The 144,179-nt window shown below is 39.6% G+C and overlaps 4 protein-coding genes and 2 long non-coding RNA genes across 14 annotated transcripts; 1 reads left to right on the top strand and 5 right to left on the bottom strand.

The window, feature by feature from the left end:
• Positions 1-22,906: 22,906 nt before the first annotated feature.
• LOC137101217 (gap junction delta-2 protein) lies at positions 22,907-26,013 on the bottom strand. Of its 2 annotated transcripts, XM_067479331.1 has the most exons (3): positions 25,262-26,013; positions 25,016-25,096; positions 22,907-24,567 (listed from the first exon to the last, which is right to left on the bottom strand). In XM_067479331.1, exons 1-3 carry the CDS (start codon positions 25,330-25,332, stop codon positions 23,724-23,726), a joined length of 996 nt encoding a protein of 331 aa, XP_067335432.1. In that variant the 5' UTR covers positions 25,333-26,013; the 3' UTR covers positions 22,907-23,723. The 2 variants fall into 2 exon arrangements, with proteins under 2 accessions (XP_067335432.1, XP_067335434.1); XM_067479333.1 differs by lacking the exon at positions 25,016-25,096 and having other exon boundaries at positions 25,262-26,007.
• A 943-nt stretch (positions 26,014-26,956) lies between these two features.
• Positions 26,957-30,200, bottom strand: LOC137101216 (actin, alpha cardiac muscle 1). The gene is made up of 7 exons (XM_067479330.1): positions 30,089-30,200; positions 29,522-29,660; positions 28,982-29,306; positions 28,746-28,907; positions 28,240-28,431; positions 27,387-27,568; positions 26,957-27,285 (listed from the first exon to the last, which is right to left on the bottom strand). Exons 2-7 carry the CDS (start codon positions 29,648-29,650, stop codon positions 27,142-27,144), a joined length of 1,134 nt encoding a protein of 377 aa, XP_067335431.1. The 5' UTR covers positions 29,651-29,660; positions 30,089-30,200; the 3' UTR covers positions 26,957-27,141.
• A 6,954-nt stretch (positions 30,201-37,154) lies between these two features.
• LOC137101218 (uncharacterized) lies at positions 37,155-39,756 on the bottom strand. Its single transcript, XR_010911003.1, has 2 exons — positions 39,059-39,756; positions 37,155-37,803 (listed from the first exon to the last, which is right to left on the bottom strand). It is a non-coding gene; the product is annotated as an uncharacterized lncRNA (long non-coding RNA).
• Positions 39,757-40,862: 1,106 nt separating this feature from the next.
• aqr (aquarius intron-binding spliceosomal factor) lies at positions 40,863-84,433 on the bottom strand. Of its 2 annotated transcripts, none has more exons than XM_067479852.1 (36): positions 84,319-84,433; positions 83,720-83,812; positions 83,154-83,210; positions 82,951-82,991; positions 82,823-82,858; positions 82,613-82,733; positions 82,348-82,488; positions 81,698-81,766; positions 81,431-81,531; positions 81,229-81,305; positions 80,321-80,385; positions 78,444-78,560; positions 77,334-77,447; positions 77,052-77,155; positions 74,268-74,370; positions 72,079-72,199; positions 71,225-71,366; positions 70,428-70,606; positions 69,381-69,548; positions 67,232-67,401; positions 65,901-66,142; positions 65,541-65,693; positions 64,899-64,968; positions 63,781-63,891; positions 63,185-63,294; positions 59,848-59,983; positions 58,455-58,664; positions 56,347-56,484; positions 56,188-56,259; positions 55,103-55,290; positions 54,810-54,981; positions 51,680-51,850; positions 45,632-45,717; positions 42,694-42,868; positions 41,480-41,590; positions 40,863-41,331 (listed from the first exon to the last, which is right to left on the bottom strand). In XM_067479852.1, the coding sequence occupies exons 2-36, from the start codon at positions 83,810-83,812 to the stop codon at positions 41,062-41,064; spliced, it is 4,434 nt and encodes a 1,477-aa protein (XP_067335953.1). In that variant the 5' UTR covers positions 84,319-84,433; the 3' UTR covers positions 40,863-41,061. The 2 variants fall into 2 exon arrangements, with proteins under 2 accessions (XP_067335953.1, XP_067335954.1); XM_067479853.1 differs by having other exon boundaries at positions 40,863-41,328.
• Positions 56,494-61,457, top strand: LOC137101427 (uncharacterized). The gene is made up of 3 exons (XR_010911055.1): positions 56,494-57,281; positions 60,374-60,415; positions 61,228-61,457. It is a non-coding gene; the product is annotated as an uncharacterized lncRNA (long non-coding RNA).
• Positions 84,434-85,435: 1,002 nt separating the features above from the next.
• On the bottom strand, positions 85,436-141,292 carry dph6 (diphthamine biosynthesis 6). Of its 7 annotated transcripts, none has more exons than XM_067479999.1 (15): positions 141,157-141,292; positions 140,647-140,738; positions 139,568-139,752; positions 126,243-126,316; positions 124,908-125,026; positions 117,633-117,694; positions 117,046-117,140; positions 116,819-116,912; positions 114,939-115,089; positions 114,439-114,564; positions 113,080-113,209; positions 112,714-112,888; positions 98,224-98,487; positions 93,620-94,007; positions 85,436-88,128 (listed from the first exon to the last, which is right to left on the bottom strand). In XM_067479999.1, the coding sequence occupies exons 1-15, from the start codon at positions 141,177-141,179 to the stop codon at positions 88,010-88,012; spliced, it is 2,097 nt and encodes a 698-aa protein (XP_067336100.1). In that variant the 5' UTR covers positions 141,180-141,292; the 3' UTR covers positions 85,436-88,009. The 7 variants fall into 7 exon arrangements, 6 of the variants coding, with proteins under 6 accessions (XP_067336100.1, XP_067336101.1, XP_067336103.1 ...); XM_067480000.1 differs by having other exon boundaries at positions 98,239-98,487; XM_067480002.1 differs by lacking the exon at positions 93,620-94,007.
• Positions 141,293-144,179: the final 2,887 nt, after the last annotated feature.

Below are 144,179 nucleotides of genomic sequence, written 5' to 3'. Positions count from 1 at the left end.
TCAATAAAAGTTACATATCCCTCAAGATTTTTAACATAAGTGTTAAAGTGTTAGAGCTGGAAACATTACGTCATCCAGAGTCAATGCTTTTAAAAAAGCTGCAAAGCAAATATTAGCTCAACTAGTCCGCTTGATACAGCAGATCAAATCTACTAGTCAGAGTCATTTCAATGGAATAATCTGTACCTGTAGGATACAAATTATGAGTCTGTGGTCCAAAATATTACCAAGAATTTCCAGTGAAAAAAAATCTGACACCATCACAGTCAAAACGCTTGAGAGATGTTGCAAGACTTACTAAAGGGGGTAGGGTTTAGCTAAAGGCCACTTAATTAGCAATTGGAATCGTATAATCTAATCTGCCTAATGAAAGCTTCTAGCATGTTTGTTGATTTTGTGTGGTTTCACTGTATTTACAAAAATATGTACATAAACAATCATAAACATGGCAGGAATTATATAATTGTAATAATACTTTGAATGTAAATACACATTGTCTTAATATTTATCTCATCATATATAGTAGAGCATCTGACTAACATGATAGAACAGTAATTTTCAAACTGTTCAATCCAAACCTTAAAGAAACCGCAGGATGATTGATGGGTGATGTGGAGCCAGGGGACAGTGTAGAATAAAAGCAGCTCCCAGGAGCTTTTATGTAATTTTGGTGAGAGTTAGAACTGGGTGGTTGTTTCCATGCCCTTTATTCTTTTCTGTTCTGAACAGCTGGCTTGATTGCATGTATATTCGTGTGGTCGTGTGCTAGTGGGTCGCATGACTTCTCTCCCAATCTATTATTGAGAGCTGTGCCACACTCTGACAAAGTCGCAGCTGATTAATAAGTAAAGACAATACCCAAGAGGTTGCGATGATTCATTACAAACAGAAATTTGTCTTATAAACTTTTTCTTTTGTGAGTTCTGGCTTTCTTTTTTCTCATTTGTTGTCACTTGTTTCATTTGTCAGTAAGACAGTCCTGCTATCACTGGTGCCCTTTAGCAAGAGCTGCTCTGAAATTATCTGAACTAATCAATCTCACTTAAAGTTAGTTTGAAGCTCCTCTTTGTGTGTCCTACAGGGAGGGCTGGGTGGGGGTTGTGCATGTGCTGCTTTGTGTGTTTTGAGGAAAAAGGTGGTACTGAGATAAGATCACCTTCTAAAATATCATTGTTATCTTATGGAGGATGAGGGCCTGAACACACAGATCTGACATGTAGCTACTGCTAAAAACACCGTGCTGTCTCACTATATCTGATTTTCCTCTCACACACCTCCTGAAACATACAGGCAAATTTGCAAAATACACACAGTTACACACACACACTGTCATCTTCAAAGGCACCCAGGGGCAGCACATCGAACGTGACAACAGCCCTAATGAGCTTGCCAGAGTGGGTGACCCTGGCGAGAGGAGTGGTGTCGCCATGGAGATGCGGAGGCGTAGGGTCTGAGTCATGCAGGTGTTTTTGGAGGGACATTAAAACACCTTCATCTTTTAATGATTTGTACATGTGTGACCATGCATTTGTAGTGTATATACAATATTTACATTGTAATTTATTAATGTGAGGGATTTTCAGAAAAACTGTAGCTGTGCCAAAATGAGAATTTTGACCAAATATGATCAATATGCTCTCTGCATGGACTTACTACTTCTTTGCTCCATATTGCTGCACCACAACAAGGTGTTAGGAGTCTGAGTAAGTGGCCATTATTCTGTCTACAATGCCAAACCATGACACATTTAGGGGTTTTAGGTGTATAATGATGACTGTGTGCTTCCCAGTCTTTCATTACCTTCAGCCACAGAGAATGAGTGAGAGACTGTGAGAATGAGAGGGTGTTAAAAAAAGAGAGAGAAAGAGGGAAAGAGAAATGTGGAGAGCTCCGGGGTCCTCAGTGTGCTCGGTGATGATATGCTGGGTAATGAACTTCCAGACTTTATGCATCAGAAGCGTGACGCTCTGCATCGCCTTGACTGTCAGCGATTTCTGCCCGTATCGGTGAGATGAGACCCCCTATAATCTCCTTCCATCCACTCCATACCAGCTTTTGAGGCTCACTCTGCCGACTTAAAGCCCGCGTTTCATTTGTCAGCCTAATGGTGAAATTTGTAAGGAGTTTAAATTCAGGCTTCTCCTGGAGGTGTCATGTGGAGTTGTCAGTAGTGTCAGTGAGGAAAAAGTAAGTTTGCTGCTTGGCGTGAAAAGTAATCTCTTTAAACTTGTTAGTGGTTTAATAGATAGCTTTCAGTAAAGCTGTGTACATTTTTATATACTGATTATTATTAATAGAGGTAATATTCACTGAAAAGCATCTATTAATAGGAAATGTTTTAGTTATACTGTAGAGAACTTTTTGATAATGCTGAAAGTGAAGCCACTTTATATTTTACATATTCTGGTGGAAAACCATGAACATACACAACTAAGTAGTTGAATGCAGAATTTGGTCTGTGTACATCTATGACTACAGCATACATTTTGGATGATAACTGGGAGAGGACAAGCATTTTAGTTGTGCTGGTCTGTCTGCATTCCATGATCAATGTAGCTGACTTGGTCATAATAACACTCAATTTTTAAAAGATGTGATAAAGTTAAAAACCTGCACAATGGCACAAAAATGCATATAGGTACCATACATACACACTCATTTACTGTAGAAGCACTTTTTTCTTGGCTTGCAGTGGAGAGAAGCAGGAGCCTCCCATTGCACATGAATAATTAAAACTGAAAGAAGGCCTTTGCTTTTCTGCAGGGTCAGCGCACAATCAGTAGGAAAAAGGTCGGGACTGGGGACACTGTTTTGAAGGGGGCAGGGAATGAAAACAAGCTGGTGCCATGTTACAAAGATGAAGGATAGGTGTTGTGTTGAGATTAGGTAAGGGGGGGAAGGGGTGCTGACTAGACAAGGGCTGAGAATAAGGTGAACTAGAAATCGAGAAGATGGATGGCTCTATGGGGTTTCTAGAAAAAAATATTGATATCTTGTTTTGGGTGATTTGATTTACAAATCGATTATAACCTTGAGGAAGCCTGAAAAGGTTTTTGGCTTTCTGCTGTAGCGTTACCATATTTCATCTTTTTTCTGTCTTGAGGAAGACGTGTGAGAAAGATAGGCTGTGTATAAGACTCCCTGTCAGACTGCAGACATTTCTCGAGTTGAATACATTAGAGTTTACATGAAGAAAAATGTAAAGATTGTGAGGAGCCTTGTCCGTGTGAGAGAGCAGGCAGATGAAATGATAATGTCAGTGTAAGCCTGTCTGTGTGCGAATGCCTGTGTTTCCACTGTCATCACTTTGCTGCTAAGACGCAACCAGTGTGTTGTAGTGACCCTAAACCCTGTATTAGCTCTGATGCTTTTTAGCTTTGTAAGTAGGTGATTAAAACATGGTGTCCTCACTCATAGCACTGGCATATATATATTCTCTAGTACATGGGGGGAGACCACTTTAGACCATTTCATCCTCAATGTCTCTATTTTCCTAAACATATATATATATGAATAGAGCTTTATCCTTAATTAATTCAAAACTAATTAGTGATAATGTCCTATGTTGTATTTGAGTAATTTTAAGAAGAATGAAAAGTAATTAACCTTTAGCAACCCCTGCCCCTACAATGCCTGTTGAGCTTTTCCATTGTGTGCAATATTAATGAGAAGAGACAGATTGAATTGCCAAATAATCAAAGCAAAAACCTTCTTTTATATTGTCATTACTTCAAAACATCTAATGTCTATGTTGCAGCACCTTGGGCACCAGATTAGGAAACACTTCACCAGTCTCTGCAGTAAAAATCTTTTCACCATCATAAAAAGTTTTAGTTTAAGTGGCATTTACTAAAATTTGCTTCCCTGTAGACAAACAGACTTTCAGATGACCTCAGATTGGTGCCTGTCCATGTGTCCATTCTGCCCACTCTAATCATCAATCTGCAGCCTGGTTCACCAGCCGCTGGCACCTGTCAGGATGAAAGACATGGATTAGAGACAGAGAGAGAGAACGTGAAAAGGTTGGCTATACAATACTAGCATCACGTGTCCCGTTGCTAGGGAGGCTGTGTGTTTGTCTGTCTGTCTGTGTCTCTGTGTGTGTGATGCAAGTCCAACACTGCTGTCAGGCTTAGCTGCAGGAACAATGGGACAATATCCAGATTTGTGTGTTTTTCTCCAGAACTCGTGTGGTTTATGTGATTGCGTGAGAAGTGTGAGATAGCTTGTGCCTCTTCTGCAACATCGTTTTGGAAAAGACTATCACTACACATCATGCTCACCCATAGACTCAACAACAGCTTTACACATACACACATCCACATCCACATGCGCATGGCTCATGCTTATCCCCTCCTATTTCATGTCTAAAAATAGATCTTTTTCTCAATGATCTCTCTGCTTTTCAAGCAGCAGACTGTAAGACAGGCATGTGCATGAGGTTAACTATAGCACATTGAAGGGCTGTTTTTTTCCCTTTCCCTTACTCTCACATACACATACATTTACCCTTTCAGGGTGCAGATGGCAGTCAATGTATGCGAGACAAGAGTTCCTGTGTGCTGAGCTGGTTAACAGGGAATTGGGCTCATTGACATGCAGCCAGAGATTCTCCTCCAGTCCGAGAGAGTAAGCTTCACTCTGGAGAGAGCTGGGAGACGGTTAGCTCGCAAGTTATGATGACCGTATGTTCATTACACCCTGACTTCCTATCACCCCACTATGCCCTTGGCGAAGATAATATTAGGCGCACAATTAACACGCCACAATCGAGTGTAGCAGACCGGAGATGTTTGATAAAGACTGACAAAGACAGTTCGCTCTGGTGCTAACAGGCTTTGAATATGATATATGATAAGTGAAAGGCTTCTTGCCTCAATTTATTGTATATTTCTTCCTATGCATGAAGCAGCATATTTATTTCACTTTCTGAGCCTATTTCTGTACGTAAGAGAATCACACTACCATCAAGGATAATGTAATGTAAACTAGATGTTAGGATTGTCATCCATCCTCGACAATTCAGACTTAGCGCTGAATGCAGCCAAACTAAATTAAATGTCCACTTTCTTGCTTGTTCCATAGCCTTTGAACATGTGATACCAAGTAAAAATGTAACAGATTAGTTGCAATCAGTTTTACACTGATCATGTTGAAGAAATAATCCACTCAATCATGCTTGTAATTGGTAGCGTATGTTAATGCTTGGTTATTTACATTGTAATTTTTTTTTTCAGAATGAAAACACAAACTATAACCAGCCAAGTATCAAACCGATGTGGATTTATTGTACAAAGTCACAAAAATATGGTGAAGGGACATTATAAAACACACAAGTAGATGACATCTTCACCAGGAGGACTAGTGGGATAGTTAGTGGCAGGTAAAGAGAAGGTCATCGTGGTCTGATTCCATTGTGTTTGAGTCTAACAAGCAGACAGGATCATCTAGTGGGATTAGTAGCTACAGCCCAGAAATCTTTTAAACACATGCAGTGAGCACTCAGAGAAATGGACTCAATTGAAAGTGTCCTTCAGAATTTGGACTTGTTTGTAGGGGGTTTGTGCTTATACATGTCTCTGATTAGGGACAGTTTTTAGTCTTCTCTGCTTTTACTTTTACACATAAAATTCTCTTCACTTAAACCTTGTTTGTGGGTGTGTGTTGTGACTTATGAGCCGCATCAAAACAAAGCACACACAATAAAACACCAACCTCCCTCACACTCACCGTCCAATTAGTCAGGCTCTTCATGTTCACATCTTTTTTTTACGGCCTAACACCGCCACATTAATTAATAAAACTGTCATCCCTCATAAATAGGATAATATCTGGACTGTGTGCTCGTGCGTGTGTGTCCAATTGGCACCGCTACAGCAGAGGCAGTAGGAACAGTATGTGTGTCAGCAATAGCCAAGCTCTAACAAAGTATCGTCTATAACTCTGCTCAGTCAGGCTTCAATAATAATTGGGTTAGAATAAATGGGACATAATTTGGGAGCAGAGAGAAAAGAAGAGAGATTGCCAGCCAAAACAAAGCCAGGGACAATTCAATAACCAGGCCCCACCCAGGGAGGCAAGAAGTTGAGCGGTGAGCCAAAGCAAAGGCTGCAGACACCAGGCGAATTGATGTGCTGCCCTTGCACTGGGCGAGTTGTATAAAGATATATCTGTTACTAATGCAGGGGGGGCTTAGGGGGCCTAACGCAGGGAGACACAGCAGAACACTGCAGAACTTTAGATAATAAACGATGGAAATAAGGAAAGACAGTGAAACAGTAAAGAGTTTAGTATACAGTACACTTATGGGAAAGGTGCAGATTGATAGATTATGTAAGATGAGGCAAAAGACAACAAGACAACGAATGAGAAGTGACAAGGTAAAAAACAGTTTTGTCAAAAGTAGTGAATAGACGTCAAGTAAAAAGTTGCACTTCATGTCTGGAAAAAACAAAGTATCAGTAAAAATCATGTTAATTAAATTATATACTGGTTTTCATGACATCTGGATGAAGACCTAGATGTATTTTATATGTTGTATATTTGTCCCATTGGCAGAAAAGTCTTTCTTAATAGAAAATAGAGGCTCTAATTTTGCAATTTGGGCCTTTAATCATCAGTTTCATGTAGAATGGGCAAGGAAAATGTGAGCGGGGCACAGACTAAGGAAAAGACTTTAAAAAAAATAAAGCACACTAGATGATCACATTAGATGATGATGAGAAAGCTCAAAACTTAGAACTGTATCAGAGAGGCCTGACAGAAAAAAAGTGTCCAAGGTATCACTGTCCATCCTGTGTGTCCCTTATGGCTCACACATCCACATTAGATGATGATGAGAAAGCTCAAAACTTAGAACTGTATCAGAGAGGCCTGACAGAAAAAAAGTGTCCAAGGTATCACTGTCCATCCTGTGTGTCCCTTATGGCTCACACATCCCCACAGCTGAATACATTCATGCATTTACACTCTCGTGACAATACGTTTCACCCACTCATCCTCTGACACAGTGTGAACGATAAGCGAGCAGTCAGCGGCAGCGTAAATCCTTTGGCAGCTACACTTGGGCTCAGACCCATTCATGCTTGTACACAAAAACACTTAGGTACAGAAAGCATTTAAAATATGTTAGGATGAAGACAGATAGAGTGAGATTGCATACTGCACCATTCTCCAACACAAAACAGGCCGGTTTCACCTTCCTCCAGTGGGTTTGCACCAGGAAAGAGATTATCGCTCCTCTTCTTTCAGAGTCTTTTATGGTATGAAACATAGTAGTGGCTCGGGTACAGTGCAGCAATGTGTTGCTTTGCCTAAAGTGAGGGTTTTGAAGTCACAGATAATCTGCTTTTTGAAACAATGAGATAGTGTTGCTTTTCATACGGCTCAGTTAAGCCATGCTCCAAATGAGGAGAGGCAGATAGTGTGGATCAAACGCTCTTGTGTGTGTGTGTTAAATCCCAAAATTTTAAAGCTCGTTAAAGTGTCCATAGCTGCAAATTCTCTGTCTATTGTGCTGACTTATTTTGGAGGTGATGGAATTGAGCTTTTTGGACAAAAATAATCCTCATGAAGTACTGATCTCAAACATCAATGGACATAGAAGCAAAGCTCTTTTCTTAACAGCTGGATACTGTATTTTAGCTTAATCTGCACATTGCTAGTCTCTGGTAAAAAAGAAAATAAAAAACAAAAAACAAAACTTGAAAACTGCCAAATATGAGAAACAAGGCCAGATTTAGAGGCATGATCCAAGCTTAAATGTAGCCATAACTCCACATGTCTCTAATCATATATAGTATTTGTGTAATGCTTTTGAGCAATAAGGAATATAAATTAATTAAAAAAGCATTGGCATAGTTTTCACCTCAAAGTTTAGGTCTTGTTATGTTTTAAACAAATCAAACTATATAGTGTCTTATAGAGTTAAGATTTGTTTTACAAATGGTCTTTAACAATAGTTTTTCCTCAATGACATGGTGTTGCACTTTGCTGTGTTCTAAAAAGCGACTGAAATAGTGAAGAGAAGTCCTGCCTTAGTCAATGTTCAGACCACCAACAGCCATGTGTTGTGTTTTTTCAAATGTCTAATAATTTATCACAGCAGCAACCATTTCATTTTTATTTCACTGTGAGGTAAACGTACTGTACTTTTCACACTCAACCAATTATTCAACGAGGACTTGGAACCTTGAAGATGGCATTTCACTTCGTCTTTCCCTGTTCCACTCTCAACTCAGATGGTATTTTCCATCTTGTGGTTGGCTGATCAAACACAGATCAGGCAATCAGCAGTGGGTAGAGCATAAATGGTTGGAAAACAATCAGATCAGTGGCCCTTGAGGACCAGAGTTTCCCACACCTGGTAGATGCTGCTGTATGCTCTACAAACCAAAGGCCCTTTTAGGCAAACCTCCACTAGCAGACAGTATTTTGTATAGGTCTGATTGATAGAACTGCCACAACATACCAAGATGTAGTGTGTGTGTGTGTGTGTGTGTGTGTGAGAGAGAGAGAGAGAGAGAATGTGATGCATGTGTATAAACAATTTTTATATATAGCCCTATTTTTACTATTTATATTCAATGTTACAAATAAACAGACCATATACGTGTTTGTAAAACATTTTATAGTTTCATCCAGTAATAAACTAAATGTAGCAATGCAATATTTAATATTTAATTCCACAACTAAATGTGCTTACTAATGTAAGAGAATTATTTATTAGGTTATTTTAGCCCAATCCACATCTTTTATGTTAGTAATGGGCAGCATTTTATGTCTTTTATTATGTTATTGGGCTGTGATGCATGAACCTCACTCAAGTTGTTCTTTAGATTCATGCAGCACACAAATTCTCATACTTTTGTTCCCTTGCTTTCATTTGTATGGTAATGTTTGAGAAAGAGGCGTGAAGCTGAATGACTTTTCTGCATTACCCTGAATATAAGCCATGCCGTGTAGAATACCAACTACTGTATTTGGATGTAAAGGGAGAAAGCAACAACTGGAGACACTGCAGAATGTGTCAGAGCAGAGATTGAAACAAGTTTCCAACTGAAATTTAAGGAAAAGTCCAATTTCAAGAAATATAACAGTGAAAGTGATTTGTAAATGAACCGTCGTTTAGGTTTGAGCTTACATACATAGTATTGTAGAGCAGAGCGGAGGTTGGGGGGGGGTGAAAAGAGAAGAAAAATTGAACACACATTCTTGTTAGTTAATGGATACAGGCTGCTTCTGAGCCCTGCCACAAAGACCTCTAGACTGTTGACCACCCTTTAATCTTTAGCAGGTGCAAAGACAAAAATATACAAGAGGCAAAGGGGGAACAAAGAGTAAGTGGAAAGAATGTGTTACAAAGTGGAAACCATAGCAACTTAGTGCAGGTGTAAAGTGACTGTCTCTTACAGAATTTGGCTAAATTGGCAACCACTCAGTCACACACAGTTCAATTAACGAGCAACAGATTAGTTTTACCAATATAATTCAACAGAGCCATTTATAATTAGACTGTCATTTGTCATTCTGTATTTTCATTTCGCTTACCTGTGAGTCCTTATAGGCCACCTCTCCCAGAGGGCCAACTGTCATCGTCATTTTGACCAGAATTACATTAATATTGTTCAAACTTGAGCCTCCTGTCCTTGCATTTTACCAGTCCAGTATCCATTATCATCAGGAGTTCCCGAAGCACTTTAAATCCTTTAAGCTAAATGTATTACATATTCAAATGTGTGGTAACACCTTAAATATGGAAAACATAATGTTAATTAATGCAACTATAATCAATATTTATATAATAAAAGCAGCAAATGACTAAGTGTAATGTGACAGGAGTGGCTATTACAAACCCAAATCTTCGGTTACCATTAGCTAAGCATCATTCACTTTATCCTTTTGATTTTTCTGACCCGGAGCTTACATTTTAAAACCATTCAGTCCTGTCTCTCTTAGTATCATTTTCAATAACAGCAGGCATCTGTTTTTAGCTCTGTGAACCCACCGTAGACCAACCACACAGCACCAAATGTCAGAATGACAAAGTTGTTGACTAGCTTGTGAACACGATGGAACCGTTTGGAGCTAAAGAGGCAGATGCTGTCTTTTCCCAGATGTTGGTGAAAACCAAAACACAGCTAAAAATACAGTAAGTGCCTATGTTGCTGTGTAGCTGCTACATGTCAACATTGGCTAAATCATATACAATCAACATAAGAAGGCAATAATATGAGAATGTTGTCTTTTGATTTAGCCAGAAGAAGTAATATTTAGTGTACAGGCTCACAGTATAAGAAAAACTCATTCAAATGTCAGTGGTAATTTCTTAAGATGTAGGTTGGTGCTTTGTATTTACAGGATTGCATACCAATATCACCCAAAAGTGCCCATGTCAACATTTGAATCTCTGTCTGCTTGTGTGTGTGTGCACGTGCACTGGATGGTTGCATGTTTGTCTAGTGTTGTATGTTTGCTGAATAGCCTCTGGCAGCTCTCACAAACAGAGTTAGGGATGAGAGATGAGGATGGCACGTTGGCCACAGCTGAGCTCTGGCACTGATGAGCAAACAAGTAATCAAAGAGACATGAAGTAGAGGAGATGCTCCAGATTTGTGATAGGAAGGAACTAACAAAGGATGGAATGAGGGTCGTCTGTGGTGTTTTCACAGCACTGCATTAGAAGGTCTATCCCCCTTTCGATACTTATGGTACAGTGGTGGCTGACAGACATGGTGTCTTACTAGACACCTGTTTGGTGTTTATAATGTACGTGTGTGCTTACTGTCTCTGCGTTAACATGACAAAAAGAGCAAAGAATATTTGAGTTGTGATGGAGTGGGAGAAAGTGGGCCAGCAACTCAAGCTGAGCTGGTGCAATTTGGAGTTCACCAGCAAAGTGTGACATGTGTTAGACAGTGTCACTCCGATGGGCACTGAATGATGCACTAGGCGTTAAAAGCATTTTGACTGAGCTAAGATGCTGCACCTTTATGGTCTAACAACTGTTGATCTATTAATAAACATACTGTATATTTTATACTATCAGGTAAAAATCATGTTGACATTTAAACAGATGATTGTGATATTAACGGGTATAAAAACGAATCATAAAAGGTCCTGGTTATTTACAGGCCAGCATTCTGGTATAATTTTGAGATATTGCAGTAGAGGTAATGCAGTCGTCTTTATGCCATATTGAAAAAAAAGAAAAAAAACCCCACATTGACTCTATAGCAGATATATAAAGTATTCTGTAACTAGAGGTTCAGTCCCTCTAATAGCCTTTGGCCCTCGTACCAGACACATTGGCCTGTCCTTATCTAGGGGTGCTGCACTCAAGTCTCAGCAACTAGAAAAATGTTGTTGCCCCTCTGCCCAGCGGTGTTCTAAACTACTTTCCCTTAGGCTTGAATATAAAAAAGGCAAAGATAGGACACAAGCTGAGAGGAGACGGACACTCTCAGGTAAGCACTGGAATGACTCAGGAGTGTCTCCTAAGAGTTCCTGATGGAACACTTAAGGGGCCAGACTGAAGTTTGAAGTTTGTGTGCATATCCCTGCATGTGTGTGTGTTTGTTTTTTGTATGATATAATTCTTATCATTTGGTCCTTCCTGATTCACCTCTAGAGAGATGGGTATCAGGACATCCTGCATCACTAGTTGTCAGTCAGCATATTTGAACAACTTTTTTCCCCAATCTCAGTCTGTCCTCCTACATTGTTCCTCTCACTTGGGACCAAAGTGGGACATGTAGACTGGGACACTGGGCAGAGCAGCAGGGAAACTGGTTGGCTGGTTGGCGATGTCAGTCCTGAGGGAGCACTCTTAGCCTTTTGACAGAGAAATGATTGACAGTGAGTGTTTGCTCAGCAGGCAGACATGAGCACCCAGGATGGTAAGACATGCCAGAATGGGGACAAAAAACAAGTTCATGTAAACTGTGTCACTATTAAAACGTTAAAGGGGCAAAAGGGCTTTTGAGGTGATGCTGGACACATAGTTTCTAAAAGGGTGATGTGGCTAATATGGATGTAAGGAATCCCAAAGAGATTGCATGAAAAAATAAGGGAAACTGTAATTGGAAATATAAGTCATTAGCACTGGTCTGATTTACCACAACTTTTATATTACATTTTTTTAGATCATATTTTAGTGGTAATGTTTGCTCATCATTTTAATTGCTGTCAACATTACTACAACAAATGAAGATGAAGCAATAAGTAGTCCAATGATAATGGAGGTTTCTAACACATCTCTGCCTTCGTTTTCTCAAAAAAAATTAAAAATAATTTATTTGTCCAAATATGTGTTGCAAACATCTATTGTTTTGAACAGGATTAAAATTTAAGTGGAAAGGGATATGACTGCTACTGCAAAGAACTGTGGTTCTATATGATACAATTTAATAATTGGTTTCTGCAGCATACTTACAACTTATGAAAGAGAGAGAAAGAGCCTACTTATCACAATATTTAAATGAATACAAGGCTCCGCTCTAAAAGTGTAAAGATGGATATCTCTAGCCAGACAGCTTAATGCTGGAGCATAGTTGCATCTCAGCTCTGATAAATTATGCAATTCGGGATCATCCCAAACGTTTTGGGGGATTTGGGTTTCTCCTCTGTACCCTGTGTAGTAGTAAACACTGCATGATTTATCAAAGGCTAGAAACAGCTTGTATGACTGCTGCAGGTTCCCACGGAGGCAGAGAGCAACTTGCATCAAAGTATTTTGGTGTTTTTACATAATACTGGATGGCATAGGCTCAGTCTGCATGAGTGAGGTCATATCTGCAAACAAGGAAGCTGTGGTGAAGTCACGTCTGGCTAGCAGGAAGAGACAGCAGTCTAAGAGAAACACGCATGTGGCCTCATCCCCTGCCCCCTCCGCTTCCCATTTTCTCTATTTCTCTGTATGTCTTAATCTTTCTCTCACATGCTTCTCTCCCCTTGAAGTGTGATTTTTATTTTATTTTTTATTTTTTTCCCATCCTTACATTTCCTTTGTTCTGGCCTTGTTCTGATTCACTGCATTTATGATTAGGTACAGAGGTGATGTAATGCAGGTCTACACTCATGAATGTTTGAACAGAAATTTCACACTCTATTTCAGTCATGTGAGAGAGGTCAGTGCAGAGTGGGATCTGACAGCATTTTCGTAAAGTAAGTGTGTGTAGATGTGGTCATGCCTTGTGTTGCCACTTTAGTGAAGAAAAATAAAATACTTAAAAAAAGTTATGTATGTGAGAAAATGGAGTGTAGTGGTGGAAAACATTTTCCACAACTCCAGATATATAAAGGCTCACATTAATTATGTAGCATAAGTTGTAATGCAACAGTAAGCACTGCATTCAGAAGCTCTAAGTCTATGATTTTCTTTGTCATGCATTTAGTGCAACCATGTACACACATATTAGTATCGCTGTTTAATGCTAAAATGGATAGTGAATATGTTGTTCATTCACCAACTGTTTTCATTATTGATGGATTGTTTAAAAATTGTCAAACCAAAAAAACGAGCATTTGCTGTTAGGAGTGTACGGATTTGAATTTGTATGAGTTTAGGCCAATAGGTCAAACAAAATGATTGATTTAAAGAGGTCACTTTGGGCTCTATGTAATTATGATTGCATTTTTTTTCCATGTTCCACAATGAACAAATAAATAATACAGAAAAGAATCACTAATAATGATAATGAAAATGTAGCGGCACTCAATATATAAACAAAGGTAGGGGTGTTAGCTGGGTTTTCTTTTGAGCAGAAGAAAAGCACCAAAGGTTTAGGAAAATTTGCATCATCATGGATGGAAGTCTGTGTTTTTGTATACCACTAGACAGAAGGAGAAGGAGCTCCAATGACACAGAGATAGAGTGATGATAAGAGCACAGTCTTTGCCAGATATGTGACGTCTCCCGAGGGGGAACCCCGGTGCACTGTGCTCCAGGATTAATCACTGGAATAAAAGAAAACATAATTAAAACCTTTCCTTATGCACAGAAAATCGAACAGAAAAAGAGAGGGGGAAGATACATTTTTAATGGATAGCAATTTGCAGTGCACCTCCCCTTACACACACTGCATTTATATGCACACCAAACCCAACAAGCACAATTGATGGCTCCAGACGGGGACAATTTTTTGTGTGTAGCATTACTGAGCCCATGACACGGGAGGCAGCTGAGGTTGTGATTGTAACATGAATCAGTATTTTACTGAGATTCAGAGTGGAGGGCAGTGATTTGTCTGTCTGCTATGCGTGTTGAGGGAGGACTGCCTCCATGACTACAGTGGGCTGCTCTCAGTATTGTGGAATGCTTTTGTAATATCCTGTATGTGTGCCAGGTTTAAAAGATTCACCTCCATTTTGGTAACTGGGAGAACATGAGATGATGAAAAGATGGCAACTGCAGCTACACACTGGAATTGGTCATCTGTGGCAGCTTTATCAAGGTCTCTGTTGTTCCACCACAATAGCTATGAAAAATGTCCAATTTAAACTGTTTTTAAAGCCTTAAAGATTTGGTAAATTCTCATAACGAGCTTCTTACTCTTAGTGGTGTGACTTTACATGAAACAACTATCATCTACTATACAACAAAACATGCAGTTTTTGTAAATTTAGTCAGGGAAACACTGTCATCAATTTAATCTAATCAAATCAAACACTGCTTCTGCAGTACAGGCAATTATATATATCATTATATTTAATAACTCTGTTTCAAACTTATCCTGTTCTATATAAATCTACCAAAGCTTTGAATATCAATCTCAAAACAATGCAGAAGAAATGTTTACTTTATAACATTTGATACACTGTGTGTTTGCACTGAAAAAGATCACCAACGCTGAACAGATTGTTATATAAAACAGTATTTAATAGAGATAATTTAAGTTTGTCTGCCTTCTGGCTGTTTAAAAAGCTTCCATTGCAACCTCAGCCAAAATGCAGCGCTTGATATTCATGAGGTGATCCCATACTATACTTTGACACAATATTCTGTCCATGATGGCAACGCATTTGTAGTGTGTGTTTGTGTGTGTGAGAGACAGACAGAAAATTGGTGGACTCTGCTTTGTTAAATCATAAACCTTACACACAAGCAGAGCGTCCACACAGAGGACATTCCCATTTTGCAGTGTGGTGCTGCAGGGGAGGACTGTGGGGGACAGCTGCTCGCTCAGGTCATGTGAACCCAAATCTCTGTTTGGAGGGAAACCAGCTTGTCTCCAGTTGTGCCTCCTAAGGCCATTGGAGAGCTCCCAGACCAGCCTGAGCTGCTCCCACTGAAAAAGGCACAGCACCAAGCTCATTATACATAACAAGAAACAAAACAAGAAATGATCGAAAGAGAAAACGCCCTTACCCTACCTACCACTACAGGGATTTTTAGTCACACTGCATGTGTGGATAACTAAAAGCCTATCTTAAAAGTAAAGCTTTCCAAATATGGTTAAATTCTTGTTAGGCTGTCATGACAACCAGGTTGTCTCAAGAGTAGGGAGCAAGGAACAAAGCTATCAGTAGAAGCAAAGCTCAGAAAATGCTCCCTGTAATAGAAATGAAAGGAAATATGGGATGAAAACACATGAGCTCTTGATTCAGCCGAATAATAAGCTACTGATAGCTTATTTAAAATACGCCTTACGTCATACAGTGCATATAATTATAAACAGGAAATGCACAAACACTCTGGTATAGCCCAAAAGATTGAACTGTGTTTACTGTTTGTATCAAGTCCATCATCACACTGCAAGGCATTTGGTTAACTGAATGCTGACTGCGTTATTGACCAGCAGAGGAGGCAGATGTGTATTCGCAATTGTGCAGTTTTACTGCAAAACATACATAATTCAGCTGGATGATAGGACTCTTTATTGAGGGGGGAGGAGTCATTTCCTGTTTAAATCAGCATTAAGTGATGAGGATTTATGACTCTTAGCAGAGGAACTTTTGCAATTCAAGACACAAAACTATATAAGACAATATGACATGATTGTGTGGTTGACAGTTCCTTCACCTTGCTGGAAGAAATACGTTCTTTGGAATAAATGATGGACATTTTTTGCAGTGTGAGAACATAAAGCAGGTAGAGCCCATCTGTCTGCTGATCCTGTATTGATCCCCGAATGCCATTAAGTCATTTCTGTAAGGATTCCACTGCATCAGCACCCGGAAGCATGAGTACCTTCTTCTGCTCTTGCTGGCTTTGTACAGGCTTCCATCATTTTTTGTCCTCTTCTTGATTTCAATCTTATCAACAGTGTTTTGTTCTTACAAATACAGCTAGTTAATTATTATATGAAATCATGGCAGTGTTACCTTTAACTGTAAAGACAAGTTGGCACGAGAAAGCAGAGAATTATTAACACAATCAACACTTGCTGCATACCAAAGACTGGCTACTGTGATCCAACACACAAATTTACACCAGCTCTGTCAGAGAGATTAATGGCAATCATATTACAATTGATCTCTCATGATCAACAGGAATTTCATGCACACATTTTTAGTGGCTTAATAGCTAAGACATTTGCTGGCACAAGAAACTTGATTCCGTGTGTGTGTAGAGTGGGGGGTGTCCTACTGTATGTGTCTAACTAGGCGCCTTGAAAAGAGGGTCTAAGGCAAGATTCCTATCTAATTAACGCCTCAGCAACAACAGCAGCATACATTTCTACACAAATTTCCCAGCAGTCTGTTTTTATTTGAAACACTGGGAAAGCAGCAGCTTAGCATGTGTGCTTGAAGGCTTATGGGAAATGTGTTTAGAGCCTTGTGTGTGTCTAATAATGGATCATCTTTGGAAAATGTTGCATCCTGATACATTATTGGGAGTATATGCAGTTCATAGCTGCATAGCTGACAGACAACTGTGCTACTATTTGCATCATATTGCCAAGATGCACAGAGTTTAGAGACTTCAATATAAAGGTTTTAGGCAAACAGACAGACGTAGGATGCTGGTTTCCCAGTGTGATTTAGTGATGAGTTTGTGATGGGTTAAAGTTTTGATTCATCTTTCAGCTGTCTCAAGAGCTCACATGCATAGGCCATATAAAAGTTAAGATGAAAAGGCATGTTTTAAAAAAAAATAAACACAGACCGCTCATAATGTGGGATGCTTTGAAATGATGTAGTTTTTTGTTTTTTTTCTTGGCTCAGATTATTCTTGTGCTTTGCTACATAAACCTCTCAGTGATAAAACTAATGTAGAGTGATAAATGTAGGAAATGGGGGGGGGGGGGAATGTTTTTCTAAATGTCACTGGAACACATTTTCTACTAGAGTTCTGTGCAATCAAAGAGAGAGAAATTTAAAAAATGGTATTGTATGACTTCCCAGTGAAGAATACCTTTACTTTGCATTTTTGTTGTAACACATCTGCTGTAACAGCAAACAAACCAGATTTAGCTGGAATCCCATACCTATGCTATTTTCTAAGGTTTGGGTCAAAATCCAAGCAACAAACAAGTGCTGCATCAACAAAGGATAGAATGAAAGCCTCAGTGTGAAAGTGTGATCCTGTACCTTTCTTTGGGGCTCAGTAAAATGACAACCATGTGATTCACATCAAAGTGGCATCGCAACAAAATAGGAGTGGGAGGATGAGTGAAGGAATGGTAGGAGGAGGATAGGGAAGAAACAGAAACACACCAAAGTGGGAGAGAGGAAAGAAGATGACAGAGGTTGAGAAATGGCGAGCATTGAAAAGGGGGTCAAGATAATGAAAGAGAGTGGCGTATTCTTTTTCCTAGGGGCAAGAAAATCATGATACAGAATAGGTGTTCAGAAAGAGACCTGTACTAAAGCACAGCGAGTAGGTGATGAACAAACCAAACTGCAGCAGCAGAGTTAGTGAGAGCAACCTGCACTGTACACGTTCTGTGGGATTTAGAAACTGAATTTGTAATCAGGGTAGTAATATTTGTCTCATTTATTTCCCTTTGTTTGCATTGCAGTACCTGTTTTTTATAGCAGCAGCTTCATCACACATCAAGCTGTTGAGCAGATAAGTTAGAAGTGGTTCCTTTGATTCTGCAGCCACAAATCATACGAGATGGTTATTATCTTCTATCCCTGTGTGAATGTGTCATACACAGTGGTAGTAGTGGTAGTGTGATTCATATTCTTTTTCCCTGTGTGATTGCATTTCAGTGTAACTGGATGTAAATTTATATCTCTATACCTCTGCCTCGGTCTCATCCATTTTGCTAAGCAGGCTACTGTACCTCCTCCAGCAGTGCACGTCCAATTGGCCAGCGAACGCCTCTGTGTCCGATTAAGACTTGCCAGCCTCTGATTTTTATTGGCTGTGTAATGGTGCAGAACCGAAACATTTATCAGGGTCGATGGGCTGTGTGTAGTACAAGCTATTAGGGAATGCAGAGGAGGCAAGTGGGTGTAGAAAGTTAGAACAAGCACTAGGTGTCACAATGAACTGTCACCTCTGGAGGGAAATTAAAAAATGTCACTGGCAGGAAATTGTTTGGAGTTGGTTTTCTCTGCAGTGTGGCCAGGTCCTGTCTGCTTTGCATTAATGACAAACTCCTTTACAAGTGAAAGTTGCTGCAGTACGGCAAAAAGCTGTAGGATTCCATAGGTTGCATTATCTAAATGGCGGATAATCAAGTCTCTTTCGTAAAGTTCTAATTACTTCACCCTTGCTAACCCAATTTAAACCTGGCTAAACCTACCTGGCTAAAATGTAGAGAAATGCGTCAGGTTTTGGGTTTCAGTGCATTGTGTCCTCATACAGGTGCTGCCTGTCCCTCCATGAACCTCTGGTTGACAAATCTGTGTATAATCCGCTAATGTTCTTAATCCTGGGGTCACATTTAAAAAAAAAAAAATGGATGAGAAATTAATCTGCTGTCAGGTCTGTCAGGTAGCCTATATTTTGTCAGTGCCAGTGCTTATTCTTAACCAAATCCCTCTGGGATGGGCCAATACAGCCCCTCTACCAACCAAACCAGCCAGGAAAATCCCTGCAACCAGACTTTGTTAAATGTTCTCTGTCCTTTTGTCCTTGCTCCGCGAAGATTTAATTAGAGTGTAGACGTTTAAAGACAAAACACCCAAAGCACAGATCACAAAACTAAACTTTGGTGTTTTTCTTCTTTGAACTGCTATGGAAAAGAAAACAAAGAAAACTACTTTATAGACAGAACACTGTGGAAGCTTTTCCTCCCGTTGCAGCCAGAAAGTTTGAAACTTGATCACACTCTGCAAATGTGTAACTGCATCCTCCCCCACATGGATGCAAAAAAGAAGTGCATTTTGTTTCAATGTCTGCCATATCTGCCTATGCCATGCCACGCTGTGCACATGTGCTGCAGTAACCAGGCTAATTGAATTGCTTCTGGCTGAGTGGATCAAAAAGACCTGTATTCAATGTTTTTCCACAATTTCTCTCCTCGTTTCATGCAATAATCTGCGCAAAAGGCAAAATAAAGGAGAGCTCCCTCTAAGCCAACCTTCTCTTTTTGGATTGGTACAAGACGAGGAATTGGGAGGACATGCTCGTTTGGGGGCAGAGGGATTGCAGGAGAGGTGAAAGTTAGGGCTTAATCTGTCACATTGTTTGAGAGGCCACACAGAACAGAGTCGTGTGTAGTTATGTTCTCTTTTCATAATCACATTTCCATGATTACCAACCAGGTGTGTGGTTCTAATTAAATATAAATGAAAATTTTACATCAAACAGCGAATGACTCCTGATCATATGAAGAGTTAGTTTCTTTGAGCCCTGTTATGATTGATTTAGTTGTATTTTGGACTCTGCTGTCCTCATCTAGCACCTTATTTGAGAGGAGTCGACAGTATGATGTAAGGTGGCTGACACGATTGGTAGTAAAGATGTCAGCGTTCCAGTTCCATCACTCACCTCTGTCAGTCTGGCCTTGTCGCTCAAATAAAAACACACTCTGGTCAGAATATATCACATCTACATTTCTAAGCCACTAAACAAAACTGTACTTTCTTTATTCTTTTGATCAGGAACTAACCTGGAAACAATTATATATCTACATATTAACCTCAAACTACTCACCCAGCCTGCAGGGAGACTGTGTGTAGCTAAATATGTATTTGATGCTGTGTTTCATAGTGTAAATACTATGTATTGGCATAGGTACATGTAGAGAACACTAATAAACACAGACCCATATGTTAAACTACATTTTATAGGAAAGCTGTGCATGTTTAATTGTTTTCTATTGTATTTCTTTATCTTTTATTGTTTTTCTTTTATTTTGCTTTTATCTGTTTTGTGACCTTTATAGTTGGTCTGACTTTTATTGCATTTGATTGTTCTATTTTGCTTATATCTGTACAGTGACCTTGAGTGTCATGAAAAGCACCTATAAATAACATTTATTACTCTTATTAGATACAGTAATAGTCATTGTGAGTGGTCCAATTTCAGTACCGAGTTTTACAAATGAGTAGTTCAATCTACAAGTATGTCATTAAATTAATTTAAGGATTATAATAAAATACTTTTTTAAGTAGGTTTCATTAGGTTTCTGTGCCAAATAATAAAATTTTATATTAGATCAGGTGCCCAGAGAAGATAAAGTATAAGGTTTAAGTTAATATGAAATGAAGAGAAAAAAAAAATCCTGAACTACAATTTGAGCGCTTTCTTCTAACTTGAATCTCAATCGTTCTCACATTTAATTTTCTTTAGATGAAAGCAGTGACATCAGCATTTTATATGGCAGTGAAATCCATTCATTTAGGAGGACGAGGTGTTCACTGAATCAACCTGCGAGCTGACCAAAGAATATTATATTACATTAGATTTACCTCAGATCAAACTGAAGACCTTTCTTTATAGTGTCTAAATGTAAATACGGAATGTTTGTGCATTTATTTTCTGCATATTGGATTCATATTGGATATCTCTCTGTTATAGAAATTGGGGATATGTGTAAATGCTTTTTGTAGACGTGTATCATTTGATTAAAAATAAAATGATGACAACACCTGCACACCACAAAGTCCTACAAATTGGTGTGTTCAGCGTGTGATCTAGGCTATTTTCCTGAATGAATGAAGGGTGAGGTGTTCACCCTCCCCATAAAAAAAGCAGTTTGTTTATGAGCGGAGTGGCTTCCTCTCCCATGATGAAGACCTCTCCTTTAATGTGAGGGTGTCTCTTTGTTGGTGATTCACATTAAAGGATCCCTGCCTTCACTCTGAGCACCTATAATCAATGCACCGTTTTCAATATGTAAATCTGCACCCATTGAATGACCATGTACATTTTTCATACTGCCAGCCAAACCCTCTCTTCTGTATGTGGCCTGTAACCTGACAAAATGCAGAAACCCATGTACAGTGTAATGCATCCTGAGCCCCTCAACACTCCTATGATGTTAAATCCATGACAGCATGCATAATTACATTGGAACATACCCCAATAATTTTGCCTTTTTGCTGGAGTTTGAAACCAGGCTGAATCTTGCAGGAAAAAAACACCAAATTATCAAAAATGATGACAACATTATACTTTATATATGACAATAAATGTTTTTGTTCTTTTTATTCGTTTTTTCTTATTTGCAAAGCTTTATTCATGGTTTGACTTTCTTTATGTGATGATTTCTAACCTTAATAGCTTAAAGGTTTTGTAGTAGGGAATTAAGGAGCAATTGACCCCTTAAAAAATATACAAGTAAAGCAAAGGTGTGTGCTGCATGCTGTCAAAGAGAAGTTGAAAAATGGTTCTTCTTTCTTCTGTATTTCTTTCTTTTTTTTCAAGTTCGTGACTTAGGAAGAAATCTCAGGTCCCTGTAGAGTTGTAGATGGATGTGCCGGTGCCCCTGCTCTTCAATTTCTCCTGGCTTTGCGCAGTCATTCTGGTAGGAGGATTGTGAAGAAACCAGACCTTACGCATTAAATGATCATCTGCTAATATGTTTATTTTTATTTCTCATTTTCTTATTCTTCTGTGGGCACATTTTAAACACTTTCTTCTGCTTTTTTTCCGCACCCATCTTTTGTTTTCATTTTGACCTTCAAGAGGAGAACACTAACTACCTTCCTCTCAGTTCAGGCTGCTTTCTTATATCTTTCGTCAAATGAGACAAGAAGAAATGAGATCACCAGAAAGGGCAGTTCCCTCAGTATTCAGAATTATAATGAGCGTTTTGTAATTCCTGCAGAGTACAGGGGAAGTCACAAATAAATTTCACAGTCAAACTTCAAATATTATACTATCACTATTAGGGCTAAAGGGAATGTTTGATTTAATGCATTCCATATAGATTAAGGGATACCTTAGGCCACTCGGCTATGGAGCATAAGTATTGATGTGTCTCATGGAAGCAGGATCAGTATTGCAACACATTGCAGAGTGATGAGATCCTGCAAAGTGTGTCCTGCAGTAGTTGTTTTTTTTTATACACAGAGGGTGTGGCTAACATCTTCACTGCACCAAGGCAAAACTTCCACTGGATATATGCATCTGAGTGATAGGTCAGTCAACACAAGCCCCAGTAGCAGACACAAAGTACTGCACCTCACACGTTTCTGGTGTACATAAATCCCACTTTTATTTTCCACAGAAAAAAAAAGAGATTTTTTTTTTCCTGGTCTGTTTCAGTTACATTTAAAACCATTCTATGAAAAACTGTAGCACCAGAGCAGATTTTGTATTGCCCATTCTTTGATAAAAATATCAATTTGTGCTATTTTTCAGTTTTGATCAGCTTTGATTAGGGAGAGACTTTTCCTTCTGTATATAAAAAAGACTAGCACTTCTTTAGTTTTTCCAGTCATTTGCAAAACCAAACAGAAAAACTGTATTTCTCTTCTTTTTTTTCCATTTAAATTTCAACAAATACATTTGAGGCAAATAAAAAATTGGGGCGGCATTTAGCATAATCCAAGCAGGAAATCAGCTTTCATAATGATTATTTTATATTTATATATTTATATGTATACATATATATTATGTTTATATACAAGTATGGCACTTGATTACACAAAAGCAAGAAAACACTTCACAAATAAAAGCAGTGGGCGCTTTGGTGTGTCAAAAATTAAGGAAATCACAGACGTTAGCGTTTGCAGCAAATTCACCAGATATTGTTTTGCAAGTCAGCTATAAAGCAATGGAATGGTTACATATGTTAAGGTCAGTGGTGCAACACAGGAAACAAAAACATGATTTACGCTGATGTGTTTCCACTATCGAACCATAGTCCACAGCATGGATTTATATATCTATGCATATATAAATCTTAACGGTAGATTTTTTTTTCTCTTTTAACCACTGTGTTTGGTGCTGTTTAATTAGGGTGGTGTCAAAAAAGAAAACAGATGGAAAGAAACTGTATTAAAAACACTGTCAGGTCAGTAGCACGTTTTGGATAAGGTCCGACTCTCAAGTGTTCACCTCTTAGTGCAATTTTTTGCATTTACTCTCTTCAAGTACAGCAGAACAGCCCACAAAGAGTAAATATGTGAACACGTTAACATGGTCTCCATTTAGCATCTTACAGAGTATAAACGTTACTAAAAAGTTGCATCAGTGCAATAATTAAGTGAACAAACGTGTGATCCACGTTTGCCATGAAGTCCTTAAAAGACCAACAAAAGAAAACAGAAAGAAATCTGCCCACTCTTTTAGTCATGACACAAATCAGGCGTGCGGAGCTGTCCATCATGTCCATCATGGTTTTTACATGTTTTCTCTGCCTCCTGCCCATGTGCTACACATAGGCAGAGTCACTGGACTGAGTGCGGCCAAAATTGGGGACGCTCATCCTCGGCAAATCCTTATTTCGGATTTCATAAATGGACTTCCGCCGAGCCTGCACACCTCGCACGGCCGTTTTGATTTTCCTCCAGCCCAAATGGTTGAGTTCTGCCAGGTTCAGGACCACACAAAACCCACTGACCGCGAACATGAAGACCAGAAACACTGTCTTCTCCGTGGGTCTGGAGACGTAGCACTCGACATCTTTTATGCAGGGGTAGCGATCACATTCATACACAGACGGGACGTTGAATCCATATAAGAAATACTGACCCACCAAAAAGCCTATTTCCAGCGCGTTTCTGAAAACCACCTGGATAATGTAAAACCTGGAGATGCCCTCTTGTCGCCTCATTTTGGACTTTGTAGTTCTCATGGCCGAATTAGGGATCTCTTTGACTTCTAAACAGTCTGGCTCAGCTTCTTTGGTGGAGTTCTCTGTGTTCTGAAGTACTCCGTTAACAATGGTGTTCTTTATCTTTTTGCTCTCGTCTCGCTTCAGCGAATCTTGATCCTTATCTAGTGTCAGATAGACTGTTGAGTAGCGCCGCTCCTTCTGCTTGGCCGACTGATGCACCGAGTATGTGATAAAACAAAGACTCGGGGTGCACACCATGATGATTTGAAAAACCCAATATCTAATGTGTGAAATGGGAAATGCCTTGTCGTAGCATGCCTGGTTGCAACCCGGTTGTAAGGTGTTACAAACAAACATGGTCTGCTCGTCATCATAGACAGTCTCTCCAACTATTGCTACGATTAGAATCCGGAAGATGACCACCACTGTTAGTAGGATCCTGAAAAGCAAGCAAACAAACAATGTAAAAAAATAAGTGTAAATATCTGCGCTAACCGATGCAAATGTGGTTGAGCCGTGCGCTGCCTCGGTGGCTGAAGCGCTCACAGTCAAATTTGTGTATGTGTGTGTGTGTGTGTGTGTGTGTGTGGACTCAGGGAGCTGTCCAGTGCTGAAACATTGCGTTTTGTGTCTGCAATATGTGTTTCTTATTATGTTTCTTTTAACTGTTTTGTGCTTTTTCTGTGATTCCAATGGCTGAATGGCATGACTGTACCTGTGTGAGCATCGCTAATGCAAAAAGGTGAGAATGCCGACTCTTGCTCAATCGTTTCTGCCACCCCTGAGTGCACAACCACCACTCAAACTCACCAACATTAAATTGATAGATGAATGGATGAATACATGAAATGATACATGGTTTTTATTTTAGTTTAGGCTGTTTGTACTTTGCGGCACCATCCAACGTTCTGAAAAGACAGCTGTCAACTGGTTGACGGTCTCCTTCAGGAGGACGACAAAAGGGAAATCTGTGAGACAAGACAGAAAAATCCACAACACAGACACGAAGGAGTGGGCACCATGCTACAAAAGATCCTGGAGGCACAACACAGAAACGGGGGACTGGGAACCATGCTAAAGACGATCCTGGAGGCTGCTGCGATTCTTCTCCTGATTTTTGATGATCATCTTACCTTCCTATCATAGTAGAGTGCTGCTGGACAGCAGCCTCCAGGAGCCTCTCTAGTATAGTCCATTCCCCCATTTCTGAGCATTCGGAGAAGACGAGTTGTCAACGGCAGTCTGTTCAAACCCCCCACAAAAAATGCGTTATTCCCCGTTTCGCGTCTCTCTGTCTCTCGTTTCGGTCAGTCCCCCAAGCGTCCGAGTTCGGCTTAAAAATGCATGTGTCACGGGGGACTGCTGTCGTCCCCGTTTTTCCCCGTCTCTCTGCGCGTTATCTGGTTGGTTAGGCTGTGTGCGGAGCGCGCAGCGCCAGTGAGCGTCCTGCTTTCTGTGCCGAGCGCTCCCACCACGTTACTACACTTTTCCTTGTCATGGGAGTCTGAGGGTCTGATTGTTATAAACCCTCCTATTTCCAATCTTCAGATCAGGTTGATGGGCTGCGCGCTGTGTCTGTGTGAAGGGAGGTTGGATTCAATGTCTTGCCAGCGTTAATCCGCCTTTAAGTAGTCTCCCCCCTCCCAGGCGTTACGTACGCGCAGACAGGTTGATGGAGCGCAGCCAGGAGTACCGGGGCTTCTCAATTTGACTGTTTTAGTTTTGTATATAATGCGCGTCATTCTGTAAACACTTTTATGGACAAATGTGTCCAAGGTGTACACAATACTTTGAGTTTGTACATGTTCTCATGCGAGACACGTCATGGATGAAAACCCTACCCAGACTGTATTGTTACATACCCCAATCAGTTTCACAGCCACATGTGCACAAGAACCAGATTATCTATTAGGGAATGGGCATGTGGGTTCATTAATTCATGTGGGTCCTGGACACAAGGGTCAAGGTGATTTCTCAGTCTCTGTTAGAAATATACGCAGGGTTGCAAAGACGTGTAGTCTAAATGCAGAATATTAACAATAAAAAAACACAATTGTTCTGTGTTTATAGCGAAAGCCAATCTACACGGCTTTATAAAAGGACATAACCTCGCTTTCTTAGTGCTGACAGCTTTGCATTCTCAGAGGACTTCGTCCGCATGGCCCGACTGGCAGAGTTGTTGTTTCCACCTCGGGCAAAAATGACCGAGTAAAGGTACCATCTGAGTTTCTAATCGTTCTACAAGACAGTCCGCTTGCCTGCCTGCCTGCCTGCCTGCCTGCTTGCCCATCTATCTCTGTTTGTGTGGAGCTTTAAAAATAGAAACAAAATTTGTGACCCCGCCCTGTGTATTGCTGCGAGATTTGATCACCTTATGGCGCTGCATAGTGTGTGTAAACCAGACTATTGTGTGGTTTGACATTAAGTTATAGATATTTATGTAACTGTGAACTCTTCGTGGTTGTCAGTTAAATAGTCTTATTAACGAATAATTTGTATTATTATTATTATAATAATTTATTATTATTATCCGGTATGTTTACAGGTAGGTACTGCAAGCTTTGTTTCCTGGGATACGGGGATTACCGACCACGTGACAGTGTTTTCACTCATTAAAATGTTGTGCGGTTAATTTCTCACGAGAAGGCTTATCCTCTCCGCTTACTGTAACCTTTTCTGATTCAAGTCTTTAATAACCTTTGTTTGTCCATCACGTCATTAAGGGACATTGTCTCTGCTGGAAGAGAGGGAAAGAGGTTTTTTTTAAACTGTATATTAAATAGCCTAGAACCTAAACAAGATCATAAAAAGCAAGAAAGAGACGTCTGTTGTAAGTCCTGGTTTTTGTTTTTTAATAAACTTTTATATTTCCACATATAAATTGCACTTCGGAGTAAACAAAGATTTTGACGACAACACACGAATTCTCGCATTTGAGCCATAAATGATGTTGGCACAGAGGGGAGGAGGTGATACAGGGCGAGGGGAGTAAGGAAAGGGGGCGGTCTGGTGCTTAGAAGCACTTCCTGTGGACGATGGAGGGTCCAGCCTCATCATACTCCTGCTTGCTGATCCACATCTGTTGGAAAGTGGATAGAGAGGCGAGAATGGAGCCGCCGATCCATACCGAGTACTTCCTCTCAGGGGGGGCGATGATCTAAACACAAACCCAAGTGTATATATATATATATATATAGTTATACTGCGATTCTGCTTCTAAATATGCTTTTCTGGTGCTCAGTAGTGAGTCTAAGTTACCTTAATCTTCATAGTGCTCGGGGCTAAAGCAGTGATCTCCTTCTGCATGCGGTCAGCGATACCAGGGTACATGGTGGTGCCTCCGGACATGACGTTATTGGCGTACAGGTCCTTACGGATGTCTATGTCGCATTTCATGATGCTGTTGTAAGTAGTTTCGTGAATGCCAGCAGATTCCATGCCTGTGCAAACACAGCAGCCAAGTTAGTAAGTCTACCCCCCTCCCCCTAACCCTACAGCAGCAAACACCACTTCTGACACCGCCGTCAGCTGTCGGAACAGGTGCTGAAACGGACAGCTCCATCAACAGCTGCGCGTTCTGCGGCGCAAATGTGAACAACGAGCACCTGCTTTACATCACTCATGTCTATTTATTAGTGGTGTGAGGTGGTAAATCTGAAGTGGATAAACTGTGACCTCCGTTGGTGATCGCAGTTTGGCAGCCAACCATTAACACGAGCCATAAAGACGTCCTCATTCAGACCGCAATCAATTAAAAGGTGATTCCATGTAAACCGAGGGAGATGGGAATCAAATTCATAAACAAGAACATTTCAGTGATTGCAGCTATAGCAAAATCCAAACTAACTAAATTAAAGCTGTCAAACAATGCAAAGCTGTAACAATGTAGCAGAGTAAAACATTTTCCTCTGATATTAAAAAATAATAAACTATAACGTTGCTTTAAATAGGATTACAAAGTAAAACAAGTACCTCAAAACTTGAATTAAGAACCCTGTAAGAGTATAGTTAATGTACGCATCTAATAATTAAATTAGTTTTGTAAAGACTACTGTATGTGTGTCACTGTAACCAAATTAGCTCTTGGATGTCTGCGCTCGCCTTTACGCACCAATGAATGAAGGCTGGAAGAGCGTCTCTGGACAGCGGAAGCGCTCGTTGCCGATGGTGATGACCTGACCGTCGGGCAACTCGTAGCTCTTCTCCAGGGAGGAGGAGGAGGCGGCTGTGGCCATCTCATTCTCAAAGTCCAGAGCGACGTAGCACAGCTTCTCTTTGATGTCACGCACGATCTCGCGTTCAGCTGGAGAGATCAGATTTGTATAATGTTATGGACAAATGTCCAAGAAAACATTGAAAGCAATACTATGCATGTTAAAAGATTGTTTTGTGTTGATTTATTTTCCTCGTTAAGTTTAAACAGCACAAGTTATTTTCTAAAACTAAAGTAGTGCCCACATTAGTTTCATCGTGTAGAAGTTGGAACGCTAGACGGTATTTTCCTCTTGTGTATGTCAGGAGTGGAGTGTGAGGGTGCGAACTATTGTTTGTGGTACATTAAAACATTCATGGCGAAATCAAGTTCGTTTGTCGTGCAGACTAGTTGTCTTTACCCACCGGTTGTGACAAAAGAGTATCCACGCTCAGTCAGGATCTTCATAAGGTAATCTGTGAGGTCACGACCAGCCAAATCCAGACGCATGATGGCGTGAGGAAGAGCGTAACCCTCATAGATGGGAACGTTATGGGTCACACCGTCTCCGGAGTCCAGGACGATTCCTGATCACAATTATAACACGTGAACATGTCACCCAGTCACTTACACAAGCAAATCTGCTCCACGCCTGTCGTACCTGTGGTACGTCCTGAAGCGTACAGGGACAGCACGGCCTGGATGGCCACGTACATTGCTGGGACGTTAAAAGTCTCGAACATAATCTGGGTCATCTTTTCTCTGTTGGCCTTTGGGTTGAGGGGGGCCTCTGTCAGTAGGGTGGGGTGCTCCTCAGGGGCCACGCGCAGCTCGTTGTAGAAACTGTGGTGCCAGATTTTCTCCATGTCGTCCCAGTTGGTGATGATGCCATGCTCGATGGGGTACTTCAAGGTCAGGATACCTCTTTTGCTCTGGGCCTCGTCGCCGACGTATGAGTCCTTCTGACCCATACCAACCATGACGCCCTAATAAAACGAGGGTCATGAATCAGCGATGTGGTTCGTATTATCATAGGTAACACAACTACCAAAATAGAACGTTATGCGTAATTTTGGCACCAAAATGCGCTCCGGGGATCTGACCTTCATCCAAACTCTTAGGTTTATCTGTACGGTTTCTTTTTTATATATAAACAGCTTTAAGTGAAGTTTATTTTAGTTGGTGTTATTTTTCTTTTTACCTGGTGACGAGGGCGACCAACAATGGAAGGAAACACGGCGCGAGGTGCGTCATCGCCGGCGAACCCAGCCTTCACCAAGCCGGAGCCGTTGTCGCACACCAGGGCTGTGGTCTCTTCGTCGTCGCACATGGTGTCAGCTCTGCATTACAGATGGGGAACGCGCACACGCAGGTCATGGCACAGTTAGACCAGAGCAATGAAACTGGATGATTGAAGGTGTTACCTTCTCTGTACAGGCTCAACAAACAACAGACATGTGATGGTTGGAGTTAGTGCGGGTTTATAGTGAATTGTGCAGTGATTACAGGTTATCCTGTAAATGCATTTGTGGTGTGATTGGGTTAATATTTTACCATTTACCATTAGTATTTTAGATTTGTGACTGTTAATGTGTTGTTAGAGTCACAGATTAGAAGCTAATGTGATAAAATCCGTTAAGTTAAACATCCACATCTGATAAGTCAATGACAGAAGTGCTCGTCATTCCCGTTAAAACTGTCTGTTATAAATCCGTGTGGATGAATCCTTAGTTAGTCCTCCTTCGGTTTGCTTAGCCCATGTACTCACCAGATCAGCACCAGGCGCTGGATCTTGAGTATACCAGGGGTGCCGCAATGCCAAGTCAGGCCAATTTATATCCTGACCAGTGCCAGTGAACAGGGGCCAGTGCGACCCCTTCTCCATATTTGGTAGCCCAGTGCCCTTTTGACAACAGCCACTCCATGAATGGCATGACAAGCAAAGGGAACTCCCGAGAAGGCATGTGTGCCTGCCGCCCATTTATGGAGGCGAGTGGTGAGGATCGAGACACAATGACAGACTTTCTTTTGATCTTTTCCCTGCGATAAATCATTGTAATGTTACAGCGGTAGGCCCAACGAATCCAAATGGCATTATTCACATCTCTTTATAAAGTCAGTATAACATTTAGCAATAATAGATTGTTTATGTGTTATGAGTATTTCTTTCTTTAAAGAAACACTAATCATATCAAACTGTTAGGACCGCTGGTGCCAAATGGCGGGACCACTTGTGTCACGCAGCTGGTGTCAGCAGCTGTTAGAAGATCCAGACCCCACTGTTTAGATTTGTCAACAAACTAGGGGAAGCCACTTCTTCAGACCAAAGATTCCTACTGGAGTCTGGTGTACGTGTTTTGTTAAATAGTAAAGGGTGAGCCTGCTCATACATTCGTGATCAACAACAGGCTCCTGAACTCACCATGTGGCAATTGAGACGATGTTTTTACAGACGCGTTTCATTTATATGAAATCAATGGGCTTCCATTATCATAATGAGCCTATTGGAGTAGTGGCCATGGAACATGACGTGTCCACATATGAAAAGTTGAAATGATTAAAATGCATGTTTTAGTCATGGTCTGTGGATTTGCATTTTTTCCTTTTATTGATCTGTTAGAAGAAATTAGTATGCTAAACCATGTTTACAGTGCCTTGCTTAGATGAAATAAACTAGAATACAAAAAATACAGTCAGAAACAGAAAGAAACACTTTGGCCTTAGTATAATATCAAAGGTTATCACAATGCACTGATGTAATTCTCCTTGACATATGTCTCATCCCCTGTCTGAAGACTAAAGACAGACCGAAAACACCAACACTGGTCCAACAATAACCTTTTTATTAGTAATAATTCAAGGTAATATATTCCTGGATTTACGAAACCTTTACAGATAAATCAAAAGCATTGTTGAAACTATTTATTGTTCCCAACATCAAAACAATGAAGAAAAAGGAACATCTCTTGTTGTGACACGTGCCATATTCTTGCTTTATTGTTGCACTGAGGAAAGAACGAGACATAAGAAGTGACATTGCCGGTTTACTTGAGACGGACAGAGAGCGAGCTCTGAAGGCTGTAAAATAACACTGGCTAAGAGCACTGGATGGTCCCAACACAAGGAGGACAAGACAAAAGGGCACAGCAAGCCATGAATCATATGCTGCTGTCACCCAACCCTGAGCCATAACCCTTCACTGTGTGACTCTTTGTTTTGGTCTTATGTAATGAATGGTAGGCTGTGGTCTGCTTTAAGCATCCCTATGCCCCAATATTAAAACAATACTAACATTTTATGACCAGAGCTTAGTTGAGCCTGTCTCTGGTGAACAACACTGTTAAGATGAAGAGGGAAAAGTGGACAATCACTTCCAACGTGACTTTTATCTTGTGCGAAAATGTAAAATTCTCATTCTGTAAAATGTTTGTTGTGCACCACTATCGCTTTTCACAACGTGGACTGCTAGGCCGAGGACTATACTGTAGATAATGCTACACTGCAAAATATTTGATGTGCTTGTACTTGGAGCACCCACAGGTGTAAAAGGCTCATGCCCGTGGCTGGATTAGACAGAGAGTCACTTGGAGGCTGCTCGTGTAGTGTGACTATCACTTTAGCTGTTACTGCTGAGATTAAGTCATTGTGGCACACTCATTCTCCTCCTACTCAGGACCCCTCAGGAGATTGGGCCCATTACTCAGCAGTAGAAATGAGATAATAATAGGGACAAAATTGTCCAGAACAAAATAAAAACACATTGATTTTCTATAGGGAGTTCACATTATAAACAGAGCATAACCCCTTTAAAAGAACCTCAAGGGGAAGTCATTTACCTCATGTAGGCAAGATTTGTACCTAAATCAATAATGTGCACATATACTGTATGTATGTAGGAATGTCCCTGCACTGGATTGTTCCATTTAAGCTGTTCATTTGACGCTTGCTTAACACAAAGGGTCTGAAAGCACTTTGCTCTTTCCAATATGGCGCATTAATCTGTGTTGAGCGTCAGGAGCCGTTTAAAGGTCACAGCAGAAAGAAGACATGTAACATATTGCTGAGTAAAAATTGGGTGTATTTTGTTTCTGGCCCACTTACTTAATACTGAGTGACGAGCTGTTGGCTTGTGTTAGTCGTTTGCAGGGTACCTCAAAGGAGTACAGAGCTTTGGCTGGCCCCTGCACATAACTTATTTGCTCGTTCATTATCACTAATACTTTGGACACTAAGTCACACTTTCCTAAAAGGTGCATGTTTTATGCAACATTTTACATTTTTACACCCTATAAAGATCTGCTTCTAATAAGCTCACTGGCAACACTTGCTGGAACAGTGCTTGGAAAAAAAGTTGATTCTGGAATAGAGAGTGGAAAAATAAAGGCGTCTGTTTAGTGTCTGAATGCTTCATTAAGAAATAAATGAACACAAAAGTCAAGTACAGCAACTAGCATAACAGTCCGAAAGCCAGAAAACCTAAGCTTGTAATGAAATAAATCGTAAGAAATGCTGCAAAACATTACATTTGGGAAGCTGAAAGCATGTACATTTTTGACTTACTGAATCACTAATTTAATTGACAAATCAACAAACACATGTTCTAAAAAAAGGAGGCAGACATCATATTATATATATCTTTTCTAAGCAGCATTAGCTTTTTAAATTTCTTTCATATTGTTTTTTGTTGAGTTTTATTTTCCCAGATGAATGTTAAAGGCAAATCATCACTATATTTCGAAATATCAGTCCATTATTTTGCGCTGATTAAAACTGACACGCATGCTGATGTTGACAGCAATTTATCTGGAGCAATGAGTTTCAACCAGGTATCAAGTGTTTGGTGGGATTGTTAGGTTGGTTTACTTAATGTTCGATCAGATAGTTACTGAGTGAAGTCAGAACATTTCTGACCTTTTTGATATACTCTACAAGATGGAGTGAAATGGCTTGTATCAGTTGTTGTTATATTATTTCTTTACTTTTTGTGGATTTTTTAGAAATTGACTAACTAATTTCGACTCGTCAAAATAGTTTGCTGTTTGATCCCCAAAAGTCCCAGGAAAAAATCCCGAGGATGTTACCTCACCAAGCTCAGTGCTGAACTGTAGCTGGCCCTGCACAGTGGCCACCTTTATTAAACTGTAACTGAAACTAGTATGTTTTCCAGTCTCCCCAAAGTCCCTCATTAGGAAACTAGAAACCAGGAAAAGCTCTTCCTTATGTGGACTTTAAAAGTGTCTCACTTTGAGACCTGGCAAACTGTCATTATCTCACACAGCCATTAAACAGTGTTCCCACTTCACCTTGTGTGTATGAGGGTGAAATTACAGAGCAGTATGTGGTGAATTAAATGGAGAGGTCTATACTTATCCTCTCTCCCACTCTCTCTGTCTCCCAGGTCTTCTTGCAGCCAGTAGGAGCATAGTCTCAGACCACAGTGAAAATTTTCTCTCTCCTATATACTCTTACTTTTGCACTGTCAACTTTGCTTCAAGACTTATTGCCCACTGTGTCCTCTGCTCAGAATTCTGGAGATAAGTTGAATCAAAATTGAATTAATACATTAAAATTGGTTGTTTTTTTTCTATGCCACTTTTTTTACAAGCGGCTGCTATCCTCAGGATGTTTGGGAGCAGAACTACGCAGATAATAAAGCAATCTAAGTAGGGCTAACATGACACTCATAAATATTGCAAAACATACTCAGGCATTGGCCATTTCTTTTTCTAAAGGAATTTGTGTCTGATTAAACCCCGTCTTTAGAAGACCGGTTGAGGTTTTTGTCATTGTGTACATTCATCAGTGGTGACGGGTAGAAAATGAGGTTAAAAAGCACTTTAGATTTAAAATGAAATATTCATGAATCAAATTTGAATAAGCTACAAAACAGACAGCTACACAGATTTGTAGGTAGGCTGCTCAACAAGAGTGTTTTAGTGAGTCTTTATGGGGGTCCTAAGTATTGAATCCTGTGCTATTTTGGTGGAAGCTGAGAATGCACAGTGTCAGTCAAAAATTGATAGGGAAGCTTGGGAGTTTTTAGGCAAATTACCCAAACACATTGCTTTGAAGAAGTTCAGCTAAACAGGCTTTTGCAAGCGGATAGTCTGACATATATTCAAATGGTTTAATCTAGCCTCTACAGCACTGAGATATTAGTAATTCCAGCATCTTGCATTTTTTGCCATATCTGTCTACCTTGAGTTCTGTTATGAAGCTCAATTTGCTCTGGTCTCAAAGAGGACTTTCACTAAGTGATCAGTAAACTTTTGGGATTTCCGTAGTCATACTTTGTGGGTGACTATGCACAGGAAAACCCAAATGTAAGTATGTTTATCATAATATGAGACACATCACTTGCTGCTCTATTGCATGAGCCCATCTCCTGCTCTGGGATTTTCTCTTAACTGTAATTCTGTTTCATGGTTTTCCTGGTTGTCTCACCTCCAGCATCAAAAGCCTATTTCAGGATAAAAGAAACAAGGGTGCTTCAGCTGGGGGAGCCCTTTTGGGCTAACAAAGTTTTCTATGAAATTGAAAGAGTTCACTGGAATGTATGAGCTTGTATGATAAATAATCAAAAAATATGCAAAGTAAACAGTCACGGCTGTCAGAAAATTGCAATTAAGTAAGAATTTTTTTTTCCGAAATGACCTGCAGTATAAAAAGTATAACGTAGAAAAAAAAAATGGAAATACTACAGTACAATTGCATTTTCAAATGTACAGCACAATATTCCTAAACTGAGTCACTGTAACCCCCCTATTCAGTGAGGACGATTGTTCCACTTAACCTCTGGCTCCATTTATTATTCTCTTTACCACTGCACCAACTACGTATGTTAAATCAAAACAGACAAGTTTCATGTCATTTTTTTTTCGTATAAGATCAACTCCTGTGAGCAGCATTAATGCTGGCTTCAAAGCTCAACAGAGCTCTCCTGAGGCAAACCAAACTGACCCTAATAAGAGCAACACAACAAAAAGTGATTTAAGGCCACACAATTAGTATGTGCTGGATGAAAACCATAACTTTTCATGATATTCCTCTAAAATGTTGGGTCAAGCACAGGCATTCCTTCCCCCATTTGTCATGATAGCTCAGAGCACACGGGGCTGAGTCACAGCGGTTGAAACTAACAGCAAGCCTTAAAGAAATGGAATTAAACATAACATACTGTCCCTCTGAGATACTGTGTGCCATAATAGTATGAAGCTAACATGACTTAAGGTCAGCTGGTTTAACAAAAACAAAAAATGGGAGGGAGGGCAAGGAGACGTGGGAATATGCAACAGTGTAATTAAGGAATACAATCAAATAGTATAAATACTCTTTTGCTGAGATTCAGAAGGGAAGATTGATGATTAAACTTTATTTTCCAATTAGTCAATAATATAAAAGCATCAGGTAATAAGAAGTAGCTCAATATTAGCACAGAAAAACTCTTTTTTTACACTGTGTTTTTCAGAAGAACAATTGCAGTACACATTTCCTCAAATTCATAACTCACACAGGGTCAGCTACGAGTTTATTTGAAAATGTCAGCATCACCACATTGGAGGTTCAAGATTTTGACATTAGCTGATCTTGTGTGTCTACTTAAATTAATACAACCAACTCGCATCTTTAAACTGTACTGTACATAGATGGAACTGGTAGGCAGATGATACTGAGAGAGCAAAGTATGTTTTACCTGACATGGTTTATCTTGTAGAGGGGATAAAGTGTTTTTTTCAATCATATCTTTATGAATTTACAACTGCGTAAACTACAAAAGTGGTGCAAAGAAATTGACCCTAAAAATAACACAAAAGCCTGATTATCCAACATACTAGATGAAGTGCCTCAGTGCATAGACACAGTTTTCCTTCACACTCAAAGCAAAGAGAAAAGAGAGCTTTTCACCCTTTCCTCTGGGGGTTGGCTTTCAAAATTCAACAACCCAGTCACACACAAAGCCACAATGTCAGATCTTCAGTGCAGCCATCCAACACTTTGTGCTACTGGATCATATTTCTTCAGAGCTTTTTTGTCTTTATGTCAGATGTTTGCTTTGAAAGGTTTCAGTCTAGTAGAGCAAGAAAAGACTCCAAAACCTTAAAACCAGAGCCTCAAACAAACCCTTTATGTGGATGCAGATGTTCAGTAACTTCATAAGACGTAAACATTACAGTCAATAAGTGATACACAAGCATATTTGCAAGTCTTTGAGCCGCTGGGTTACACTGCTTCAGACAAATTTGTACAAAAGATGTTGGAATTGCGTACTTTATTTACAATCTGTAGGCCTGGATTTGTGCAGAGACTTGCAGCCTCAAGTCATATTAGGTTCTCACTTACTTGCTTTTCAATCTTTTGTAGATTGTTGAAAGGAGCATTCAGCATTCTGGTTGGTTTCCTTCTCATGTTGTTCATACTAAGCAGGAATTGCAGATTGACTAAGTCATGTGAATATGTTTAGAACAAAACTGAGCTAAAAAGAGAGATATAACCATCAGGCTGCCAAAACTACAACTCCAAGGTGATAAAGTATGTCAATTATTTGTGTACAGCTTTTTCCACTTCCTCCAGGTGGCAAGAAAAATCAATGAATGCTGCTTTTAATTGTCCATGTATTTATGTGTGTATCCATCTGTGTTTGGGTTCACATGACCTGGCAACCTATCTCAAAATTGTCTCCCTGACTTGTATCTAATTCATGCTTGGATACGCTCCAATTCCCCGTGGCCCTGAACAGGAAGAAGCACACAAACAAGTTCTATTTACCTTCACCTTAAAAACATTTATTTTCCCCCAAATACTGTATACAATAAATCAGTCAACAAACACAGAGGGCAAGTTCAAAGCAGTTTTAATCGCATTATAAGTTTCCATACAGTCATTTACAAGTCTGAGCATTTCCATTGTTAAATTGCCATTTTCATCCTTATCTTCCCCATGCAGTGTCATCATGAATTAAACAGTAAACACAGACCATGAACACAAAGCCTATTTCCATCCTGACGAACCCATATAAATTAGAAATCCATGGTTAATTACATGTTACCAGAACAAGTGGAATGCATTTTCCAGACCTTCTGGACATTTTGGTTACGTTGCTGTAAAGTTTCTCACTGCACTGAGTGTCAATCCTCTCAGGATGATGCCACATAAAACAGACATTAACAGTTTTACTTATAGGTGTTTCTCTGTAGGAAAAAAGCATTTATCTTGGTGTTGACCTCTGTGATGTCGGGTCGTGGTCTCTCAGGGTGGAGTTTAACACAAAGGCTTGCAGTGCCTCATATTATTGGCACAGGTTCGGCCCAGGTTGGCTCCTTCCAGGAGTAGATCAGAGAGTCGGTCCAGTCCGAGGCATGTAGTGAGTGGGCTGACGAGGCCGTAGAGACCGCCTAGTGTGATGCCGAGGGGCCACCCAAAAAACAGCAGAACTACCAGCCAGATTATGCACCAGAAACACGACCCACAACCAGCCATCCTAGTCTGAGAGAACAAGATGAAGTTAGGAGTTGCTGACATTTTACTCAAAGTGGACAGCAAACTTGCCAAGCCAAGCTTCTGCTTAAAATGAGTGGACACACAGCTATAACTGCACATTTGTGAGGGAATTGTGCAGTTTTGATTGTAAATGACGAGTGCGTCTGTCACTGTAATAGCATCAGTATGTTTTCCTGTGAGCGGCCGTGTGTGTGTGAGAGAGATGATCCGATTGAAACGTGCCCTGTTGATGATCCAGATGTACTTTTCGGGATTAGGCAGTGGCCTTGACAAAGCAAGATAAGCTCCCAACCTCAAGGATTAACCACCAGGCCTTTCTGCCTCTGGAGGTTAACAGGCCGGCAACTTACAGGGTGTTGAAAAGTGGCACTGGCAAATTAGTCACCCACTAATAACAGATGAGCAGAGATCATGCACAACTTTGGCAATCAGCATTAGTCTGTCAGCAAACACATGCCTGTTGTTTAACTATGATGAAAAGCAGCCAATTGAAATGCCAAGCAATGTGTGAATTCTTCCTACCTGTTGATTAATGTGAAGTATAGGGTGAACATGTCAAAACTTTTTTCCTAATAAAGGCAATAGGCTAGGGTAAGGTTTTTGTGTCACATTTCCCCAGAATAATCTGATAGTTGTAGAAGTTGCCATCAAACTGATTCCATAAACGGGTTTAAGATGAATAATAATGTGTAATTTCCTATTGTGACACTACTTTCATGTAAGGTTGGGAAATAAGTTGCACATCAATCATGAGTGTGTCCCATGGTGGATCCCGTGCTTTTAGGAACGCCCTCACATTGAGAAGGAGGAAAAAAAAACACAAGCCGCTAAACAAAATAATTTTGAAGGGCAGACTAACATTACATAACTAACTTCTGCTTCAAACCTCACATAAACACATTGAATACTTCTTTTTTTAACTCAGGCCTTCTGTAATGCTAACTGTATAGTTATTCCCTTTGAACTGGGCAACAAAGAATTTTAATCTTTATGAAAAGATTTTGAAAAAGAGAATAGAATTGTTGGAAATATTTTTACCTGCAGCACAAAGACAATTCAGTCTTGCAATTACTCAACAACGTGCCATTTGTTCTCATGAGAAATGCACATTTTTCATGCACAGTTTTACTACATGCTGTTAGTCCCTGTGTTATATCAGCCCATAGCAAAGGTTAGAGCTTTGCAAAGTAGCTATTAACCTAATGAATACCTGTCGCGTGAGTATAAAAGACATGTTCACCTTCAGCAGAGAGATTCTCGAGGGTAAGAGCTCTTGATTTCCTTCTTGCTTGTTGCGATTCTGTCCAGTCACCCAGATCCTGTTTGAGACTTCCACAGACCTTGTTTGCAAGCAATAGCCACTTCCCACTAGTTAGCTCTAATTTCATGCAACAAGGTACCACAGGCAGCTAAATTGTCGAGATGTCAGCTGGGAGAAAACAGTAAGTTAGTGAGTGGAATCTTTAAGAGAGAGAGGAAATTGCACAATGCAGACATTCATGTGACTCTAGAAAAAGCATGCTTGGTGTCATGGGCTTTAGATTTACGTGCTATATACAGTACAGTCAAGCAGTAAAATGTTCTACATGAACTGTTGTAGCATAATTTTAAGCATTATATTGGTCAGTGCCGTGGGCACTTGGCCAAATATTTTGTCAGTAATTCACAGGTGTAGTGTCAGCCAACAGAGACTGTTATCCTTATCTAACATCTCATTCTAATTGTTTCTTCAGATGACTGAAAGGCACAGCCCACTGCCCTGCTCTCAGATAAAAGAAAACTGGAAGTCCTTTGCTCCCCACTTGGCCAAATACAGATGTCTCTCTATATCCATCGAAACATGCTTTTCCATCAGGTCTCAAAACTGGCTCAGACAGGAGCAGCTGTGCAGCTGACCTGTTGGCTCAGCCTGCCTGAGGTATGATGTTAACAACCAGCAACTTCTGGTGCATGATGACTGAATTTCCAGTCTGTTTCTTTGCCTGCAGGGCTGTGGACCTCATCATCGTTTTAAGTGCATTTATGTTTTAAGTAGCAACATTTGAAGTTTAATCTTACATTGAATTCTGTTCTCAAACCTAAATCCCAATGCTGTCCCAGCTGATGTGAACTGTACTGGAGAGCATGGCGCTCTTAGTACTTCACACAAAGTTATGAATGTCACAGCATTTGAGGCGTGCTGGTTGAGTGGCTATGTACATCCAGAGGGCAAGTTGAAATCCCCCAGTATGCACACTGACCCGTGGGTGAAGTGACTGACCTACAATTGCAGCTTAGTCACAGCTTCTCTAGCTGATATAAGCTGAGCCAATCAAACAGGAGTTACGCTCAAAGCTGAGGAGTGAGGCAGATGAATGGTTGGAAGTACAGTGTTGTAAAGGAAACAAGTTAATGATTTGGCATGTCTCCAGTTGTGTGCAAAAGTTTGCATTCCTTTATTTGAGAAGGGCAACAGGAGTAAAAAGTTTATAAAGATAAAACTTAAGACTCACCTCATACAAATGTTCCTTATACAGAAATAAGGGGGTTTAAAACTTTAGCACTAATATAGTTACATTATTTTACTAAAACTTCAATTACACACTGTTTGACTATTTTTATTAATGTTTGTACCATCTAAAGATGCATTATCCTGTTAGGTTTAGGGTTAATTTTGCATCTTCCTACACTGAAATGGCATATTAGGGGATGGGATGCAAAGTTAACCCTAAATCTAGAATATGTAATGCACCTTTAGCTAGTACAAAGGTTCTTTATCATCAGAAGTAACAAAAATGCTAAAGGAGTTTATTAAAAAACATGCTTTAAAATAATGAAAATTATGTTGGTGCAAAAGGGTAAAATGTATTTTTTATGGCTCATACGCATGAGCTGAATGTGCATTAATTATGTTGATGACAAAAACAAAACAAAGTTTTCTCTTTTTGCTATTTCAAAATAAGGGAATGCAAAGTACACCCAACTGTATGTCTCTAGCATGACCTTACACTACAGGCTTGTATGACAAAATCTGGTGGATAGATATTCAAACATGTCAGACAATAAACGATTTCCAGGTTTTATTAAGAAAAATTATTTGTTACAAAATCAATTACAAAATACATGATATCATCAGATCATACTAATTTCAGTAGAAAACAAATCTCATCAGTGACTCCACGCTAATCTTTTATTAAGGGACAATCCTTGGTCCTCTCCAAAACTGAGGGCTTTATTTAAACAAAAGTCCCTTATGATGATGATCTACTGCTCTTGCTCCTCCCCGCTAGCCTCCCCGTCACTGTCACTGTCTCTGCCAGGATGCTCTGGCATCTTAGAATGGCTGACTGTGTCTTGATTTTCTTCTCTCTCACTGGTGTGCTCCAAGTTTGGCACTGAGCTCGTCTCTCCTTCTGGGTTTCCCTGCTCCATGGGGGTTTCTTCTTGTGGTTCCCTAGAGCTAGCTGGCAAATTCTCCACCACAACATCTGGCTTTGTTTGTTGTGGAGGTGGAGCCAGTTTCTGCTGTTGCTGCTGAGAAGCCAAAAGAAACGTGAATATTTAAACTTCTCATGTTAATATACTGTTAATAATTAAAAAAAAAAACATGTGCATTCTACAGGAATATATTTTATGTTGTTGGCATGTTACTTCAGATACCATCAATATTGAAGCTTTTCACCTGTCTGTATGTCTTTGAGGCCTGGATCATGTGCATGTACATACTATACACAAGGTTGGCCATCTCTGGCATATTAGTGACGATTTGGTCTGGCTGTCCAGAGGCATCTCTCTGAAGGAAAGAAAAATATATTAGTAAAGGAAATGTTATGTGAATAGAATGCTAATAAGGCATTTTATCTGTACTGTTAGCAGTCAGTGTGTATAATATCTACCTGCCACTGCCTGCTTATTAGAAAGCAAATTTCTCACTTGCCTCCTCTAGTGATTACTGCTCACGTACAATCAGTAAGGAGTTGAGGATGCCTAGTTGAAACGGTTAGTATGCAGACGGAGTCTTACAGCGTAAACTGAGGAGTGCAGCAACCAGAATGCTGGATCAGTTATGCTCTTGCCTCCCAAATACAGGGGTGATACAGTGGCCCTTCAGGCACTGATAGCTGTAAAACTTAACTGTGTGTGGCTTTATTGGTGTAGAATAAGTAAAAGAATCAGGGTGTTAATGTGACTGAGTGAAAATAGGCCTCATGTTTTACCATCTGTCCAATACTTTATAATGGTGTTGTAAAATGTATATATCCATATGGTGCATTAATCAGCATTGTTATTAGCCTACGACAGTTCTGGTCAAGTGTTGCCAGACAGTATCTGACTTTTAATCTGCATATGGATGTAAGCAGCAGGGGTTTACTGACTCCAAATAGACAGGCTAAGCAGGGGCCACATGTGTGTGCCCAAAAGAGCTGTCCCTTGTGGGAATGAGAACTCTAGAGTCAGAGGAAGTGTTACAGGCTATGGGGTATTTTAGACACCCCTGATGCCACACACGCCAGTCAATGAGACGCAGTGACCAGACAACAGTTGTGTCATGCTTGCCCGACAGGATCTGGGAGAGTGGTTTTGCCTTCTGACCTTTGAGGGTTAATTATTGTCAGGCCTGTGTTTCCCGTGCTTGTAGATGTCCCCAACATAATGCTGTTAACAGACTGCAGCATGATGGGAGCAGTGAGCAAAAAGAAGAATGAAGATATCATTCGAAATGTACAGGCAGGATCAGACCGAGTCGGGAGGCTGTGACAACAATAAGGTCGTGAGATGTTGGAAGTGGTAAGACTTGCACTAAATCCAAGTTATTATGAAGTCTTAATTACTCACATTCAATAGATTATTGTGCTTCAAGAGATTGGTGTGTGCATGCATGTGTGTCGTACGTACAGGCTGTTCCTGGTTGTAGTATTCGTGTGGTCTGATATGCAGCTGCAGAGGTCTGGCAGTGAGTTGGTTGAAGGCAGGAGTCAGCTCAAAGCAGTTCTGGAACAGTGACACACGGGCAAAGATGTACAGACCCAGTCTGGCTCTTGACATGGCCACCACCAGACGCCTCACATCCCTGTGGAGTCACAGGGGAAAAAAGTGGCAATTTAGTTTGACAGAAGGGGGTGAAAAATCAAAGTAGTAGGTGTGAGGCACATGGAGAAGAAATCAGTGGTCAAACCCCAAAGAGATCAAGAAATGTAAGAATGATGTCTTTTGTTGCAGGAGTAAGGTTTAGTGAAGCAAAAGGCCTCGGCAGAACAGCAAACAAAACCCTGGACATTGTCTGAAGTTACGTTTCACACATCTAACGCACAGCAGGAGACTGCCCGAGTCAGAAGTGTCCTACTTGATTTCAGTCTGCCATCAGCCAACGCATGATAGAAAACTTAGGCTGTGGGAATCATTCTTTGTTTACGGCGTGTGGAAACTGTGCATCTAAAAAATAAAAAAAAAGTTCTATCACAATATTAATAGTCAGTCAAACTCAATTTTACCAGGTGGAAAGGAGGGCACGTGGTAAAACATGTAACTTGAAAGCACAACATCTCCACAGAAACAAACTATAACAGCCTCAACCAATAAGCACAGAGCCCAAGAGAAAATGAACCAATCATAAAGCACGATAGCCTGTGGACATGGCAGTATACAGTATATATGACACCCACCTGGACTGTGCAGTGACATGACAGGGCAAAGCGGACGAGTACTGTGTGTGTGTTCCTGTCAGAATGTGTCTGGATCTACGCTTCCCTGTCAGAGTGCCCTCCTACATGTGAACGTGCCTGTGTGCATCAGCAGGAATGCTTTTACTGTCAAAGCAAGGGTCAGCTTGTCATATGGTCAGCTGCATCCCCTGTGGTTGTCACGGCGGCAGACTGCCGTGAGGAGGGATGCAGAAAGATCGGAGGTCAGGAACAGGAGAAGGATTGTGAGGTAAAGGTCAGGTATGTAGACAGCCAAAAGATTTCTCTGAAATAATGTCTTTTCCAACCACTTAGTCATCAATTCAGGTGCTAGGGTCATCAAGACTGAATATTAAATAAGCAACAAAAAAAAAGTTAAAGTTATAGTAATAAAAGTGGAAGTGCCCTTATTTTACAAATTAAAGTTTGTTTATATGTTTTACAACATAGGGGTGACAAGTTATATAAAACCTTTTGTAGCTCAAGAGCAAAGTGGAAAAAATTGTAATAATTACTTTAAGGGATGTCACTTGTGTTTGAAAAATGATGATGTGAGTATGTAGTTAGAAAGGAGTCAGCGGACATCTGGCTCCTCAATTGTAAATGAGGTCATAGATCCAGTCAGAAAAAACTAAGGGCACATTGCAATTTCTTGGTTTTCTGCCCAAATTGGTCATTAAATGTGATCTGATCTTTACCAAAGTCTGCTGTCATCAGGCGAGAGGCAGGGTACCCCTGGACAGGTTGCCCGCCTATCTTAGGGCCAACACAGAGACATACAAAGAGAGACAACCAGGCGGTTCTAGTGTTTTGGCCACCCAATTTAAAATGAATGAGGTGGCCCCAACATAATGCTCTCCAGTACGACTCCTCTAACCACTATGACCTCAATTATAAACAGAGAGAATTCATGGCAGATCTGCTGTACAGCTATGGCTTAAGACTAGTGGCTGATGGTCCATTGCCACTGCTAACATAATATACCAAAGGCCCAAGGGTTCAAAAGTAACAGATCTAGAAAAGATTGAGAGAGGACACAATGTACAGTACTATAGTCATCAAAGATGTCACTCTAAAACCTATTTAGTTTTTTCATTTAAGTGTTTCTAATTTCTGTTACTGGGAATTATAATTTTGTATTTTAAACGGTATGAATTTTCAGTAATTTTTTTTTTTTTTTACCTCCCATAGCAAACACCAGTGGTCAAGTCTGTGCTGCTGCGGCTGCTCTTGTCTTGCACATGCTATTATGGGGATGCAGTTGACAGTTAGCCCACATGGTGTGGGAGAGAATGTGAACAAGCCAGGGTGTAATAACCAGTGTAAGACAGGATCAAATAAATGATACCGGGAGGAGTGAAAACGCTAGCAGCAAGATAAACTACCACTTTCTGTGGCTTGCAGCACTACTCCACTCCGCCAATTCTCTACTTTATCTATGAGATGAGGAAAGAGTTTTCAAATGTTGTTTCTGACAGCTAATTTGCAGGCTGTCCAGCTGCAAACCACAGTTGTAAGTGACATAATTCCAACAGCAGCTACTGTACATCACAGCCAGATGCAAACATGGGAAGCTTCAATAGTGTGGAAGAATTCGGCTTCAATTGCCTGATATTCATACACACAGCATATAAGGCGCAAGAGCTCATCAGTATCCCATGGCAGCCAAAGAATGAAAGGCCATTTCACTACAAATTGATTCAGTAAAACGAGGAAGGGGGTGGTGGTGACAAAAGCAAGAGAGATAAGAAGATGGAGTTGAAAGCTAAGAATAGAGTCCAGCAAGGAGTATTTCTGAGCGGAGAGCAAGGGAACATAAAACCTGCAGTTGTAGCTTGGTTAACCATGATGTGTCCTAATGACTGTTATATGGTTTGCCTTTGATCAGAACAGAGCTCTTTGTTTGATATTCTCAACCCAATCATCAGAGCACAATAGCATCTCTTAACCAGGACAAAAGTACAGTCGGCTCCACAGACATGCTCCTCTCCTGGAGCACCCTTAATACTCCCGGGCTAAAATTAAGCTCATTTCCTTTAGCAGACTTCACTGAATAGCTCTACATGACAAGAACAGAAAACCTCACAAAGGCAGCTGGATGATGTGTTTCTCAGGTGTAAGGTTTTCTACTTGCCATGCATTGAAGTAATTACCTCAGGTGTCCCACAGCTTTGGTGCGGACCAGTGACAGGATGATGTAGTCATTCTGCTGACCCTGGAACCTGTCCACTGTTGTCACCTGCATGGACACAAAGTCATTATTGAACAAATCAACTCACAAAAATGCCTGTAAATACACACATAAATGTCAAATATACGCAAAATAAGCAAAAGCAGTGGTTGTATTTTGCAAAGTAAACGAGTGTATGCATTCTAAGTAAGTGGAGGGTTTTAGCTTAAATGTTTAGAGATATGAGTGAGACTTCTTTCCATCTTAATTTCCTTATTTTGAATGATTGCGACGTGGTGTAAATGAAGGTGCTTAAGTTTTCTTGTTCTGTTATCACTGTGTCCCTCATGGGCAGCCAGCAAAGCTTATACGGCTTAGATGGCTTTTGCTTCCACTAGCCTCTTACCTGTGTCTGTGAGAATCAGGGCCGTTGTAATGGGGGCCAGTCTATTTTACTGGATCAAAGAGGTATATAGAAAGGAGAAGAAGTGGAGGCTATCTGTATCTCCCTTAAAGCAAACGAACCTGTAAACCTGTGTCATCTAATTAGTTTTTATAACCTGGTAGGATAATTATTAATGACCATAAAGAACAGAGCTGTCGTTTGTGTGTGCTTCAATAAATCCACATAATACCCTTAAAACTTCATACAAAGCAGGAAGAGGCACTGCCTGTTATTTATATCTCTGTATAAGCCGTTCAAAAGGTGAATTTAGTTTCCAAAAAAGAACTATGTTGACCATTAGAGCTACTAGTGTTATCGCAACAATAGCTGCCAAAATATCACGATACCGTATCATAAAACAAAAACATCCAGAAAGGTAATGGAATAATAGCTGAAAGAACACAAACCTGTACTGAGTTATATGTATTCAGACTACCTTAATACACTAGTGTAGTATTCAGGCTAATTCTGGATGCAAGCTTCAACATCATGTGCCAGACCTGCAGTTAGACTCATTAATGTTTATCATCTTCATGCACATAAAATTGTGGTATGTTAGTGTTTTGCCATTTCCTTTTTCATGAATTGAGGTGTGTTTGGAGGCTTAATAAAGCGTTTACATTGTCTGCAGGAAGCTCTCTCTCTCTCTCTCTCATAGTTAACTTTATATTTCTGCAGGAAATTACTTAAACTGTGTTTAATAAGACGCATTCTAACAAGAGCATTTTCCAGTAACAGAAAAAATTGACAAACATATGCACGCTGTGATTATTAGGGGTGACACAATCCACATTTTCTGCCCTGCTTTTAATTTGATTACTTTGATATTGTGTAGCCTATTTTATTATACATATTCAGCCATTCTACAGTAAGTTATGATGAAAAAATATTAATGAAACCCCATATTTTTCCAGGAACTACTTGAACCAAGAACTGGAAGCCCTCTTTAAAACATTATTAGGTTCCTAAGCCTTAACTACTCATATGAATAAAAGAATAAATAGGAAAAAACAGAATGCAGCTTTCATTATGGAATGGAGATTCATTCCTTTTAAAGCTCAAGATGCTTCTAAACTCAGTTTAGTATCATTTTTAATGGCTGGGTATTGCCATTAAAAATTGGGGGTGGGAGTAGCTCAGTTGGTAGAGCAACCGCCCACCGGCCAAACCTTAAATACTGCCCATCCAACTATGCAGTGCTGGTCCCAAGCATGATACAACTGGGGAGGGTTGCATAAAAATGTCCCAAACCAAGAGATGGGTTGAAAGGGGGGAAAAAAGTTACTTTGGGTACATTTGGTTTCAGAAGTTCCATTCATTTTGTTTTGACAATGTTGGTATGAAACATCTGAAGCATATCTACAAAAGATGAGCAACTGCATTAGAAAATATCTCTCTATTAAAATGTCAATGGTACAAGCATCCAATTGCTCAGGTTAGAATTCTGTTACTTGTGCCACTAGCAGCAAATTAAATTATTATGTTTACAATCTGCAGCTTACATCAATTAAATTGTTTTTTTGGTCAATTTGCAGTTCACAAATTTAGTAACACGGCATTGGGAATTTCCTAATGCTCTGTTATCCCTATTGATATTGCATTACATAGGGGCATCCAATATTTTACCTTTTATTTCAGGGACATTGCACATTGTCAGTACCACTGTAAATGTGCCAGTGTTGACCAGAAGGCTTTCAACAGCTGTTCTTGGTTAGATAATCACCCAATAAAAAGAACAAATAAGAATCGTGACAAGAAAGACAAGGCATAAAGCAACTAAATAAAGCTTAGAGTATCAATAACGTGTCAAACTGATTATATAAAATTTGTTAACAATCTAAATGTAACACTGTCACATCATTCACGAGAGTCCTGTCTTTCACTGTTAAGTAACACTGATACGGTTTCAATTTTCTCCACTTAATGGCAACCAAGTTAGAAGGAATCATTTTGACTTTCACATATATTAAGTAATTCTGAGTAAGACTAAGGTTACAAACACCAACCAAGTCATAAAAGGACAGAGGGTTACATAGCCTCCATGCTTAGAAACCCAAAGCCTAGCTGAAAGAGGTTGACTTTTCCGGTATACAGCTGTAGTCTAGAATACATCAATAGGACATCAGCTACCATCAAGAAGCCACACAGGCCCAGGACAACAGAAAGTAACCAATGAACCTCGCATTGGCTAATGGAGCTTTCAGGGAGCCTGGAACTCCCTATCCCCTCAAAAGCCCCTTCTGAGTAACAAGAGAAGGGTGTGTTAAAAAAAAAAAAGTGCAAATGGTCTAAAGAGGTAGTAAGCTTCTATTTATTTAGGTCTCCCTGTGGCTATGTAGAACAGGTGCAGAACCAGGGGCAACAATATGTTAGTTTTACAAAAGGATGAGGGCTCGAAGGCTGTATGTTCAACCCGAATGGTATAGGTTTGACTCAAAACATGTTATGCATGCATGCATACGTCCACACAATTGTGGCAAAACACTCTGTTTGTTTGGAGACACTTTGTTGACATTGGCTATAACAGGGGACTTAAGGAGCTTTAACTAAAACAGTTCAACTCGATTTGTAGAGAAGGAGTGCTGAAAAGAATTTATTTTTAGCCCACAGACGGTGCCAAAGAAGACCAGAAGGAAGATTTCCCCAAGGCCTAGCATTTTGCATGGAGTTTAATTATTTATGAGAAATCTTCCTGGGAGTGAATTACAGAGGTCATGTCATTGTGGCACATGCATGTCTGGATACAAAGTAGCACACAAACAAATGTGGAATGTGTTGTGACTCACTTGAGCATGCACAAAGGTTGTTACTAGAAGAATTATTTTCATGAATACAAAGACACACTGTTTATCAACTGATGGTCAACTCTGGATTTGTCTTCGCTTTCTTTGTCGCATACCAATTCTTCCCGACCCACTATGTCTTATTATGCTCTGGAATGTGCAAAAGTCAGACAATTACACTCTTCACAAGAGACATTCATGGATGTCAAGCATTCTCACGTGTCTCAGGATTTCATATCTGTCAAAAAGGGCATGCTGGGACTTCCTATTATGATTTACTGTTGTAATAGATCCTACTTGTGGAGACAACAGGACACACAGGTTCCTGTTCTACATAGACAGGATGGAGAATGTGTGTGTATTGGTTTGCCTGTCTTTGCAGTAATATGAATGCGTGAAGGAATGTATACAGAATGTGATCTCACTCTGTTCCTTTCAAATTGATCTCTCCATGAGTTTCATTCAAACTAACTAAAGACAGATTGACTTCTTATGTTTGTGATCTCATATGGCCAAAAAAAAAAAAAAAAAAATCATGGCGTAAACATAAATCCAAATGTCATTAAAAGCCATGCAAAGTGTTGTGGGATTTAGCAGACACTTTAAGCTAGAGTATTTTAGTTTTGACTGGTGCTTACTGGCCCTTCTTCCTCTTTTCTGTCTAATTAAGGTCACCCCAGTAAAGTGGGCTGGCTGTTGACATTTGCTTGGTTTTAGCCATTGTGACACACTGTCAGACACACTGTGGACCCAAAGCTCAGCACCATGACCTTTCAGCTGCTCAGCATTTTCCCACAAGAGCCCCTTTCTCTTTTCTCTCTCTCTGGTTATCTTTCTTCTCAGCAAACCTAAAAGCCTGTCACTCTTGTCACTTTATCGGTTGGCAAGCATACTGACTAAGGCCACAAGCACATAGAATGACACTTTAAGTCTTAACTTTGCATGACATTTAACATGACCAAGCAAAATTTCTGGCTATCTGACAAGACAGGGAATATACTTGAAGACAAAGCAACAAGGTAGGGTTGCACAGCACAAAATACCGAACCAAACCCTCAGGGGGTATAATACGCCACTCATTCCCAGTACAAACTGCAAATTTTTTAGAGGAATCTAAGAAATTCTCTTCCTACCTTCATAGGTTATTTACACGTACATTGATGCAGGATTGCAATATATTAGGAAGTAGGCCACCCTATTTAGAATAATGCACCCCTAACTTCATGGCAGAGATTCTGTACTGAATTGCATTCAATTGTACAGGTGTACCTAATGAAGTTGCACCACAAGATACACACAATCTCAAATGAACACATTGTTACTTTTGATTATTATGTTTTGGACAATAAGGACAAAACAGAATACCCTCAGCTTAATAATTTCCATAAAATTTTAGATAGATGGAAAAACACAATATAGGCTTCACATGACTAACAGCCAAACAGCTGCCATTCTCCTCTGTCATATTGGCATATACTGCTAAATGTGCATTTAAGGTGGTTTACTGTGGGGGAAAACCTTGCTTGTTAACTTATAGTACATTAGAAAATGCAGGATGTGCAGCATGTCTTAAAAGATCCCAAAATAACTGGAAACATGCAAAGCCCTCTGTCACTATGGCACAAAGACTTTTACAATGACTTGTGATGTGCTTTTTAACTGTCACTGCTATTCCTAAATAGTCTGTGTGTGTGTGAGAAAGGCTTTAAAAACAGAACCAAAGATAGGTGAGAGAATGTGAATAGGGAAAAAGAATAAAGACGCATAAAGCATAACCTAAAGCTAGCGGGTAGGAGCATTTAGCAGTACAAACAGAATAAGCAAAGGAAACTCTGCCAGTGGGCTGCTGACTTAACACTGTGTGAAGGAAGGAAATAAAAAGGAGAAGAGTTCGGGGGGGAAAATGTGGGCTCGATGAAGACAATATCCTTCAGGGATGAATACAGTAAGTGTACACCCACTCTCCATGCTTACTTTAAAGCAAATACTTAAACACACACCTAAGTAAGCTGGATTTACAGAGGCATGCAGTTGGTTGGTATGTAAAGTGCTGCAGTCACAACAGTGTATATATAACTTTTTACAGTACACTTTTTAGTAACTTTTACTAACTCTGAACACATTTCCCTGAGATGAGATAACTACATCATGTTTAACAAAAATGTAAATCCATGGCACAGATTAAAAGACCAGTCTTATGTTTAAGAAAAAAATAAAAATAAAGAAACAAATATATAAAATAAAATCAATTTTTATGCAGCCCAAGTTCTGACTGGTGTTAACCGACAGGAATCGCACAGAACCACTAAAATAAAAAGGTTACCGTTTGTTACATTCCAGGGATAGTGCAGTGAAAAAGCAAGTATCTAGTTAAACAGCACATGGACACAGATAAAGGTCTTAACAGGAGGAAGAAACAGCAAAAGCCTGAGAAGTGAGAGCTTTGAGACCACTTTCCCATTAAAAACAAACCACTGAAAGATTTGACATGACAGAAAACAGGAGTGAATACATATAAATGCCAAATACTGTGCTGGCAGTGTACAGTAATACTGCCAAGAATGCTGTCTGTTAATGTGATACATAGTTTACCAGTTTAACTACGACCTTTAGTCACCTTGCTAAACACCACATAATCTATTACCATGGACAGAGAGTTATGTCACCAGGTGATGCACATTAGCACATTTTAACTTGCAGACTGTCATTAATACTTCTTTGTACCTTGCTTTTAATAAATACTTGAATGGGTTACAACCTACATATTGCATTAAAGTGTCAATTGATGCACGAGTGTCCTTACCTTGTTAGGCTGTCCAAAGAATGGATTTCCAGCACAGCGCTGATTGATGACATCTCTGATCAGGTGTTTTTGTCCATTGTATGTTGTGAGGATGCTAATGCGGTCAGCAGGGTAGCCCAGTAGACGCATGTACATGTACAAAGCCACAGAATACTCCGCCTCTCCCAGGTTCTTCACAGAAAAAGAAAGAAAAGACATGGGTAAGATTAACATTAACTGTATTTTAATTATACAGTACTGTATATACTGTTAGTACTATAAGCTGAATTACAACAAATATGCAAGTTTGTCTATTTGTCTTCACTCATAGGTTTCCTGATGTATTTGACAATTGCTCTACTGATTTTCTTGTACTGTAACATCTTGCTCAAACCCTTTCTCAACTGTCATGTCTTAAACTTTCCAGGCAGATAAAAGCTTCCTCATTCATGCAGGAGTAGCCATTTGATTTGGACTGGAGTTAATTACCTCAGACAGACCTCAGACTAGAATTTTCTTCTAGTATGTAAGGAGGACAACTGTGTCATCTTTTTACAGGGGTTCCCATAATCATTAAAGATACAGTATGTAACTTCAAAAATATTTCTCACTAGACAGATGCACTAAAACTTGCAGTATTTTAATGCGGTGCTAATGAAGCTTCCTGATGCAGACTAAATGCACAACACAGCCAGCAGTGGAGAGATTAATTTTTTTGAGTGAGGCTTGGTCTTCTAACCATTTAGAGAATTTCGATTTCTGCTTGATAAATACATTTAGGAGGACTCTCGTTTACTGTAACAGGCAGAGTGCCGAGATGCATTGTAAAACAGGAAGAGTTGGGGCTGGGCAGAGCAGAGTGGATTAATTTTGATCACGCTAACACTAGCTTCAGACTACAGACAACATAAGAGTTTTACCTCCAAGTGTGAATAAATGTAAAGGCAACCCTGCACACATCATTCACTCACTTTACAATCAACAAATTCCTCACAATGTGCATTCTGGCTCTAGGGCTACACTCTGCCCTTTAAATGTGCCCCAAAATAATAAAAAGCCAACATTATGAATTATTCATTACGCCTGGACTGAAGCCTCACATCTTTGATAATATATGCAACTTCATCAACAGTTGCTCATCCAGCTGCACTGGAGTCAAAACATCAAAAAGCACAGTGACAGTCTTTGGTCTTTTAGCCCTGTTACCTGGCTCTAACTACATGCATCTACTAATTTATTCAAGTTTTAAATGTTAGGACTGAGCTGCTGTTTCTTAAGTGAATATATTGAAACTTATGTAGAAAATATTAAATCTCATGATGATTGAGAGGTTGTTTTTGGGAGGTTTCTCACCTGTAATGGAATGCATCAGTTTAAGCTTGTAAAGACACCGCTTTATTCAATATGTAAGATCAAGACTGTCGATTTTTTTGTGAATCTGAATAAATTAAAAATACTAATGAGGTTGTTTTAAAGTTTTGCTGTAGAGAAAGCACACACAAAAACACTGGACAAAATATCTAATTAGAAATCCAGTTGGAATTTATAGCTTCACCTACTTTGTATGCATAAATACATAAATGTGATCTTATGGCTTAACACCAGAGAGAACCTGGCAACCACAACAACAAGGTCAGAACCAACCCATAGGAGACATGGGAGGGTGAAAGAGACAGAGCTATAACAAAAGTTGAGAGGCTGGCCCATCTACAATGAAAGGTAATAAGAGGTAAAAATCTAGCTGTGAGTAAAGTGTTTCCTACAATCTAAAATGCTGAAAACTGCTTTTTCCCTAACAACAGAAGATGTGGCTTTAGACAAACATCTTCCCCTCAAAGACCCATCTGACAACTTTGGAAGTTGCCATGATTGGGCTGAGATTCACTATGGAAATCGCTTTAGCAAATGAGCTGAAGAAGCCAAAACAGACCTTTGGACTATGGAGTGTTTGTAAGGATGATGGGTGAAGAGACCCTGTAAAAGTGTAAAGCAGGGTTTGTGCAGTGTTTGTTCAGCTGTGACAGGCATTCAGCATGCACTGGATACAACTGCTTCTCCAGTATCCATATTATCCCCTCTGGGTCCTAGGACAGTGTGTGTGTGTTTGTGTGAGTGTGTGTGGGGTGGGTGGGGGTGGGGACAGAGAGTGATACTGGCAATTTCCTTAATGAGCAAATGGAGCTGATTTTCATGTGACCTGTTGCCTCAAGAGGTGCACATGGTCAGGACTGAAAAACAATGACACTTCAGTGACCCGAGCACGCCGAACTAACATCCATGTAGCACTATTCTATGTTCAATAGCTGTGCAGCTCATGAATAAGTTTCCCATTCGGCTTCGGTCTCTAATAATTACACAAATTTACCTTTACCTGAAATAACTGCTGCATGCTTTTTGACTTCCAAAGGCCATGAAAATGCCAGGAAAACGTGTTCTCACAATGACTAAATATCCTGTTAAGGTAGCTAGTGTTGGCTGTCAAATTTATATATATTACTTTTGCTCTTACTGTATAGAAGACAGTGACATCTGGGCTCCTGTGCTGGTTTCATGCCAAAGTAAACATTTTCCCCACAGCTATCATTCCCACCCACAGACAGTCTTGAGTGTCACAGCAATGTCATGATGAAACACAATCTGGCTCCTGCTGTGAAGGGCAAACTCACTGGTCTGTGCTGGGAAGCCAGTGTTGCAGACTAAGCAGAGTTATGGATATGTTACATGAACTTCTATTCTAAAACACAACATTTTAAAAATTAATGAGCTCGTGTAGCTAAGTGTATATAAGTGTCTGTGTAAAGGAGTGTATACACTGTGCTTGAAAAAAAAAAAAACTATTTTTTTCTGTTTCCACATTATGTATGAGCTACAGATCAGCTAAAACATGTCATATACTCAGTGTTCACAGTTTTAGGACATGAAGTGGACACCAGAGTCTTCACAGTTTAGCCCTTCGTATTTAAGTCCTCTGGAGGTTTTAGTTCATTTTAGCCACACATGGATGATGCTTGTGTTTTGTAATTTGAGTTTTCTTTTATTTTTGCTCTCTAAAGTAGAATTATGATTTATACATACAACGCCCCTAGTACAGTACAATTAATGGTTGTAGCCACATGTATGTATTTGGTGTACTGTGGTGTGTACCACTAACCTGGTAAAAGTAAGGATTGGGCTCAGATTCTCCCACCCCATTAAAGTCCTCCACATTGATCAGCTGGAAGTCAAAGGTTAGGCCGGGATTGGGCACCTGAAACTCCGGCAGTTGCTGGACATGAGGCAGGTTCCCCAGGTGTTTGTAGCGCCAGTTGTACAGGTTACATAAGCTGTAGGTCAGGGAGACAGAAAGACACAGCACAGTGTAGTTACTTTATGTCCTTCAAGTGAGGGGACAGCACAAGTCACAAAGTCACTGCACTTCAAAACTCCAAAGCCAGGGTGACTCACCTTGCACGTGCACGGCCCTGCGCATCCAGATCTATAGTGGGCACTCCTAGACGCACAAATCGGGTGAAGAGACTCTGTTCCATGTTGGAATACTTCTGGAAGGCCATGTTCTTGATAACAGGGGGCAACTGGTGGTGGTCTCCAATCATGATCCAACGCTTCAGCCTGCTGTAGCCATCTTCTGGGTTCTGCAGAGAAAGGAGAGGTAAGTACACTGAAACTGGGTACAGGGGTCTATAGTAGACTTAAAAAATGTACAGTATGTGTTTCAATTTTGCACAGTACAGCTGAAAAGTTAATTAGGTTTCATTTTAAATATACCTATCAATGCAAATGTGACAACTTACTTGTAAAACAGCAGTACAAATTCAAGATCTAATTTATGAAGTCTAGACCTGTAACTACGTGTTCAATTTCAGCACATCACAACTACCCCATAGTTTTCCACATTTATTTAATTGTTTTGTCTAATAACTTGATTTGATATTGTATTATAGCGTTTGCAAAATGAGATCCTGATTTTACATGCGCATGTCTCCCTCATGCCTCCAGATTTTACAAAGTAGATGTGGTCTATTTGGATCTTGACATCAGAAGATTTTAATATACTATGCTTTGTAAGTCAAGAACTATAGTATTTCAATCACTGATAAGGGTCGAATGCCAAGACAATGAAAGGGAACGAGGAAAAAAAGAGAAATAAATAAGAGAAATAAATGTTTTATGCTGCAAAGTATACCTGACAAAAGACTGAGTGTGTCTAACTAGATGACAGATAAAGTGGCACTTTGGTTTAGGTTGTTGGCTGGACTGATGAGCTTATAATATGTAAACAGACTTTAGCACTTTCTCAGTCAATTACGTCCAACCACCAAAAGCAAGCACCATTACTATGTTTAGTGCCCACCAGTCAAGCCCTAGGTATTTAGGTAGTAGTGTCTTGAGTTAATGATTAAACTAACGTTGTAGGAACTTACAGCAGTGACCTTTCAGGCAGTACATGATAGTAGTTTTCTCAGTAGCTCATAGATTAACACCTAAATATTTCTTTAATATAAAGCTTGTACATTATAAGTGAGGATTACCTGTAACAAGAGAGGGATGAAGGTCTCAATCTCCAGAATCTGAGCTGCTTCTTCCATCAGAATGTTGTCATACTAATAAGGAGAATCAGCAATTTAAAACAAATCCTTAAAGCAACTAAAAGCTAAACAAATTTGGGTCAACTGAGATGAATCAGTCACCTTAAATCCCAGCTCCACCAGGTCATGACGTTTAAGTGCAGCATGTGTGCAGGTCATAGCAATGATTTTGGCCTCCTTCACTAGCAGATACTTGGAGCGATCCAGTCCACTCCTCAGCAGCTCAAAGGCTCTAAACTCCTTTCAGGGTAGACAGAAGAGTTAGCACTATCACTGCACAAAGAAAAGTTAACTGAACAGGTATGATTCAGAACATTAGCAATGAAAGTACTTCTGTAAGATCTCTGTGTAAAACATGGGCAGCTCAGTTACTTAGCTACCGTATCATGGTTACATTAGTGAGATTTGGTGAATTCAGTTGGGTTTTTCATTTTCTCACACTATGGTTGTTAGAAGAAACTGTTGGTAGACAACAGTGATACGTTGATGGATGATTATTGTGAAACAAACCTGCTAATTTAATCATTTAGGAAGACTTAATGACATTTCATTTCAAAAAGTACAATCCCTGCTGCTGGAGGACAACCTAAGGACAGATTTTCTTTCACAGCTGATTGGGTCAGTTTTTACTCAAAATACAAATTAATTTAGTTCTCAGATTGTAACAGTTTGGAAAACATGCTGTATTTATTTGTGTGGGCTCTCAGGGAGGAATTATAGATAAACAGGCTTGCTATTTTCAGGTTGCCACTCTGTAGGGGCAGAAAAGGGAGAGAGGAGGGATGGCAGGGAAATCGACTCAGACAGCACTGGGGAATAAATATTTGATGTGTTACTATTTTGGCAATAATATTAAACCAATCAAAACATGCAATATTAATGAGATCTATTTTTAACCCAAATGGCTCAAGGGTGGTTCAAGGTTGAAATCAAGATGGTAAGGATTAGTGGACACTGAGAAGACACAGAGAGAAAAAAAAAATCAAGTAAACAACTGCAAAGATGTGACGGGACTGCGGAGAACGAAAACTGGAGAGGTCTGTACAGAAGGAACCCAAGAGACACATTCTGTCCCCGTCTGTCTATTTGTTTGTCTAGCAATATTATTTTTTTCCAATGACAGCTTATTCTAAACTGCTTTAACATTTGAAAAGGCAGACAGATAAGCAAATTCAGCAAGGTGTTTCTTTCCTCACCCTGCACCACAGACAGAAATACCTATTAATGGCTGTACACTTTTCACTGCAGCATGGGTGAGGCTGAGGGAGGAGGGAGAGGTGCTGTGATGCAGTGATACAGAGGCCAGCAAGATAAATCAAGGTCACCATACATGTTGGGATATTACCTCTAGCCAATAACTTCTTTATTGCTTTTTGGAGAGCTTGGTGTTCCCATAAAAGTGAAATGTTTTTGTCATCCCTGCTGAAAGACTTGATGGGCTTGGAGTAATGATAACACATCTTCAGATATGTGCTTGGAGTGGGAAAGTGTGTGAAAAAGTGACAAGAGATAGTAAAAAGATAAGCAGAAATGGCCATTATTTTGTCATGCTGATTATCTTTTCAAAATAATCAGTGAACATATTGGTGCGTACAATAAAGCACAGCCAAATGACTCACTATATCAAAGGAGACAGGTGACGACTAAAGCAAGGAAATGAAATAGAAACAAAACTACTCGTAGGCAGAAGAGACTTATTGGTCACCATTCATCTACAACACCTGGACATGTAGATGGCAAATAGTAACTGTGCAACATTAAATACAGCTGATATGGTCAGCTGACAGAGTCTCAGTGTGTGTTTAAGTCAAAGGAGGATGAGACTACATGTTTACCTCTGATTTGTTAGGGACTGTTTGTGTTTCTGTAAATGTTATTTGTGACTGGGCATCTTAATTTGAATCTAACTGTACGGTCATGCACTCTATAAATACCACTGCCTTGCTTAAAGTAATCACTTTACATCCCACTGGGTAATGCTTAGCATTGAGAATTAGTACACTGGATGCAGTGTGGACAACTTTTACCCATGTGTTTGATCATTGCACTCCTCACAATTTCCTAACTTCAAAGCGCTGTTTGCAGCATTTAGTTGTGAGAACTGGAGTAAATTGCGAGGGAAAGAGTGATCACAAAAAAGATCAACGGCTAAAACTCGCAGCCTTTGCCAAACCAATGCTCTACTGTGTGTGTGTGTGTGTGACTGTTACCTCCAGCTGGGTGAATATTTTCTTGATGTGGCGGTAGCAGCCTTCTGCAATGTCCATGTCCTCTTCATATGTCCGCCCCTTGAACACAGGTTGGGGCGCATTGGAGAAGTACTTGTGGAAGGGAAAGTGTGTAGCGACAGCCTCCACGTCCACTTTCTTGCCCTGTTTGGGTCTGACTTTGCTCATGTACTCTTCCCAGCGAGATATCACCTGTAATGGGAAAGCAAAAATCAGCCATACGGCGCTGTCTGAATCAGGGAATTTTTGTGTGATCAACAATAAATAAATAAACCCATGCGAAGGCATTTTCTAAGTAAAAAAAGGTGGAGTGAATTGGTTTGTTGGTATTTTCTCTGCCATTATTTGATGAAAGCTGGAAAAGATTATACACAAATTAACAAATGGGCACAGATAGCCTCTCTCTTACAGAAGTGCTCCTGCTGAGGACCTAATAAACCAGCTTCAACCAAACAGCGGGTTAGCCTAGTTCTATAAATACCCCTGTGAAAAAAACAACTTTAAGAACCCTTAATGAGTCTGCTAGAGGACTCAGCTTAATTGTGTGTTTCTGTAAGTATATGTCTGTATGGATTATTAAGACCTCTATTAAAACATTAAGCATGTCTACATGTGCAACATTATCATTGATCAAAAACAGAAAAGTCTGCTCATGGTTACACATTCACAGAATTACACATTGGTTGAAAATCCTTACACCATCACATATTAGGGTACCACCAGCTTATTCGTCTGGCAAGATGCAAAAAAGGGAGCACGGACACCATTAAGCAGGGTCACAAGAACTGGGGTTATGAACACAGTATAAGTTATGGCTTTGACTCATCCACTGCCTGCTGTTTGAACTATCACTGGCATGTCTGTGCCGTCTGTATATTAACTTGAAAATGACAGCAATCCCCTGCACTCCTTTATGTAACAGAAGGTCTATAAAGTATTTTAGAACCCTTCTAGTGAAGCATGATGATGCATGGAAGTAACTGTCTGCAGTGGCATTTTCCTGAGGGGACAATGATAATTAGGTGACAAGAACAGACAATGAGGGTTGAGACTGTACTGGATCTAGGTATTTGGAGTCTAGGCAAAACACAGTAGCAGGGGAATTTAACAATGTCCGCAAATTATTGCCATGAATATGGACAAGACAAACAACACAGAAATCCATTCTAATTAATTCTTCAAAATATCCTCTGGATCCCCTCAACTCAGACTCATTTTCAGTGAATCAGTATCAATGTCAAAACGCAGATTTCACTTACGTTTAGGCTCAATAGTAAAACAGCACTAGGACTTCATTAGAAAAATAGAAGCACAACCTATGCAAAATTAGTTGACAACTACATCTTCAGTACATTAGACCTCCTTATGGTTTTACCTGATAGAGATAAAAGTGTCCAGCTGTTTCACAAGTATAAGAAACATCTCCTGGGACTCCCAAACTCTCCTGTAACCTCGCCACCTCTTTAAGGAGTTCTAGTCTTCTGGCTAGGACATAGTTTACCCTGCCATATCTGTAAGGATACAACACAGTTAGTACAAAAGAAAAAGATTATGTTTTTGAATAAATGATGACGAGACAGTCATAATCATCTGCACAAAAAACACTGCATTACATTTTTTTTTAAATTATACAATGATGTAAGAGAACCGATGTTTCAAGTGGCTACTTTGTGAATCATCCTTTACATATGTGAACATACACCAAACCAACCCATTACAGTTTAATATTGCAACAAAGTAAACAAAGATCCTTCTTATTAATTAGGAAAATACACTTTTAATGCTCTTACTCTGACATGTTTTTCGATAGTTTGATTCAGCTTGACACCCGTCTATTTTTGTGCCCCAACTTAACTCCACAAAATCTAATGTCACAAATGTGTTCATTAACCAATCCACAGAGAGAGAGAGACTTCAGACAGTTTACTACATACTACAAACAGGTGAGATAATCTTTTATGTCATTGTCTATTCAGTCCATGTTCTTATATGGATCACTGTGGCTATTGATCTTTTATTGTGTTTAATTGATAAACAAACCAGACTTTGTCTTTAACTGACAGGCCAATTACCATTTGATGGTTGTGCTTATTGTGCGGATTTGGCTTTTTTGCATTTCTGTCTTTGGCTTAGTCTTACTAGCTGAGGACATACTGTATTTCTCACTTAAAACATGTACTGTCTAATTATATTGTAAATATGACCTTTGACTACAGTTGTTCAAGGAAGGCAATCATTGACTGTTTGTTTAGGTTCTACCAGGCATCCTACTGTGCAGCTAAACAATACAGCTTAAAAGCCGTAAGCAAGTGACAGCACAAGCAGCACACACAGACAGGATGTAGGAGGGGGTCACAGGGCAATACTAAACGTGAACTCTTGTTTTAGACACTGTGCAAAGATCTTCAACTAGCAGATGACTCAAAAGACAGTCACACCTGTTTGGAGTGAATAAAATTAAATACAAATGGGGAGTGACCTTGCATAATAACATTTTATTTACCAAGATTATTTTTGCCTTGAACCTTGGGCTAAAATATAGACCGTCAACAACTGAAGGTGCACTGCCCTCTTCTGCAACCCACATCCCCTCACAAAATCTCATTAACACAGAACAAAATTCATCATGGAAATCGGGGAGGCATTGTTAATTGATAGCGCTGTGGCTTTCCTTTTGTTAGGCATTCAGAGGAACTCTGCCTTCCATTTTTCATCTTGTATACAGTGTTAATTAAAACTCTCCTTTCTCCTCTAGCTGGTGTTGATGGGGTGGAAGAAGTGTGGAATCTGCATCTTGTTATGAGGCATCCAACCAGGGGAGAACATTAAACGCTGCTAGCTAAAGCTCTGTTTTTTTATGCCTGTGTCGCTGCATAATTTAACAATAAAACAGACTGCTTCCATGTGCCGAGTGTGGTTCCCTTACAACATTATTCATACAACAGTCATACATGCACACTGAACACATAGGATATAGGAAATGAACAGCACACATAACCACTCCCTGACTGCTGCGAAGAGCATAGGGTACAATTAGCTCAATGCATTTCTGTCTTTGGCTATAAATAGATAAGACTGTAATTAACAATGTGGGCTATAAGGGAACTTTAAATAGTAACAGCATAAAAACTTAATTAAATTCAATGCCACTGAGTTATTTATATTTAAAGACAGGGTAAATGATTAGTCAAAAAGAGAAGGGTCTGACTAACTCATTAACAATGTTGCTTTAATTTAAGAGCAATCACAAAGAACTGTAAATGTTTTGGGTATCCTGGGGTAATCTCTTTTTCTAAGTCTGTCACGAGGGCTTCCCCCAACTTTCTCTTTTCCCTTCTTACTATATTTCAGGACTGAGTCTTTATCCTTCAAGGTATTAATCACACATACATACACAGAGTCATGCCTTACTATACTTTTGAGGACACATACCAATCCCTTTCACACATGCACTGGAATTTTGACATTCTCCTGACTTTGTCTGAGAGGGGGGAGGGGGCGTATGTGAGAATGCAAACAACGCTCTCGATATTATCCAAAATGTATCCTGCGAACACCATAGTACAACGTCCGAATTACTGTATGTGCTTTTGTGTGCAGCACACTGCTCTGCTCTATTTTTGCTTTTTAAAAGATGTATGGCTCTGATGTGCTGTAACCAAACAGTAATGTACACACACAGTAGAGGTTGCAAAAAGAAATTAGTGAGAAATCTAGGAACTACAAGAACTTCTTTAACAGGACATGGGATTTTTAGCTGAGGCTACCTTGTTCTGTTTTGTGCCACCAGTGCTGCATTTAAAAGTAGGAATGTGTATATGTGCCCATCTTGTTGTGCCCATCTTGTTCTTCCACAAATTAGTTAGTTTAATTAAATCGGAATAACAATCAGGTAACGTAACCCATTGCCGTTTTAAGAGACTATTTTCTGACCTAACTAAAATAAACATGGTCCTAAAAACTGTAATTAAATATATTTATTCATGTAATTATTCATTATTTCATTCATTCAGTTATCTATGTATTCATTCAATTATTTCATCATATTTATGTAAATAATTAAATGTTAACCTTAGGTACCACTTAGTTTTAAAAAATTATATAAAAATTATTCTTTGGGTCTTGAATATTTTAATAATACATTCTTAACATTTATTAGGATGATATATATTGTGGAAGTCTTTAACTCAAATTTGTTGCTGTTATGCACATTTTCTTAATTCAGTCTTATTTGTGTCATTTGGATTAATTATTAACTAAAGTAAGTTTCCAAAACATACACAATAAATTTTAATATCTAAATTGTTTGTAATGGAATTGTATTATGACTTTTAGCTATTTTTAAGTATTCTCATGAATGTGATAAACATACAGCTTCTTAACGTGGCTAGTACACACCGATCAGTTGTTGTGATCAAGAATAGTGATGAAAGGATTAATGAGTGTGTGTGTAGGGCTGTGGGGAGAGATTTATTATACAGGTGGAAAGGCCTTGGAGGCCTATGATGCATAATAAAGATATAGGAGTATCCAGTGGCCCTTCCACTGTGTTGGTTCAGAGACAATATATGTATGGATGTGTGTGCTGTTGACTGCACTTTCGAATATGCATGTGTAAACTCACATCGTCTCAATTTTCACTTTTGCATTTCTGTTTGTTTAGGTGCACCTTTGTGCATGTTCTCTTGCCACCTGTCCTTAGCTCTTCTCACCTGCTGAAGTCTTTCTCAGTCTCCAGCTCCTCCTCTCCATGGCCCAGACGCAGGAGGTGGCGCTCATCGATGTCTAGAGCCATGATCTTTTCAAACAGCTGGTTTAGAGCCTGGTGGTGAATGATGGTAACAAGTAAACAAGATCAGACAAACAAAATCTCCTATTTTGTCATCTATTTACTGTACCTAAGTATATACAATCAGTCAGAATCTTTATACACTGCTTCTGATTTGTAACACTTTTGAGGCATTTATACTGCTTTGAAGAAATTGTCTCTCTTTAAATAAGGAAGGGCAAGATATTGCATGAACTTTTTTCCATCGTTTTTTCCAAGTTTCCCTCTGACAAAGTTCAAATAGTGTTAAACAACTGCAGATTAATTTTTGATTAAATTCTGAGGGGGGGGGGGAGACCAGGACACAAGGGAGATTAGATTAAAATTTTCCTGTAAGGTTTGAAAAAGGCTTTCGCCTGATTAATGGCTAATTCTGAGCAGAAGCACTAAATTCTCTAGACAGATTCAATGGTTTTGAGTGGAGTGGAAATCTTTTTAGATCAGAGCTAGTTTGTGTACAAACATGTGTGTGTTATTAACCTGGTTTGAGTGTGTAACTATGAGGGTCCTCTGCTCAGGAAAGTTGTGATAGAGGTTTGAGATGATCTGAACGGCAACATCTGTCTTTCCGGTGCCAGGTGGTCCAACAACCTTGGAAACGCAGCAGGAAATGAACATTTCCAACAAACAGAAAAGAAAGAGAAGGTAAGCACAATCTGAAGTTAGGTCACAGTGCATAGGCATTCCCACGTAAATAATCTAGTGGTTGTGACAGCTAAGTCACGGGCACATCAGACGTGACTAGGCTAGTGGCCCATTAGCTATGCTCAGACTAACCCAATACAGCATGGGGTTGCCTGGCATGCTTAGACAGTTTCATAGAGCGCACCGCTTGTTGAGAACACAAAGAGCTACTGAAAAAGGAGAAGAGCCATAAGAGGCATACTTTAGGTATCTGTCAAGCCTTTCATTTTACTTATCTAGATATCAGTATAGAGTTACCATGTTGATATGCATCTTGGTCCGTGTTTGTCTCTCAGGTGACTAATTTCTGCTAAAAATGGCAAGCAAAATTAGATATTCTTGCATAAACAAGTAATTAATCATCTCCTCAGTTTCCCTACATGAAAGCCAAATTAGGAAGACTGGGAGGTAGTGTGTGTGTTTGTTATGGTTGCCAATGACTATGACATATGCGAAGGAGGTTAGAGGGGGTGAGGAGAGAAGTAGAGAGTTGTATATGACTTTGCTGGTAGCCTTCTTGCTATATTTCCCACAGATAGCCATTTAATAAATGACTCAGACACCTGGGCCAGCTACCAATCACTCCTCTGAAGAGCATTTGTCAAAAGGTGTATGTTACACTATTGTGGAGATAATAATTGTGTAGCTGATAAATGGACACAGACCTTTGTCTTAGAACTAACAGGACCTGGGACTTTGCCCAAATACCATTACACTCACTCAAGAAATCTGCGTGATAACTTTATAGGGTTTGCTTTAAACATAGCCTGTAAGTCCACTATATTCTGTGACTCACTCTGTTAGCCAGATATCCACAATTATTATTTGTTGGAAACGGTTGTTGCAATTTTCATCACACAGCTTCAATTCAATCTTAAAATTTACAGAATGACTCTCTAAATAATGAGTCTTACCATGGTGAGCCCGGGCTGCATCCCAGCTCGAATGGCTTCGATCTGAGTAGGCGTGAATGGAACGGTGTTCCTGTAAGAGATTCACATCAAGTAATTAGTCTGAGATACTGAATGGCCCAGACAGGATAAACACGTTTGTGTGCAAATGCTTTCATCGCTTAATTTAAAGTTCAGTTTTGATGTTTTTTGAGAACATGTTATGTTATATGTTAAACTGTATGTTGCTATCAAGATTTAAATATCAAAATTCTGAAACATAAAATAGTTTGTGGTATTTTTAGTATAGGAATGTTAAGGCCCTCTTTTATCACCTTTAAATTTACACAATGTCCATCTGTTACTGCAGGAACCTTAACAACATAACTAGCACTATATCATACATGGTTAAATAAGCCAGAAGAGATACCATGGAGACAAGCACAGAAAAATCTATCACAATAGTCAGGCCAAGAGGCTGCCATCTATTTTAAGCATTTGACATGGACCTCTGCGCTGTTTTACACTGAAAAGGTGTTTTCAATATAGTTTAAGGGCTTTTGACATGTTGAAATATATTATACACTTGGAACCGGACCACAAGAAAGTGTGATATACTTGAGGCCTAAGGTTGGGGAGGCCTTAGGCTTGGCCTCGACCTCTCACCTTTTAGGTTGGTTGTAGGGATATGGCCCACGGTTGGCGGTGACATAGGGCTCAACAACCAAGGTCATGTTCTCCTCCTCTTTCTCTTCCACTTCTTCATCAGCCTTCCTTTTCTTCCCTTTGTCTGTTTTGTTTGAGACGGGAAACTTGATTCTAGGAAAGCAAAAGCAGAAAGGAAAGAAAAGAAAGAGTTGTGGCAATTATACATAATTTCATGAATATTGTATTACAAACATATAATAACATATTGTACCAAACATATATAGTAAGTACATAACATACTATTGTCATAGTTTATTTAAGGTAAACCAACTACAAGCGTTCTCATTTTCATTTGGTTATTGGATCTTTGATATTCACCTGAAAGGGGGAACTTGCAGTTCCCGGTTCTCCTCTGTAACATTTATGGTGGAACCGGGGAAGCACGAACGTAAGTGGTCCAGGGACAGAAACGTGTCATTGAAGTCCAGCGTGGAGATCTGATTGGGCATTTTGGAATAGTGGGCACTGCCTGGGTCACCGTAACCTAGGATGATGTCATGAAGCCAGTCTGGGACAACACACTCTGTGTTCATTAGGTTTCTGATGGTCTCTAGAACTGCCTGAAACAGAAAGACAGAGTCTCAAATTTCACACTAATCTATTGTGAAATTAGAAAACATGAGAACTCAAAGTTAAAAATCAAAATGAATGAGCCATATGAGACAACAGAGAACCAACCCACACAATGTAGTTCAGCAGGATAAAAATAGCATTTTGGTGGGCTGATGGGAAAGCAGGTAATTTGTATACATGTCAATTATATTTTAATGAGCTGCAAACTGCCTAATACCCTCTGCATCAAACACTGTTTTGAAAAACATGTTTACTTTTATCTGTGTCACACATCAAAGATGGAGAAAATGTTTCTTGAATACACATTCGTTCCTGCACATATCCCATTAAAGAAAAAAGAAAGACTTCAAAAACATCTGTCATTGCTCTGGATGTGAAAGAATGAAATGCAGAATTAGACATTTCAGATTTGACAGCGCTGTAATGTGAAGCTCTCCACTAACAGAATATGATAAAGAGTTTTGTTTATGGTTAACCGTATAATAAATATTACATAGAACAAACAACAGTTGAGTGTTTAACACGCTCACATGGACAACTTCTATGGCTTGAAAATCTTTTAACGTCTGGGATGCTCTGTATGGCAGGGGGTTTCCAATCATGGTCCCCACGGTCCCTTCTCCTCTTGTTGCCCAACTATCCCTGCCCTACCCTCTGCTGATTACCTAGATTAGTTGTGTTCAGTCAATCAGAAACTAGAATGTATCATTTTGATAAGGAAGCAGTGGAGCAAGACGAAGTGAACTGGTAACTTGAATGAACACACCTGACTGAGGTAATGTGCATTAGGTTTATAATTTAAAAAAACAAGCACAGGAGGGCCTTGAGGACCAGGATTGAGAGCTCCTGCTCTACATGACATTTTGGCTTGCTGCCACAAGGGGCACATGTTACATACAGTAAATAGCCTGTGAGAAGTATATTGGTCTTTGAGAACACTGGGAAGGGGTAAGTGGCAGTTTCAGAGCTGCCCTGGCCCAAACCTTACATCTACAATACTTAAAGAGAATAATAAGTGTGACACCGCACTTGGCAGAAACAGACTTTATGGTCATAAGATAAAGCTTGGTCCAAACCTTAAAATTATTCTCCTTGGGTTTGCGCCTCATGATGATGTTAAAAGTTTCATATGGGTCTTCAGTGCCACTCTGAATACTGTTGGTCATGTCCTGTTGATACTGGTTTGGGTCCAACCAAACACGGAATGTTCTGGAGTCTCCTCGTAGCTTAGGCTTTGGTTCAGGCCCTAAACCAGAGTGGTGTGGAGAACACTTATTAGAACAAAGAGACAATAACTTTTAGTAACATCTAAATAATCAAATCAATGGCTTCTGACTTGTCCCTTTAGGGTTCGCCACAGGGGAACATGTTCAGCATGTTGAGTTGGCATAAGTTTTTACGCTGGATGCCCTTCCTGCCACAACCCTCACATTTTATCCAGTTTCAGGAGCGCCACCAAGGTGGCCCTTAGTGGCTCAGCAGGGCCACACCTGGTGGGATGGGATTCGAACCCGCTGCCTTCTGCATCCCAACCCAATGCACTACTGCTGAGACTCCAGGACCCCTAACATTTAGTAGTAACTATAGTATTTTCTTTTCTAAACATGGTTACAGTATTATAAAATTCTTTTAAAAGTCAAGAGTCAATATTACAACTGAAACTTAAAGTAATTCTGTGAGCTAAAAGAATGTCTTTAATCATAATTTCCACCCTAACCTTGTCTTAAAATGTAATAGAACACCTCAACGTAAATTGCATTATTGCAGAACTATGCTTCCTTAGGAACATGAATTCATGTAGATGCTTGACTGACAGGAGCTGACTTTAGACTTACTCCCATAGGAAGTCTGTACACGGCAGCAAGTGCAGCTTTCACAGATAGAGCAGGGGATTCTGGAAGAGGGCATGGAGCAGTAGTGAAACACAATCCTGTTGGCCTCTGATGGGTGTGTAAGTAAGTATAGCTCTGTTAATATGTGGGGGTCATCAAATCCCTCTTACTAAAATGAGTGTGGTGTGAGCTATACCCTCAAGACAATGGGATAACAATGCGGACAGCTGAGCCAAGGTGAGTGAGGAGTTAAAACAAGCATGTGCCATTGTATTAAACTGACAGTTATTAAAAGGTGGGATTATATTAATACTATGCAATGTTCTGTGTATCAGTTAAAATAGATAGGGTGTGTTCATTATTGTAGCTTTAAGAAACTGAAGATCTGACAATATTTTTAAGACAAGTTTATATAGAGAATACAGATACATATGAGAAAATATGCACTTCCTACTGCTGTATTTGAAATTTATTTAGTATTTTGAGAGTTTATAATTATTGTCTCAAACTGCACTTCTCAGCTTGTGTCTTTCCACACCTTCACCATGCGCCCAGTGATTTATGTGACATCACCACAGCACCCAGTTAGCCAGAGTACCACTTATTCCCACTGGGGATCTGAAAGTTTAAAGAAGCAGAAACCAAGAAGGAATTTTATCCGACAGCATTTCTATTTAGGAATCCCTGCCCACTGCATATTTAATCCAGACAGATGAGAGAGAATGAGGAAAAGGGTGCTTTAGTGCATGGACACATGTTCTGACAGGGGAACAGGTAAACACACTTAGAATAGCAGGGGATCCGGCTAACTAAGGTGAACCAACAGACAGACTTACTTTGGGCTGTAGGGAGGAGAACATCATGATAAACAGAGGTGATCATGTTATTGTATAAATATATTTTACTTTCCAGGAAAGAAGTTTTGAATTTGGGATTTCTTCTGTACTCAAAAACGAATCTCTGAGTCTTATATTTGATGACATTAAAATATTAGAGAAATATATTAGCATGCAGATACATTTCATGCTGTAATGGTAATCGGCATTGTTGCTGGGAACACCTATCAAGTCTGAGTCACATCACTGTGTTCTGCAAGACAAGTACAGGCAATGTTGCCTCACTAACCCGACCTCTTTAGATAGAACTAAATCCAATGAATAAAGCAGAGCTCAATGCTCCCAGGTGTTGTTGTTGATCTCAGGTTAATGGAATGTTAATGTGAACAGTTCAAGTCTCATTTTGACAGTTACTGTGACAATACCAGTCAGACCTTCTCCCAAGGAGTAGTCTGGGAAGATGACTGTACTGGAGGTCTGATGGTTGGATGGATGTCAAATGTCAATGTGTGTGTGTGTGTGTGTGTAGGCAGGTGCAAGAGCACATATTAGCATACCTTCCTCAATGACGCGTCCCTTGTCATCAAGCATACCCTGCACCTCGCAGCCTCTCACGTACACTAGGCCAGTCTGCTCCACAAAGGGCTGGCGCCGGTCAAAGCGTGTGCCGTAGGGCAGGTTGGGGCGCACCGTGATCAGAAAGCAAACGTCGTGTTTCCGCAGCCCTACAGGGAAACAGGATAGAGAGAGTGGGCACAGAGGAAAAAAGAAAGAAAGAGGGATTTACAGAATGAGAGAGAAAAAGTAGAGAAAGAAGATTGAAAAGGACACAGAGAGAGAGGTGATGGGGGACAGTAGTAGTGTGGGGGAGTTCGAAGACTTGAGAGAAACCACCCTGTCAGCACTCACCTGATCTTTAAAACATGAAGCTCTAATTATACGATGGGAAAAGGGCTAGTGGAAAGAAGGAAGTCATACTTTATACTTTCAATGAGTTACACAGAAAAAAGCCAAAATGTAAAAGAGAATATAAAGGTGGAGACATACATTTGAAGAATGTTAGGCTTGCCCTTTGTTATAAAGCCACTCATCACTTCATTACTTTTACAGTATTTAGCCACTTAAGCAATCTTATTAATTTTACATTAATTAATCCTGCGCACCATTGGTATTCAATGGCGCATGAATTTCTCTTTCTCTGGAGCGCTGTAGTGGACAGCCTGCTGAAGGCTTTACATTGCTTTCTAGATTTCCAGTGAATTATTATCCTCTATCATAGTTCCCCTATCAAACATACAGAGTCAGAAAATGATTGGTGCATAAAACCAAGTGGCTAAGTGGTAGAGGTTTTACAGAGAGATGTCTTCCCACAGGCATGAGGTGAGCAAAGGTGGGTGAAGAGTCAAGGTATAGGAGCCTTTAAGGAAGTGATCATTTGTATACTAGAACAACTGCTAGGAGGCACAGTAAGAGAAGTAAATAACCAGATCGATATGGAAAGGAACAGGGTGTGTGTTTTCAGTTTTCTGTGCAGAAAAAAAGAGACAGAACCAGATTTTATAAAAGGGCCAAACAGATACAAGAAAAATAGTCCAGCACTTTACCTTCCCACTCTTGCTTGATATGATCTTGTACATTGAGGCTAATAGTCACATCAGCTCGAACACGTGCAGGCCAACTCTCTCCAATTTTGGGCTTGGCAACCTCTACTATGGTGAAAGAGGTGATTGTCTGAGCCATCCTGGCCCATCCCCCAAACACTACTCCACCATACTCCGATTGCCTGTGTAGAAGGACAGACAACAAAAAGTTAGACAAGTGCTGCGGGCTGTTGTCAAGATTGAAAAATCAGTTGGATTTGGGACAGCACATGGCACCACTGCTTACTTATTTACTTTTGCAAGAACAACAAGCAAGCGCCACCCGCTTGACATAATGGGAGCACTTATTATGTTAAGCAATGGGTTTCCAAATGTGGTGTATCAAATGTATTAATAAATAACGTTTAATAAAATATTGCCAATGTAACACACCATCATATGAGAAGTAGACAGAGGATAAGAATAGTCATTCACTGAAGTGATAAGCCAAAGCGAACTTTAAATGAGTTAATAGTACAAACCTAGGCATGTAGATTGTAGATTATTTTTGCTTGTTATTGTTATTACCACCCCAAGTGCACTACCAACACATTTCACTGCACATATTAAGAATATGAATATATTACAAATCTTGATTTTTGAATATTAAATTAAGAGGGGCCTACAAGACGTTCTTCAGATCTTTATCATTTTAAATATTACCAAAAGCTTAAATCATGCTTTTAAAAACATCATAATATTTAAATTTTTGTAAAAACATAAAGATTTCCTGAAGCTATACAGAATTGAAGACATCTTACCATGGTTTCATACGCCACACTACATCTTCTATGTCCTGTCTGATTTCATATGTGGATTCTAGACGAAAGAGGTTGAAGTTCCTCAAAAGATAGTCATGCAGGGTCAGAAACTGGAGATTCAACTTGGGCAAAGCCAGGCAGCCTGAGAAGAAACAAAATGAAAGGACAAAATTGTACAAAATGAATTACATGTGAGTAACTGCAGTTCTTTGTAACACAGTCATTCAAGGGACATATTTCTCTGTAATAAAACTGGTTTATTGACTACTTTTCTAGCTACAACTTTACATTTGTAATATTTTTTACATTTATATAAGGATGCTGCAGGTTAACATGTTAGGGCAGTGACACATGAGACCAACGAAGGTCTGGAGTTTTGGAGCTCTGTTGTGCTGAGCATGTATTTTACATAATTGGGACTGGACGTCGTTCTTGTTTCATTCTGTCCCATTAAAAGCTTTTTCTGCTTTTAGTTTATAATTCCTCCACGTTGGATAGTTGGTTTTTGCTGGAATCAAAATGCTCCCAATTGTGTCTTGCCTGACTGCAGCTCAACTGCACCACACATATTTGCATGACGTCCTGATTACGCAGCTGGACATCAGCCTGTTGCATCCTAAGCACACAGCTAGTGATACTCAACAGCACACCTGGATTTCTATTGACAATGAATGGGCAGCTGCAGCTTGTAGCCATATGAGGGAACTTCTTGTTAGAAAGGAATCCATCGCAACTAAAGACAAGGTTCCAGTTCAGTGCCAGAGGAGTGCCCTTTGGTAGGTGCACTATAGTACACATTAAGTCACAGTAACATATAAAAATATGCAATCACAACTCAAACAAGCAAAACATACCTTCGCCTGAGTAGTACTCTGTGGGGACGATGTTCTCATCCCAAATAATCTTCTCAGTTGGATAAAGGGGCATCTGGTTAAGTTGTTCAATCTGAGAGATTCTGCGCTCATGACGGGACACCTGTGTGTGTGCATGAGGACAGAGACAAGGAGAAATTGGGTTAATGAACAAATGCCCGTCCACCTCTTTAGCTCAGTGTCTCAAGGTTGTGTCTTCTCCCTTACTGTAAGACATAACATGTCATTACCCACAAACACAAAAAAAACTCACTCTCTTCATTTGTCAGTCCATAATACTAACGTGTGCTAGAAAATTATAGTTATGTCACACATTTCTCCACTTTCTTTTTTTATGTGATCATTTGCTTAAAGAAAGGTGGTCAAGAATTGCTGATAAGAGGCAGGGCTTTCATTGTGTTGTGGATACATTTTTCCATTCTATTACTTTATCATCTGTGACCCCAGCCCCTGCCTAACTTTGATTTTATACATCATTCATCAGTTCAATTTGTTCTTTATTCTTCTGGAAACATGGATACATAACTACATAATTATTTACTGTGTCAAGAACAGTAATATCAACTGCCGAATACATACTAGAACATATGTACCAGAGGAAGCAAAGAAGCCTTAACTAGCCAAACAATACATTGGTGTAAATGCAGTACTGACTTTACACAAGAGTGGTTCTTCCTGCCTAACAATATTTATTACTGTGCTATTTGTTGATTGTTTTGCTAGTGGGTAGCAAAGTTCTAGTCTTGTGGCCCCTTCCTATTAAACCCACCTAGTCAGAGTAGATGGTTGCTGGGGGCAATGTAAGGCACAAACAAATGAGCCCCCTGACATTGTGTCCTGCAACAATCCAATCAGATAATTAAAAACAGCTCTTCGTCATCGCTTCTCAGAGAGGACCTGGGGATGGTCTGAGTGAGTAATTATAAATAATTGCAGAACAGCCTTGAAACCCCCACTTTGATGAAGATGTCTACAGTCCATGTGTAAGTGTGTGCTGGGGAGATTTGTGGGACAATGGTCCAGCATGTTCCTGGCGGGGATTTAAAAAGTGAAAAAAGTGGGAGTGTGATGGAAGGGAAACCAGGGAGCACAATCAAACTAACCTGAACCTTTTAACAGATAACAACAACAAAAAATAATCCTATCTCATTAACATTCTTCTAATTAACCTACATCAAATATATTCCCCCCTAAAAACAGTAATTACATTAGAAGGCAAATTAGTAGAGAGAGGATATTATAAGTATTTTAAGATAAATATTCCAAATTAATGACTTAAAGAAACACAAAATGTATTATGCTATAACACTGAATGGACAGTCATTATATTGGAAAATACCTTTAAAATTATTAGAAGTGGTCAGCCAAAACCAACTGTAGATCTTTCATTATCGCAGTTGGCAAGCACATGGCTCATAAAGTATTCATTCATTCCCTATGATCAGTGATAGTGACACCTAGTAAATTATACCATTACATTTTGTTTTATGTACGTTTAATTTATTTGTCACATTACTGTTGCAGAACTGAATTGATTTTCTCTGAGTTGTCAGTTAAACTAAGCCAAAACAGTTCTACAAAAACAAATCTTTATCATGAAGTCTATAATGTTTTTATTTTTTTTACTATTATGAAGAGTAGATTCAACTGCTGTATTGTGATTGTGGAAGGCTGTTTCTTTACTGAACCCTAGCTATACTGATACAGATGTGTATCCCTCAGGTCAAAAGTCGATCACAGGGCCACAGAGAGACATACACAGACAGACAACCATTTGCACACTTGCACACTTACAGGCATTTATAGACTCACCATTAATCCTAACATGCATGTTTTTGGACTGTGGGAGGAAACCGGAGTACCAGGAGGAAACCCGCAGACACATGGAAAAAAACATGCAAACTCCCCACACAGAAAGGCCACGACCCCACAACCACTCCACCACCATGCTACCCAGTTGCCTATTATTCATTTCTACGTTATGTGATTTAATGTGGGGAAAAACATTGGCATTATGTATTGGCCATTGCTCCCTGCTTTCAAAGATTATTCATGTCTTATTATTATCCATTACATTTCAATGATTTGCATGGTACAGAAGACACTTAACTCTGACACAAAAGTTAAAAAATGCCTACACAGATGATAATAAAAGCCAACACTGCACTTACCAGAAGCTCAAGGAGAAACTCCTTCTCATAGGTGGTGTCTTGCCCTTCAGCCAGCTCTGGCAGGAGACACAAGTATGAGGCCACCTGGTGAAGTGTATTAGGACTAGAGAGAAGATGAGATAAACAAATCTTTAATTGGGTAGAAAATCCGCATTTGCAAATTACACAATTAGCAGACATTCTTACTGAGAGTAAGTATGTCAGTAAAGCAGATATAACTAACCGCTGCCCAAAGAGAATCATTCGATAATGACTGTAATAACGAAGAGTAAGATATCGACAGGGATACCCTGACCTCTTCATATACTACATCATTATAGTGAAATTCTGACAACAAACCACGACGTTTATAAAAACAAATTATGTGTAGGTGCGTGTTGGGGCACAATCTCCTGAGAAAGGTTTTGAAAATGACAATACCTGTGTAAAGATACACAGCCTTATCAAATTCCTTGTGCTTGTTAGCACTGCAGCACAAAGCAGTTCTTCTGTTTGTTTTGACACAGCACTCCTGCTCTGTCAGCATGTGTGTGTTAAGGGACCAGGATACACTGATGCGACAGGATTATGAAAATCAAAGCCCATATCCATCTCAGAAAGCTGAGGCGTGGCTCTTTGCATACAGACCTGTCTTAATCATGCTGACACACTGTACAGACAGGGTCTGGTACACAATGAAGGACAAGGTCTGGCCACGTTGTGACAGGCCTGGACTAGCACACGTGGCACTGACCAACTGTATCCGTGTATCTGCATGTATTCTGGTACTTGTGATGCCAAGTTTGGGGAGTGGGGAGGCATTTCTGCCTATGTTGCAGTTTGGTGACCCAGTGGATGACCTGGTATAGGTCATGGGGACACTTCCTCCCTTAGCAACAAAACAACAGCTCGACAACAACTCACTCTAATTAAAATGACTGGGCCAGGACATGATTGACAGCTGAGTCACTGGCAGGCCAAAGTAAGGATTGGGGACAGATTAAACTTACTACAGAGCAGTTTCTACTGTAGGTTTATTCTTTGAATATGTCTAGATCAGTGGTCCCAGGTACACCAAAGCCAAAATCATGAAAGCACAAAAATAGGCTGGAAACTGAGCGAGATTTAATCTGCAGCAGACAGTCTGACTGTTCGTGTCTATGGCAATGCCTGTTTCCTGTAGAAGTTGATCACACGAGTGATGTCTTTACTGTTTAAACATGACATTCAACACAGAAGTTGATATTTAATATCATATTCAGTAAGTCTTTGAATTGCCTAAATAAAATTGAGAATTAAAGTAGGTTGTCCTAAACCACGATGCCATTGTCGTCTCAAATACCGACAATAACCACTCTAATTTTTCTACACATCTTGATCTCTGAATCTTTAGAAATTTTTCAACATTGAATATTAAAAGAGAAGGAAGTGTTATATTGCCATGGATATAGAAATTTCCAATTCTTTTTCTTTTCTTACTTAAATATTTTTATGACAGGAGGCTGGAATTATTATCAGTTCACCTGCAATCAATAATACCAGGACCACGGTGAAGAACTAATTTAACCAATTATTTCCCAGTAATAATGACTCTTTGTAATGTTAACCAATGTTTTAAAGTGTTGCATACTCCTTTAGCATCTGTTAAATTCGGATTTTGACCTGAATTGACACTTCGGTTTGTGACAGGCTATGCAATAATGCTGCATGTGTGTGTTTGGGGGACTTAGCAGATAAATTCAGAATGGTGGGTGACTGGGAGCTTAGCCTGTGGGTAACGCAGCTGCAATAAACTGGCATTAGCGCGAGTTGTTTGGATGAAATGTGCCTCGTTAAACCTGATCGGCATATTTGGAGTTACCCAGGAGCTGCTTTGGTGACAGTTGTGGAACAGGGAACAATGCAGTTCCTGCTATATTCAAAAGCCTAATTCTAGGAAAAGGAGCAGAGCTTCTAAAAATACATTAAATGGTTCAGCTACGTCTTTACCTGATTCAGCTCAGCTCGGCTCATAACCCTCTGCCTGAGTCAAAGGAACTTAGTGTGGGGTTTAAGCATTTATAATCCACGACAGAAGTCAAAAGAGGTGATGGATATAGAAATATCGACTGCAGAGGACATTTTTACTGTTCCAACATGGGAACTTAGAGCGATAATGAGAAAAACATTGGAAATCAGTCACTTATTTAAAGTTTGTTGTTACAAACTGCCTCTCTATAAACTTGGATTTCATTATGATATCAAATGCCGAGAAAGGTTAGAAACCCTGAAGTAAATACAAGTTACCGATAAATGTGTCATCACTCCCCCTTCAAACAAACACACAAAATAAAATGTAAAAAGAGATAAGAAAAAAAAAACAGGCCGGTTCATCAAGGTGAGGGGGCTTTTTGGCGCTTTGGCAAGCTAATATGATCTGACAAACACAGCTGTTCAAAGAGTTTATTCTCAAGCCACTGCAAATCGATTAAATTAATGAGGCGTGCCTCTCTCTCTGGCTGGTACCAGCTGCTTGTTCAAGGGTTCACTAGCTGCCATTTAGCAGGGAAGTCAGGCAGCAATGTTAGTGCTAATGCTATACTGCAACAGAAGCACCCTGCATGTGGTGCCTGTGCTTTCACTAGAGCTTAAACATTTTAGTGGTCAGAAGAAATTTTAAAAGTTATGGAGAAGATCTGCATTTGTCCTTCTGTTTTGGTCTCCTGGTGGGTTTGTTTCTGTGCTCTCTTTTTTATAAAAATAAAACTAAGGACAGTGCTTTCAGAAAACATTTAACATAAAAACAGCAGCAGTGTTTTCATTTACCTGAGATGGCCGAAGTGTTTGGTCAAGAATTCTCGAGTGTCCACTGCAGCTACATTGGACAGAGCAAAGTCATGCAACTCTGGGAAATGAGCGAAGGCTGCCCTCTGTAAGACAGAAAATAGAGAGGGAAAACTTCAGATTGATGTTGACATATACAGAATCAAAATTTTTAAAAATTATGCTGCTATCACATTCAATGAAAAACAACAAGCACAAAGCATGCATGACATAGACTATAATATATTGTTGCACATCTGTATATACCCCTCTATGTATCTTTACCTGTAAGGAGGTTATTCTGTCATAGTGCAGTGTAGTCATCTCTTTCTCTGTCAAGGCATTTCCTGTCTGGTCATTGATCTCAAAACCTGTGTAGAACTTCAGCATGTCCAACAACTACAGAGACAAAATATTAACAGTAAATCACTTCTCCACATGAACAGGAGAGTAGAGGGGATTTTGATCGCAATGTGCATATAAACAGTCTCTTCCAAAAGTGTTAAAACATCGAGGCCAGGTGATTGGTGTAAAGAAGAGTTTTTTCCCCTGGTATTTAAACCAAGATTATTAAACAGCATTAAACACGGCTGCTTTTGTATCAAGAGAAACAAGAGAAACATTTCTGGAACAAGGTTGTATGGAGTGACAACAAGGTTGACATCTACCAAAGCGATGGGCTCATGATGCAACCCATACATGCTAAATTTGAGGGAAGCTGTAGGTATTATAATGGCTGGTGCTTGCACGACTACTTTTCTGAACAGACTTAGTCATTTTCGTTTGTGGCATAAGCCATGATGGTAGCAGCATAAACAAAATTTTAAACACATATTTTTTATATAGGGCACTATATAGTGTGTTTGCCATTTTGTAGTAGTGTCTGAATGTTAAGTTTGTAAATGTCTCCATTATATAGTACATTCAGAAGTTCCACAATGGAACAGAAAACTTGTGTACAAGTACTATTTGCTGCTACCAATCCAACATTGCAATGCCCCCTGTTTTAGAGATGAGAAAATCACTGTTGTACAGCTGTAACAACTGTTTGTAATTATGAAATATGATGGTAAGTTCACTGAAATATCAATTAATTACCCACTATTGAGTAAACTACCTAGTCAACATTATATGGGCAGTCCCTAATTACATTTTTGTGATTGTTGTGGCCTGAAATGCCTGATTTTTTCATTGTAAAATAAATTGTAATCCATTTTGCATTGTTTTAATTATGTTATAAAGGTTGTGCAGAATTCATAGGAAGTTGGTTGAATTAAATGTTCACTGATTGCAACACTGTGAATTCCTAGAGACTGTATAGGGGGTAGTAAAGTAAATAGGGAGTGATTTCATACACAGGCATTGTTTAGGTGCAAACATTTTTGTGTGTTGTACCTGGCAGAAGAGGTGTCCCTCCTTGTCTCTCTGGGTTAGGCTAGACAAGTGGCAATTGACCACCAAGTGAGAATCATCCAACACTGTATTAAACCACCGCCTGGTGGGCAGCAGCGCCTAGACACACAGAACACCACATTTACAAAATATTTAGGCAAAATATCAGACAGAAATTATAGTCCTACGGTTGTTTTGGAACATATGATGTGGAGGCAAACTGAATAAGATATGTAATATGTGAATACGACAGGGAAAATACTGGCCCAGCTATAACAACTACAAAAACAAAAGTTAAATCTCTCACACTTAAGTTTGAAAGTAAACTGGACAAGAAAAAAAAAAGGCTGTGTGGAACAGAATATTAGAGGGAATACTACAGTACGAATCCCCAACAAAACAGAACATGGTAAATGGTCTGTACTTATATAGCGCTTTTCTACCTATTGGCACTCAAAACGCTTTACACTGCTTCTTATTCACCCATTCGCACTCACAATTACACAAACCGATGGCCAATGCTCACGGGGAGCAACTAATTTGGGGTTCAGTGTCTTACTCAAGGACACTTTGACACGTGACCAGAGGAGCCGGGGATTGAACTAACAACTGCGAGATTGGTGAACAACTGCTCTATCTTCCTGCGCCACAGTCGTCCCAATGACTTTTTTAACACAATTTTCAAAGGGGTAAAACAATTGAGAACTAAGATACACAAACCTTTATATCCTAACGTCATGTTTGACGTCAACACAGTCAGCATATTCCAGACACAATAAAAAATCTCCCTTTTCCTACGTTCATTTTCAGGGTGAGAGGGGAAGTATTGTAAAAGTATAGTGCTGAAAAAACATAAGATGCATCTGACGAAAGTAAGCTGGCGGGCAAGTAGCCCATGGCCGGAAGAGAAAGGCCAGCCTGTCAGCAGACAGCCAGATGAGATATATTGAGCTCCCCCACTTGTAACAAGAGATCTGCATAGGCAGCGGGAGCAACAATCTTATCTGCCTGTGCATCTTTGCTCCAAATACTTAATCTTACTGACAAGGTTGTCTTTTTCAAACACTACATCAAAATTTATTTTCAGTAATAATTTCTTTTAAAAAATACAATATAATGATAGTCTTTAAAAATTACACATCTTTATGAGCTATTATTACCCAAAAACCGAGTTTATCTGTAATCAATGTGACTGAGCACTACAATAAGATAAAAGCCATAAAAAGCAAATTTCTTTAAAACCAACACAGTAACGCAGATTAAAACCAGAGTTTGTAAATTTCCACACAATTATGTGAAGCTTCACAATATGCTGGAAAGCAACTGCAGTCCAATTGCAAAAAAAGGCAGAACACCACTACTGAGGAAAGAGAACAATGGTATAATCTCATTCTTCATTGGGATTTTTGGACAGTCTTTTAGGATATAAAAAATTGAATAACTGTTCCTTCAGACAGGAAATTGTTTCCTAAAAGGGGGTCTTGTATCCCAATCCAGCAGACACTACAAACAACTTTATACCACATGTCAAAAGTCATCAGGCTAAAAATAAACTCGTACTGTACTCTGATCAAAGGCTCCGGTTTCAAATATTGCACAGCTCTGCAGACAGTGATGACAGGGATGCATTGGGTGAAGCCAAGACTGGACATTTATCCAGTGTTGACCTGATTTAGCTATAAAAGCAAAGGACAAAAGGCAAAGGAGCTCTGCAGACTCACAGATCCCCACACCACCTTGTTCATAAGGGGGCTGCAATTAAGCACGTATAGTATTGTAGCCCCACAATGTTGTAGTGTGCATAAACGGTAGAAATGAAATAGAACATTAAAATATTTACTTAATAAGGCATTTGACTAGGGTTGGAAGATTTGTCTCACCTCCAAATCAATCATAAGTTCAATGAATCTCTCACAGTAATGGACTTTATCCATGGATACAGCCCCTATGGAACAGAACGGAGGAAATCATAGAGGTGAGCACCTGACTTCTGGAAATACGTGTCGTCAGTGACAAATGGCATTTGATAGAAAAGCAGACGTATGTGAAGATGTGAACATAAAAACCTAAAAAACAAAGATACAGCAGCAGAAAGGAGGTTGTAGTTATCACTCAGAATATGAAGACAGCAAACACGTGGACAACACCAAGGTGTCATGCCGAGCATGTGAGATACTGTATCGCCAGCGCAGCAGCATGTCGAGACCTCAGTCCTCATTAAGCCTGTTTGTGTATGTGTATTGCATTGCATTGCATTGGAGTTGAGCCATGCAGCAAACATTAGAGTGATGTGAATCCTGCTGGGATTTAGATTATAATCAACTCTGTCATGTTTGAATTCTACCTAAACACACAAATACACAAGTTCTGTTTTTAGCATTCAGGTAGGGGGCCTCTGTGTCTGTCTGCATTACAACATAGTAGTCAGTGCCAGTGGCTGTATGGCAGCTGGACCACATGCTCCTTTGACGGCAGCAAGACTCAGAAGTGCAACTATAATACTAATGAAAGGGGGTAAAATTTTTATTTAATACCAGCAATATGTAAACTCTAAAAATAATGTATGATGCAAGGAAAGGTAAAGAGAGCTCATGCAAGGTTTTGCTTTGCTTTTAAAGTAACAGGGAGAAGGTAGAAATCAACATTTTATTAATTTAAAACTGAGATCTAATGCTTATTCTTCTCCTAAACGTAATTCTGTGTTAAGTGCAATACGAGATCCCAGAAGATATAAATATGAAGAACATTAAATATTCGTATGTTATGCTTCAGTTGTCTTCTTATTTACCTGATGGTGCAATTGACTTAAGGACCCAGAGGAACTTTTTAATAAGAGCCGAGAGGAAGGTCCTCTCTTTTTTTGCCCTGGGAAAGACACACACAAACACAAAAATAAAAAAAAACTCAGGAAGAGCTCAAATACTCAGAGGGTAAAAAACAATTTGGCCTAGTCAGTATAGATGTGTATAAGCAAGAATAAGTATTATTACTGCTCAGTTGTGTTAGCATCCATTTTATCAAATTTCTTCTTGATTAGATTCCAGAACTTGAGCAGCTTTGGAACTTTCTTTAGCTCCAGTTGGAGTCTGGACTGAAAACATGACAGAAACAATTGAGTAAATAGTACATTTTCTCTAAGAATGACTTTTATTGCAATGGGCAATTCTTTCCTGTTAAATTATCAAACATCATCATTACTTGTGTGGTAACAACAGGCATCAGAAAAACTTAATTAGAGTAACAAGTTGACATCTTACTGGTAGGAGGCACATCCACATTGGCAGTGAGATGAGCTGCTGCACCTGTTCTCTGATCAGATCTACCTCCTGGGACAAAGTCGCACAGAGAGAGAGAGAAAGCAAGAGAGAGAGGGGGAGTTGTCATAATGTACTGTGTATGAGAGATTTTTATTACACTTCAGCCCATAATAAAAGTCTGCAACTAAAATATTTAGGAGCCTTTATAGGATACAATCAAAGTGTAGCAGGCTATCACAGCAGATTTTAAAGTGAGACATCTGCAGAGCCTTCCTGTGGTTTAATGCAGCTATGGAGAATACAGATGGGTGGAAGCTGATGCTGTTGCACTGCCTAGTCAACTACTGCCACCATGTGGATCTAATGAATAATTGCCTAATTTTCCACACTCTGCTTCAGCTTAAGGGTATTTTGATATTACCATTACCCTGTTTTAGTAAAACTAATTATTTAATTTACACGCTTAATTGTATTTAAATGGTTTACTTTAAACCACCTAAATACAGTAATCAAAATATAAGCTGATAACTCCCATTTTCCTAGGTACTGGCGTGAGCACGGACAGAAGAATAATATCACCTACATTAGAATAGGTACTAGTTCTCTGGTGGGTAGGTCAAGACATTGGGTATTAATTTAGTGGCACATACCAGACTGTTGAAGCAGTGGTCTAGGAAGACCAGCAGAATGGTTTGTTCCTTTAGAGTAAGACCAGCCTCCTCGCCTGCCAACACAGCTTCCATTGCACATTTGAAGAAATATGGAAAATGACTGGGCTGCTTCTTGAACACCTAATATGCATATTAAAACAGAAAAAACAGTTGATAGTTGTAGGGTTGCTGAGCGTATTGCTAAACTTGTGTCAATACGGTCTCCTGAGAAATTGGCAACAACTGGATTGGATTCCTTTTTTACCTCCCAAGCTGGGACGTTCTCTCTGAACTTTTCATTGACAATGCAACAAATGGACATGAGGTAAGCATTGCTTGACACCTCAGGAGTGTAGTTTATCCACAGATAGTTCTCAAGGTATTGGCTGAAAGATAGGAAAATAATATATAAATAATAAAAATAAATATCAATCCATCAAAAAATGATGTCACCATTGTAGGTAAAATATCCCACCTGAACTCAAGCAGCATAATTTTTCTGATGGCAAATCTACAAACATGCAGAAAGAAGACAATTATACAAGATAAGCAAGTGTAAAATGTGTTCACTAATTTAAAAAACTAAGATGATAATTTCCTTACTTGGACTTAAGAATCTCTTTGTCGTAAACATCTTCCATGACCTATATAAATTTAAAACAATGTTAAAAGTCTTTGGGATTAAACCAAACAAAGATGATCCCCTCTCACATGCAACTCTGAGAATTACTGCACTTGATAAATAAGCTCAACCACCAAAATCTGATCTACTGACATCTCTAACATGCGGCAATCCAGTGACTCACCGTAGGGTCAAAGGGTAGTTTATTCTTTGCATTAGGAGACCAATATTTATTAGCCAACTGAAACAAAAAATTGGAAAAACATCAATAGTAAGAAACATGGTAGGATTAACACACAAAGGCTCAAGCAACTAAGAATACAAATGATTACTATATATGTTAGACTATATGTTACAAGGTGTTGTATAGGTGGAACATCTAAAAGTCCAACCACATATTTTGTTCTGGTGTTTTCTGGGTTGAATATATATTTTCTCTGGTTTAATACGATATGATTCATGGCACACTTCCTCAACTCCTCTTTTAGAGTTACCTTACCTTTACCTATTTGCCCCCATTCCCTACCAAATAATACCAAGTACTATTTCCATGTAGCAGGATAAAACAGGACTTAGGAAGGAAATTTTGCCTCTAACTAAAAATTGCATTTAAATATGCCAAAAACAAAAGGCTACTTGTAAACATGCAAAACTGATGCTGTTGAGGAGACAATATACTGTATCCATCTTCAACAGGAAAACAACTTGGAAAATGTTACTTCATGAGCAGTTTCTGTTTCCAGTGATTACCTGTGTGACATATTCTGCATTGATCTGAGACACAGAAGGTGCTGCAGCCTTTTTGGCAGGGGTTTCTTTCTCCATGTTGGCCGTTTCAATCATCTGAAACGACGATTGTGAAAACATTAGTTGAGACAATACATATTTTTAAATCTACTAAATCTATCCAACAAAGCGAAAATGATTTGAACATTGCTTTTGGCACGAAATCTGCAACTTAACGAAAACTATACGCAAGTATAGTGAGGAGAAAGTTGGCTAATATCAACTAGCTACTTAATGTTAAAACGTTAACGCTAAAAAGATTAAGTTAGCATACGTGGTGAAGAGTCTGCGCGGTTTTCCAAATATCAAGATTGTTATAATTTTAGGATTGGGGAATTACCAAAATCTCTGTCAAATACTCAAATTAAATGTATATTTATGTTAACGTTATACTTATATAATATTGAGATAGCCGAGTACGATAACGTTAACGTTAGCTGCTTTTCAACTTGTGATGATAAGCTATTATCACTGAATATTCACCCTACTTAAATTAATTTCGACGATATCTAACTTTATATTTTTAGTGTGATATAGTGTGCTAAAAAACATGATAGACAAACCTTTAATTCACCATGAATCAAGTGCCTTCGGATGGATCGCTAAGCATGTACACAACCAAAACGCGCTGTTGGCGACGAACTTCCTGAATGGGTACGTCCCTGAAATCGTCCCCACGTGCAACGGCACATTTTCTTTTCCGCTTAAAGGTTCCTAAAATAAACAACTCTTCGAATATTTACTTCGAATATAATAAAAAGTAAGCCACAATATTAAATCCTCAAGTATGAAACGGTATTAAAAGTCTAACTTATAAAACAGATCAGCGGAAACACAGGACTACTATTTTTAAAGTATGTGTTTTTGTTTTGTTTTGCCCAAATAAATATAACAAAAAAACAACACAACGCTAAAAGTTTCAAATGATTTATTAAATAAGAAAATAGAACAAATTATTATGTCCACATTCTATGTATACAAACACTACACTCATACACTGTATAAAATGTTACGTACTGATAAACCACAATCGAGCTATGATGCACTGTGTGTTTTGATACCTGTCGATCATAGCCAGAATCATTTATTTTCCATGCTTAACCCTGTCCACCACTTGCGATGTACCTGGCTCCAGAAGTGACCTGCCTCTTTGTGGGTCTGCCTCTGGATACTTTCCAGGGTTAAAGCTGAAAATGCTTTTGATCTGTAAACGTATTTACCTAACAAGACCCACGCCGTATAACCACAGGGTTACCATGGACTTCCTTCTTTATTACCTCTTTTGTTGATATTTTTTTGTTGATGTTGTATACAGAGCATATATGCAACCTTTCGTTTTCCCCCTTTAAAGAATGTGAGTAATCTGACTGGTAAAGTAGCACATATATTTATCAGTCAATAAAAATGGCCATTAAGTTGTTGTTATTCAAGCAAAGACACCTTAAATTATCTGATTCAAGCTTCTAAAAAGTGAGGATTTGTTGCTTTTCTGTTGGGACTATCGTCCCAACTTTTTTTTTTAGAATTGGGGTTGTACTTCATAAATTAATAACAATAATTTGATTAAGACAAAAATGATAACTTATTATTCTGACAATCATTTTCTACAGCTCTGTAGCAAAATACATGTATATATAACATCATTATGCATTGCAGCTGTGATTTTATTGCAATTATCAGTGTTTAGTTTTTTTTGTGTGTGCGTGCTTATCCTGTGAGTTCAGGGTCGCCACAGCAGATGATTGTCCGCATGTTGGTTTGGCTGTTTTGTTTTGTTTTGTTTTGTTTACTCCAGATGCCCTTCCTGATGCAACCCTCCCCAATTTCTACCAGGCTTGGATCGGCATTGCACAGCCAGGGATGAGGAATGGGCTGTTTGGGATTCAGTTTCTTGCCCAGACACTTCAACATATATTTCAAATTTATACTTGTCCTTTGACCCTGGAGTGCTGACCATGGAACCTAGAATTATTTTTGTGATTGGTTAAAGGTAACACAATATAGCTATAGTTAGTGAATGTAAAAAAAATATATAGATCTAAGTACCATCAGTTCCTGCCCCATTCCACACTTCCTAATAATTAAACTGACACTCTTAAATTGCATTGTTTATGTTGACCACAAGAGGGCAGCAGACACCACTCAATAGCCTGTGATGGTTTGCCAGTTCAGCAGATACGGCAAGTTTCATTAAGTCAGTGCTCTGACCATAAAGAGAGGCTTTCACAATACTGCAAGCTGGTGAGGAAAACAATACATCATGAAGCAAAAGGATTCAAACATGAAAACAAACAAACCACACAGTCACTGAGGCAAAAAGACCACATTGTCAGGAGGTGTCTGTAGCACCAAGGCGGCTCCTGAGATGGGCTCCACTGCCGTAGCCAGCTGCTATATGGAAAGAGAGTCACACACATCAGCTTAGTTAGCCTGAAGGAAGAACCACACAGTTAAAGTCCATGTGCAAGGCCACAATGACAAGGGCCGCAGGCTGGTACACTGCACACAAAGGACGTTAGCCACAACAGCTAGTTTGTTTGCTGAGTGGTTGCAGGTCAGCTCAGTAGAACATGAACATTTGAAAAAACACATGAGAAAACTAAATGTCGCCCTGTCTTTATTCATTTTGTAAGGAAACACAGTGGTAAGCACACAAAGAAATGTGTTTGCCATAGGCCATCACATTGGCTATGATAGGGGCGTGATGACATACATGTGGCAATGCTTGTGTCTGTGTCTGTGTCTGAAAGGCAGAATGTAATTTTTACATGATCGACAAGTGGATTGTTCTGCACCAAATTTAAATGGCAGAGCTATTTTCGTGTTTAATGCAATAAAATAAAAGTTGTTTTTGAATAAATATCTTAACTGTTTGTTTTACCCCCTTAAAAAAATATTCGAAACTCAATCACTCAATAATCACTCTAAAGGTTTTGCATTTTAAAAAGTTTATATTATATATAAACAAAAAATAAAACCAAATATTTGTACATACAATCTAGCTGTATTTACTTGACTTAGATCTATAAATGCATTCTAAAAGTTTTTTTTAAATTAGGAAAATGTTAATCTTCATGCTGATTTGACAGGGGCATCATTCAAATCTACAAACTCTTTCCCCGTTGGGACCAAAACAGGTAACACCCACAGTATAGTTATGTTGCGTTGACTTGCTCGCTCTCATAAATAATTGCTTGTTTGTTTTTTTCAACCTTCAATAAAAATCTTCAGGCTCTATTGGCTGCCTCTATTGTTCAATTTTTGATAACAACAATCAAAACAACATTGCGGTGGGTGAAGATCAATAGTCCACTCCACTCACCCGCCATCACAAAGCGCAATGAAGAGAATAGGCAGAGTGAAGATGCATTCCAGCTCAGATCATCAATACGGTTCATGATCTTTGAGAAAAGAAATGTTCCAGGAGCATTGGTTAATGGTGTTATTTTCTCTCCACATCGTCACAATGACACCCCCAAACACACACGTACTGAACACACACCTACCCTGCAGCTGTGTGTGGTAGCGTCCCTCTCCTATTAACCAGACTACCTTACAATCAATAGAACACATAAAGAGGCCTAATCTTTTCAGGTGCTCACTGCTGATTGCCTATTACACAATAATAACACACCTTGAATCTCATGCAGCATGAGAGGGAAAAACACATTCACCTCATCTGCACACATTACACACAGCCACAAACCAGTCACACAATAAATCTATAGGTTTACAACTGAACAGATGGTGTCAGCGGTGGTGTTAAGCCTTTATGAGAGGTGTTAGCTAGTGCGCAAAGAGAAATTCCACCACAAACGGTGGGATATCAGGGGATACAGTTTATCGCCTCATGGAATGATACACTGCTGGTGTCTCCTTTTGGAGACTATGGTCTCAAGTTTCTGGTATGCAGCTTTAAGTTATATAAGTTCCATAAGACTCCTCTCAAGGCAGAGTAACAGCAGCAGCTGTTACTCTGCTAAGTTCAGGGATATAAAGTGAATTAAACACATCTTTAATACCACGCACATTCTTCAAAATTACTTTATAATATTCATAAGTTTGCATTTCAATCTGTGGTGATAAACGGTCCACATAAACGACCAGTTATGCTGTTTTTCTTTTCCATAGTCACTGTTGTCCTGTTGTAAGCCATTACGTGTCGGGCTGTCAGAGTAGCTCCTCCGGAAAAGCCCCACTTGAATTCCAGTGCTGCAGATGACTGAAGTCTGGTTGTTGACTCCGGCTGTGTGTCTAATAACTGAGCCAGCAGGACAGGTGGAGGATCTGGGAATCAGTCAAGTCCAGGACTGGAACCAGGGAAATGGATGGACCAAGTTCATCTAAAGAGCTTCTCCAACTTTCTTCAAGTCCTGGCAGGTAGAGTGAGCAGAGAAAAAAGGGTATACGTTCAAAAGAAGAGGGACACATTAATGTCATGAGAACTCAAGCTGGAGTTGGACACTTAAATTTTATGCAGCTGTCCGACTAAGGCTGTCCCAGAACAGACACTGCACTTAACCCTTCGACCGGGGAACACAGAGCTATTTTAAAATTATTGGCATTCTTAAATCCTTGTTAGCCTGCATGCCCATCCCCCTGACCCCTCCACCCCCCTGCCTTCCCGCAGTGCAGACATATGGTCAGCAAGGACTAAACTCTAAGCTACTACTCCCAAACCTGCACCCAGAGACACATACAATGAAACACACACTCACACAGAGATAAGAAGAGAGCGGACAACCCTGTCGTGTCCTTGAACAAAGAGCTAGTTGGGACAGGGGTGTAGTGGAATGGATCCTTGGATCATGTTGTGTTGGCATGTTAGTAAGCTGTGTTGTGACTGGCTCTCAGCTTTACTGGAGCTGAGAGATATTGTTGGAGTATGTCTGTGTGTACGTGTGGAGTAAAGGCGGACATTGGACATTTGAGAATTCACTGAGCGTCTCAGAGCCTGGTCTTGATGACAGCATGTCTATTTAGCAGCAGCCTGCTGGGAGTTGCCCCTTCTCTCTTCTGCTCTACGCACTAATTGGTGCAAGTCTCCTGTCTTATGGTTGACTGGTCTTATTTCTTTTGATTTAACAGCATGTTGGAAAGGACTTGGGTGTGGTCAGTGTGATGGGACATGTTCATGATAGTTATACATCTGGGAAAGCATGCTGTGTCACAATCACTGCTGCAACGTCTCATCTCTTTGCATTCACCATGACATCTGTCTAATATGATTTATGTAAAAATGTAGTTTCTCACCAATTATCTCCAAGTCTCCATGAACAAACACAATCGTATGCTCTTTTTTAAAATATCTTCAAGTACATCAAAACCGTGAGGATTATTACACAGGTTAGAAACCTGGATGTCATCATTGACTCAGATCCATCCTAATTAAGCAATGCCGCAAACATCCCAAAAATGTGAGTGAATATATCTAAGTACTAAACTTACTAGACTAAAGCTAATTCAACAAGTGTACTAATCCATCACACTGTTGTCTTTGACTCATAGTTAAGCTACTAGAAAAACATTTTAAAAGACCAAAAGCTTTCCTGTTACACTTTACTAAAAACATGGTCAGTTTTGTTTCTAATGTGAAACACAACGAGTTTCTAAAATCTGCTTTAGAAATACATTTTTGCTTTGCTTTTGCTTAATTGTGTGACATCTATGTGAACTTGTAGAAAGAAACATCTGTGAAGAGAGGTTACGAGAGCAGTTGAGCACTATTTAATAAGCCTCACTCTCATTTGAAGCACACACAGCATGCCAAACATCCTTACAAAGAGCCCACACACTCTAATTAGCTAATATGCACTACAGCTTAAAATGCCCCCACTGAACACAGGGTGTTTTTGGAGGGCATTAAAAGCCTAAATGTGTGTTATCAGAGCATGTGCTGCACCCGGGGAAATAGAATCCTTTGGAGACGGCTAGCTGACAACAGAACGGCTAGGCAGATCACAGACAGGCGATGGGTTTATTAAGAGAAGAAACACACCCTTCATCACACCTTGTGCACTAAGCCTGTTTTATGTTAGGATGTTTTAATCTTTGGACTAACAGATATGAAATAATTGCGCTCTCTCTTTGAAAGTCTCTTTTAGTGTCTGTGTACACAGACATACCTGCTAATGCATGAATGAGAGACACGTGGGGGGTGAAGGTGACTTGAGTGACCATGCTTTTTTTTTTCGGCATTGAGAGTTTAAAGTGATTGAGGTGTCTGTAATTTCTTCTGTAAAAATCCCCAAATCCTATGAACGTTTCCTATCCTATGAAGCCATTGCACACCCAATAGCCCATCCCCTGGGTCTCTCGGCCCCCCATGGGCTGCACGGGGAGCCTCATTGAGGGGCCCAGTGGACAGATAAAGATTCAAAAGCCATCACATTAGCAATGGGATGGAACTAAACCATCTACCCAAGAGGACCAGCTATTATTCTGCTTCAAAGCAAACACAGAGAGAGCTAAAAAGGCTGCTGTTAAATCTCTGGTTTGGCAAAACCAAACCATTACCAATGCCCAAAACCACCTTTTATTGTAGCTTAAAAGGTGGCACTAATAGCCCTTGTTTTATATGAATTAGTAATGTATTGAAATCGTAAGCCTAAATTAGTAAAGAGGTTATTTGGGGCTGGGGGCTGTAAAAAAAGGGAGATCCTCTGTAGCCTGGTTGATGTCAAATGGGCTTGTGGGGCTTTTAGAGGCCAAGGCCCAGAGCCAGTGGTTTTTAGTTTTGGTAAACTGACTTTCAAACTGGTCAAATTACCCAGTAAACGAGGTGGTAATTAGCAAGTGTTCGCTCATGAAAATTGTTCATTTAGTCCAAGAAGCATGAACAAAGAAGCTGAGGGGCTGGATGTTTGCAGTTGAGCCACATCACAAGACCCCCCACCCCCCCCAACAAATCAAATGGCAAATTGTATGTAAAAGGAAGCATTCATACTGAGAAACCCACAGAGAATAATAACCTGACTATCAACACTGTTTTTATAATATCCTTTAGCTCCTTCTTTTGGCTTACTGATGAACAATATTACCCTTTTGGTTCACTCTCTCTGCTCTCTTAGTATCACTTTCAGAAGTCAGAGGCAGCAGATTTCAAACAGGACATATATTGATATTTCCCTCACTAATGTTGCTCCATATGTGCTAGGTATTTAAATAGGCACGTGCTGCAAACAAGGTGGGCATATAATATTAAATGCAGAATCATTGTAATGTGTTTACAGCTTAAGTTTTCCCAAAGTGGCTAAAAGTATTTAGTTTTTGCAGGCTTAAGAAGTATTCGTTTTTAAAAAGCAAATACATCACACCTTGTTCCACTTTAATTACCAAAAATATTTGATGTATCATTGAACATTTTCGTAAAAATACCACAAGCCCACTGAAAGTTGGGTTTTTCCTTGAGTTGCGGGGGCCTATCCCCGAGAACCCTTCCATCGTAAGTAACAAGTTGAGACAAGATGTTTAAAGGTTTCATTTGGAGCATATGTCACGTCTATCAGCTGTGAATCCTAACGCAAGCAACCGAAAGGAGGGGTGTGCAGTCACATTTTGCTCCAGTGTTGTCTGTCTACTCGCTAACAGCAGCAGTTGTGAGGCTGTGAGTGCTAGTGCCAGAGGTGTTACTTTTCCTCCTTTGACTTTTAGGATTCATCACCCAATGAGCATAGGCTGTGACCCATAAAAATGCCCATGGGTAAGCTTACAGGGCCTGGCTGTGCGCGCAGGATAAGGTAACAGATTCAAGCTCAATGATGAGTCAGTAAATGGTTTTAGGGAAGCAGTCTGTGTAGTCCATAATCAAAGAAAAATACATGTCAAGGGTAAATATCTAGGTTGATTTTGCTAAACAACACCACAATTACCATCAACATTTTTTCTTTATTTTTTGATTGTTTTGTATTAACATCATAATTTTACACAGGGAAAATTTAGTCTAAAAGTTATTAAGCAATTGACTGACACCCCTAAAGGAATTGATCTTCTTGTTGGAATATTTTGCGAAAATCTTTAAAATACTGTTATTATTACTATTATTAAAGTACATTATTTACTTTCTTCTTTTTTCATTATTTTCTTTCTGTCGTGTCATGTCATCAATGACACCTGACTGTAGTTTGTCTGTGTTTTACCCTATATCCTTATTTATATACAGTATTATTACTTTATATATCATTCATAGACAATGTGTGAATCTGTTATGGCAGGAAAGACAGTTTAATATTATTTGTTTTAAAGACAGTTTAGCTGATTGCTAATTTGTCTCGCTCATAAATAAATGAAAAGCATTTTATATCCACAATCAATACTGCATAAACTAATTTATAAAAAATTATAAATTAATCAACCTCAAAATTAAAACCAGAGATGGTGAAGTGAATTACATTTGACCTGTCCAGGGATGGGATATATTAGGAAGTCAGTCAACAGATGTTTCATGACTTGGTCAGAAGCTTTTTAGAGGCTGTTCCTGGTATGCTGTGGTCACTACAAACCTAAAGTGGTCCAGCAATTAGCAAAAGATTAACTAATGTATGTGAGAACTGAACGACAGACTACCTGGTCCATCTTCACAAAGGAGCTACTGTGGCACAAATTGCAGAAAAATTTAATGTTGCATACAGTATGATCAACAGGTGGCAGAATACGTGCTGCAAATGGGGCCGCTGACCCACAGACCAGTTTTCATGTGGACCGTTAGGGGCATTTGCTTTATTTACCTGGTACAGAGATGGAATTCACCATGGGAAGACGGCGAGCCAGTAGAGGCAGTGTGATGGTCTGGGTAATGTCCCCCTGGGAAACATTAGGTCCTACCTAAACATTGTTGCAGACTACATCCAATTGCACCCTTCTGTTGCAACGGAACAAGCCCTGCCATAGTGCAAAGATATTTTAGGAATGGTTCGAGGAGCATAACAAAAAGTTCAAGGTGTGCCTTGCTCTTCAAAATTCCCCAGAACTCAATCGGATCAAGCCTTTGTGGCATGCGCTGGATAAACCAGTCTGATCCATCAAGGCTTCACTTCAATATTATAGGACTTAACCGATATGCTGCTGAAGCCTTGGGGCCAGCTACAAAAAGACACCTTCCGAGGTCTTGTGGAGTTCATTACTTAACAGGTAAGAGCAGTTTTGGCACTGTGAAGTGGACCCATGTAATATTAGGCAGGTGGTTTTAATGTGGCTCAGCATAGTATAATTAGGTAACAAAGCAAATAGCACTGGTTCATCTGTCATGCATATTATATTCTAAACAGATCAACCTTTTTCCAATTCATCACTGGTAACCATAATTTCATGTGCTCCAGAAGATGAGTTATGTCAAAGCTTAAGATGACAGTAAGATGGCTGGTTTGGCACAGACTCAAAAATGTTAATTGACTGCGTCAGCGATGGCTTGACAACGGAGGCTTTGTGATTGATGTGCTCGTCGCCCTTTTCCCTCAGAGAGAATGTCTCTCAGGATAAAACAAATACGGCTCCACATTTGCCTTGACAAGAACCTAGAATCCTGGGAGCAGGAGATGGTGGCGTATAAAAGTGTAATGATGACAAAAGAATGTGCCAGCTGCTTGGGTTACTGTACACAGTGCAGACACAACAAATGACTTACAATAATTAAACACAGGAAGGAGTGGAGATCCTCTGGAGAGGCTGCTTCCAAGAATACTTTACGGAGTTTACTTAACCATTGTCAGCTCAAACTTTCTTTGAAAAGACAGTGCAGAGAGAGACAGGTTGTCACTTTGTTTTCATTAATATAATGATGTGGAGCTCACATGAGTTACATTTAACAAAACAGATACTTGATTTAAAGCTTGTGTGTAGTGTCTGTTGTGAGATAAATTCACATACCTTTAACAATCTGTTGTGCCATTGAGTGGCCACTCTTATAGAACACTCTGGCACACAGAGGCACCAGCTCAGGCTCCATATTCTTCATGGCTTCCTTAAATGTAGAGTCAAGTGCTTCAGTTACATCCTTAATGTCAGTGACCTCCACGCAATCGTTGGCCACGGTCAGGGAAAGGGAAAGTGAAGCACTACACCGGTCAGCAGACATTATGAAGTGGCTCTCAATGGATCCACATGCCACCTTTTTGGTTACATGAAAAGATCTACCTTTGGTGAAATCATCCTGATTTGCAGTTACATGAAGCTCAACCGCTGCACCCTTAGGTAGGGCGGGTACCACAACAACCACTAATGGGGGAGGCTTGATCTCAGGCTTCCATAATAAGTCCTGCAAAGGACACAGACAGTATTTAAATGAACTGGTAGGAAAATTATACACAGTCTTATGCCACACACAACAATCACATTTATGGTCCTTGTACTGAGATACACACCGTTCTTTCTTAACACAAGCACAACTCCATCAATATTAAACAAATCAAAATAAAGCAAATCAAAACATTCTGCTTCACAGCCCTATGACAAGTTTTTAATTGCAGACTGACAGGTTATCAATTAACATATAGTTGTGATGGTGTAAAAACAATTCAAAAAGAGAGTACTCAATCCTTGCAAGGACCATAAACAAAAACCATTAACTATGAGCGGCATTTGCTAACATGACAGGTCCTATCCAAGATGACTTTTCACCTTTCTAGGAAGATTAAAATGTTATTGCAGCTTCACTACGAGCATATAGTGGAAAACTGCCTCAATTTTAGCTCCAGAGCCCAAGTCTCTATGTTTTCTCTGGGCTGAGGGCCATTAGCAGTAACAAAATGTCTTGGAGCGATGGTACAATGTGGCCCTGTAATAATACTTGGCTGTGGCTTCATCTGCTAATGGGAGAGAAATGAGTGTTTTATATAACCGTCATTTCAGTTGGAGTCGATAGGGCAAAAACACTTAACCCCCGTTTCAATTTGCTGGATCAATTTTCATCCACTTACACCCCACTTCATAAGTGCAGAATAATAACAGGTTACTTACATTTTATTTTGATATTCACTCACAAAAAAAAAGGAGAAATCATTGACAGGAGCAGACGACGCCCTCTTTGTCCCTTCAACAGACGGACCTTTCATGACCCAATCCACCAGCTTCACTGAAGCAGCACTTACCTCCAGATTAAACTTTAGCAAACGCTTAATTGTATATCAGCTGCTAACCTCTTGCCTTAGAGAGTGAAAAATCACTGCCCTGAATGAGTATGTGTGCAGTGGTTACGTTAAGATTTCTTTACTCTGCTGATTTGAAAGAGAGTCCAGCTCGCTGTGATCAACAATACCAATTCAGAAGAGCAAACAACAATAGTCATGTCAGCACCAACCTCTTAGCATGTCAGACAAAGTAAAAGCACACATACATGTCCTGCGCTTTGACAAATGTTATATTAGCACTTTTGGTGCAAGCTAGGTATTCTCCATGAGGGAACAACTCCTGCACATGTCAATTGTGATTGAACATGGAAGAGAGAGTGGGAACAGGGAAAGAAGTGACAGGACAGGGGGTCTTGCTCAGCCAAGCTTAAAGGCCACCCTGCAGGCCTTGGGTGCAGAGGTACTATACACAACCCACGATCCACAGGAAGATCAGGGGACTCCAGCAATCTGCTTCAGCCTCTGGCAGGACTTTATTGTCATGGCATAGTTGCTGACTTTTTGTCAGAGCTGTCGGACAAGGTTACATCAGTACGCATTTGTTTGCCTGTTATTGTACCCAGCGACATTTTACGCGTTTGTTTAGCAGTTCTATGGAACTAAATGTTCTAAAAGTGTGTACATTTTTGTATGGACGAGTATATGTCTCAACTTGTCTTTGGCCATTATTGTGTGTTTCTTTGCCAGAGGAGTGAGAACACAGGCTGACACCCCTACCTGACCAGAGATCATTTATTAAATCAACCCAATAAAATGCAAACTTTGATATATAGAGGAGCTGAGCTCAGAAGTGGTAAGTTAGCAGAAGTGGTAAGAGAGCAAGCAAGTGGCAGAGTGTGTGCGTGTGTGTGTGTGTGTATGTGTGTGTGTGTGTAGAGCTCTGTTCCAGTCCACACCAACCACTTAACAAAATCCATCTCATTACTTCATCCTATTTCAGTTCCAGGGCATGCTGCCATTTCCCCAGTGCTCTCTCACTCCATAGGCAGCAGGTAAACGCAAGAAGTCTGGATCTGCAGCGTTCAGCTCTCTGCACTGATGGGGTGTGACCTGCCTCTCCTTATGTTTGTTTTCTTTCTCCCCACTTTCTTCTTTCTAACTCACGTCCGTGTGCCTGGAGCGTGTGGCAGGTTGGAGGGCCAAGAGGCGTGAAAGCCGAACGGTAAACACGGTAATAAGGAAGTGGTGTAAAAGCGGAGAACAGCAGGGAGCTGATGGGACTGCGCTGCTTAGCCAGTTCCCCTACATTTCCTGCCCAGCGGGATGCCTTCAGCATGTGGCTCTATGTCTCAGCACTTACTGTAGCGCTGTCAGTCTGCTATAATATGCCTTTCCATTCACTTCCTCATTCACTCTCTGTTCTGAAGATTCCACACTGAAGCTCGTCAGGCTGTGTTTGTGTAAATGAAACACAAAGAGCCATATCAGTGGGGTGAAGAAAAGGGCATGAGGCCATTACAAAACCACAACAGAGGCCAGCATTACTTCAAAAGTCCCAAGTAAGCAGGAGAAAAATAATGGAAAAAGGACTTAGAGTGGTGCCCTGTGCAGAGAAGAGACTGTTGACACTGCAATTTAGTACTAGATTAACCTTGATTTATAAATTGTTTCATAATTTCTCTAAATGTTTGTTTACGTACTGTATGTGTAAGTTTTTATGCATAGTGCGTCAAAAACTAAAAAAGATTTGTTTTCCCACTTGACATGTTTTCAAAACCTGTTATTGCAACAGAAATAAAATAGACCCACATCAACGTCTCCCTGTTCATCAAACACTTTGCACACACATGGGCAAACAGGCTCTTTGTGGTTTAATGCACCGTAAATACAATTTCACACTTATAGCATCTCCAGTATGCTCCCAATTAACCCTGCAAGCTTCTTCCTCCACCTGATTAGAGAAATTATCAACGCACAACAACAAGAGGGCCCTGTGGCTTCACAGACACACCAAGCACTGGTGTTTCCATCATCAACGGGCACTTTACAGGTCTGGTTTCTAAAAGTATCCCTTTTAGATTTATTTATATTAGTCTAACTGTATTCCAACTCTAAGGCTAAGTGCATAACTACATCATTTGGACTTTGAATAGGCATTCATAACTGAACCATTTTACAAAAACCAAATGTTAACAGGATACATTAAAGGGATACATACATTTCTGGAAAAGCATGAAAGTGTAAATAGACAATTTAAATAAAATTATATTTAAATTAAATAAAATGCATTGTGGTGTATTTAACTGCTTATTAGCATATTTAAAATATTTTCTGTCAAAAACTTAGTAAATAATGCTAACTTCACTCATTCATGTGTTCTGAATTAGAGGTTTAGAGATTTTTGTTCAGTTATATAAATAGGAATGAGTGGCATGTAACATGCCCTGTTTTCCAAACAGCCCAATCTTTACGCCGAATTCACAGTCCACTCTTTTAAGACTTCTACTATACTGCAAGTTGCAGTAAAGCAAAACGCGTCAAATTTATCCACCACACTGCAGAACTGTATATTTATTTAAATATAATTTTGTAAGCACTATCTAATGTTAGGAAGCTTTTATAATTGCTGGAATTAAAATGACACACTTTGAATATCATATTCTGGTAATTGACATATAATTGACACAAAGTCGCCATCCTCTCTGCAGTTTTAACACTATTCACTGCTGCATATAGCCACATGTTGGAGGGGGGCTCCTGCCTCTCTCCCTTTGGCTCTATTCCCATGGCCAAACAGATTACTGTGGGAGGACCGCGCTGCCAAGGGAGACTAGTGCCCCCGCTAGACACATGGAGCAGGGGTTGTAAGCTGGGGTAGTGGAATGGAGGGAAGGATGGAGGGAGGTGCAGGAAAGAGGGGTGGAGAGGGGGATAAGCTGCTGTGAGAGTTGAACGGAGCTCCAAAATGGTGTGTGGGGGCAAAGGATTAGGGAGGCTCTGAGGAAGACATCTGCTTCTGTGCCAAGCTCCACATTATCAAAGACACCAGCATTTCCCACATCATCAACTTTTCATGAGCACACTCACTGGTAAATATCAGTCGCAGCGGCTTGGGTCTCAAGGGGGCAGAGAGGGGCGAGGAACTTTCCCTTATTTCACAACTATAAAACACAATTCTGAAAGGCCTCTCTGAAAAACTTGGATACCATATCAAGTTTCTCTTTTACTTATTCAGTAATGCATGAATTTCACTGTCTTTTAATCCATTAATCATGTGTTCATCCTGTGTGGGGGTAATATCGTATTATAAGTATGATCAATATTTCCTCTGCATCTATAATAAAACCGCCAGACGTTGCTCTTCTCCTTAACCGCTGGCATATAATACGTAAACAAAAATCTTACTTCACATTGGCTGACCTTGTCTTCAACTCCAGCCCTCTGCATGCTCTCCCAGATGGCCCTAATGATAGGGATGTCTTGGGGTCTTGTAGTGTAACAGTGAGCTTGGACAACATGAGCCAAAGTCAAACTACTGATCACAGCTTCCAGAACCTTCTTCACATGGCTGAAGGATAAGAGAGCCTGAGTCCTGGTGCCAGCCTTCACCATCTCCATGGTACAAGGGACCAAAGCAATTTGGCCGGCACAGAAAACAGACTCATCTACCTGGAAAATAGAAAATTGTGGTAAGAGCAAGAGCATACAAAATATGTAAAAACAGAATCAAAGATAAATTAAATACACCAGCCGTGATCATGAAAACCTTTGCTCTTGAAGTAGCAGAAGTTGCCACTGTTTAGTGTTTGTAGTGTATTACCAAGACGGGATCATTTACCCAGCCAATTTCAACATACTGCAGCAGCTATTCAATCAGAAAACTAGATGCAAGAAAGTAATTAAACTCCAAAATGAGTTTTTTTCTTTTTTTTAATTCATCAGTGAGGTGCTATAATCAAATTAACATTAATTATAAGCATATTAGCAATGCATTAATTGACACATTCCACCTCTCTCTTTTACTAGCATCTTGTCACAAACAATTCTTACATGAATACAGTTCTAAAACAAGCAAGTCATCTTTCAGAAGCCTGCCAGAATGCATCTCCGTGGCACCAATATTTTTTATATGCATAATTAACCATGTGATAATAAGCTCAATTTGCTGTTTGGTAGAATTAAGCTTCTTGTATAAAGAAACATGAAAAAATCTATCTGTTTAATGCAGGGAGACGAGCGGGGATGAAGAGTGGCATTGAGGAGGTCAGGTCTTTAGAGACCCTGTAGCTCACCAGTGTTTGAGGGTGGATTGCATTAGCGCTGGATACTACGTGATGGTCGATTCAAACAGATGCTGGTGACATGTTGATAATTGTTGGCCTATGCAGGGACTCCAGGGAATATACAGATCTCCAGGGAGGATTAAGAAGGCAGAATCAAATAATACATGGCACAACTGATTACTGATTAGCAAAGACACCGCCGGTATCGTGTTCCAGAGTGGGATTATTAGGGTTAAGGTGGACCAGGCTTAGCACCCACTAAGAACAGAACTTCTCACACTTATTTCAAACAAACGCTTGGTTTCTCTCACTTGGTTCAGTTTAATGGCTCACCAAAGCCTTTCACAAAGACCACGGCATGACTTCAAAAGAGGAACTCAAGAAAAGAATGTTTAGCCTTCCTCTCTGCTGCTCCAAAACACTGAGAAAGTGCAGGAGACGTGATGAAGTGAAGGCAAGAAAGTGGGGTGGCGAATGAGTAAGGGCACAGAAGCAGAGGAGATAACCAGTTGGATCAATCACCAGATCATTTACCTTCAAGCACAATCTGCCTGAGCGCCTGCATTACTATGTCTGTCTGAGATAAAAGCCAGATTCCGACACATCAACAACAAATTGTCATTGGCATTCCATTTATGAGCCATCAAATGCCATCATATTCACTTTAACAAAGAAGGGCTCCACCAGGTTGGACGGGTGGCCAGAATCATTTAACAAGCTATTCCCTGCCAAAAGAGCTCATCCATTTTGAATTCATAAAGGCCGGCTACTATTTGTCGATTTGAATATCAAAAGGGGCTAGCATGGGGCCCCTTGACTGTTAAAGGCAGACTCCCATAGCTTCTACCAAGCAGGTGTGTGATGATCAATTATTAAGGATCCCGCTCTGGTTACTCTTAGTGGGAGGTGGAATTGGGGATTTGGGGGTTTGTGGTGGTGGGGGCACATCTTTCTGTAGGGAACTTGAATTGGGGCGAGACAGTGGAGAAGAGAGACCAAATACTATTTACATAAAATTAACAGTTCAAAAGAATGAGTTCACACACCAATCAAACTTGTTAATTGACTGTCAATGGTGTGTCCCTGAATATACAACACAACTACATTATTCATCTTAAGCCTTGACAAGGAAGACAGTCCAATTTGCATGCGCGTTCTAAACGTGATCAACAACCACAATGCCACATGCATTTTTAATAGGGCCGAGATGGGGTCCTTTAATATTCATAAGGGTCAAACAATTGCACATGACATTAAACTTTCTATAACAAGGTAAGTATTTTTCAAATGCTAGCCTTAGTGGTCTAAATGGCCCACAGAGAAAAGGGAAGGATGTGCTTCTTCACACCCTTCACATTGTGAATCAATACTACATGAGCTTGTTAGTTTACTTCCCTTCTACTATTTCTTAATAGCATTTGACCTATGCTGCCATAATTCAAGATAATTCAGGGGTTTCCCTTTTCATAAACTGATCATTAAAGCAAATAATTATTTTAATCATATCAGTTTTCAGTCAGTTTTTCAGAGGCATAAAGCATACATACCGCACCCATGGGTGGGAGACCACAACTATTATCAAAGCTGTAACTTTCTGTAAATATTTCATTATATTGGAAGATGTGATAATAGTCAGCAGATACAGAATTAGTTCTTTTTTAATTTTACATGTTTAAAAATGAAACATCATGAATTCAAACATGACAACAAGAACAATAATCTTGTTCTAAGAAATTTAAGAAACTTGTCAGAGCAAGCTATTATATGTGTCACAATGACAACACAGTAAAATTACGTTTTAACCAAGCCATAATAATGAAAATCCAATCTGCACAACTGTCTCTAATCCAAACTAGGTACTAATTAGTTCAGCAACCGAGGGCATCACAACATGCCCATTTTCTTTTTGCTTGATATTAACTAAGCTATGTTTATGCTTCATGTTTAATTAACCTTTATTTCATGGCCAAAATCATCATTTTCCTAATAAACCCAATGACATGTCAAAAGGTCACAAACCTCAAAGACATTTTCTGTCTCCATGTGTGTGATGTGCAGACAGGAACACACTATATATGTAAATGTACCCAGGAAGCACCTGTCTGCTGCCAACCCTTAACGGTGTCTCATTTCAGACTGGTGTGTCTGAGGTGTTTCTAATTGCAGTTTTTGTCAAAGAGCTCCCAGAAATGACCAGACAGTGCTAGACTATTTTCACATTGGTGTTGAAGTGCTCTGGGCCCCCATCGTGTTGAGGACGTCTCCAAGGGTCATTAGCAGAGGCTTTGGAATGGTATAGATGAACTGGTCTGGCCTGGATAAAATGACCTGGTATTGATGAACAGTCAGGCTTTTCTCCCTGGTTCCAAGGACAGAGAGAGGTGGAAAACTGCTCCACTGCTCCTATCAGATATGCTAATGGTCACATTTCTCCCCATTGAGACCTCATGCATAATTTAACTAGGAAAATGATAATACAAATGTGTAAAATAGGTTAGATTAGTGTGGTGTAACTTTTCCCTTATGCAAGGACACATGTAACCAAGCTACAGGAGTAATGGCAGGACAGTACCACCTCCAGGGTGGTTAATTAAATGCAAAATGTAATTAATATTTGTGCTACATCATGGAGACGGTTCTATATAATTTTTCCGAATAGTTTAGAGCCTCACCATGAAATAAGGGTAAATGAGTGTATTTTCATCGCAGCTAAAACTTTTGGTATAAGTAAGAGTGGTATTCAATGGTAAATAGTAAAAAATTATAAAGGAGTGGTCACATGGTGTAGATTCACAACCATGTTGGATTCACACTGTATGTGCCATAGAAAACTCAATTTGATATAGAAATATACTTACAATAAATCAACCCGTTCTGCTGCACCCAGCTTGCCCTTTGCCTGCTCTGCTGGGCCCAGCTTGCCCAATACAATCTACAATCAAAGTGTTTTAGGGAGGTTTCATCAGCACCTCTTTAAATCAAGATATGTTTTGGAGCATGTTTCAAGTAAAACAAAATTGAAAAAATTACTATAAAACATACTGTTATCTTTAAATGGGCCAAATGATTTCACTTTTAATCCCTTATGAAACATTGTAAATATATGTGACACATTTCTAAATTTCCAACTTGACTCTTATTTCTCAGATGATTTTTCTTCTTGCCTTTAAAATTTTAAGGAAGGCAAATAGCTCAAAATAGTTCAACATGCACAGATAAAAAAAAAAACTGAGGTTGAAGTTTTGTTGAATGTAACTGCATATATTATTTCTGTGTTTCGGCAGGGATTTGATACGCAACGACTGTTTAATCCTTGTGTGGTGGATGGCAGTTTGTCAGGGATGTGTGCTGTGATTTCATCTTGAACTGGCTTCAAGTCTGTGGGGCTCTTTCAGCATTAGTGCATTCAAAGCAGATCACGTCTGGGAGTGAGAAATGATAAGAGATGGGCTCATGTTGTGCTGCGCCCCGAGGAAATCCTGCCTCTTCTGACACCTCATTTCTACAAATACAAACCTTTCAGGAGAACCACAACCTTTCTCCCCTCTACAGAATCTCTTCCCATGTTAGGCTTCTCATTTAAGGAGGTGGGAGATATTTGCCTTTTTATTCCCTCCTCATTTTCCCCTCCGTCTCAATTTTTTTCTTCCTGTTTGTGTTCCAGTTTGAGCCTAACCCCTGTATGCTCAACTGTCACACAAAATCAGTGTTACTTAAACTGCGACATAAATAGCGGTATGAAGTGCACAAAGAAAAGCAAGTATAGGACATTTCTGAACAGTCTAAAACTGCACATTTATTCAAAAACCAAACCATAAGCATATGTTCAAAAGATGATTAGTACGTTGAAAATGTCAGAAAAATATTTAAAATTACACAACTATAATGACCTATTGTTGAGGCAATGTGTGGTCAGTCTGAGCCAGACACTGGCCTTTTCCCAACCCCCACCTTTTCTGAACCTATGTACATTTTCTGTTGTCCCTGTATGTCTGCCCTCGAAATGCCCACTCCATAGACACTGGACCGTGTAGAAGGGTAACACTGTCATGTCAGTTCTGGTCAACTTTAGGCTGGTCAGGAGAGGCGCTCAGTACTATAACCAAGGTCAGCAGAGTCTGACTGTGGGATGCTTATGAAGACATGTCTGAATGATAACAGGCATAAATGAACACATAAATATATATTTACTCCATCATAATAAATATACACAAAAGTTTTGCAAAATGTGATATAGTTGTTTTGCTGTTGTTGAAATTCACTGTTATTTATTGTTAAAATGAAGAAATACAAGCAAATAAAACATAAATACTTAAAGCTGATGTAATAAAATTGTCTGTTGCTGTAGAGTACTGTGCCACACCAGAGCTGGGCTTTGGTCAAAGAGTGATGGAGGGGCATGGTTTTTCATTGCGTTAGGCAAAATGCCCTGCTGCCTTCAACTGTCCCGACCTCACATTTTTTTGACAAATTGGTTGTGAGGCTTTTACGACTGATGCACATATCGCAAAAATCATTTCTGCCAAGTTTCCTCTATGACCTGCCCGTGGGACATGACAAGCCCCTCCATGCATCGCTCTATCAAACCAAATCTTTCCAGGACAATGCAAATTATGACAAATTCCATCATCCTGCATTATGCGCTGTCTTGCTAATCTCCCTAATTCGAGAGAATCTGGGAGAGTCTCGCTGTTTCAGCTGAGGGGCATGTTGTCTGATTGAATGATGCTGAAACTGCAACCCTCAACCCCCATTTTTCTCCTTTCCCAGCTGTGACCATCTCATCCCTTCTGTCTTTCAATATTTTTCTTTTATTTGAAGCTACATCTCTTAGTCTGGCTGGTAATAAAAACACCAACTTAACCTGGGTACAAAAGAATTATGTCAACATGTAATCTTGTGGCACAGCCATTACAGTGTAACTGTCAATTGTGGTAAGGTTGAGCAAGTGTGTGACTGAGTATGCATGGGCAAGATTTAAAGGACAGGACCACAGTAAAAAAATTATTCTGGTAAAGACAATGTGAATGTCAACAACAAGTCAGCCTGTGACCCTGCAACATAAAGTTGCTGGTCCAGACATAGAGGGACGCAAAACTCCTTATCCAAACCTTCCAATTAAACACTCACACACACACACACACACACACACACACACCCACACACTATTCTCCACCCTGTTGATGTCCTATAGCCATCAACAGACATAACTTGTAGCTTAGCATTCACAAAATAAAAGATGCATAACAGACAAACAGACAATACAGCAGAAAATTCAGAGAAGACTAAAAAGACATGCAGTTTCCTCTCATCTCAACAGATGGCAGTATGACCACATTAAACACAGCTAGAGTATAACCAATGCAGTACATAAAGTACACTGTCCGCAGACAGCTAGACACCTTCGAAGTCTCCTTGGATTTAATTTTTCCTTTTTTTGGTAAAGTCAAAATGCTTGAATAAATAAGCCCCAAATTCTACCAATGAAATTCAGCATGTATGAATAATTATATAAAAATGCAATACAAACTGGGGTTTTCATTGCAACATCCTCTTAAATGTTCTATATTTATTTTTATCAGTAAATACTGAAATTTTCCATGCAACTGAAACATGGCAATTAAAAGATTAATAAAAACAAATCGGAAAAAAAGATTATCCATCTAAGAAATACTTGTTTTTATCTACTTAGTATAAATAATGAATAATTCCTATGTTCCTGAAAATATGCACTGGAGGTAACTATTCCCACTATAGTAAACGGATAAAACACAATATGCTGAAGATGTACTGAATCCCTAGTGAAAAATAAAGCAAATATTAAAATTTTTGTCAGTGCATCACATTCCACCCAATACATTTTGACATGTGGAAAATATTGTGTACTCTATATTACATTGAATGAACTCTTACCCTGAACATCTCAACTTCATTACATTACCTAGACTCACAGGGCCTGTCATCTCCTTCCATAATAAATGTATAATATCAATAATAAATATGTATTAAAAGTCAACATGCATGTTATGTCCACAGAGGAAAAAAAAAACAGAAGGCTGTATTTTATTCATCTGGTGTGTTTTTACCTCAGTAAAGTAGACTTTGAGGACAGTGGCATTTAAAAAATGAATGATCCAGGCTAAAAGTTAGAACTTATTACAATTGCTTCATGGTAAATTTATGATAAAGCAAGCGGCCAAAATTACATGGATTGTAAATGCTAACTCCTTTCTGTGTCATCTCTAGTCCGACTAGGAGAAAAATCTCCTTAATAAATGACAAAGTAGCAATGCAGCACACTGTTGCATGCGGATGTAATAATTTCTAACCATAGAAGCTGATTGCCACATATAATGTGCACAACTTCTAGAATCACATAGCATAATGGTTATAAAATGGAGCTACAGTACATTAATATTACAGTACACAAACACAGTGATGAACAAAACAGTCAGTAGGTGAATTTGCTGCAGCAACACGTCATTACGCCCTCACAGTCTGAGTTGGTGACTATCAGTGTTATAAAAACCTTGTGTTGTTAGCATATCAATTATGTCTTCTCTTTGTTACCATGTACAGTACATTTTTTCCTAACAAAACATCCAAATAATATGTGACAATTTTATTCAACTCTATTTGGCTAACTTGAAAAAATAAACATGACAACATATTCGTCCAGTTTAGCTACTGCACTTATTTGCTTACAGTTAATTAAATATTCTTCTTAGATTCCTTAAATGTTTGCGTGTTTTGCATGTTTGTTTTGGCTGAATGACTTTCATTGCCAAAGTACGGGGTTACACTTCCTAATGCTGCTCCCTATTTGTTGCTGTATGTCACCATACTGGCATGTGTAGATGCTGGACCATGTATTGCTCTGTTTGTATTTGCAACACACGTGCATGTTTCATGAGGAGCATCTTCCAGACCCTGTTGGTGTGTTTTTGAGTATGCCTGCATGTGTAATGAGTGTGTATGAGTGTGCGTACGCCCTGTCAGCTATGCCCTCTCGTCACTGCAGGGGAAGAAACCCACCCGGGCAGCTCTGAATATAGTGGCTAGTTACCATAGTAATGGGATGGTCATATGTCTCTCCTTTCGAAGACAGTGATGGGAGTGGACAGGACACGCCACTATGCTTTTTATCTATGCATTTGGTATTCAGTTATTTCATTCCACAAATAAAAAACCAAGGCACTCCACCTCTCCTTTTTCTGTATTCAAATAGAAGGGTGAAATGGGAAGTAAATAGTTGGATATGGGGTAATAATTCACACATGGGACTACAAATAATTGATGTGTTTTGACTGAGTGTTTGTGATTGCAATTGTAATAGCACGAGTGTCTTGGCAGATATCTGCTGTGGTGGGATCTTTACATGACGCTTTTCAGATGCCTTCTTGATGTCGCTGAACCATTCACCCCTCCACTGCTCATCAGCACTGACAAAGTGAGAGGAAAATAAGCGCATGTGCATGCACACACTTACACACACACACACACACACACAGAGTGGCAGTGTCTACCATTTAAAATAAAATTATGTTCAACTACATTCATCTACGTTCCATATTCCTAATTCTATACTGTACATGTAGTGATAAAAATAAATATACCAGGCTTTTTAAACAGAAATACCTACTATGTACGTTATCTATATATGAACCCATGTAGAAATGTATGCATAGCATAGCATAGCATCTCCACATTATTAATGATGTCTGTATGCACATCTTTGTGCATGTATGTGAATAAGGAAGAGGCACGACGGCTCTGGCTATACTGTCCCTGCTTCCCATGGCTTGTTGACATGAGCCAAAGCAGTCAGGCACCAATAATACATGAAGAACTGTTCAAAGGCAATTAGGATCAGTTGTCAGGGCCAGGCCCATTAATGAGTGGGAGTGTGGCAGGGGCTGGGGCAGAGGCACAGTGCCGGCGTACGCAACCGCCTGAGAGCCGATGCACTCTGACAGATCCAGTCCTTCCCTTGTCCTCGCCTGGTACAAGCTGATACCAGCCTGTGCCCACGTGGTTCCGCAGCAGTGCAAGATAATGTGGTAATAAAATGCACGGACTCCTGAAAATGAATACTGCCATTGCAGGTCAGCCTCTCTGTGGTCACAGCAGGAGAGAAAGGGGGGAAGTGGGGTGCGTGGGACTGGGTTTCAGGGAACATAATTACCCTTGCTGCTGTCTACCACTTCCCATAAAACTGCCCCCTCATCAGATTAAAAAAGGTGGTGATTTGACCTCTCACATATATGTGTACACATTTAGAGGCAAAAGAGCCCAACCCCCTTGCAATAGCTCCAGCACTGTCTGAGGACAGAGCTATGACCATGTGTCAATGCTGATATGTGTCTTGGGATGTGGAGCTGCATCAGAGGGGGTGCGGGTGTCCAATGTTTTTGAATGCAACACTGTCTTGAAGAGCATGCATACGTTTTGTGAGTATACAAGCATAGTAACAAGCATTTGTAAATCAGTATTAAAATGTTAGTTATGAATGTGCTGATGGTAAAAGATTACGTGTATGTGCCTTACTTTGTTTGCATCTTTATGTATCTATGTACTTGTCACTGAATGTAGTTTGAATGCTGTATACCTGTCCTGTCAGTCACGAGCACGTTACAATGAGTCACATGTGACTCAATTTAATGACCGAACCAGTTTACCATGTCATACAGCCTGGACCTATCACAAAGAGAACACAGGTGTATGTGTGTGTTGGTGTGTGTCTTTGTGAGACCTGGCCTCGGGGCATACAGCCAACTTGCCATTGTGGAAAGGTCTTACTGGGTTTGATCAGTGTGTTTCGTGTCTGTCCGGTTCAAGTGAAGACAGTTGACCTAGTGTTTGGGTAGAATGAGTAAAGCCTATAGAGACAGGAAATGAATCAATGCTTGCTGGGGAAAGACTGCGGTGAAGCTTGACTGTCAGTCAAAACCTTTCTGACTCTCTCTAGACAAAAGGTTCGACTCATTGCACACAATTCAGGCATTCAGGAAAGAAAACTGCCAGCCTATTCTACTTGCGCCTCCAGTGAAATGAAAAGAAAAAACAAATGTGTTAACAGCCTTTACTGCAACAAGTAACTACAAGTGATGAAGAACACCATAGTTTTGAGTAGCCTTCAATCTCGCAACTGCTCAAACCGCTGAGCCTTCAAGACCTCATATTTCATCGACTCAATTACTCGACAATTGTTCCTCTCCTGGCCCCATCCCTTCCTCCCTGCCTCATCTCCCCTCCTCCTTGGTTGGAAGTGATCATTTGTTCTTTTATTAAAGTTGATAACATCCCTTGCATTGTCAGAGTGTGCACGCTAGAGAGCCGCCCCTACTGTTCTAGCCTCCAGCATTTCGTATTATTGGTGCATTATTTCACGCATGCCCTCCTCTTTTATCAAGCGCTTTTGAAGTAATGTTAATAGACTAGAAAATTGAGACATTTATGAAATATGGGCTGTGTTTATGAAAAAATCCATAAAGTATGACAGAGGAGAGGTGAGATAAAAGCAAGGTTTTAATAGATTATGGCAAACGGGGGAGAGGCGTCAGATGCTGACAGGCACCTCCTCCGAGATCTCTCATATTTTATGGGATTAATTTTGTTGTATTAGAAATGAAGTTAAATGTCCTAATTAATCTGTTCGTGCTGCATGAATACCACCCTGAACACAGATGCACGCACACACACTGTTTTTTGGCTAATTACTCTTCTGTGGTAATTGAGGTAGATGTATTCTCTAGATGTAGGAAGGCTGGGAAGGTGGGGGATGTTTGATGTGGTGGTGGCGGGGCTGCTGAATTGTGTATGTTGGCTCTTTTACAGTAGTGAAACATTCTGGGTGAGAACAACAAACCATAAAACGAAAGCACTTAGCTTAATTTCTGCTATTCATCACAAAAACTTTTGCTTGCTCACTCACAGCTCATATTTAGCTGTCAAGCCACTGATTATTCACCATAAAGAATCATACTTATGGGTCTGCTATCTTCACGAACACATCATGCACTATTTGTTCTCCCAATACATTTCTAATAAATAATACAGTAATGTAAGTCTGTTACTTTAAAATAGAGATCAGGAACGACACCATAAGATATGTATATTTCATGGGGTGTTCTTTCCAGCTAGTGGTCCAAGACGCAGACGTGGTGACACCATCTGTGACTTAATTTAGTTTGGCGATTTTTAACACAAGTCAGCCCTGTCCGTTTCCTTGAGTTCAACGTAAAGCAACCTATCATGTCATATTTCTTGTAGGCTGAAATAAACCAAAATCAAAAAGGGTATCAAACGAGCAAAGTAAAGCCCTCTTTAACTCTACGTGGGGGGGTCAAGCCTCACCATAAACCTACCTGACCTCTGAACTATTCATCAAGAGGGTCAGAAAGTGCTCATTGTTTTTAGACATTTAAACTCCTGTAAGGAAATAATTGAAATTTTCCCGCCCACCATTTGACATTAATGTCGTCTGATCCACTTCACTCCTAATGCCTCACAGTTCACTTTGACAATTTTCTAAATTCAATGCAAATCCTATCGGGGGATTGTGTAGGACAGTCCTCCAATAATATTGACTGTCACTCACAATTAGGGGAATCAGGCAAAGGGTTAGTGTTCACCAACAACCTAAGGCTAGCGCAGTCAGCTCCCTGAACACATCACGCGGAATCTGATCAGTAAGTATAATTTCCAAGCAAATATCCCAGGGGTGAGCCACTTACCTTAACAGGAAAGAGGAGATGTTTAACAACCATTCATCTGATAATCATTCTATTCAGGTTTGGTTTGCCTATTGTATTTGCTTCTGCAAATGTTGCTCCAAAGGGAATGTGACAGAAAAGGCACCATTAATATAAATGTGGGGGAAAAAATCCTGCAGCTTCAGACTTCAGTTGGTAACTCTAACTTTAGTTAAGGCTAATTTTTCCATCTGGCCACTCATAAGTGTAATCGTCCGTTATTAGTACAAATGGATTTCTGTGTAAAAGGTGGAACATTGCTGGCTAAAGAAATAGGGCCACTATCTTTCCATTGCTATTATGCTGATGCAACCGAATTGTTTAAAAGCTGTTTCTAGGAAACAGCTGAAAGAAAAGCAGTGATAACTTTTATTTCTTTTAAAAGCCCCCCATTAGTTGCCTTTTGTTATAATGACAGGATTTGTTTGATATTTAGAAACAAAAAAAATGCATGTCTGACAGCATCTTTTGTTTATAATAAATTGACTGGTGTAATAACAGAATGACATTTCTTATAAGTTAATTAGATTATGCAAATTGTGTCTAAAACAAATGACAGCTAAATTTGCATTAGATCTCTGATACATGAGACAACAAATTAATTAGTGGCAAGAATTTTGATACTATCACAAATAATACACTATAACACAAGTAATAAATATTATGTCGAATGCAGCATCTAATTGGGTCAATCAGAACGGAACAACCCAAAAACAAAGCTTTAAATATATGACTGTTGGCTCTATAGCTTGTGGCTTTTATCTAAACTAAAGCCATATCAAACATTAACACACATAACACTAAAAGGCCTACAGCTTTGACGTTATAAAGGTTAACCAGATCTTTAAACAAAGTCAGATGTGAATTTATAAACCAAGCTGACAGTCAGTCAGCTTGCCATTCAAGAGAGCTGAGGCTGAAACACATGACAAGCCAAGCAGAGGGATGGAGATTGAAGTTCCAACGTCCTTTACATGCCAATCCGTAATTTTCCTCTCTACTTCCAACAGTATCACCTTTTAATGTAAAGCTCCACTCTGGTGAAATCTTGAAGGACCAGAGAGCCATGTTCTGTCAGTAGCTATGTGCTGTGCCTCAAACCACTGGACCCTAATCGAATAAATACAAAGTACATTTGTCCTAATAGAGAAGGAAATTGATCGATTTGTAGCTCTCTTTGTCCACACCAAATGTTAGCATGACTAAATTCTGTTACAAGAATGTAAAAAAATTAGACAAGTTACGTAATCAAAGGTGATTTAAACCATTTTTTAAGTCATTATACCTTTAAAGAGCTCATCACAAAATTCTATCTGCTGCAAATAACATTACATTCTCAACACATAATTAAGATCACATATTTTCAAGTTTATGCCCAATTTCAACCACCTAGTAAGTTGGAAATTTTAATCAAATTTCTACTAATATCTATCCAAAAACAGTGAATACAGAGAGCTCCAAGTTACTTGGTCCTAGACAGCAGCTTTTCAGTCTCTGTGTTGCCAAAGCCCTGTCGCCATGGTGTCACACAGCAACAGTCACCAAGGAAAATTGTCATTAAGATGGAGTCAGCATGGCAATGGTGAGAGAAGGGGTGGCACTGCATGCTTGCTCACAGCAAGGGGGTAATTGTATCAATATGTAAAAATCTCTAGCTGCACTGAAGAGTTGTTAATAAATTTTTGATCAAATTAAGTCATTGTAGTGTGGAGAAGGCACAGACACATTGAAAGACGACGCAGGGGTTGTATGAAGTGCTGTGCACAGTTCTAAGCAAGCAAATTCCTCTCATTGTTTTCTCTGATTGCTTTGGATATGAATGATTATTATAAGAATGAGAGATTAGAATGTGTTCCAGAGACAACAGCACATGTCCACAGCTGACTTCAATTTCATGTCTCGATGAGACTCTACTGAGGAAATCAAAACTGCTGGCATGTTAAAAGCAAACCTGGCTTCGTAGGTTAGATCTCGGGAATCCAAACTACGCAAGATCCTCTAGGCTTCAGAGACACACTGGTAAGATATGCCGTCAAGCTTTAAACGATTGGCTAATCCACACATGTTCTCACTCATAGACGGATTTAGTTGCAGGATCAAGGACAGTGTGGAGGAGATGGACACTATCCTTGTTGACAGTACCTTGACAAGTGTAATCCCATATAATACACACTGGGTAAACAAAACACCAAGCCAACCGTGCAACCACGGCCCACACTTCCTCTGCTCTGTCTTTGAATTGAACATTCTTTCTGCTTTTGAAACAATATGAAAGAAGTTCGATTTGTAGCTTTACAAACAAGTGCAAAAATGGGTACATGCTGCCCACTATAATGGAGACACATATTTACACACATACACAAAAGTAGTAATGAGAACAAACTATCACACAAAATAACAATCACATGCATCTGCATGCATGCATCTACACATAAACAGAGACAACAGAGATGCACTCAAAGTACTGCACGCAATCTGAGACACTTGAGTCGCTTTGTAAGACTCAAACATAACACAGCACCATAAGAATCCCCTATTTTTCTGTTACAGCTTTTTGAATTTAACATTTGCTCCGTTATTGGCTTTTTTTTCACTCTTTCTTAAACAATTTGAGGACATCTAATTGAGCTCTAGCAACGTCTGTGTCTATCATTATATTTACACACTGCAAACACTTGAAGGTGAACAGATTAATCCATTGCCTGATAATGGATAGGGACCAGTTGCAGCTCCACAGGAAACATATCTTGAGCAGAGTTGTTCTTTGGGCCAGTGGTTTTCTTTTTGGCTGCCACCAAATTCAACCTGTTAACACTGTAGCCATCACCTCTCACTATTAGAAACCTTACGAGTCTTACCCTGATAGCCTGGCTGTAGGGTCCAATGTTGGCTGGGGCCCAGTGGGACATGCTTTGGACATGCAGGGCCTCTTTCTGGTGAAAACAGTCTTTCTTCGGGGGCTCGGGCCAGGCATGGAGCAGACAGTCCATCTTCAGCATCTGATGGGCAGGGAGAGGAGCCTGCACACACACCCTATATAAAATGAGTAGTAATTTGAAATGTATGCTGTAAAATGAATTGAGGAAAAAAAAAATCTATGTAGAGGAAAAAGGTTTTGAGCTTGTAAATACTATGTCTGTGTGTATGTGTGTGTGTGTGTGTGTGTGTGTGTGTGTGTGTGTGTGTGTGTGTGTGTGTGTGTGTGTGTGTGTTTGCACCTTTACCTGGCTGGAGGTTTTATGCCAAAATGTGTCTTATAAATTGTGTTGAGTGGACCAAAGTCTTCAATGCTCCTCACATACAGATGAACCAGGATAATGTCCTTCATTGTCCAGCCTTTTTTACCCAACTCACCTAGACACAAGCAACATATTACAACTGAATGTGAGTGTAATATCTTTATCCTAATATAGCTTTACCTAACTTTAATTAAATTCATTTTTGCATATTTGATGTTTTTGTACCACATAAAAAAAGGAAACTTTATGACCAAAATAACATATACTACATGTACAGTATATCATTGCTTGTAGCCTTTAAAACACCTGAGCTACCCCTACAAACGTTGTCAGTGAGTTCAATTGTTAAACGGCAGTTAACAGGTTGGTTGTTTGTGCCTTTCTATAAAGTGAAGTCTAATACAATGCATATGCACATAGGCTTTGGATGCAAACGAAAGCACAATGGCTCAAAGCGAAGCCGCTTTTCCTACAATCATCTGAAGCTTCAAGTTTGTTTTTCCTTTGCCAACACAGGCATCTCAGACTACTTCGCCCTCATACAAAGAGGCTGTTCATTAAATATTAACTTGTTTAATATTGTCTCTGCACTGTGAAGGCTGTTCAGCCGAGCACCACGATAAACATTAAATATGCTTTTCATCTTTTGCTCCTCTTTCTCCATCAAAAAAGATACACTGAGAGACTGAGATACACTGTAAAACCATGCACTTTTAAACTTCTGCAGGGCAAAAACAATAACCCACCCAACATGACTGTAGTGTATGTGCGTTTAAAAGAGGCCTGTATTGGGTTCATATAAAATGCTTGTCCTTGTTAGATGGCCAGCTTGATACCCCTTCCTTGTGATGAGACAGAGGGCTTTACATTTTTGAATAAGGAACAGCTTCACAAGCTCTACCACACCTCATGTGTGTTTAGCGTAGAGCAAAGAGACAGAAACACACCCAAGGGACAAAGAAGGTTTTCCCATATGATTCTGCCCATTTCTTTCTTTCTTTTTTTTTAAAGGAGTAAAAAGTGTAAGCCTTGAAGTAATTGCTTTTCTGAGTTTCTTCAAATCACACCTGGACAAAAGGCATTCTGTATTGTCTCTGTGTAATGTGTCTGAGATGTCATTTTTATTTGAAAGATAAAAACATAACTTTCTAAAGGTTTACTAGTGTGCTTCATTTTGTGCTTCGCTGTTTGCTTCTGCAATTTCAGAAAGGCAAAAAATCATTTTCCCACACACACTTGTGGGTTTCTTGTGTAGAAATATTTTAAAACAAGTGCACATTTTTGGTAAACCATTTTCTTCCTAAGTGATCACTTTCCTGAACTTTCTCTCTCACTGTCCCTTACTTTGCAGTTGTATAAAAGCTGCTGATGTCTGGCCTTGGATGCTGGCATCTTGGCTCTGAAGGCCGCTGATGCCCGAGATCCACTGATAGCCTTTAGAGCTGCGAGGAGAGCAGGATGGAGGGAGATCTGCAAGAAAAGAAGCAATAACATGATGAGGAAGAGAATTACCAGGTTTAGAATTGCACAAACACTTTGCGGAGTCATGTGTGTGCATACAAACACTCATTCATAACCATATGCTGTATGAGAGGGAATGCTTAGGTGAATGTCAGAGGAAACAAATTCAGAGACTGTCAGAAATACACTCCTCAAATGACAGCTCTCAGCAAACAGTCACCCAAACATACCCACATCGTGATGCTGGCCACATGACATAGATTTCGGAAGTAGTTACCAAACACAGTTATCATCTGACACACACACACACACACACACAGACATGAATGCACACTCACGCATGCATGTCAGTACGTGCATGTCTCACAATAAATGAATCTCACCATGGCCTTGCTGACAACTAAGGTCACAATTTGATGTAAATTCTTGCTGGTTGTCTTCAGCTTGATCAGCATATTCCACCTCCTCCGTCATCTTGTCAATGGCGTTCTGGCAAGGACAACTACCATGGGGCAAAGTTCTCACCACCACATCCTGCAATAAAACACAACAGGGAATACATCAGGCCAACGCCCACCAAAGAGAGCTGAGCCTTTTGCAAAGACAGACAAAACGCTGTATAATTAGCCAATTTTTTCAAACACCCCACCAAGCCGGCAGTGTGTTTCAGTCTTTCATGACAAGGGCCCAGACACACATAACTTCAAGGTGAATGAATATGAAACAACATGCTAACATATTCGTGGCTCAGGCGAATAGCAAGTGGGTTTTTCTGATACTGTAGATTCAATCATACTGGCTGTCAGTCAAAACTCATGACTGGATGGGTGAGACATGTTTTGGATGTCACCAGTTTTTTTTGTCTTCTGTTCCCGATACTTTGCTACTTCTTTAAATAGCAAGTCATTACCATTCTCTAAAGCATACATATTACCTGCCAAATCCTCCTGGGGCGTCACATATTTAAATACATATTTCCTCGATGCCCCCCTCACCCTGCCCAACACTCATTCACCCCCCTCATCTGCTGTCAACTGTATTAAGCCATATGATAATCAAATTAATTATACTTCAGCCCCTCTCTCCTGGCCAGCATGAAAAATAGCTTGACTAGCATTAACGGAGGGCAAATGATGGTGGTCCATCCCCACCCCCTGAGCCCGGTGCGGTTTTCTCTAGTGTTGGTGTCAACGCAGATATGTCACCCTGATGAGAAGAGCTTCAGAAGGCTGAACAAGGGCAGGTTCTCCCATGGTTGCAGCCTCCCTCCCCTCCCCTCATAGACCCTAGATCTCCCTGCTCTTCCCGCAGCAATCTGGGGGGGCTACAGGGGCTGTGGGAGTGTGTGTTTGTGTGTGTGTGTTTCTGTGATGGGGGTGGGAGTAGTGGCGTGGGGAGAGAAAAAACATAGCTGTAGGGAGTGAGGCTGCAGGGTCATGGACGTTGTGGGATGGGGGTATGTTTTCTGTCCAACAGTCCCAGCCCCCACCAAACATGCAGAAACATGCACAGAAAGCAACAAACGGGAACACACACTGTCTTGCACACAAACAGGCACCAATGTACACAATATTGTGTTTCTGTCGCCAGGAACACTCATTGGCTAATAAGCATCTTATTAAATCAGACATTTTGAACTAGAATCATTAACAGTACACAGAAACAATGTCAATATCTCCATTTCTGGAATTGATTTAACAAATCCTAAAGTTGTCAGTTTATGCGAGGAAAGTAAAGTGTTTTGAAGTGTCACCCTTCAAGTTAGAAGGAGCTGAATGGGGCTTCACTAATATACTGAAAGCCAATTCATACTGCCTTCCCGCAGCCCCCGCCTGTGTCCGCTTAGCCAGCTACCTGAATGCAAAGCGCCTTAATGTGAGCAGACATGTTTATTAAGCTGGGCCTAGTTTCAGGCTGCAGTGAATATTGCAGACGTCAAAGTAGGCCATGTGGGGCTAGAGGAGAGAGTGCGAGGGATGAAGGCAGAGACCCAGAGCAAGAGAGTGCAAACGAGAGAGAGAGAGACCCTCTGGAGGCTGATCTGAACCCTGCCCTACAGTACTGTGTTTCTCCTCTCCTCGACAAAGTTATCGGACACCAAAGGGGTTTGTTCTTGTGTTTGTTTTGCCCTCAGACTTTTAAAGTAATCAACCCCAAAGCAGCTCAAACTTTTGTGGTAAAAGTATTGATTTAGAATTGAACAGCATTGATCTTATTTGCGAAACAAGTTAAACTTGAGGATTCTTTCAAAGATTTGACTCACACGGTCTTTGTTCTCTGTGTGCATCTCTGTGAAGCGCAGATAGCCAACTGGAGCAAAGGCATCTGCCGAATGGATCACTACCTCTGCTGCATCACTGTACAAACACACAAAAAATTCCATATATTGTTGGCAAAAAGAAATTCATCAATTTCAAGTTTTTACTGCAGTCACTTGCTGAAAACAGTTTTACTGTCTTAAAAGTCTTGACTTTTTAATGCTTTACTCACATAACAATCTTCTTTTTGAAGAGGGGGCAATCAAGGGTGAGGGTTTCATATTCACCTCCTTCTCCACAAATATGGACTCCATACTTCTGGGACAGCTAATCAGTGAAAACAAAACACCTTTTTGTTTAAACGTGCAATTTTATTTGTCATTTTTCAGTTCTCCGTTTACTCAATTTTACTTGAAGTTTCAATTATGCAAGTCTTACATTACCCCATGCGTGTCTCTGTGTTTTATTTAAACTTGAATGTTTTTAAAGAAAAATACAAAAACCAATAGCAGTGCTATGGCAAAACCTGTAACTGTATATGAATATGATTGGTATGACTAAAATATACAATCTTACAATCAATCACTGAAAGAACATTAGGAATACAATCACTCTGAAAATAAGCTAAAGGGAAATATATTTTTCTGTAGCATTAAGCTTTGAATTTAAATTAAGTACTTCAAGATGTTTCAAACTTTGGACAACTTTGAACATGAAAATCAGGTGCCCTGACTGAGCATAAAATACACAGAGTAACACATGGAAGCACTGCAGTCTAACAAGTTTAACAAGGAAGGAGAGTATCTACTAGTCTGTGACCTGTTTCAGATAGGGCTCCATGTCAGCCAGAGGTTTTCCTAAGTGCTTCTCTGGATCCAGACCTGGCACCCACGTTGGAAACACGCATGAACATACACACAACGACACAAAAAGACAGGAGCACACACAAACACCATAACACACACACACACACACACACACACACACACGTATGGAAAGAGAGAAGGAGAGAGTCTGATCAGGAACAGAGAACAGTGATTAAAGATGACAGGCAGGGAGGTTTACGGGCAGTCACACAAACACACACGTAAACCTGCACCCTGGATCTATTTGTTTGACTTTGCAAGTAGTGTACACAGATCTCTCTCGGTAAGGGCAACAGTTTTCAATTGCTGGCCGCAGACCCCCCCCCACAAAATCCTTTGCCCATCACCCCGCCACCCTCGTCTAGTTCCCTTTGAGAACATAAACTTTGGAAAGAGATCTTGTTTATTTGCCTTTTCCCTCCCCTTTCCCTGAAATGGTGCATGGAAGTGACTCAGAGGCATGGGAGAGAAAAGAAGGAGGGTAAGAGAAGGGTGGTGTAGATGGTGCCACACTCCTAAATTACAAGCTCACTAGCCCTCACTCCCCAAACGAAAAAATCAAGCCAAACTAACCAAATGCTTGTTGCTGATGGCACTATGCTCCACCTCACCCTGTAAACAACTCCTTTCACAAAAAAGGGGGAGCTGACATGTTCCTCCTGTACCATCTTACATATTCTAAAGAAAAACAGAACCCTGATGTAACAGGACAGCCATGTAAAATGCAGAGCTTTAGGAAATTCCAAACCCGGTATTTATATGCTCCTGGTGCCACTGATTGCAAAAATCCAGATTGTTATCTACAAATATGAGGTTAAAATTACCCACACTGAACATCATGATAGAAACTAGCAATAGATTGTCTTATTCCTCAACATTTTCCAATTCTTACTCCTGTGAGCCAATTAATTGATTGACAGAATTATTAACAAGTTACTGGTAACCTATAGTGAGTGATGTGCAGTTGAGACATTGCTGCCACAGCGCTACAAAAAAAAAAAAAAAAGCTGAACTGTCCGTAATAATTTCTCTGAAAATGTAATACATCTCCTCTATTTCAAGGTACGGCATATTCCTTTTTATCTGTATGTTCATGTGTTTAATTAAAAGAAAAAAGTTAATCGTAATGTGAGAAACTCTCTTCTCTCATGGCCTGACAACCTCAAAGGTTAATGTGTCATCCATTGGCCCCATGGGGAGCAATGGATGGGAGACGAGCGTGAAGAGAGAGAGAGGAGACTTGAAGGAAAGACGCTGCATCCCATCACGAGGGTTCATCTTAGTCCCAGCTGTGCCTCTCCTCCGGGTCCCGGTGGTCCAGCACAACCGGGGAGAGCTGGAGAGTCACCGAACAGAAAGGGTGGCTGGATAGTAGGAGGAGGGTAGGGGGAGTGTGGTGGGAGGCAATGAGCAGGCCCTTATTCTCTTCCCAGGGGATCTTTGGTCTTAATTAGTGTGAGAATATCTAATCTCAACATCCTCTCATCTTAACCCTGGCACAAAGGTAATAAGGAGGAAGGAAAAAAGCATTAAAATTCAATCCCATTTAAATATCCTCTTTAATTAGTCATGCCTTTTAACAAATTTTAATAATTGGCTTCAAATTGCTGAGGGAATGCTGCGTTTTTTAATATGTTCATTAACTCCACTGCTGTTAAATAATATATGATACACGATTTGATATTTACAAGGAGGAAAGAGGATGACGGAAATCGAGGAAGATAGGCCTGAGTGATAAAATGATGGCATAGCTGGCATTAATGTGGAGGCATTTCTCTCAAGACCACTTAGCACTTGTATGAGTGTTTTCACAATTGATGTTCCTGACTGACTTAAGGTTACCAAAACCATTTGGAAATGAGGATGGTGGACTAAGCTTGCTCTTGTACAATACATGCTTTGAGAAGTCTTTGCGTAGCTACTGGTGTGAGCCTTCAGCGATCTAAAACCACTCATTTACATGATCTTCACATCTCTGTCTTCTCTGAACCTGTTTTACAACTTGACCTAAACCCAATTACCTAACCTCATTATGCCACATTAAACCCAAATAAGCCCACAAGAAGCTGCCATTAGTCTGCCGCCAGAGACAGTAAGACCGCACTTTGGGGAGAGAGAGGAGCTTCCCTTAGAGAGACTGAGAGGAATGGCTCTCCTTTAAAAGGGCTTTTTACCTCGTATTATCCTATAAAAGTCCAATTAAATTCAGTGAACTTTAAAACCAGAGTTCAGTAATGAGAGAGAGTATTTTTTTAAAAACCTTGTCGACATTTAGAGGGTTGAAATTATTGAGGAATAAAAAGTTTACCAAGAAAGCAAGAGCCATTTAGGCAAACAAGGTGGTTTTTATACTGAGGTATGAAAATTGGTGAAAACATGGCTAAATATATATTTAAAATATATTTTAGGATAGGCTTTCACCAAAGACACAATACACACAAAATTTAACCATTTAGTAGAAAGCTTGCTATAGCGGGGAGGTCTGGACAACTGTTTGAATGTGTATTAAAATTAATCTCTGTTCAAAAGTAAAGCTCTCCAAAAAACATTTTTTCTTCTTCTGCGGTTTTCCCTTGTAATTTTATATAAACCAATGCCAATTATGTCAGGACAGCACTTTTTGTAAAACCAATTCTTTTTTACGATCACGAATGGCCTTTTCCTACCTTCATGAGATTGTTTCATGTAAAACCCAAAGCAGTGAGTTACCTATTTAATTGAAAATGGTTGTGATTTTGCTTACTGAGCCTAATGCTAAATTAAAAGCCAGGAGATTCTAGATACTGTCTCAGCTGAGTTGAGTGCTATATCGCAGACATCCGGAGGTTGTCTTAAGATTTGGCATGCCAGCTGACATCTCAGCTTTAATCCCTTCCTTCAGAGAGAAAAGACAGAGAAAATTGGATTCATGATGTGTAACATTTTAGCCTTTAAATGGAGGAAATAAGCATCTCCTCCTTAGTAGATGAGCTGCTTCAGCCTTTAAACAAGGCTATCTAAGTCCTCCACCAAAACAATAGCTGTTCACTATCACCTAATCGTCCCAAAAAAAAAAAAAGAAGAAAGAAATAAAGAATGGAAAAGACGAAATAAAGGGGAAGGAAGCAGAACATTAGAAAGGATGATAAGATTAAGGTTATATATAAAATTTGTCAGGTTCTTATCAGAAACTCACTGTGAACAAAATACCATTCAGCATAAATTGTGTAGCAATCACATCACGATGAAATTTTTTTTAGCCTAACAAATCATAGAGGGAAATTGAGGGTACTTACACTCCACTAACCTGTGGAAATTAATAAATACATTTGGCTTTTGGAAAATTCACACAAAGCTCCAACTGTGGAAAGTGTTTCAAAAAAGACAAATGTTGCATATAATAGGGCTGCGTCAACTGGACCTTGACCCCCGACAATAACTGTTAAAAAACATCACTTTGACGGAACTGGCAAGAATAGGTCATGATTAGTAGCTGAATTGGTAAACAATAAAATGTTGTCTAGGAACTTCACCTCATAAGATACTACATTTAGTGGCTTTCAGCTTGTCCCTTTAAGCGGTCACCAGAGCGGAACGTGTTCCGCACGTTGATTTGGCTGGATTAGTTTTACGCCAGATGCCCTTCCTGCCGCAACCCTCCCAGTTTTATCCGAGCTAGGGTAAAACGGGAGATCCATCATGATGGCTTGATGAAATAAATAATTTAATGATGGCTCGTAGGCATGAATGGCTGCGCGGGGCCACATCTGGTGGGGTAGGATTCGATCCTGCGGCCTTCTGCATCCCAACACGATGCTCTACTCATTGAGGCATCAGGCCCCTATTCATAAGGTACTAAATTATTTTTCTTATTTGTTTTTGCCTATAGGAAGCTTTTGAGTAATTTGGATTTTTTTCATTTTTTATTAAAAAGTAAGTGAAAAGAGCTAAGATCATGTGATCTCATCCTTGTTGCGTGGCATCCTCCTGCCATCTCTCTGTCCTCTCATTCAGTGTCATCTTAAAGGAGTAATTAAAACATTATATGAAAAAATTTAAAGTGACTCCTAAGAAAGCAGAAACTGGATTTAATGAAACTAGAGATAAGACAATAAAGTCTAAATTATTACCGGCCATTTAATTTTAAAAGTGATTAGTCTTTTGGGTAGATTTTCAGCCACATTGTCTACTTATCTTTATCTTAATTGTTGTAAATTGAATAATACTGGGGTTTTGACAGCAAATATCACAGTCCAACAAATACTCCAAAATTAGAAATCACTAGTTTATCTCTATAAGCCTCTTTAATTGTGAAAGCAGAGTATTAGTACTTTACCATGTTATGTAAAGTCCAATGTCAGCTACAGATAATATTAACTGACTAAGAAAAAAAAGTAAATTTAGGTTTGAGGGCACTGCACCATGTCTTTTTGCAAAGAAAGCTGATAAAGTGTCTAATAGCATTTTTTATCCTGAGCATCATGCTTCAACTTTGTGGCTGGCATTGTTTCTTTTAAACATTTCTCAAACAGCATATACCTGGGCAACAACAACAGCTCGAACAATCCTTTATACAGAGAAAGTTGAAAAAATAAGTTGCATTCTTTTAAGTTATAAATATTGTCCACGCACTTCTTCTATCTTCCATGCTAAAACAGTCCGTACATTTACTATAGTGTCATTAGTGTCAACTTTTATTTTCCTTCATGTATATATTATAATATAACCAATGTGGTTGAGGTGATCAGTGAAAGAAAATCTGTGACATAAATTCCCTTCTTCCAAGCACAAAGGCTAGGATCATGTGAAGGGTAAAAGATCATGCAGTGATAAAAGGTTTTCTGGCGGGTAGACCTTGATTTCACACATGCCAATTATCTCTGGAGCTGAGGACCAATTAACTACTGAACCTGTGCCCTCATACACACCTGCACTAATCAATCAATTAACTAATTACATGAATATTTAATAATAGCTTTTAGAAATGCCAATTACCATGGCTAGCTCAAGGGATACTGCATTACAAAGAGACAATTTCCCAACAAAAACATGCTCTTCCCTTAGAGAGAAATGCATTTTTGCTAATTGGAAGAATTTCCTGACATAGACTCAGATAGCTGAACTTACTTCACTACATGCAATTTGGTATCTTCAAAGACTAAAATCTTCTTTGTCTCTTTTGTGGTTTTAGGCTGCCATCAGCACGCAAATGAGCACTTCTAGAGTATTCACTTAGAGGATCATCCGGCATTTGGACAGCTGTCTTTTCACAAGAGGGATTTGTCATCAAGGAATATACCCTTCCTTAAGAAAGAATCTTATTCTTTATCCATTCACACCTAATTTCAACCTGTCTTTCTGAGTACCTAATGAAAGAATATTAATCTTGAATAACTTCCCACTATTCAGAAAACACCGAAACCATTTTATACTACTACAAAATGTCATAAGCTATTTTGGCTGTCAGTTCAGATGCAGACTTATAACCTCTGCCCTGTGAAAGTTTTTTTCTTCTTATGAAGTCTACACAAGTAAATCCCTTTAAATCTCTTTTTTTTTGCTCACACATACACACACATGCACGCACACAGAGAGAGAGAGAGAGAGACAAACAAACACCAAAGGCCACCAGGTATGCCCTTCTGTCACCCAATCTCCCCTAAACAGCACACCTCACTGCTCAGACCTGCTCCCACCAAAGCTGCAATTATATGAGTGCTGCCTAAAATGCCCTGGGCGCTTACACCAGTATTCAATTCTCTCCTTTCTAATTACTACTGCCTCGGGACAGGTGAGGAGTCAGGGCTGATAAGATCTTTTCTTTTTGCACAAACACCTACAGTGGGAGGCCAAGATACACACTCAAATGCACCCAAGGTGATTTTCCTTTCTAATTATAATCTTCAAAAAATGTAGAGAATTTAAAGTTGTGTGTAGAGAGCTTAGTAAAGCTAGCTTGGTTACAGGGGTGACTGAGGTCTTCAAGGTGTGGTTTCTCGATCAGTATCTCTTTCCAAAAGGGTCGTTTGCATTATGAATAATCAGTGAGTAATAAATTCAAACTAAGATCTTATCTTGTTACAAGCGGAAATAAAACTTTTTTTTTTTTTACTAGCGAACAATGGTTATAATCCCAAAGAAAAAAAAACATGGAAAACCTGGATTCTGACATCCTCTTTCCTCTGACTGGCATCTGAAAAAAGTCCCAAAAAGTCCTTTATCATGAAACTATTAAAAATGAGAAACAGGTCTGGCAAACAAAGCACCAAAGATTGATGGCTTGACAAGTGCGTTCCATGAGAGGTTATTTGAACAGTGCTGAAAGATATGCAGAATATCCTAAACGCACCGTTTAGCTCTGCGGGTCATCAGTCAGCCATGGACCCCTTTTCGACAGATTACTACCAAAGGTGACAACAAGCACTTAACAGCACGTAAACATTGTCTACATGATGATCTATCACTATGAGTAGTTTGAGAGTAAAAAGAACCATTTGTAGCAATAATTATCATTTATCACTGGTACTGTCAAAAGGGATCCGGCTTCACTGTCAAGTAGATACAGGTAAGGATCTTAACATCATGTACCAGAGAAAAGAAAAAGAAAACTTTTTCTTTTGCTCTCTCCTGTTATTCAGTAATCTGATCTTCCTGTCCTCAGGCTCCAAAACAGGCTGGTAGAGAGCTGGTGACACCACATTAACCTCTTCTCTCAGTGCTGAAGCAGTTGAAAAACGTAAATGAGAGATACCAGATTTTAATCTTCACTTCACGGACCATGTATTCTGAGCTATGCATAAGCATAGAAAGCTGTGTTTCTCACACACAATGGGGACATGCGTCGCTTATTGACAGGTTGCATTAATGTGCAGGGCAATCACCTAGGATTATTTCTCAACTGCCAACCCTCCCTCCACACACCCACCACCTCCCCACACCTCCTCCCTCTGTGCGTCTTATCTTTTCATATTGTTCTCTGCTTCAATACCTTCGCCGCTGGCACAAGTCTCAACACTGCTACTAAGCCACAGATTAATGATTAGGGCATTACCCTGCTTGTCTCTCTTTTTCTCTCTGGTTACACCTCCCATTCTTCTCCTCCTTTCCCTCACTTATACAAATTCTGTCCCTTCGATCCATGTGCCAAACACTAACTTACTTAACCAAAATGGCACATTCAGACAAAAAAAGAGAGCAAAAGGTTGGGGGACATCAGACTGCTAACAGGTTGCCTGAGACAAAAACTCACCAAAGGCGGCAACTTTTATGAGGATAGCATGGAGGTTAGATGATATCATCTCGGAGAGCAGGGACTCTTGGTCTCGGTGCCACAAATAGGCCAGGGGCTGCAAACCTAGACGCAAACATCTGTGAAGCAGGTATAGTGGAACACGTTAAATCGGAGAGGAAGAGCAGGAGGTTTTAGAAAGGGAACGTGAACAAAGGTGTTAATATTGAATATTTGCCAGCACAAAAACCACTTTAAAGCCAACTTGACTTTGCTTCTCTATTTGCAGAAACACTGAGAGCCTAACAGGCCCTTAACACATGTTCCCACCTGCCACCGGTGCTACAGGCTTTAAGGGGAAGGTAAACATACTTTGCCCAGTGCTTTAGGTAGTCATAATTAGAAAATTACAAATGAGAATGTTCTTACTAAGCAAGAAGAACTAATTGCGATTATCTGATTGGTTAGAAGGGTGAGCCTGGCTCAAAAACATTTTAAAGCCAATATCTGTGCACTACTGGGAGTATTTTTTTAATAAGTCTGGCTCATTAGGAGCCTCGCCAGAGTAATGTAGATTTTCAAGGATATTTCTGGTTATCAAAAAGTAATAACACCTGTTCATTACCTGCCACTTAAACTCACAATAAACACACACTCACAGCAGGTACAGTAACTGGAGCGAAAAGGCAGAATTGACTCTGGTTGGGAAGTGAAAAAGCAACCCTTGCGCTTCCCTTGTTAACACCACACCAAACTGCTCCAGTGGAGCTGCTGAGTGGCTGCAGATCAGACTGTGGTTGTGTTTGACAGTTTCCAGGTGTAGCAAAAGTGTGAAAGTGTTAAGGGTGTTCCTGCAAAAAAGGTGGTAGCCTCTAAGTGAATCTGGCTGGAATAAATAAAGGTGATAGATAGATAGATAGATGGATAGATGGATAGATGGATAGATGGATAGAGAGAGAGAGAGAGAGAGAGAGAGAGAGAGAGAGAGAGAGAGAGAGAGAGAGAGAATGCAGTCCATGTCAGTTTAAAACCAGAGTGAAATGGACCAAAAGACAACTACGCTTATCAGCTTAAATCATTTTCTTGAAACCTGCTCCATAAAAACAGGGCCACACCAGAACATCAAAGAAAGTCTAAATAAAATGGTATAAACAAAGCTCAGTGTGCTTTTTGCGCATGTGTAAATCTGGGTGTTTAAACCAAATTCAGTCTGACACACGAACACACAGTAAGGTAAAGACTCTTTTCCTTTGGTGGACCACAGGGCATGCGTCATTTGGGTTCAAAGGCCTAAATACAGTAATTGTATAGCCATCTCAATTAAAAAGTGTGTTTTGGAGTGTGTGTTTGACTTACACATTTTCCACCCGGACCCTTTGGTAATCAGAGAGAATGGCCCCTACAGACACTGCCTCAACACTCTCCTTTTCCTGTGGGAGGAAAAAAAATGGCAGCAACTCAACCACAAAGATTTCTTGACTTTTGTACACCATACTTTGTAAGGGCAATGCTATGTAACTGTCCCATGGGGAAAATGCTACTTGCTCAACCTACAATTTTAACCCAACGTGTTACCACACAAACACATGTAAGTATACACACACAGAGAGTGAAACAGGCAAAGAAAGCCAATTCCCGATAGATCTTTTGTTTAGTGGACCACAATCCTGTAGAGATGTTTACACTATGGTTGTATCATAGACTTTGGGGTTAAGCCCATATCCCCTGAAGGTTTGTGTATTTGGCTCTGTGAGTGAATGTGTGTGTTTGTGCATACATGCCAGCATGTGACTGGAGGCACCAGCACCGCAAAAGACAGTTCCTGAACCTAATCAACAGTCTAGTGTGAGCAGAAGTTAAATGTGTCTGGCTGCAGCTTGCATCCTTCCCACACCCAGCTGCAAGACAGAACCGCAGTGACAAGCTGAAGTATCAGTGGAGCATTGTGTCTTTGATTGGCATGTATCATTAATATTGCTGTGGGCTAATCTAATTGCTTTTCGTATCATATTCATATTTCAGAAACAGTGAGACAACTATGCACTCAAGAGATAGTGAAATGGGAGCTGGCAGCCTTGAAATGTGTTCAATCTTCTCTCAAAAACACAGGCTTGAGCCGGAGTGACATGCATAAACAAAAACACACATGTGAAGGCAATAGCTTCAATTTCACACATATACATTCACGAGCATACATGCACAACCCCCTCCTCCAACGCCATGTCCCATCCCCCCACAGACACACACCTGCAGATTCATTAGAACATTACATGGGCTGTAATTAGAATGAGAGGCAAGGGTAGGAGCAGTGGAGGGATGCACAAGTCTCCAGTAAATTACCTTGTAGCCATTATCAATTTCCCTGGCTACTGGTCCTTAAGATAACCCTCCACCCCTCCCACTCCCTGTGGTCTCTTCCTGCAATTTTTCTCTGCCTGATAAACATGCTGATTAAAGCGAACAGCGTGTAAACCTTTGATACTTTCCTAAATGAAATCCATGCCCTGCCTGGGGCCTGATGCTGAGCTGCGACGCAATGTTCCTCACACACACACACACACACACACACAAACCCAGACTTTCATGTAGGCGTGCCAGCTAATCAGATAAAGGATGTGCTCCGTGTGTGTTTGTGGCTGTGACCATGTGTTTACGGTGCAGGCAAGAATGTGAGGAATACCAGCAAAGCAAAACACATACGATTAGAAATGAACTTTAACTGACCTGAAGTTAAACACCAATAGATCTTAAGAACTTGGGTTTTGGTGCTTAGCCTAAGTTTTAATATCTCTCCAATGTGTCCAACGCTGGAATATACATTACAGTCAATTCCACTGCCCTGTGACAGTAATTAAGTCAGACTGATAACATTTCAGCCCAGCACAGAGCGAAGGGGGCTGCAGGCAGTGTCATGTAATTCGAGGTAAGCCTCAGGGCCAACACTCTATTCTAATACAATGATAACCTTTTCCCTAAATACACCTGTCACTTCCTAAAGAGGCAAATTAGAAGGTAAAGAGGAGGATAAAGAGAGAAAGAGGACAAGAGATAAGTATGTGAGTGTTGAAGAAATGTGTTTCATCAACACCAGTTTGGTCCCTCTACTTTCTCTTGACCAGACACAGCTTGACAGAATAAGAGAGCATTAAAACAACAGCAACAAATCCCTGTCTTGTGTCTGAATTTTCAACTCAGCCACGACCAATTAAAGGGCTACATTAACACTCAGCACTTATAACACGAGACAAAATTCTCACATGTCCCTTTTTTTCAATGGAATCTGTAGCTACTAGAAATTCTGCCAAACAGCTTTGCAAAATGATTTTTTTGGATGTGGCTATGTTTTTGTCGCCATGTTTTTGTCTGTCTCCACAGGAATAGGTTAGCAGATAACTCCTTTGGATGTGATTTTACAAATTCTACACATAATCTTCCATCATCGATGGGAAATTCACCTTAAATTTTTGCGAAGAACAGGTATTTGTATGTATAAATCTGAATTGATGGATATTATGGGAATTATTCCATGTTTATTCATGATGCAATAAAAATACAAACTTTGATTTTATGGTAGCTGAAAAATTTATTAAAATGGTTTATAGTGTGAATACCTGACAAAGTGACAAGGTAGCTCATGAAGTACCATATAATAATAAATAATAATAAAAATCTTTATGAGAGCTATCCAACTAAACGATGTTTTGACTGCATTAGAGGTTGGATCTGGGTAAGAAGCTAACGTAACACTAAATCAAGGAAAGGGTCATCAAGACTCCTGTGACCCGCAAACCACTTATCTTCCTTCATGACTGTTGGCACAAGATTCAAAGAAAGAGCCTTCCCCCCCGAGTCCTGATTCAATTTTACTTTTCTTTTTTTTTTTTTTTTACATTTAATGACCCTAGTTCATCAAAGGAAGCCTCACCTGATCCAGGACCTGAGGCTTGCATTAACTCATGCCTAGAGCGGGACTAATTCTGGCGCGGAGTTGCGCAACAGTGCAACTCCCTAGCAGCCCAGTCAGAGGCAGACTAAACAAAGGCCTGGCCTGGCTTCCCCTGTCCTCTCCAGCAGGCAGAAAAGCTATTAATAAGGATCTATGGCCCAGAGCAATGGAAGCCCTCAGTCCCCCCAAGCCATGTCCATCAGGGTACTTAGCCCCATGCAGTCATTAACTTCTGTTACTAATTGTCATATTCATTAAACTAATCCTTCCCCCACATCCGGATGTCTCCAGTGGAAATGGATGGAGAGGGCTGAGTTATTAAGATGTCAGCTGTTCGGAAGATTAAGGCCAGCAGACATACTCCACAAAGAAACGATACGGCCATTAAACTCTATATCAAGGTAGTGTGTGTGATATACTTTGTAATTATATATACATTCATCTTAGTAAGGGAGTAAAAGAGTGGTTCAAATGTATTCACAGTCATAGACATGCCTTCAGTCAAAAGAAGTATCTGCCCCAAAGATACATATAGTACATGACAAGAATAAAACTAAAAATTTGGATTGAGAATGTGGCTATTTCATCCGCTCTCATCTTGAAGGTACAAGCCACACATTCGGTCTGGGTAATATTCAACAGTCAAAAATATTAACAGCAACCAAAGCAATTAGAAAGCCATAAAATATTAAAAATCCAATATTCATATTTATATGGAATACATTTGAACCCTCATTAGCTCTCTCTCAATGGTTGTCACAATGAGATCTTAATTATACACCCTCACAATACAAAGCTCCATTTTGCAAAATGGTGGGTTTCCAAAATGCCTGCTTCAGCCTGTTCTGTCAACCAGGCAGCCAGAGCTGGCAGATCTAGACTGTTCAGACACAAGGCCACATATTGTCATTAGAAAATCCTCTTTTTATTGAGTCCAAAGTTGTTGGCTTGAATTTTCTATTATATTACAGCTGCTGTGTAGTACACTTGTGTGTGATGGCAGGGACGTAGTGAAATTAATTAAAGTGATTTGAATGACAGTTTGCTCAAGGGCATTGAGGTACCATCATTTACTTTTCATTGTCATATAGACACTACTTCTAACCCCATGGCATCCTATTCTACCCCCTTCTCTCCAACACGCCTTCTCCTCATCATTCCTCTCTTCCAGGATCCATCAAGTAAGTGACTAGATGCGACACGGTTTTAATGTTCTCTCCATTAGATTAGCTTTGTGCCTGTTGTAATGTAATGGAATTGTTCTCCCTTGTTCCCCTACATGGTGGGTACATGAAAAGGGGGTTGGACCTTGTTGTACCAGCTCAAGGAAATGTGGTACAGCGAAGAGGGCCAGCTAGGGTCAAGCGATTGTGTTTAATATAATGCAGACATAGTTCTGGGGCATGTTGTGCTGTCCTGACAACTCAGACATGCCAAACTGACAGGACACTTGAAGTGAGCTTAGTAGAAGGAGACACTGCTTATTTGTTTTAAATCAGCTTCCTCATTATCATTCTGTACAGACACTTATATTTCAAGGTGACTTCTGGAATTGGTAAAAGAGTGATAATGTTTAAAGAGGTGTGCAGAGGGTCCAGGAAACAGTTTGGATGAATTATAATGTAAAAGGTTTCACCCACTGCTTGCAAGAGCCCATTCTGCTTATATATACTGACGCAAAAACACTATGTACAATGTCTAATCCATCAAAATAAAGCAACAAATGGACACGCAAGCTTAGGAATTGTCTTTGTAAAACAAACATTGGCCAAAACCTTGTTCTAAAAGGCTTTCAGAGACATTCCCTTTGGTAAACTGGTGGGGCTGTCTGTTTGAAGCAGCTGTTGAAAGACGGGCTCTTCCTTTGTGCTTGTGGACGGGCTTGCGAGATGACTCACCATGTGTCAGTCCTCAACCATACAGAGTGGTGGAATAAGAAAAACAAACTGCTCGCAAATCCAGCTGCTCATAAACTTAAATGCACCAACCAGTTCCTGAGATAATGCAGGTCAAGAAGGGGAGAGAGGAAGCAGATTAGGGCAAAGTACTATCCTCCAGTGAGGCTGTGATGCAGGTGTGATCAGCCAGCAGAGGATATGATGTAGGACTCGCCTCATCAGCATGATGAGTGAGCGACACTTGTCAACTGACAGACATGTGACGAGTGCCAAGCAAGATAGGCTATATACTGATTCAGGCCTGGAGAAGAATGACGTAGATCTGCACATTTTATGTACTAAGGTACGACTGCAGCTTTTCATGACTGAGCTTGTACAGAATTTGTTGACGAAGACGAAGAGACATACAAAGACACAGGCACACACTCTTTAGTCTTGGATAGTGATTCATTTACAATGATGGAGCTGTTTTCAGCGATAGACGCTGAGCATAAATATGCCATAGTGCACAGCTGGAAAATGTAGAAATTCATGAGGGTTAAAAAAAGTAGAGAGATTAACATATATATATGGTTACGTAAACACAAGCCCAGTCACTCGTCAGGCAGGGAAGTAGTAGGCTTTGGCCAAACCAAGCACAGAGCCCTAGTTTCTGCAGGCCAAGGACAAGTGGGCTTTCCATATCAACACGCATGGAAAACTAAATGTTGGGAAGCAGCAGGGAGACATAAGGTCATTTATCGCTCTCCTATATTACCATGAATACTTGCAGTTCAAGCAAACAAGTTTATTTATTACTGCCTCCTAAAAATGCAATATTTTAATGGTTGTTTCCACATTAAACAAATTGTTACTCTGTGCCTTCATATTTTTTTTTAGAAGAGACATATTCATGTAACCTCCCAAACACTCAAGGTCTTGCTTCTCAGCAATAAAAGGATAAGGTGTTCCAATAAATAAGCATCAGCAACGGTTTTGTACAGGGAATAGAACAAAGTAATATTCCCAGCTCAGTCATGGCAACATTCCCACTTACCTGAGGTAAGTGGTGTCTGAGCATCTGAGACAGGAAGGTGCTTCCAGAAAACAGAAGGAGAGAATCAAAGGAGTATCATGCAAACTAGCAGTAAACTATGTCAGTTGCTTTTCATGCTCCCTAGAAACCACCTAGTCCATAGCGTGTATGCACCCACATGTACTGACGTCCATGTATGTACATGCAATCATACACTGGCCTACAAACACAAACATACATTCAAATGTAAATGTTTTTCTGATAAGGTCAGTTTCTTGGCATCTTGCATGTAGTGTCCTCCATCTTCCATAGCTTGAACAGACATCATGAACCCCCCACTACCCCAACCTCCCCAGAGAGAGACTACAGGAAAATATAGCAGTTATGCAACTTTAACCTACTATCCAGACTCCGGGCAGTGTTTTTCTACGGCTGGTTATGACTTTAGCTGCGGGAGGTGATGGGGCCTGCCACAAATATTTCTTGAGGGGATTGGTTGGCAAAACAAAACAGAAAAGCCCTTTTAATTTTAGAGTCAATGAATAGCAGAGAGTTCAAAGACTTCTGTCTGAGACAGAGAGCTGAGGCAGACGGTATTTGGTCTGAGTATCTGTTAATAATGATGAGTTTAAAAAATTGTATTACCAGTCCAACCACCTCGATAAATTCAGTTTTTCTTAAAGTGCTAAAGTCTCATGTACACTTTTAGTCTGATGTGTAAAAAATAAACCAAACATGGAGTCAGCATGTGGAAATATGATCTAAAAACAAGAAAAAAGTGAAAAATGAAAAATTAAGGGTGAAAGAAAATAATTTACCTGTGATTATAAGAAATGTCAGTTGTTTATGGCATTTCCAGTAAGTGGATAGTAAAGAAAGAAGAGACAAAACATGCAATGACAAAAAAAAGGAAAACAAATTGGTCAGCCGGGACTACAAAATGATCACATTTCCCTACATTTTTAATATGAACGATAAAACAAAGAGAGAAATTACAGCAATGCACTTTCCATAATGGGTTATTTACATTGGTGCATAATACAGAAGACTATAGTAGCCAATTGCTCAAATGCAAATAACCTCTAGCTGCATTTACAATTTATCCAGAGTCAAGATAAAATAATACCATAAGGACACATGTTCTTCACTGCAACAATGTTCAACCAAGCAGTGGTGGAGGCTCATGCCCTTGGCAAGATAAGGCTATCAACTTCCATCATCGCTAAACAAGATTGAGCAAAGTACATTAAGCAGAAAAATACAAACAAATTACAAAGGCTTGAGGCTAGGCTCTTTATCTAATGTTCGTGGGGAATGTTAGCGTCAGTTGGAGGGAAATGGGCCTGCATCTAATAGATCCTGTCCCACCACTTCCACACGGCCAGCGAACAATACACAGCGCCATTATCTCTGCGCTAATGCTATCCTTCCTCATGTGCAAAACAAGCCTGCAATCTCAACCTTACTGCCGCTGTGTCAACCAACATAAATACAAGCAGTCTCACACCAAAGGAAAAGAATAACAATGGTTATCACATTGAGAGGAAACCCAGATAGACAGCTGTTACAAGCTGCACTGTATACAGGTAAGATACTATAAACTTGTGCTGAAAATGCCAAAAAACAAAAAAACAAACCTTTCTGCAAAGGGATTATCCATTAGTTTTAGACTGCTTGTAAGGTACTTCCAATAACACTATTTTGAGGTCTCTCTGCACCTCAAACACACTAAAACAAGCTTGCATTAGCTTTGTTATTGATCTGATCTCCTAAACCCTCACCGTGACCCCAGAGGCCATAATTTATGTATTAAGCAGCTTTTTAAAGAAATCCATTTTCCTGTTGATCCCCAAATGTATGTCTAACGCGGCACCATGCCGGTAATCAGAGAAGGGCTGCTTGTTTGATTTTGACCACCACCCCCTTGCTTCATAGTTCAAAACCATCCTCAGCGACTTGTCTCGCAACACCTCAGCTCCCTAATCAATACCACAGAACTCCTGGTTCAACTGGAGATTCCTCTGCCTGCCTGCCTGCCTGCCTGCCTGCCAGCCAGCCAGCAAGCCTATCCTCCTCCTCCACACCGCTCCTTTCTTTCTCCTCTCCCTCAGTTCCTCTTCCTCTTTTTCACACAGCAGGATATATCTCCATCAGGGTACTTGCAGCAACGCAGTGCCAGGCTTCTGAAGAGTCTGGATGAAAGTGTGACAACGATACAATGGAGACAAAGATGCTAGTAGAAAGCAGGAGAAAAAAGAATGAGAAAAAAATTTTTGGACTTGTGGACAGAGTGCCTCTGCGATCTCAGAGGGCCCCACTCATGTCTGCAGATGTCGATAATGGAACGACTGTAGAGACTGAGGATGAGGGGGGAGTGTGTGTGCAATAAAGGTCAGGAGAAACAGGGAACAGGGAAAGAATGTGTACATTTAAGAAGGATTATCTCACTAAAAACAAGGTGTTTAAACAAACATCAAGACAAGGAAATGTTTCATCTACAAAGGCCAAAGGTCTCAGTGTGCTTCTTTTCCAACTCCATAAGAAAAAGATGGATGAAATGGAAGGAAAAAGTTTGGTACCAACTGACCCATAATATCATCTATCCAAAAAATAAAAGGACTTTAAAAACAGTGTTTCTGAAAAGTCGAATGCATTACCGGATAGGTAATTAGATTTGAAAGTAACATTTCCATCGTTCTCAAAGCTGGGTCTCAGTATGACAGAGATGTCACACTGCTGATAATTAGAGCTGGCAGAAAGAAACGTGTGCATAGATATCATCTATTGTTCCTCATCACTCTAATGAGTTTAAATGTCTTTGTCTTTATTCATCAGCTCAAAAGGTTGCAGAAATGCCGTGAAAGAGTCACTATATTTTTATGTAGTATCTACTATATTACTACATCAAGTGACTGAAACTGTGGTTGAATCTTACCAAAACTCACAGCCATTCAAGTAATATAAGCTGTTCTATTACTGCAAACCATTTTGAAAATAGAATAGAAGCCTTGTAAAAAGCAAATTAACAACTAATAAGTATCTAGCTGTGTGCAACACCCATTAGTTCAAGGTTGGGTTTGGCAGAGAAAAAGATACGACTGAAACAGCAAGACTACTTTTTCCAACCGGAGAGTGTTGAAAGAAGGAAAACTAGGGCAAAAAGACAGAGGCAGAGGTGTGTAAGGGGAACAGAGATAGACCTATCATCATGTAACACAGGCCCAATTTGACCTGACCTTGAACACGTGAGGTTCCACACGCACACACACACAAGCAGGGTCACGGGGCATAAAGAGCCACTGTGTCGGGTCACAGAGCACAGAGAGAAGGATAAAGGACTTGAGGGATGTGATATGACTAATATGAGGGGTTTTGCAGGCCTTTGGGGGGACTGGCATTACAGCCAGGGGTGACTGACACTGCTGATCTGTATCACACATCAGAGTAGATCACAGCAGAGGAGAGCAGTAAGTATGGACTTTAAACTACAGTACGTGGAGATCTGGAGCACATATTTGTCAAAATACAGTATATTTATCTAGTATACCAAGTATGATGCTACACATCAAGATTTTTATACATATAGAGACTTCTGTTTTCTTACTTTCTATTTTGCGCTGAAGACCAGTAAAGGACAAAATGATGTCATCTATATGAAAATATACCCTTACAGTCAGAAATGTCCAAAAGTAAAAAATGCCCCCTCTCCCTACTGCTGACAAAACTGTTATTTCTCCCCCTCAAAGAGCAGGTTCAAAGATCAGCAGCTAGCTGGATGGGACGCTGTGGCTTGCATGTCTATCAGGTTACACACTTCAAAGACACACTGCCATATACAGCCAGGGATGAGAGCAAAAGGGGCCAAGGATAGGGGCACATTTTCATTCTGCTATTATCACTACTGCCAGGGGACGGACAGATCATTTTTTCTATAATAATTGGGCTTTTTTTTGTATTAACAATGGATCTGAAGAATATGATCTCTTCCTTTGAATCTTTTGAATGGCTCCAAACATTCTCAGAGAGGTCAAAGTGTAGAGTAACTTTGATTTGTCAGCTGCTGGGAATGATCCATAGATGGCACTGTTGGCTCATGCTACAAGTCTGTTCCCAGCATCGCAAAAGGAGGAGGAGGAGGGAAATATATCCACTTAAAACTCATCAACTCTGGATCTGAGAAAAAAAAACTCTTTCATCTATGCTCAAGTGTCATTTGCGAAATATAATCTTGTAACTTCTAATTAATTCAAACTGCTAGAAAGAATCTTTCAAAATATCCCACCTTCCAAACAGAACACATTTTTTCATGCTAAAACTGTTCTTTTCCAGTAAGGGTGACTTAACGGCTCATTATCAAAAGAACTGTTTTTCCTCTCTCTTCTTCCCCACTCATTCATTTTCTTCACTAATCAACAACTCGATAAGCTTTATGGTGAAAAATACATTTTTAGAAATTTAAAACAGTAAACAAGCCATCTGTGTTGAACATAACTGAATATGACGATAATCTGGCTTTTTAAGAGAAAATTTAAGATCTGTTGACAAGATTTTGAGTTTCTACATACAAGGAATTCATTGATTTCCATGATCACTCCCCTTGACAGGGTGAAAAAAAATGGTGCAAGTAAACCTATCCATTAGTAAAAATGCTAAAACAAAAAACTGAAAATAAAATTAAATACAGAGAGCACTAACTTGAAATTTGAGATAAGAAAGAGAGTGAGAGAGGAAGCCTGTTGTTTATGATGCAGGTCTGCTGATGACTGTGAGAAGGGTAAACAGGGAGACGACTGGTGGTCTGCTGGCCCATGAAGGCCCCACGGGAGTCCAACTGCCCTGATCTGTGGCCTGTCTGACAGGTGAGGTCAGACCAGAGAAGCCTTGAAAAGGGAAATGAGCAGCTCTTTGCAATTAAAGTCCCGACCACAGGCAGAGATGGTATATTGCATCACATACCAGCCAGTTTGACTGTGAATACTTAGAGCCCAAACTTCATAAGTTGCACAACGTGTGAATGTGCTCTCTCACAAGAAAAAACACAAACATGACCGGTCTCATGTAGCCGCGTGTGAAAAGCTGGCGATTTATACAGAAGACGACAAGAAAGTCAGACAGAGGGCACAAAATGCCCAGAGGCAGGATGACTGGCCGTTGCCACTCATGCAGTGTGCGGACATGCAGGCGCCCTGGAGCAGCACAGCTCCAGATGAACATGTCTCCACAAAACCTACAGGAAGAACCATGCATTCCCACCCCCCACTTGTTTCATTTGCACCACACCAAGCCACATCCAATCTCTACAACAAACTCCAATCCACAATACAATAAGTAGCTCTTAAATTTTGATGCTGCAAGCTAAAACGAAAGGTTGTGTGGGGGTGCAGAAGTGGAAAAATGTTGCACCAGATCAATTCCACACCCTGTACATGCTGACAGCAGGGAGAGCTGTTGCTGCTGTTTAGGTTTATGTCCAGGTAGCTTTTTCATGGCTGCAGGCGGTCAGGTAGGCAGGTAGTGCCTGCGGTGTGATAAACACACATGCAGGTGTCTCAAACCTGTCAGTCAGCCACCCTGTACCACAGTGGATGACCAAGGTCTCGTACATAAATTGGAATCAAATGAATATTTTCCTGTGTTCTGGCAAAAGTGGTGTTTGATGAAATATTAATTTGGTGATTAATTTTTGCATCTGATCTTCTGCTGAGTGAGATAAAAAAGAAGAGGATTTTTCCTCTGAAGTTAGCTGTCAAGGGTCAACTCACTCCAACGTCACACATAAAACTTTGATAAACTGAAACAATAAGCACATTATATATTTTTTTCCAAAGTAAGATAAAAAGAAAACTTACTTCACTTTGACAGTGAAATGAAGACATACTAAATAAGACAGACTAAAAGCACTAAATGGCTTTTTAATCTCGTGCAGCTTGGTTGCATTTTACAGTAGGTGCTAAGGACTATTAGTGTACAGCAGGCCAGACAAAGCTCGACAAGCAAAGCCTCTTTGAGACATTGCTGATGGGCTACTAAGTGACTCTGAATCCATAGAGAATGACTTGTAAAACATCTCAACAGTGTGACAATGTCATGAACCTTACCCAAGATGGAAGTTTAGTAGTGCTCCGAGAGCTTGTTCACTAAAAATTAGGCAAGCATATGTCAGCAGTGACAGAGCATCAAAATGACTACTTTTCTCATTTCTGCTCAATGAAGCAATGCAATAATGAGTTAAAATAATTGCAGTTTCATAAAATTGTAAATAAAATACTTTTACATTGTGTGAAAATAATATTCACATTTTATAATTTTGATACTTAAAGTGATTGGGCATCAAAATGATGACAAGTCAATTAAATGTTTCTCTTAATGTTTCTAATGAACAGATTGGGGAAACCAAACTAGTTGTACTTGTAGTTGTTCTACTCTTAGTTATATTAGACAGCAGCCTGACCTGGTCGAAGCAGATTGAAAATTCTGTTACAGTCATGGGAAGAGGTCTGGGATTGCTGAAAAGATGTGCTATATATTTACATTTAGAAATACATTTTTCTAATTGTTTAAACAATAATTCTTCCTCATCTGGGTTACTGTTGGCTAGCGAGGTCAATTTCATAAGTAAAGATTTTATTAAAAAATAAATAAATAAATAACTCCAGGACAGAGTTACATGACCCACTCTCTATGGACAGAGTAATGAATATTGAATGGGTTGCCATTGTATATTACATATTCAACAAGTACAATTACTTTTTAAAAAATGGTTTAAAGAATAATGTATTGGCAGAATACAAAATCGTGTTGATTTTGCTAATGATACTTACTTTGATACTAATTAACTTTTGGTATAGCATAATCCGTGATTAGGCCTTGATTACTTTAATGTGCTGTATGCAGTTTTAGTTGTACAATCATTTTTGAGCAGCATTAAACTGCTTGTATAGACAATTTTAGGTCACACTAAGATATGATGATGTTTGTTGTTGTTTTTGATGTTAATATTAATGACCCTTTGTTGATTTTTGTAATGCAAGTTTCATACTGTGATGTATGTTTACTTGTCAGGACCCAAGGAAGAGTAGCAGCTACTTAGGCAGTGGCTGAAGGTCTTCCAAATAAATAAATAAGTAAATTGTGTAAAAAAAAAAAATAAAAATTATGTAACTTCCTTTTCCTTGCCAGCAGCACATTGCTCACTACATGTAAGTAGCATTAGGATAGTGGAAAATGCGGTATCAAAAGTAAGTCAAATTGTAAGAAGTCAAATTGTTTTTCTAAGCAAAAAGGGTCTTTCTTAGTCTCCGGTAGACAAAAAGTGACAACACCATCAGAAGAGGAATATTTGCTGTGTTCAATGAGAGATTGAAAAGCAACATCGCATATTCAAAAACTGCCAAAATTAACACAAGACTCTAATCAGCAAAAGTATAATTTGACCCTATGTGCTTTAGAGACAGCTACTCATTGTCTGAGATTACCACTAGAAAGTCTTTAACACTTCTTTCGCTGTTTTTTGATGGTTTCTTGTTGAAACAATTTTTTGGTATGACACACATATTAGAGAGAAATTGCCCTACTTACTGTACAGTACCTTCACAAAACAAAACAACAGAAATCCAGGTAAACAAATAGTATGTACAAATGTATGTATGTATGTATGTATGTATGTATATATAAATTTTATTTATTTTTTTTAACAGTAAAGCACTTACTATAAATAGGCGTTTGACCTCTTGGACAGAGGACCTGTCCAAAGACAGTGACAGTGTTTCCTCTGCTGCCTAACACAATACTAGGAAAATAAAAGAGCAAAGAAAAGGAATACCTTCACAAGGTGCAGAAGCTCATACAAGTCCTCCACCTCATCTCCTTCTCTCTCACGGTAGTTTCTGCTGGTGTCCAAGCTGGAGCCTTCAATGGTCCGTCTGTACAGGGGCAGATCCATGGCTTCAGCATACAGCTCTATGGCCTGGTGGCCCACCGTCTGGTACATGTAACTGTCCAACTCATCTGTGGGATAGATGAAAAGATGTTTAAAGACGACACGCCACTCCAATAAAAGAGATGAGTTTATTAAAATCCACAGGATGTGATGTCAATATTGTGTGATATAATACATGGTATACAAACATCAAACTATATCAACATATGTTACGAGGACACTAAAATGACTATACAGGAATGATAAAACCTAAAAAGTACTGTCTTGGAAAGATCTCTCAAACTATTTTTATATTAAGTAATGCATGGTTACTCTTAAAAAAAAGAAAAAAAAAACTTCAAAATCTTCATCTGTTTCACAATTTATCATATTAGCAGTGACTGTGCAAGGTCAGTGATCAAATCCCCTAACAGGCAGCATTGTCCCTTCATCATTACCACCAATGAGACACCTTGAGTAAGATCCTTAAACCCCAATTACTTTAGATGTGCTGCTCAGCACGAACAGATAACATTGAGGTTGTGCTGGGCAGTTTCCAGGTGTGAAGTTGTTGCCATATCTGTGTTGCCACAACAGCCAATAGATCACATTGAGATTGTGCTGGGCGGTTTCCAGGTATGAAGATAATGGTGTATGTGTTTTTCCCGTAACAGGAAGCACTGCTTAAATTAACTTAAGTTTAAAGGTTACGTACTTATACAAATATTTACAAGTGTTTACACAAGTATAATCTAATGCATGACTGTTCAGGTATTTATTGCATACTTTGAGTGTAACATCTTTGTAACATGTTTGTGAATCTAACATGCTACACTTATACATAAAATGTGTAAATATCTGCACTACTTCATGTACTCTCTTGGTCTTGGTTCCTTGGTCTGCAGAAGTGTAGCTTGCTGCCCAATATAGACTCGCCAGGCTTCGAAAGGCACAACACAACCCCAGCAGTGTTTCCTACTCACCTGTGTGAGAAGGACGCAGATTAGCCAGAGCCACTATCTGGTGCCCAGCAGCAACACACTGCATCATGTTGTAGCAGCTGTCTTTGCCCCCACTGGAACACAGTATGAGAAATAAACACACATTTGTGTTTTGAGTTATTAATATGCAGACCTACATAACGTTAATCAGGACTGTCCAGTTAGACATCTGGGAATGTGGTACAGCAGCACTAATACTAAGGGATGCAGAAAATGTAGTTAGTTCAGTGGCTGGGGATGAGCTGTCTTTTGAGCCTGTGCCTTAGGTTAGCGCAGTAATTTGCTTATAAAAGCGGCTATTGAACTGTTTTGTTTTTTTTTGGTCGATAACTTTGAATTTCTCTAAGTGTCACTGTATACCTAACTGTGGTATTAAATAAAGTCACATGCGAGATACAACATCTTATATCTCACAGAAACACATTAAGCGTTTGTCCACAGCAAGCACCTCACTAACAGAACGTTGATACACACAGCAAAAAGCATGGTTACCTTATCAACGCAACTACTTTCATGTTGTTATTTTTTCCCCGTAAAGAATCAAACAGAACCAAATGTCTCAGCTATAACGGTACACAACTGTGCCAACTGTACTTAGAAACCGGTACGTATACATGTGAGTATCGGCTTCCGGGTTGCTGAAGGACCCTTTTTATATTAGGATGCCCTATAATATGCCTGAAAGAAAATATGTTCCTGGTATTTTTCAAAATCAAGTTTTGCTCAAAAGCCATGCCTATAATTCAGTAAAATGCTGAAAAGGTTAGCAATATGTTGCAAAGTTAACAATATTATAATGAAACGTGAAAGTAATCATGGTTTTGACACACTCTACAGCATAGGTGTAGTGTTAAAAATAGATTAGAAATAGATTCAAAACAGGTTATGTTTGAAAACAGTTCATTTAAGAAAGTAAATACATGTATAAAGCAATAACAAAAATAAAATAACAGAATTTTATAATTATAGATACATTTCTCTCCTTCTTTAACATTACAGCACAAACCAACAAGTGTGCATGCAGGTCTAGGCTATAATTTTATTCAACAACACATAACGTTAATAATAAGACTGCACCTGTAAAACCTATATGGAAAACCTATATAGGTCATATATATAGGTTTTAACACAACACATTTTTAAGGATTTGTTGTGTTAAAAAATTTTTATATTTAAGTTTTTCATATTATATCTAAAAATGGTCCATTTTATACTTCAAACATGAACATTGTTTTCAACTTCCTTAAACCAAGTTTTAAGCAAACTTAGTTTACATATTGTGCAACATACAATAAAACTCTAATGCTGACATTGACACACATCCTTTGCCCCTTGCATCTGAAGAGAGGACCACAAGTCCATGCACTGATATTCACACACAGGTTGTGTTTTTCCTCAGAGGGAGCCCTATTTTGCTCAGAGGAAAGCCTTTGATGCTCTTTTTGCTCTCTGTTGTTGTGCCAGAGCGGAATAATTGCACTGCCTTTGTGTGCTTCCCTCACCTTCTACCCCTAAGCAGGCCAAAGGCAACTGATTTTATTTGTGTGAACAAAATTGAGAGAGATGTTTCTTCGTCCCACTGCTTTTAACTAGTTTCCCTTTTTTTGTTTTGTATTTGTTTTTGTTTTTGCTTTATTCATCCTGAATACATGGTAAATGTACAACCTGCAGATAAGCATAGTTTGTGTTGTGGTACACTCAGTGCAGACAGAGAGGTTGTTTTGTAATGGCTGAATATGTTTTTGATTTAGTGGTGTAATGTATAATTGACTTAAGAATATAATTCATTTTATTCCTATGATGATGTGACCAAACACAATTTGTAATAATTTCAGTTTTGTAAATGTTTTGTTATCGTTTGGTGGTTTTCTTTGTTACTAATTTACAGTATTACAGGTTTAGTTGATACAGAACATTATTATTATATTATTTTTCAATGTGACAATATTGTGTGATGAGTTACATTAAATTTGAGTTGAACTAATATTCATCCTCATTTCCTGGCAGGCGAAGCAAACTACAATACATATTAAAGCAACCACAAATAAATTTGTAAAATTAATATGTCATAATGTATTGAAAAAAGGATGAGTGATATAGTTTTTCAAATGTTCTGCTGACATGTTGGTTTGAGAAATGGTGTTGTCTTGGTGAGAGCAGGACACTTCCCCCTGGGTTTGGTTGTTCTTCAGTTTTGTAAACTGATTAATATTTCACCTGTTTTCCAATTTTGTGGGTAATAATTTTAATACAGCTTCACTGCCTATAGTAATTTCCATTAAAGCCCAGGGCCATAGGATACAAATAATGCAAATTTGGTCACTTATCAGTTTTAATTTATGTAGTTTATTACCCAGACAAATAAAGAGGTGTGTTGTTGCGGTTTTATTTGTGGCAGCATTTTGCTGACATAAAAAAGCGTTTTATGTCCGTATTGTTGGTGCGATGGGGATAAAAAGTGTTGATGGATAGCCCAACTGAGACACAGCCAATAGACGTGAATATGAGACACATAAATATGAAAGCAAGGCAGCAGGAATCAAATGACACCCTTGGCCTTTTCTTAAAGGAGCATGTGCATATGACAGGTGATTTACACACACACACAAACTAATTTTTGTTGCACAAGGACACAAAAACTTTAGATGTAATGAGAAACTAAGGCCTCAAATCACAGGACGACAAATTGAGTGTCAGAACAGGCCAGCCAAGGTTGCACACTGAATGGCCAGAATACAAACACACATACACACTTCTGAGACATGACAAAGCAAGTACATATTCAGGGAATCATGTACAGTTCTTTCTGAATAGGAGTAAAGGGTATTTGTAAATCATTTTTGTATATAGCATAAAAGTTAAAATGTAACTTTTTGTAGTTGATTATACATGCAACAATGAGGCAGGCACAGTTTAACTTGTTGACAATATATAACAACAATGCCGTCAAAGCAGCACCAAAATGTGCAATTTAACTGCACCACTTTAACTTTTTTGTTACATGAGTATGGTATCTGGGCATTTTACAACAGCAAATTGTGTTGATTTAATTGCAATAGACACAGGCGACCTGACAAGATTGAAATCTTCAGATAAAAAAGCCCCTTTAAATGTATTGTAGTGTCTAAAAATGTTACACCTTTTAGAATGGAATGCTTAATGTAAAATGAACATTTGGAGGTGCTTGAATAGTTGGTTGCTCTATTTCTGCATAAATATTAAAGCAAATATTAATGAGCTAAAATGTGATTGGATTTTTATTCAAGTAGTATTCAAGGCCATTTAAACAAATAATAACAAAAACTGCACATTAGTTGTTTTGTTTTAATTTTAAAGATCTAAAATATTTGTGTTTGGCAAAATGTTAATAAGAATGTTCTGCAGATGGATGAGACCAAATGAGAGCTTTTTGGCCTAAAGAAGAAACATTATTTTTGGCTACGACCAAACACTGCATTCCAGAATAAGAACCTCATCCCATCCGTGAAACAAGGTGTTAGCAGTACCATGATTTG

The sequence above is a fragment of the Channa argus genome, chromosome 16, assembly GCF_033026475.1.
Source record: "Channa argus isolate prfri chromosome 16, Channa argus male v1.0, whole genome shotgun sequence".
NCBI lineage: Eukaryota > Metazoa > Chordata > Actinopteri > Anabantiformes > Channidae > Channa > Channa argus.
The sequence above is the reverse complement of the archived record's forward strand: the minus strand, read 5'-3'. Positions and strand labels throughout refer to the sequence as shown.

Bases quoted from the DNA above. Each gene is read 5' to 3' on its own strand.
- dph6 (XM_067479999.1), bottom strand. From the start codon at position 141,179: ATGAAAGTAGTTGCGTTGATAAG. The intron at 117,695-124,907 runs GTGAGTTTTTGT...CGTGGGTGCCAG, and splicing joins CATAAAAGTTGCCGCCTTTG to GTCTGGATCCAGAGAAGCAC. The intron at 117,141-117,632 runs GTCACAGACTAG...TTCACTGATTAG, and splicing joins TGGAGCCCTATCTGAAACAG to CTGTCCCAGAAGTATGGAGT.
- LOC137101216 (XM_067479330.1), bottom strand. From the start codon at position 29,650: ATGTGCGACGACGAAGAGACCACAGCCCTGGTGTGCGACAACGGCTCC. The intron at 29,307-29,521 runs GTAAAAAGAAAA...TCGTTTTATTAG, and splicing joins TTGGTCGCCCTCGTCACCAG to GGCGTCATGGTTGGTATGGG. The intron at 28,432-28,745 runs GTGGGTAAAGAC...TGATCTCTCCAG, and splicing joins ATACTCTTTTGTCACAACCG to CTGAACGCGAGATCGTGCGT.
- aqr (XM_067479852.1), bottom strand. From the start codon at position 83,812: ATGATTGAAACGGCCAACATGGAGAAAGAAACCCCTGCCAAAAAGGCT. The intron at 77,448-78,443 runs GTACAACACACA...TTGTCTCTGTAG, and splicing joins AGGGACACCTCTTCTGCCAG to TTGTTGGACATGCTGAAGTT. The intron at 45,718-51,679 runs GTAAGGACACTC...GTGTCCATGCAG, and splicing joins TCTTTGGACAGCCTAACAAG to GTGACAACAGTGGACAGGTT.
- LOC137101217 (XM_067479331.1), bottom strand. From the start codon at position 25,332: ATGGGGGAATGGACTATACTAGAGAGGCTCCTGGAGGCTGCTGTCCAG. The intron at 25,097-25,261 runs GTAAGATGATCA...CTTGTCTCACAG, and splicing joins CACTCTACTATGATAGGAAG to ATTTCCCTTTTGTCGTCCTC. The intron at 24,568-25,015 runs GTACAAACAGCC...CTTGCTTTTCAG, and splicing joins ACGTTGGATGGTGCCGCAAA to GATCCTACTAACAGTGGTGG.